This window comes from Bradysia coprophila, unplaced genomic scaffold (assembly GCF_014529535.1).
Source record: "Bradysia coprophila strain Holo2 unplaced genomic scaffold, BU_Bcop_v1 contig_297, whole genome shotgun sequence".
NCBI classification, from domain to species: domain Eukaryota; kingdom Metazoa; phylum Arthropoda; class Insecta; order Diptera; family Sciaridae; genus Bradysia; species Bradysia coprophila.
Genome location: NW_023503555.1, coordinates 8,875,770 through 9,019,948, shown reverse-complemented (window position 1 = coordinate 9,019,948; position 144,179 = coordinate 8,875,770). Strand labels below are relative to the sequence as shown.

Genomic DNA, 144,179 nt, shown 5'->3' with positions numbered 1-144,179 from the left:
AGTTCATACTGAATGATTTTTACTTCTTTCCTAGTTAGCTGTTCGACTCAGTCTGGTGGAAAACGAATAAAACTGAACTTTTTAACTCTCACTTGATTTTAATGCATAGCGCAAAATTGCTCGCACCTCGTCATACGTATAGTTTTCGCTATCTTCACTTTCATCGGAACTTTCGTTTGATTCCTCGTTTTCGCTTGTCTCGCTCTGTCCTTCAGTGTCACTTACTCCATCACTTTCACTGATGTTTTCCATTTCGTTTTTTTCACTATCTTCCTGATTTTTGTGCATGGTCTCCATATGTCGTCTCAAATTGTAACCAGTGGTGAAATTGCGCTGACAAATCGTGCAATGTGAATACATGCTTATTATATCTTAGCACTAGGACCTCTCTCTTCAGTAGCAGAATTCTAACTGAATTCGTACTATTTGTAACTATATTTTCATTGTCGCTCCTAACATATCTCATGATCGTTGTTCCTTTATTTGACACAAAGTCCACACACCATGTGGAATACGTGTGCATGGAGTAACAGCGATGGCTAAGACATTTTTACGTTCGATTTGTTTTTACTGATTCGTTGGACTTGTTGAGTATATTGCAATTCTTTTTTGTACAACATATTCATCTTGATTTTCGAAAAAGAATCTGTTCTTCTCCTGCTTTGATAATCGGTCGAAGTAAGGTTGGCAGAAATGCACCACCAGTTTGAATAATTAATTTCCTCGTTTGATTTAATCCATCGCATCGGCCAAATCTTCTTAATATTTTTTTGAACTTCTTCAATTTTATTATTTCGCTCCTCTTTAACGGGATGTTTCCCTTCAGAGTATTGTAAATACATTCGTCTATAGTTTTAATGAAATCTAGATCGCATTGTGAAATTATTTGCTGACGGAGTTTTGGCTTTGACGTTTGCACAAGTTTCAAGATAGGGAGATGCTTCTTTACGGATGCCATTTTAAATTGTAACTGTGGGAGTGTTATCAAAGGCGGTGTTTTTATAGGTATTTTTGATGACCTTGGAGAAAGGAGAAGGGGAGTATGGTTGATGACTTATATACGGATTTTCCGTTAGAAATCATTTTTTAACGTGTTACATCGTGTTTCTGCGATTTATAACGTTTTTGGGTATGAACTATTTTTATCGGTTGTCACAACTCCTTTTTTATGGATTTTTTGTAGGTCTCGATTCATTTGAAATACGTATTTAAATTATCAATATAGAGTTGCTATATATTGTGCGGATACTTGTCGATTAATAAAAAAAGCTTTTTTTATTTCATTTAATCATTTTATTTATCCAATTCTCCTTATTCCATACACTTGCATTATACCAATGTTTTGATTAAAGTTGGACTTCTTTTTTCATAAATTTCAGCCACAATGTTGTTGATATAAGTTACTGGACCGCGGCGATACGCTGTCAATGTACAATTACAATCGTGCACCCCAAACTCATCAAAAACAAACATACAATCATATGGACAATGTTCTATGTTTTCTATATCCTTATATTTGGACATATCATAGAAATTTTCGAGTTTTTCGCACAGTTTAGGATTAGCTGAATGTAAAATGTCCAAAAGCTGTTCCATCACTACTTTCAAGTCCATTCGTCTCCAGTTATGTTTGAAATTGGTTGTTACTTCCTCGTACGAACAAAATGATTGTACTTGCTCTACAATACACGGAACTGGATAATATGCGTTGACGATTTCACAAGCAATCTCTCTTGGGTATACGAAAATAATACGTGTACAGTAACATCTGGAATTACCACGGCAGTCGTCAAAATGACCGGCAATCGGCACACCATATTGCTTCGAATCAGAAAGAAAATCTCTCCATCTATCATTGATATCATCGTATTTCCTTCTGTACATTGACTTTTCACTCCGCTCCTCTAACGAATCTTCGAATTTTTTTAGTAGATTTTCAATAGTTGTTTCATAGTTTATTGTTCTCCAGTTTTTTTCAACATACTTTATTATTTCCACACGTTCAACATCACCGAGCACTTCACTTATACACGTGATATTATCCATTTTGGGAACTATTTTTCCATACCTACTTCTAATACTCAATAATCAGTAGCCTTAGAGTGCATCGTTTATATACCGTGAAAATCCAGAAAGGAGAGTTGTTTCAACCAATCAAAATAGACCATCCACCCCTATTGTTACAAACAAAAGATCTAGTATGATTTAGACGAAATAAAATTTTATGATAAAGTTCTCAATCACTCGAAAAAGCAATGGTCATATCACTTTATTCATTTTTACGACAGAAAAACTTCACCCCTCTGCAATATTAAAATTAAGATGTGTGAAGAAAGAGACCGGCACCCTCGATATTGATTTGAGATATATCGATCCGATATTGATTTTTCAATCAAGGGTGTATGTGTGTCAGCTATATGGAATACAATAATCGATGTATGACAGTGTTACTAGATGATTAAAGTAATTTCGTTACTAATGTTGCTCAGTATAATTTATTATTCGGTGAGTCCAATAGTACCAAATACTCATCTCATACTATTGGACTCACCGAATAATAAATAAGTAGAATCAACAAATTGCACAATGAATCTATTACTTCAATGCAGAAATTTCAATTAATGATAAAAGTAGACAGGCAGAATCAGAGACAACTAAATCTGACAAAACCACGTCTTACACTACAGATCACTTATCTATGGGTTGAAAATCATATCATTCGAAGCACTGGGCTGACAAAATATCAGTCTTTTCTACGGTAAACATAAAATAAGTCTACAGACTTTCATCCAGATGTCTAGATAGTCGTTCATATGTAAGCATAGAATGAAAAAATGGACCTCAAGTTAACTCAAGATAAGTTTTTACTTTTTCGTGGGTTTTGTCTGTTTCATTGGTTCTATTCGTTCCACATGCATTCCATCCCATTTCCATCTCTAACATTACCCACGTATACGTATACGTATATGTGGGTAATGTTAGAGATGGAAATGGGATGGAATGCATGTGGAACGAATAGAACCAATGAAACAGACAAAACCCACGAAAAAGTAAAATACGTATACGTATACGTGGGTAATGTTAGAGATGGAAATGGGATGGAATGCATGTGGAACGAATAGAACCAATGAAACAGACAAAACCCACGAAAAAGTAAAAACTTATCTTGAGTTAACTTGAGGTCCATTTTTTCATTCTATGCTTACATATGAACGACTATCTAGACATCTGGATGAAAGTCTGTAGACTTATTTTATGTTTACCGTAGAAAAGACTGATATTTTGTCAGCCCAGTGCTTCGAATGATATGATTTTCAACCCATAGATAAGTGATCTGTAGTGTAAGACGTGGTTTTGTCAGATTTAGTTGTCTCTGATTCTGCCTGTCTACTTTTATCATTAATTGAAATTTCTGCATTGAAGTAATAGATTCATTGTGCAATTTGTTGATTCTACTCTGAACAACCGAAAGATTATTCTCCAGCGTAAGCTGCATAGACTACCGTAATGTGTTCACTCAACGCACTTCAAGCATGAGTGGTACTCTAAATAGAGTACTGAAACGGAACATTGTAGTGAACAAATTTTGCACTGAACAACGTACTTCAAGCAAAAATGATCATAGTTGACAGCTGTCAAATAGAGTACTATTTTGTATGAAATGGTTTGTTACAGTGTTTTACAGTTGTGTGGCAGACTGTCAAATTTCTATACCCTATTTAGAGTACAACTCATGCTTGAAGTGCGTTGCACTGAAGCATGAGTGGTACCTTAAACAGAGTACTGAAACGGAACAGTGTACAGAAAAAAATTTGGCACTGAAAAAAATCTGTGAACATTTTTCGTACAAAATAGTACTCTATTTGGCATCTGTTATCGACATTGATGACTAAAATGTACAATGTAAGTGTTGTGAATTCTACGGGTGATCGAGTATTCTCTTTAAAATGAAAGTAGACGGAGTGGGCCGAGGTTGTTAAAAATCAGAATAAATACAACAGTGAAACGGGTTGGATGCCCTAAATATTTGTGTTTATTTTCAAAGTTATTCGTAGTCGCATCGAAGAAGAATCGAAAGCATCTAAAATTTTCGACATGGCGACCGAGACAGGACGGTGCGGTTGCGGATTTGGAAAAGTTTGGATAAATCGGAAGAGAATTTTGGTCATACCTGAGAAGGCTAATGCATTCCGAGACTATTGGCGACGAAAGAAAGTTCGAGTCAACGAAAAGAAATGTTTGCATTACCAAGGAACGACATATGGGCCATTCACCGAATATATTTATTCATACTTTGGAAAACCGACTGCTAGACGGTTGGATCTAGCTGGAAAACGTCAATGGTTAAACGGGATTCGATGAAATCTAGCGTTGGTAAGGAATTGTTTGGTGGAGTTAGCAACGAAAAGACTTCCGGAATTTGTATTTGTGTTTATTTTCAAAGTTATTCGTAGTCGCATCGAAGAAGAATCGAAAGCATCTAAAATTTTCGACATGGCAACCGAGACAGGACGGTGCGGTTGCGGATTTGGAAAAGTTTGTAACGACATGGAATGACCCGAAATTGTCTAAGATTGTCAATGGTCAGAAATCTTGCATTGACAAGCTTGGTTCGTATGCACAGTCATTTATTGGTTCGCAATTGAATCGGTTCGACCGCCGAAAAAGGTAAATGCCGAGAATGATTAGGCTGGACAAGTTGTATCCTGGCATTCGTTGGCTGACGTGTATGGAGATCCGAAAATTGTCAATGGTATCTAATCCCAGAGTGCTGGCATTGACAAGTTTAGTTGGCAGCATGCCTCACTACGGCGGGAGATTTCATCACCGTGGAATCGACATATACGTAGTTTTCCAGCTTCATTCGAAAACGAGAGATGGGAGTGTTGTGAATTCTATGGGTGATCGAGTATTCTCTTTAAAATGAAAGTAGACGGAGTGGGCCGAGGTTGTTAAAAATCAGAATAAATACAACAATGAAACGGGCTGGATCGAGGGGTAATCACTGATTTACTAGCTCAGTAAATCACGGTAAATCACGGTAAATCACAGTAAATCACAGTAAATCACAGTAAATCAAAAATGAAGTTTCTTCTAAATTTGAATCTATTTACTTCAATTTGTATTAGTTCATGAAATTTATCCTATATGTTTACGGCCACGATACTTCGAAATGTAATCCAGTGACAATTAAAAATTTTTCAAAAATTTTTCAAAATTTTTTGTGATTTACCGTGATTTACTTGATTTACTGATTTACTAGTGATTACCCCCTTGGGCTGGATGCCCTAAATATTTGTGTTTATTTACAAAGTTATTCGTAGTCGCATCGAAAAAGAATCGAAAGCATCTAAAAAGAAAAATATAGAAAAATATATGCTAAAACAAATAAAGTAAAAGATTCAGTATATTGAAAATACTTAAATGAAGTAATAGACCCAATAGTTATACTAACGGATGCTTTCTGTTGGTCAAAGGTTAATAGAATTAATTCATTGACAAAGTTTCTACCTCAATTCATTCGTAATACGGAATTATCGACATTACTGTTTCAACGGCTTATTCAATTTCACCGTAAAACAAACGAATGTACAGTTCTACTAAAACCTTTTTCTTCGAAGACCTCAATGATCATGTTCAATCTTCTTTTCATTTTCCATCCTCTTTCGAAAATCCTTCATTTATCTTGAAACGACGAATATTGCAAAATGTCCAAAGAAGAAACGTGCGATAAAAATCTGCTGACTTTTAAATTCCTTAATAATTAAAAGATGAAACAGAGCTGCACTTTCTTACAGTAAAGAAATTCATTCTGTCGTTTATATTTGAAGAAAATATAAGGAAAGAGGAGTCGGTATCCTCAGCGATTATAATTTTTATCGAAAGAGTGCAGAACAATTTTCTACTTTAGTTGAATGAACATAGTTCAGAACTTGGATTATTACCGAACGGAAAATATGTAAGGACTCCGCCATCCACATCATTTATATATACATGAAATTAGATGAGCATAATCGTTCGGTTCTTATGGGATTTGTTGTAATACATCGTCTCATATTTTACTCTATAACGTAACGTACAAATAGCCATTTTGTTACGAATTAGAGAAATGGTTAAGCCCGATTCTGTGTGTGGGGGGCAAGGATAATTCCACTTATACAGCAAGTCTCTGATTTAATAATGTAACAAATTTCTAAAGGATATAATGTATCTGTAGAGTACCTTGTCATGTGGAACATCACTAATCCAATGCTGCTTCGAAACGAAACATTTCACTATACCGGCAATAATCATCATCTATATGTCATCGCTCAGTAAGGAATCCGTTGGGCTTGGACGAATGTATCATAAAATTTATTACTTCTGAGATGTACGGCAACATTAGTGCAGTTAAACATACAGTAGTGCAATTGACTCTTTACCCTCTTTACGGACGGCTGTGGCGACGAGACAGAAAGTAAACAAGCTTGGACGAATTTGTTGATTGTTCTTATATAGCAAATCATAGAGTTATACTCGAGAGGTGGCGCTGTTGATCAAAGGAAACCACAAAAATATATGGGAAACCAGACATGTTTAAATGATGACAGCGTCACCTTGCCACCTCTCGAGTAGCAAATTGCACGAAACGAAATGAAGCAAAAGATTTCGCTTCATGCAATCTCTTGTAACTTGTGTTAGATCGTAAGAGCTGATGGACCCGGTAATTATACTGATGATACCGTCCTTGTGAAAGGTCAAATTAAATAAAACAAACAAAATAATGGATATAGCTGCTTCAACACTGGCGCGGTATCTTAAACGAAACTTTCGTACTTTTGGTAGATTCATCAAATGTGATCAAAGTAAAAAACTCACTGAAGGTATTGCGCGTCTTCAATTGCGGTTCTTCCACAAAAATTTTCTCCGCACCTGACTCACAGCGCTGCACTTACAGTCTACGCAGTATAAATTTACTGAATGTGTTCACTTTAAATTGTCATTTTGTAAAGTAAATTGACAATGCCAATCCGATATTCACCACCGGCTAAACAATGCAACGCAATGCTAAGGTTCTGAAAGAACAGGTTATGACAACTCTGAGTTGATCACAAAGGCGATGACACACAATTGCGTCAACGGCTTCGAAGTTTATATGTAAAATAGATCATTTTCATTATACGGTACTTTTCAACGTAGCCCCACTAAATGTTTCGTCCAGTAGTCCTTAACCTCAATTAATTGACGTTGACTGCGTTCAATTTACTGGTTTTTACATGAAAATCATTCGTTCTATTCATTCGATAATTTTCGACACGTCTGACAGCTGGGATCGTGTCTGACGTTTACAAGGTCATGAAAATGATCGATGGAACTTAACAAAAACAAAATTATGAATTTTCGAGAAAAATATTTTCTTCAAGTTGATGTCTCAAACTATCTGTTTATTAAATTTGGTGTCACCCGCCTTCGTGGTTGTCTTAACCTGTTCTTTCAGAACTTTGACGCAATGGTCGATTCCATCAACGATTCCAACCGCCGCAGTACAAATTTAGTGACCGCGATCACTTTTAATTGTCAATCGTATCGCGAAGATCGAAAAAGGGAAACTGCAACACATGGCAAAATTTAATAAAAATCTCAGCACTGCTACTAGCAATAACGTAGAACGGTGAGGAAATAGCCGCTGCACAGTTCCGAACTGGATATTAGGGGAAATCGGGGAAAAGCCCGTAAATTTTGAATTTTTTCCTTAAACAGTGCAAAAGGGAAACGGACAATTGTGTGCGAATTCACGCCGTAATTTAAACAGCACAATATATGTTAGGACTAGTGCTATGATACGAAAGAATAGAACAGATCTACACTGAGAAAAAGAGTTGGAAACCTCACCTCACTGTAGCAAGTAACTTTACAAAAAAAACTCAGCTGAGCTGTGGAAGATAGTGCAGATTACCTGGAGACAAAGCTACCAGTTACAAGTGAGATTTCGAACTCTTTTCGTCAGTGTGTATTCATCTCAAACAAAGTGAATACATTAATGAAGATGATTTCCATTGGTTCCATGGGACCAGTTAGGTCTCTGATATTCTGAATCCACAATCCATTTCAAGCATTCAAAATTTAGAATGTTCTCACACTCTCCGGTGTAACTTCATTAAAATTTCAGAAAAATGTTCGAGATTCAGCTTATGAAATACATTCTGTGGTATACACAAAAACGGGAATCTCCACTTTACGCGCTTATAAATGCCAGTTGAGTAAGTTCAACCCTTGCGTCATTACTCATATATGACTTGACAGAATAAATTATTTTTTTATTATCAGCTTCCGTTTCAGTCAGCACAATTACATACATTCCCAAGTATATATCACACCACACGCTCCAAAATCACCAAATAAAATTTAGGAGCGAAAAAAAGAGCAAGAAATTTGCCGCGTTGAAAAAGTGAATCCAATAAAACACTCCATCCCTGTGTGTGTGTATGTTAAGCTTTTCTATGCGTTTTTTTTATTATTTCGCAACGAAAACGATTTATGTTTCGCCCCGGAACACGTGTTAAAAATTCCCACAGGCTATTATCAGAAACCTTATGCAAAATTTATGAAATCTAATATATTTTATGGGCGAACATTATTATTATTATGCTGAAAATTCGGTTTTCGTAATGAATGGTCGTAGCAAATGTAAAATTGAATTTTGATAAATTGGCAAAGATTCGATAAAAAAAACGTCCGACAATTTAAAAGGGATAGAGGAATGTGTCTCATCGATTTAATGGAAAATAATAATAATTCGTCGAAAAGAGTCGTGTACTATAGTTGTAAGACTCCGAACGGGTCAGTTATAGTTATTTTCGTATCCGAATCCGATGTGGACGTATGTATCTGTTGCCCCTTCTTTTGACGTAAGAATTTTCAATCGATTAAAAATGAGTCTCATTTATATCATTTTCCTTATGCTTTATTTCCACTTTTTGCAATTTCCCGATTTCTGATCATTTTTCGATTTTTGGCGAAATCCGAGGTCAAATTTGATCATGAGGAAAATTCCAAAAGTCACCCCAAGACATGAAGAAAATAGGAAATTCCAAGAAGTGAGAAGTTTTGAGTCCAGAGCAGAACGAGGGACATAAATCGCTCGAGTTGCATTTTTCTATTTTTCTTCTTCCGGAGGTGAGCACAACACGTTTGATATGAGCGTGTTCGTGGTGTGATTAAGCGAAACAAGAACATCAATTTGTTATACAATTTTTCAACACAATGACAGTTCGGAGTAAAAAATTTCTATTTTCTCCATTGTCAAGACAAAATATAGAAACAATAGACATACTTCAAACAGTTACTGTGCTGTTAATATTGTGATTTTTGTTTCACATTCAAACATTAATCACTGCAAATAAAAAATGTAGAAAAATTGTAAATAGATCCACTTCCCGCAATCCCCTGTCATCAGACGAAGCGTCATCATTGTCATCACAAAACATTATTCTCTGAGTAGAGAAAACGAGGTTAATTGAGATTTCAAATTCTTTCTCAGTGCACGTCGCGTCGTAGTACACTTTTTCACCAAAAGTATCTACCCCTTCAGTTCTTCGGTATTAATACCGGAATTGCATTCCCTGTCTAATTCGGTATATGTCCGTTTTTCACATGATTTTGTATGGTGATCTACTTTAAATCTTGCATAGAACAAGCATATCTGCACATCACCAATATCGAATCTATTACTTGTGCTGATCAAAGCAATTTCAACAGTTCGGTTCATAATCTTGTACTTCCTTTGATTTTACTTATTTTTTAATGCAAATACCGCGTTAGCCAGTCAGTGTTCATTGCTTATTTTCGTTAATGCAGTTGTCGTTAACAGATGAAGTGAATATTTGAAGTCAAGTTGTCTGTCTAGTTGGTGGAATTCCTTAAAACCCAAACTTTAGCAAAAAAGAAGCGATTCAGAAAGTTTGAAAAATAAACAAAAATTGACAACTTTATTTCAGTAAGAATATTTAAAAAAATGTTTGCAGACTAAACTGAAATAAAGTTGGTAATTTTTGTGGGCAAAGCGAGGCACCATTCCAAGATCTATCGACATCTGATACGACAGGAAAATTTCGGGCGACTTATAATTTCACTAACAACGATAATGTTTCCGCTTTGCAAGGTGTCAGTCACTGACAGTCAGTGTTTCTTCGGATGAAAAAAGACCCATTCCCAAACTTGCTGAATATCTTCTTTTTTGCTAAAGGTTGGGTTTTACCGAATTCCCGCTACTTCCCGCTATAAGTTGAACTTTCTTTTTTGCGGATCAAAGTGTTACAGATTTAAGCACGAAACGCACTTCTACTCCATTTAATCACCCTATTATACGATATACGGGTCTATTATACGAGCAAAAAACTTTGTTGTAATTAACGTTTATAGGAGCTACACCCAAGACTTTCAGTCAAGCCAACATACTCTCATTTCCGCTACCGACACAAATAACTTAACTTTTAACTTGAACTAAAATCAACCGTGAGATTTTCTCGATTCATGCTTTAGTGAATAGTAGAGCGTGAGGTCTTCATCAAAGATCAGCATTTTAAATACATTCATGTTCTACTTACCTAAGCTTCAATCATTCAAGGTAGAATTCATATAGAACTAAATTCGAATTCTACTTACATAACAAACGTAATGTAAATGACATGACACGAATTTACCTCAGACTCGACTATCGTTTTATTTTCGCCAATATTTGAACTTGATTTAAGAAAGACGGGTTGAAAATGACAATTTTTGGCTCTTTGTATGTAAAGTAAAATTGTGCGTGTTTGGAAGGCCAAAAACAGACGAGTAATTTTGCGTTGATGGGATCGACAATTATGCTGCGTTTTCCATGGTTTGGCGTGTGGTGAATATCCGATCACAATGGAAAATGCCAATTTTGTACGTGTGGTGGTTACGCCGATTGCTATTTTTCTGAAATCGTTCTAAAATTTTGTATGAAAATAACAGCAAAGTTGAGTGTATTTTTGCGATAACGGCCCCAGTGATCGGCGTAACCTACACATCTAAAACCTAGTAAAATGCAAGATAATTGTCGATCCCATCAACGCAAAATTGCTCACATGTTTTCGCCCAAAGATTGCTTCCAATTTCCGACGTAAGAAAATGGTGCCACTGAGAGTAGATTGTTGCAACACAGATGCACGATGCACGCAAGGCTGTATACTTTGGGGAGGTCACGCAGATCGCCATTTTATTAAATATGCGGGAACACACCTTTTACATACAAACAAATTCACCAAAATTAAATTTGTATGGTGTGGTGAATTTTTTGTCTGAAACGTGGTGTGTAACCCGCGTATCTGCATCTGGGTGACCTCCCCAAAGTATACAGCCTTGGATGCACGTGCCCTATTTGGTGCTTAGTCAGTACTCAATTGATTTGTACAGTTTGTCATGATACAATCAGTGGATCTGTCACATATTTTGTCAAACGTATTGACTGTTCAATAATATTGACTACTGTTTCGTATGCATCTACTACTAGGGGTAAATCATTTTCAGGTGGAGTATTTCCTACATTTTTATTATTCACTAAATAAATATTTGCGACAAAAAAGACTGCTCGCCACTATTGTGCAGCCAGTAAAAAGTCGATCTTTTCATATAAAAAAAATTACAATAAATAAAAATCATCAATCTTCTTTCTCCCCAATGTTCCCAAAATGCAAGCGGCATTTCCACGTTGTATGGCGATTGAGATTCTTTGTAAAAGATAGTCTTTCGATTTAGCTTCACCAGTTGCTTTTTTCATTAAGGAACCCAATTTGTCTATGAATTTCTTCGTTTCTGGGCCCATACAACCTAGAGTCTCGAAGGCGAGTGGTGTTAGTAAATAATTTTGTTTTAGAGAAATATAATGGTTATGCTTATGTCTCTCAGCTTTGTCTGCGATTGTGCGAGATATATATTAATATAAGAAGCAGCCATAGTATCCCTCACAGTCACATCCCACAAGAGTGATTTACCATGACTCCACGGTATCAACGTCATGCCGTCTGGTGTTTTACCATCATCATTTGAAACACCTAGGGGCTGTATAATATTTGGGACACCTGCACTAGAGAAAGCATGAGCGAAGATGTTATTCATAATATCATGTCTAGCTAATTTTCCTTCTGCGCATTTAGCGCATGATAGACCATGTAAACCATACCTCTCTACCATTTTACCGCAAATACATTTGTGTTCCTCACATAATTGTGAACCCACTCTAAGTCCAACAGCAATTCTGGCAGAGTTGTTGTCCAATAACAATCCTAATTGACTCGATGGGATCACTTGCTGCCACTTTGAAGATTCTTTAGTTGATGACGCAAGTAATCGGGCACGAATCTTAAGATCACCATTTTCAAATAACTCATCTAATTGATGTTTAATCTTCGGAAGATCCCAATTCCTTTGTTCTTTTTTAAGCGTATCAGTTTCTGGAACAAAATTACGTGGAATTTCATCGATTAATTGTAAAATCTGATCATTAATTATTTTTAAGTTAAACTTTTGGAGTATGACACCACATAATTCTGACGACGAATAAACAGATGATAAATAGTCTGGCACTGCCAAATCCTCAACTCTCCTAATACCTATACCACCACAAGACAAAGGGAGAGATGCCTGATCCCACGACAAACCTTCTATTCTCGTATTCGCAATAGCCTCCAATGTCGACCGAAACATCTCATTGATTTTTTTACAATGATTATATGAGAAAATGTTTTCCCCTTCGATCTATTACTTCAGATGACCTGTTGTAACATAGATTTCGTTACTAAAAAGACAACACGATGCTCATTATTGTCTTCGTCGTTGTTGATAACAGATTAGCAGATTACCAGTACAACTGCATCGTTTCAAAAAACGTTTTCTGAACTTAAATCCATTAAATCTGCCAAAAATGCTGTACAGTTTGATAGCCATTAAATGAGAATCTCCAGCAGTATAACGCCACTAAAATGCAAAACTTTCTCGATAGTTTCTTTTCTATGCTGTAACATGTCAGGTAATTTTTAGGTGGATTGTTAAACAATTCATTAACGTTCAATCAAGTTAATTAACGGTTCACAACATTTCATTAAAGGCGAAGCAATTTACGCTCAGTTATGAGCGGGTATCACATAAAAACGACAAATTTAATTAAAAAATGTTTTTTTGTACAAAATATTTTCTTTTTTTATTCCATACTTTCACAAGTTTTCCACTTCGAACATCCATTGAAAACAAAATTTTAGTTTGATTTTTGTTTACACTATTGAGCAGTCGAGAGTTTTCGATGTTTCAGCATGCACCAAGTTATGTGTGAAGATGTTTTATCCCACTAGATGTAGTTTACTGTAAACGCAAGGCGATGCCGAGATGTTAACTGAACATCGTATGTGATGGAGAACACACTTCATATACCTGTGGCTTACAACGTTTTTTTCGACCCAATGACTAAAAATTTCACCTTTTCTAAGCTCTGATAGTATTGCGCCGACTATCGACAGTATCGACTTAGTGCAATAAATCCCCTTCGTATAAACTTCAAAAAAATCAAACGCATGCCAATGTGAATAATTAAGAGCAGAAAGATGACGTGTCCAATTAGCGAATTATAGGAAAAATGAAATTTTATTGATTTAGCTCCGTTTCAAAATTACTGACGATGGTTTTAATCTTTTTATAAAAAAAAAACTTCGATCTGCATCATCAGTGCTTAAACAACAAGTCCTGTAATAAAGCGAGACGAAGTTGTTCATTATCTCAGGCTTTCATCATTAGTTGAAACATCTTTTATAGATGATGATGACAAAAATGAGCGATGTGCTTTGAGCAGTATCCTCTCATAACAGCAAAATGTATACATCAACAAATGAAGTAAAAGATTTCATTTCAAGCACTAAGCAATATTTTCAACAAATAAAGTAGCAGATTTAATCGTGATACGGCAAACGGTTTCTAAAATATTAAGAACTCGTCCGTTACATCCACTTTCTCCAGTAACAAAGACGTTAAGAACGAGCGACTTGTATGTTTTTTAATTTTTAGTTTAAAAATCGACCCGACCACCGTTGCCGGTGGCAGGGCCTATTTTCTTGAAATTGATTCTTCAATAATTCTCGAATTAAGAATTTCGAGAATTCACAGAGTCGGCATCAAATGGCCATCTGGGCTACGGATGTTATGTACAATTCTTTCAAGATTTTGAATTTCTCGAAAAACCTGAAATTCTTGAAAATGCTCCAAATTCAAAAATTTACAGAATTCTTGAAAATTTTCGAAAACTTCCGAAATTCTGGAAATTTTGCGATAAAAAAAAACCTGAAGAGGGTCATGCCCTTAGTGTTGTGTTGAGGCTGTTTCTTCAAAACAAAGACGAATCAATGAAATTTCATTTTTCTTATAATTCGCTGCGTTTAATTTATCTTGACATTGGATTGTAACACAAAATTGACTTTCGTTGTGTGTTCCAGTACCTCTGTATCGTATTGCATGTATCGTAATCTATTTCCTTAGTTCTAAACCATAATTTTATTAAATTAAAATAAATTAAATAAATTATTGAGTAATGGTCGATGCAATGGCTACGCTTTACATTGGTAGATTGCTTGTTTCGTATGATTAAAAAATAAAAAATAAAAATTTTTCTAGGTAAAAAATGACTTTTAAGAGAATCAAATGAATTAGGAAATTTTCTTTGGCAAAAAAAGGATTTGTGAGTATGTGGGTGCGTGCCGATGCAGCATGCACATCTTATTTCATTAGTAAAAAAGTTATTCTTGAATATGGAAGTTATCGCATTAAATAACAGTAACAGTTAGCCCATCATGATCAAATGTAAAAAAAAACTTTTTCAACAATTTAGTGCATCAACAAAAAAAAACTATTTTTTTATATCAACCGGAACGAATTCGTATGCCGTCGATATCGGATGCTGTACATGTTCATCGAAGCTAAAAATTTCGGCATCTGAATCGTACGGAACACCTTGGTCAGCCGCCATTTGATTTATGGCAATATCATTTGATAAATCGACCGGATAATGTTCATTCAGATAAATGTTCTCGTCGTTCGCATTCTCCTCATCCGACTCATTCTCAGTCGATTCCCATGCATTTTCCGTGGCTGGCAATGATGTTGCTGATGGCGAATTGTTTGGCATGAACTCCTCCAGACGATTGTTTGTGTAATTTTCGTCTTCAAGTGGTAGCGGTTGTTGTTGTTGTTGGTGGTGGTGGTGCTGGTATAGTTGTTGATGGTGTTGATGGTGGTTTTGTAACTGCTGTTGCTGGTTATTATCGTCGTCAAGTTCAAAATTCTGTGCGAAATAATTGAAGGGAAATGTGCATAATAAATGAAAATGTGAATTTGTGCAATTTCAAAATAATAATAATGTTGCCGTCGTTGTTGTTGTTGTTGTAAAATAGTTTCGGTCGGTAATAATGTTTGAATTTATATTTTACATTATACTATGCAATAGTACCATATACATGCACACACACCAATAATAGTAACATTTTACGGTTATTATAAGTGTATATAACTGCTCTGTTCTGCGGCAATTTAAGCCATGCAAATTTCAAAATAATAATAAATTAAATGCCGGAGAAAAACGATGTGCATAATAAAGTTTTATCATCCCAGTGTTCGAAAAAAAAACTTGTGTTATACAAACTGTATCCCGGCGATAATTGAGTTAACCACGCAGTTTTTCTTCCCGTTCCTTGTTCTTCTTCTCACTTTTTTGTCCTCGCCCATAAACTGCATTGAACCATAAGCAAAGTTCCCATTTTATTATCCCATTTTTCGCCTCTCATCAAATGATTCAAGTGAATATGGTTTGTACTCTATCTGTAGTCTATAGTATATATAAGTGCATTACATCACCGTGTGTTTGCTTATCGTTCCATGGAAATTTAAACTTTCTTGTTTATTGTAAATGAAAATTTGAATGAAAATTTAAATGAAAAATAATTGAATGTACGCTTTGGGTATGTTGTGCTTGACGAATGAGCACATTCTATTGGTTTAACAATGGTTAGTAGTTACGCTTGTGTAGGACAGAAAATGAGCTATTAAGTCTTTTAGGGTTTAACAGTTCGTGACTGAATCTTTTTTGGAATTAAAATTGAATTCCCTCAGGGGACTACTTTCAGTACATGTCGAACTGATACAATAATTGCTTTTTAGACGTGTGGACATCACTACGTGTTGGGATACATTTCATTTACAGGACCTACAGCAAACCAGCCGAGAATCTTCTCACTGAGCCATACCTAGTAAAAATAAAAGTCTCAAAGGTTCGAAAAGAGACGTCTCGCGTCTCACAATACAAAGGATTTGAGACCGTGAGACGTCTCTTTTCGAACTTTTTAGACTTTTATTTTTACTTGGGATAGCGTTCTCAATTCCGTTGGAATTTCTTTCAAACCGTTGTTACAGAGAAAAAAATCCTCGTGTGATTAAAGTACGTTCTTTAATCCCTAACTGTCCCTAACAAATCAAAAGTAATGCCACACGGACCTAATATTTTGATCTCGGTAGGGAATTGATATGCTTAGCGTTTCATTATACGTATAGTTCACAACATTGTTCAGCGGAGAAGAGAAAACGACTATTTTCTTGTCTGTGTTGTAAAAAGAATTTTTCATGCTAGCGATGCGAAAATCCCTATTTTGTCCACAATGAAGCGCTTGTGTAAATGCCGTTTTGTTGTTATTCTGAGAGGCGCTATTTTATGTGAGAAAATAATCATTTTCTCCCCTAAAATGGTGTTGAGTCATATTGGGTGAGAAAATGGTTATTTTCTCACCTAAAACGGCTGAATACCGAAACACGCCAAAATGGTCAAAAATGCGGACCTTCGCAACACGCATAAAAAACGTTGTGTTCACCTCGGGGAGAAATAGGAAATTTCACCTTCGCCCTGACCGCAAACTTTGACTCTTGGTGAAACTTCCTATTTTCTTCCCTTGGCTAACCAACAACTATTACTCAACTGTTGCAATGGTGCAATAGATCTTCGATTTTTCAGGTAATAACAGAATTACATTTTGTATACTAGATTACTTCCTAGTTTGGAACGTTTTATTTTGCTAAGTGTCAGGGTTGCTGTCTAAGCCGAACAGGGGTTTTAATCAAGTCAAGATATAAGTATCCAAACAAGGACGTAAGTTATTTTACTCCACCGGGAAACTAGTTTTACCTCTAATGTCATTGAAGTAATGACTAATTTTCCGATGGTGCAATGAGTAAAGAATTTTGCATATTTGCGGCCAGAAACTGATTCACTCAAAAACCAGATTTTCACATTTTCAAATTCATCACTTCGTGCTCGTAGCATCGATACCATTAAGTGGAAATTCTTTACTTTAAATACCTACTAACTGATGATACCGACCAAAAAATGGCATTATAGGAATATTCGTACAGGCAGTGGAAGTCAAAATTGTAACTGATTTCGAAACATTTTTACAATTAATATTAATTGGTGCAAAGTCATTGTGAGATAGTAGATTTTGTTGAGTGCATTGGAAGTATTGGAGGAATAAATTTTGTGATATAAGTCTGTCTCACTCGTTGAGCAACAATTGCTTCGAAAACTGTTATTACAGTTGGAGTGCCCGAACAGGAGCCAAGATAAAATAACAGTTTACGTAGCTTGTTGATTAAATGTGGTTCAGTTTAATAGCTTAGCTATCCCATCTGGCGAGTTCGACTTAAACCAATGAAAACAATAGTCACTTACCAAAAAGATAAAAATTTGAAAAGTCGAGTTTTTGCGTGAATTTTGTTCATCCGAGGCGTAGTTGAAGTCACATTAAAACTGGACTTTTCACTTTTATTCCAAGTATTGTAATGGGGCTTTACATGTTAGGGCTGTCAAAAGTTCTGGAAACATCAATGTAACGAACGATTTTCGACCCGTGAACATGTAAAGTCTATTACTTCACATGTTTTGACATAGATTTAGTTAACTTTAGCCAAAGCTTATTGCTTATGTTTCATCGTCATTATCGTTCCTAGTTAATTGGTAAAAATTATCAGAGACTTTTAGTGGACAACAGCAACTTTCTTAAAAATTTTTAAAAGTTCCGAGAAAAATTAGTCTAACAGAAGACGTTGCCATCATTGATCCACTCAACTTCCTTTACGTTGTTAACATTAGTTTAAGATGCATTTGTGAAAGCCATTGGAAATAGCAAAAGAAATTCAATCTGACCGGAATACATTTCTAATTGACAAAGTGATACTACGACACAAATTCGTTTGGGTTAGTTTTCAAACTCAAATAGGAGAGTTTATAATAAGTTCACGTGAAAAAATCACAACATGACAACAAACGTGCGAATCAAGACGGACGTGCTGAATGCTGCATTCATTTGATGCAAAGTAATTCAAAAATGTAATTGGTTCTCTATACGCTGCAATTAGCAGTAAAGAAATTCACAAGAATCGAGACGACACTATTCAATTCAACAATCATATTAAACACTCCGAAAACCGTTTATATGCACTCGCATCTCATGAATAAATATCTAGTTCTCCAAATTATGTGCACGAGCATCACGACAAGTGAAATGGAATTCCATTTCCGGATTTTATATATTTCCTACCTTCTAAACGAATCAAGCGCCCAGGTATATTACTTCATTTATTCACCGTAAAATGAATGCGTGATAAATTTTTGTGACGAAAATTCGATTCCAAAGCTTAATATATCCTTTAACACCCTCGATAATATCCTTAAATCACAGTCTTAAAATACGAATTTCTTAGCACTATCTCGATATAAATAACACACACACACCGGTAATATAGCAACAGCACGAAGAAGGAGACCAACAAAAAAACGTCTCTCCAGAAGAAAAAAAATATAAATTCGGTATACCTTGACGAAATGGACGATGTGACTTAGCTTTATTATATGCCATCATCAATGTTATAGAGGATTCGGTGTAACCATCTATACACAGTCACTTCACTTTACCCCCAAAAGAAACCCCATAAAACTTTTTCAATTTAGGATAATCGCAGTGTATATAATCCCCCCCGTTCATTGAGACATACCTTACACACAAGCTTTTATAGTTATAGAGCCGTGTACACCAGCCAAAGCATAATATTGTTGACCAAAAGGACGAAAAAGACGAGAGAAAAAAAGAACCAAAATGTAAAAAGTCCTTTATTTGTCCATTTCTCATTTCGCTTATGGGCATCCATAAAATAGTGTATTTTATACGAGTATGATGATATCTGTTCGGGGGTATACCTATATTTATATGGAATGAACTGTGCTGTGGGAAGCAGGACCTATTTTCGTGAAATTGATGCTTGAAAATTCTCGAAATTCTTGGAAATGCTAAAATCGTGAACTTTCAAGAATTTCGTGAACTTGTAGATAATTATTGAATTTCTCGAAAAAATTCTCGTAATTCTTGAAAATGCTTGCTATTCTTAAAATAAAGAATTTTCGAGAATTTCAGGGATTAGAATTCCTAAAATTCTTTAAATTTCTGAAATTCTTATTTGCGAAGATTCCTAAAATTCTTGAAAATTACTTAAATCGATAATTTAGAAGAATTTCGTGAATTTGAAAATATTACTGGAATTCCTGAAGTTCTCGAAAAATTCTTGAAATTCTTGAAATTGCTTTATGGTTATAAAATCAAATTGGAGAATTCAAGAACTGAAATTTCTCAAAATCTTGTGAATTACCTAAATTTTTGAAATTCCTGAAATTCTTGAAATTCCTGAAGTTCTTTTCAGAAAATTCTTGAATATTCCTAAAATTCTTGAAAATGCCTGAATTTCTTAAAAATGACTTAAATCGAAAATTTTGAAAAATTTCGTTATTGAAGAATATAAATTCTTGAAAGACCTGAAAATTCTCGAAAACTCACGTAAATATCGCAAATTCGAGAAAAAAAAATCCTGAAAATAGTCCCTGGTATGTAGTGTATGTGCCCTGTCGTCAGTTTTGTCCACAAAGTCCCCCGTACATTGCAATATATAGCAAAAACATATTTCAACAATAGACGAGAGCTGCAAATATTGTATAGAACACAGAGATTCCAGCCGACAGAAAGTGAAACGATACAAAATGTTCCATCTTGTGTGCAATGGTTAGTATAAATATACAAAACTATTGTCCGGAAAAAGTTTCACATTTGCACTGGAGCACCAGTGCTCCAGATGTTGTCCTCATCATCATCGTCGGCGTATATTTCTTGTTAATTATTATATTTTTGTGTTTTGTGTTCCGTCTCTGTGGATGAATTGAGGTTTTGTTATTTACTGAATTGACTTCCAGATGTAGAATAGGTGGTGAGAGCGACTGAATGAGTTCCATTTTCATGTTGATAAAAGATTATTTATGAAGGGAATAATAATACAATTCAATTGTGACGGGCGACAATGGTCGCTTCCATTTGTTTGTATATAATACAGGAGTTGGGCTCTGTGTTATTATGTGAGGGTGTGGGTGTACCTTTAGTACTTTAGTCTCAATCTCTGTCCTTTTTTTCTTCTTGTTTATCATTCATTTATTTCGTCGAAATTCGGAAGGTTGTTGAGCATCCCACTTTACAGTTTCGAGCAAGCAATGTGGAAATAACCGAACTCGCACTCAATTACAAAACTGTTTTTCTAATCATTTCGGATCCTGGAGTATTATACACATACGAGGATGAGAGGTTAAATGTATGCGGCTTAGTTCTATGGAAACAGATCTTAGTTGAAGGACCACAATGTTGTGTAAAGAGCTCAGAGAAGTAATTTTTGTGCAAATAAAATAGGAACAGAGGTTGCTATGGAACTGTTGTACGGATTTGTAGGCAAAGAAATGCGAAAAGGACCAGAGATGCTTGTGCTACTTATGACCGACTATGAAAACGAAGTGCTTATAGAAATGTTGGCTAATATTTAAGATTATGGAATTCAATCGTAACAGTTTTCACTTAAATTCAGAAGGAGAGGATTGATGGAAAATGTAACGAGAAGTACAAAAGTTAATTTTAGCAAAGGAAACTGTACCGAAAGCATTTTATTTTCATCGACTAGTATGCATTCCACTCTTCTTGTTTGTAAATAATGTTTGACAGAAAATATAAATTCATTTCAACAAAGTGAGCGACAAGCTCTCGTTATTGTTCTCTTTTACAACAAAATAATGTCGTGTCTAATGAAGTACAAGATTTTGTATCAAACCATCGGCGGTAAATTGCACAAACGGAGCAACAGATTAAAGATTCGAAGATTTGATTGACAATTCGCTTGTGTTGCCTTAAGTAAAACTTAATACTGCTAGACATTATAGATTTGACTTAATTTTATCAAAAAATTGTAAGTTTGGCTTTCTGGGTTCGAATGCAACAACTTGAATTACCATCCATTTCAATAGAAAATGTATCTGAAGTTCCTGCAACAATTTTTGGAAAATATGAATAATGCTAAGGCTAGGGAAAGCTAGCTCCATCGAACCTGTCAGGTCAGGTTTCAGATAACCTGAACTTTTCATACACATTTTTAGGTCAACTGGTCCGGTTTCAGGTCAGATGAGACCTGATCAATAAAATCAGGTGTCAGCTAAGAACAGGTTACATCATGTTCTGTTCAGGTATTATCAGTTCAGGGTAAGATAAACCAACAGGTCAGATCTTAAATAGTACTTAAGTCTGTGCTGCTAAGAGATAAAAAGGCAAACGAAATTAAACAAAGCGAAAACACGCTCACAATAGGCCTTGGTCTTGTGGGTTACTGAACATTTTCTTTCCTTTATGAGCGTCCAAGCGAAATTCGAAAGTGTAAATAAAGAAAATTTAACGGACGACTCAGTCAGCCTTTCACAAAAATGATCTGGGGTCGATTCCCCGGTCAGACAAAATTCCATAGGGAACGTCCTGAAATTCTCACTCAACCTTCATAATTTGGATAGTTACAGTCCGTTTGGTGGCTGCACCGATTTACACACTGAATGAAGTTTCGTAGTTCCAATAAGGTGAGTTTGAGTATACTTATATATCTAGCCTACATTCAGGCGAGATATAGTTGCACCTACACCTTTAAGAGGGCAGACTAGGTGTGAAGTAGGCTATATATTGAAAAATTGGTTTTAAAATTAATGTAGACCATTTAATAAAAATCTGTTCCAGCAATTAGATGAGCAATATGTTTATCTATCTCTAAAAAATGAAAAACGATTTACAATAAGCAACAGTTGGAAGAAAACCGATTTCCAAAATATGAACGTCGCTTAAAGTTAGGCTATGCAATATTTTTTTGGAAATCGGTTTTCTTCCAACTGTTGCTTATTGTAAATCGTTTTTCATTTTTTAGAGATAGATAAACATATTGCTCATCTAATTGCTGGAACAGATTTTCATTAAATGGTCTACATTAATTTTAAAACCAATTTTTCAATATATAGCCTACTTCACACCTAGTCTGCCCTCTTAACTATTTTTGTACACATAAATATTTTGCATAAATCTAGGCGTTTTTTGGAAGTTAAACCGTTGGTTCAGACTGAAATGGTTATTGGCTGTAAAAGCCTGTTGGTGAAGTGGGAAAACCAACCAACCACGGCAAAAATAGTCTTGCATTCGCACGTATCATAATTCAGGAATCTTTCATGAATTTACTTGGAAAAAAGAAGCTCTGTATGTTAAAAGCACTTAAATTGAACGAAATGGAGCGAAGTAAAAGATTTGTCAATGACTCTAGAGATACGGTTGTCGCCTGTAAGGATAACCAATCAAATCTTTAGTTATAAAATTAATATGTTAAAATGAATGAAGTACTAGATTACATTAAATTGTAAACTAATATTGAATCTGATCTAGTACTTCGTTCATTTTAACATTGGTGTTTCTAGAAGGAACAACCTTGCATATTTCTCTAGTAGTTATCGGCCCTACTCGAAAATTTATTCTCAATAAAAAAAATGCAACTGGTGTCAATGCACTAACTTTTCAGGTGCATGCAAAACATCACATTTAATATGTATAATACCGAAAGAGAGAAAAAACTAATTAAAAATTCATTGCGAAATAATTTTAATGAGCAATTATTGGAAAACGTCAGCAACTATTCAATTTGATAGTAAAAGAATAAATTGGATTTATCATGTTCAGATGGGTAATTCAAGCGGGGTAATTGCTATAATAAATTTAACGAATAACAATAATCGTTTAAAGTAATTTGCATAATTTTATGGCGAAAATATAAAAAAAATCCGACACACGAAAAAAATGTTATAGGAAAACTATACCATGTACAACCCATGTTCAACGACAACAAAAAAATTGGCTTCGCCCGCCATGATAATGCAATTGAAACCATTTTTAAAATGATTTCAATTTACCGAAAAAGGATGCTGTTTAGTTCATTATGGCGATATAAAAATCCATCTGATATCACATAATGGTTTCGGTATAAAAATAAATGAACGCGAAACAACACACACACGGATTCATGTGCTGAAAATTGTGTTCCTTTTGAAATTTAATTTTTTTTTTTCAATTCGGGTACCCGTCTGCAATTCTGCACGCGTTATAATTAAATTTTATTTTTGGAAAATTGCCGGTTATGTGACATGGGTAAATTTATTGCGCTTTTCGCAATACTGGTGACTATTTTAACCTTTTTTTTGTATTGTTGTTGGATGAAATTTGATTTACAAAATTAATATTCATTTCTAAATTATTAAATTAATTAAACGAATTTATGGGTTGTCATTCAAACGTGGATTATTTGGGAACGATGATATTCGATTTTTTAACGATGACGCCAGTCGCGTCGGTTTTTTTTATCTAATTCAATTTTTGGTAGAATGTTTCGAGCGAGTATGTAGAAGACCAGTTAGTTCTAACTCTCCTTGAGGTATAGAATATTTTTATATAAGTTTTCACACATCACTCAAGGCAAGTTAAAATAACTGGTCCGCATTTCCTTTTCTCTCATAGTCTTAAGATTATTATGATAAAGAGAAGGAAATATAATTCGGACCAGTTACTTTAACTTGCCCTGAGAGATGTGTCAAAATTTATATGAAAGTATTCCATACCTCAAGACGAGTTATAATTAACTGGTCTTCGGTATTCTCGCTCTAATCATAACCGTTTATCGATCACTTCGTGAAAATGTCAACTTTTAGGACACTTGGTAATTTTATAGGAAAAATCTACCTTCTGAAAGATCGGGTAAGACACCACTGGAATTTATCACGAAGGCAATCACACCTAAATTAGCATGAACTTGAACATAGAAGAGAATGCACTAATATATGAAAAAATTGGGTGCCTGCTGAACAATTTATCAATTATTTTACGGGCTAATCATTTTCGTTTTCAGAGATGTTAAATGATAATTGACTTATGATGATAAGCCGCATGAGTTAAACATTATGGTATCCTCAATTAATGATCAATTATTACAACCTTCCAAGTTCTTTCCAGTAATTGATCATTGAGAACTAGAGTCACGATAATTGTCTGTTAATCTACTGCACGTTTCCAATTCTTGTTGTTCGATTTAAGTTAATCATTTGAATATTTACTGCGGAAAGATAATTTGTTGTTGTGAACTGTTACGGAATTCATCTGCTATAAACGACAATCTCTGAGTAAAATTGACATTCAAAGAACTGAAGTACTAGATCAATCGATTTTAGATTCTTTAATAGAAAGAAGGACTACGACCAGTTAAGAAAAATGAAAGTGAAAACCAGGTACGGTCAGTCCATACAAACCGGAGGAAATAGCGATTTAATATTAAAAAAAACTCACCTTTAGTCATTTTCATTGAGTGATGAGTTTGTTTATATGAAATCGCTATTTCCTCCGCTCCATATAAATTTTGACATTAGACCACACCTATATAGTATACTTTCATTGGTTAAGGCAATTGAAGTAAGGGATTTTACATAGTGGTATCTTGAAATTTGTTAGAAGTAATAGAGCGGATAAGTGTTTTATGATATGAATTCCGTCTTTTTTCTCGTCAAGTGTAGCAAAATTGCCTGAAAACGGAGCGTTTTGCTCAATGGTATTAGTTTGTTAATTATGACATGGTTCTTGCTGAATCTAAAAGAGCAGTGCAATGCTCTGATTCTACTTGTAAAGCAGTCAATACCAGGACACGTCCGTAATTTAACCTATCACATGTGGCTAGCTATTCATCTGTTATTGATAATACCGACAAAAATAATGAAGAACTCTGGGTAATATGATTCTTTGTATAGTAAAATTATTGTAAAAAAAATTGAAGTACAAGATTTGAAATCAACGGATTAAAAATACTTTGATCGATGGAAGTAATAGACCCGATAATAATACTGGTCATATTCCTGCCGTCTGTAACAGGCTAAATTCACTCGAAAGCTATGTAAATTTCTCGTTCGGGTTTGTAGGCCCGCTGCTAGATTCGACTGGAGTAAAAAAAGATGAAATTACTGAATATTACATTACGAACGTTACAATAAGGTGGAAAATTTAAACGGTCTCGTTAGCGAAATATAAGAAGAATGAAGTTTCAACAAGGCTGACGGTGTCAATACAAGTTTTCTTTGTAATGAAAACCAAAAATATCGTAAGCCTATTCAGACCGCAGCTAAATGAATGAAATTTCATTTTTCTTGCAATTCGCTACTGTGACACGTCTCTTTTCTGCATTTAAGGAGACATTATTCAAATTTTTTATTTGACAAAAGACATTTTGGTGTGTTCGTTTATGGAGACAGGAGGATGTTTTTAGTTTATTGTGGTTATTACTTCCACTTACACTACGCTTTTCTTCACTCGACGATTCTTTGTAGAGCACTTTAACATTTGTACAAAAGTTCATTTCGCAAAGCTCATAATTTTCAGATAAATTTACCAAATTAAGGTTAACAAGCGCACATTTTTCCAAGTTAATCAATTAAGAACGCGAGCAAAAGTAATTCAACAAAGCAAATCACATAATAAAATAATTTTGTCCTTCCAGTGCCCAAAAATAAGGAAACCAACAAATTTTATGTAAACATAATTACAGCAAATTACCATAACGTCTCACGAAACTCTTGGTACCACCGAGAAAAAGAAAAAAAAATTAAGCTCAAAAGAAACAAATTTACAATCTCTCGCACCAAGAAAAAAAGAAAGGAAAGCGAATAAAAACCAAATTCCTTTTTTATTGTTCGTTTGGGAGCGTTTATTGTTTCATAAAGTCCAATTTGCAAAACGAAGTTATTACTGAAGTATCGAACGAAGAGTTGTTTTTTTCTGCCATGGCATAACTAAGGATCGAGAAAGGGCACATTAACTTTTAAGAGTTTCGCAGTTATACTGTTGCCTGATTGTGATGGGTATAACAAAAGAATCGTTTTCGTTCCACTGAATGCAGAATTAAGATACTCGAATCGCCAAATAGAACAAGTGGAAACGCTTCAACATTTCTCTCCGCTTGACGAATTTATTATGCATCTAAAAGAATATGATTTTTAACGATATGGCGAAAGAAGTAGAAAAAAAAGTGCGATTGTTGACGCAGTAAACGAAATATGCTCGTTCGGAGAATTCATGGTTCAATATTTTACGCTAAATTTTTAAAAGGTTTTTATGCAGCTGAATGATGCTGGGTGGAACGTCGTAAAAGCTTTGGTATAAAAGTTTTGCACTTTAAAGTTCTTATCGAAGAAAGCATTCCCTTCGATTTATCAATCTGGAGATGAGACACCAGAGAGTAAGAATGTTTATCGATGGAACTGTTTAAAAGATTTTAGAGATGATGACGATGATTGCGTAAAAGTTAAGTCTTGAATTTGATTTACATTTATCTAAAGGTAAATATTAGCTTGGACAGAAACAGTTTACCGGTGGTTTACGCAAATAGACTGAATGCAGTCACTCTTACTATCGTATATATAATGCGATTTAGGTCGTTCAAGAATTTGATCATCATCATCGGAATGAATATGGTTTTAGATGGGTAGTGCCTGGAATGGAAAATGGATATGAAATTTGAATTTTTTTTAGAGTTCTGTTTAAGATTTGTAAATGATTGATATGTTATTTGGTCGAAAGGCTTATTGATCAATAAACAAATAAACAAATAATCTAGTGCTTGTATATTGAGAAGTAACATGATACCTGGCTGGTATGAATATTATGTTGTGTCTGCTAGAACATTGGTACATTTGGAACATTATCGAACAGTTTTCGAACATAGAGAATGTTGTTTTAAGAAAGAGTAAAATGAAAATAGTTTTCGAAAATGGTATCGCAATGAATGATGAAACTGGTATGGTACAAGTGTGAGAACAAATGAAGTACAAGATGCAAAGTTTTTGGTTCCACCATAAAGGCACATTGAAATGCCCGTAATATATCTTAAGTTGAATGACGAGGTCTACAAATGCCGAAAATCGTATGGGCATACTGTGACGATGATTTGATTGTTCTTTTATACTGGAATTCTGTTTTCTTATACATTACTTTCGGCATGAAAAAGCGACGCACCAGTTTCCTATCCATAAAAAAGACGAAGACGAAGAATGTCGAGATGATCTTCAACGATTTTCACAGAATTGGACTGGACATTAACGTAGTATGGCAATCGTGATCGAAGATGGAAAACAGATGTATTTGGAAAATGTATTGGAATTAATTGATGGACGACAAATCAAAACATATAAAATTGGAGAAAAGCTAAAATATCTGGGAATGAATTTTGAAGATGAAATAGTATTCGATGAAATCAAGATACTATCAAAATTAAAAGATGATCTTGAAACACTAACCAAATCACCACTACTGCATCCTGACCAGAAATTAAATATTATAAATCAGTTCATTTGGCCAACACTCATTACAAACGGCTCTAATACGACATCATCTGCCTGCCATCAGATACACCAAACTCAATGCTAAACTCTGAGAGAAAATATCGCGGTCTAGGTATCCGCTGCGCAACATGGGAAGCATATCTGCTACACATCAACATTGCACAACGACTCGAAAAGATTGATGATCCAGTGCTACAATTTTGTCAAGACTTCCAAACAGAACAGAAAACATGTATGGAAAGCCTGAATTTAACAATCGAATCAGAAATACCATCAGCACAATGCCTACGAAAAGTTCTTCGAGGAAATGAATTTGAGAAATGGTGTGGGTTAAAAGTTCGCGGAGATGGTGTTTGTACATTCATAATGAACAAAATTAGCTTATCATCATCCGAATGGACCAATGAAATCAAAATGTGTACAAACAATTGCGATGTTCGAAGCAACCGTCGAAACGATTCGAGTACTGTCCTCTGCAGACACTGCGGAGAGTATGAAACCCTTTCTCACGTACTCGGAAAGTGTAAAAAAGGCGAACTGCCACACACAAATGGTCACCACCGAGCTTGTAACATCCTTGCCAATGCATTGAAACCAGATTGGAATACAATACGCGAAGACCGAGTGACAACAGTGGAAGGCGACTCAAGATTCACAGACATCGTAGTAATATCAAAAAACGGAAAAATTGGTTACATTCTTGATCCGACAATCATATGGGAAAACACATTATCACAAGTGGAAGAAATAAATAAAGAAAAGCGAGAGCATTATCTTAATACGATAAGGAAATGCAAAGAACGATTTCCGAATGTCAAACATTGGGACGTGATTGGATTATTCTTTGGTGCGAGAGGAATGATTCCGAAATTTACATCAAACATTCTAAAATCAAAATTCAAAAATAAACTTTGGACGAAATTTTAATTTCAATTCTAAAAGATTCACTGCGAATTTTACATCACTAATGAAGTGATTGAAGAACTAAAAACATCAATCGGAATATTTTCAATAAGTTTTGAATGATACAGTATTCTGTGTAAATAGCAACTCCGATAGGAGCAGAACATCTTTAAATAAAGATTTTATCTATGAATAACGGAAAGGTCTGTTAAAACCAAGGAAGTACAAGATTTGGTCTTTATTTTTTGAAAATGCTTTGAACAATTGAAGTAGCAGACTCGATGAGTGTTTTGATTTTATGTTAGATGTCTGTAAAGGGTTAGCCTTTATTTAGATCTACTTAAATGTTACCAGCGCAAATTAGTTGGAATACAATTAGTTATGCGACGTTAACCCTGTAGCATTTATCAATACTGCGACGCTGATTCTATGTTCTTAACATTTTAAAGGAGCGACTTTTACTGTACAGTCTCTACATCAACACATCCAGATTGATTGCCATTTCAATATTAACGACAATGAAGACAAAGGAAAGCGTTTAGCTACGGTTTACGTTGTTTATAATAGCGAAAGGTACGTTCAAACTAATGAAGTACAAGATTTGGCATACATTTCTTGAAAATGCTTTGAACCAACACTTTCTCTAGTGCGACAGCATCATGTAAACAAATGAAGTAGCAGATTCGACAAGCATTTCAGTTATATGCTATGCTGTCTTTGAAATATTAGACTATTATTTACAACATTTATTACCAGCGCCAATTAGTGTTCCTTCTACGCATTAACGTTTATGTAATAGTCAAAGCCACTGACGCGACGCTTTCCATCCCCCAGAGTCCCAGCAACGACACGAAAACAGAATTTCGTAATCAAAAACTAATTTACAATTTACATCAATGAAAAATTGTAATAAAAGCATGCAATTTTGTTGCAGTGTGGCAGAGCTAGCGCTATAGCATAAACCAAAAATTATTCCACACGTACACACACTCTCGTTCCAATTAAAAAATATTTATGTACATCGTAAATCTATAATTATAACTCAGAGTAGAAAACATGACAAAATTAATTCAATTAATTTATGTGCGTTTTTCATTGTCATGGCTTGTTCGTGCTGTTAAAGTTTCAAAATAATAAAAAAAAAATCTGTTTTGCATCATCAAACAACAGGCATAGCTTCTGCCGATGATTTTACCTCAACATCATCAATATCTCCATTGATATCAATTACATTGTTGCTATTGTCCAGCTCCTCAGGTGATCCTTTGTCTAATTCATCATCGTTGTTTGGTTTAACGTCTGTGTCGTCGTCTACACTTTCCACGTCGAATTTCGGTTGGCCATTATTGTTTGTGGCAGTTGTTCTTGTTGTTTCATCATTTACCGGTAAGAAATCGATTACACGAACATTGTAAACGGATGTTCCGAATTCTGTTTCCTTTGTGTAGAATGTGTCGTTGATGACTACCTTACGGCCGTCTATGTACTTTAAATGGCACAACAAACAGGATGGTGTGATTTAGGCGCTTTTGTGTAAGGTGGAAAGCAAAATAATTAATTGATTTCTTACTTCGACTCTTGATGTTGAGTTTGATTTAACGCTGGGATCTGACTTGTCAACAGGTGTATCCGACCAAACATTATGCACTCGTTCCCTCAGTTGACGAACAATATCTGTGAAAAAGGGCAAATATTGTCAGAATTAATTGGTCATTAAACAAATATGATCGAAGGTAATTAGTCGGGGTGATTTTTGTGACAAAAAAAATCTAGAAAAGACAACGATGACGCTGTGTGTAATAGAATATTTCCACCACTGACTGCAATTCAATTTAGATTGTTTCAAGTGATATTATGGCCATTAGTAACGCAGATTGTTTGTTTGGATCAGGTACAGGTGGATAACGTTGTTCAGGATAAACCTGCCAGGTCAGGTAGCCTGAACTTTTCATATAAATTTTTATACATTTTTAGGTAAAGTCAAGATTGATCGAATCGGGTTCAGGTACTTTAATATCAGGTTCAGGTCAACCTGCCTTGTTACGAGAGTTAGTTCAAAAACATTTCATTTTTTTCAAGTTTTCACACAATCTCTAATGAGAGTGTTTAACAAAATTTGTCTATTTTTCAAATTTTGTGTTTCACCTACTTATGAAGGTAGGTAGGTGTCTTAACCTGTTCTTCCAGAACCTTGGGTTTTATTACATTTTCAAAAATATGTTTCATCGACAGCAATGACAATAGTAAGCGAGAAGCTTTCGATATTTGATCTTAAATGACAAAATGTACAAATGAAAACGATGAAGTTGATGATTCTCAGTAAAATTTAGACATAAATTTGCATCGGCTGTTTTTGAGCCAGTCCACTCATACAAACAAAAGTGCTTGCATGGCTAAATACGGGAAATAGTTACACGACGCGCACGGTGGTGGTAGTCTACTGTAAAGACTTGTGACCAGTTTTGGTTCGTATGGGATGGAACAGCAAATTGATGTCTAAAATTCACTGACGTTCCTTGCAGATCAAACGAAGTAATAGATTCTATAAATTATTCTGTGATGGATAAATAGTCTCTCCTATACCAATAGAACCAAAATTACGCAATTTCGTAAGTGTGTCAAATTGACATTTCCCTTCAGAATAACATAAGCAGATAAATGAACAGGGTTTATCTCGACAATCTTTTCGTTAATTTAGTGAGCTGTCAAAACTTATTATCAGTGTTGTTATGCAATCTTCTACATCTGTTGACCGAAATATTTTCGACAGATTAAGAAAATCTATTACTTCATCAGCTTTACCGCACATTTTACTATGAAAGATCAAATTATCCATTGCACATTGCTCATTTTTGTCGTTGCTGTTAATAACAGATTAGATAGCCGTCGAAAAATATCGAAGTCGGATTACAATCGCTAAACCGAACTGGTGTGCATACGTTATTTTGCACCAGCTGGTCCCATTTGGAATTGTATGTGACCAGCTGATGCAAAATAACGTATGCACACCAGTTCGGTTTAGCGATTGTATTTGTATTTTGGATACTATACACGAAGTGTCGCAGAATCAATTGGTACTGTATGGACTCACCAAGAAACTAATAGACCTGAGTTTTATATTGAATTTATAAAAGAAAATCGTTAAACGAGGGTATTTTGAGTGAAAAAGAACTTTCTTAAAGAAAATCCTCAAAGGATTTTGTGGGGTTCGAAGAGATTTTTTTGTCAATTTCATGCTTTTTTGCACAAATTTTCAGGATTTTCTTTGATGTTCAAAAAAACAATTAATGGTAAGGATGATTTTCAACAAATTTGAGTTTTTTTTATCATAAGATTTCCATTTGAGTGAAAAGGCATCTTCTATGTTTATATGCCCCTCGGCTTTAAATATACCAATCAGATTCTGTATTAACGAAATTTAAATCCGGTCGGCTCCCCGACTATCAATAACATGAGATTTATTTATAAAAATCGCTCGTATTAAATTACAAATTGGTCATCAGAATTAATCAGCACTGCCATGTATGTCTCGTCGCAATGTATCGCAATTAATTCACTGGCTGTGAGAAAAAAATATTTTTTTTTCGATCGAAAATATAAATATTGAACGAATTTCGAGTTGTAAATGGTAGGTAAAAAAATTGATTGTTGTGATTTAGTTGTCACAACGTTAAACCTGTTGGCTGGTTGTTGGACGGAATGACGCACAATGTTTGATCAAGCAATTAATAATATTTTTTAATTGGAATAGTTACACTGTGTAAACTAGGCTTGACATCAGGACACATTGCTAAATAACATTTCAACAAAATAATTGAAAAATTACACGAAAATGTGTAATAGTGTCAGTGTACATTTGAGTTTATTTGAAAAAAATTTTGCTCTGAAAATTTTTCAGAAAAATTGTGAAAAATAAAGTATTTTGTTCGAAAACAAATGCCTGAGGGTGAATAAAAAGCCAACGAAGAACGTAGCGGTGCATATGAATGAAAATTTTCGCAGAAAAGATCGTACAAAATTGGTGAAAAACAGAGATGCAAAAGCGCCTCTCCCACCCTGCTCGTGAAATAAGGAGTCCAAAGAAAACCCTAAGAAACTGAAGAATGCCACTGCCCACAATGTAATTGAGCCCTTGAAAATGAAAATGTAAGAAATCCTTGAGAAACATTTGTAAGTATAGACTGGCCTGAAATTGATGTACGTTGGACAAATGTGAGTACAAATATGTTTTGAGTATATTAGACACGGAATGGGGCTGTAAAGGGGCCGCAGAGTGTGAACGTTACGTAAAAGGGTGAATCTAATTTTGTCTCGCGAAATAAGTGTAACTGGTACGTGAAAGGGCGAATCAGGTTTGACTTCGAACCTTATGAGAGCGTGAATCTGCTCCTGTCTCGCGAAATGAGTGTAACTGGTACGTGAAAGGGCGAATCTGGTTTGACGTCGATCTTTACGTAAAGTAGTGAATCAGCTTTTGTCTCGCGGGATGAATGAGTGTGACTGGTACGTGAAAGGGCAAATCTAACTTTGCTTCGTTGTTGCCTCTATGCTTCTGAATTATTCCATGACCCGGATCAGTTGAACAGAGGGCTTTGAGTGAACGTGGTCTGACGGTGTGAATCTTCGCTTGACTCGCCAATAAGTGCGAATGTTGCGTAAAAGGGCGTAAGTATGTCTGACTTTAATGTTATCTCTCTTCTTTCACGCCCTAATGGTTTATTGGAGGAAGCTTTTTTGAAGAATACGAAAGTCAAAAGAATGATTACCACCAACACATGAAAATTGTCCTATGATGAAATACCGACGAGTCTGAATGTACAGGTAGTAAAGGTGTAATACATGATTGGTATATATATCGCAGCACCTAGAGGTGTGCGCCGAGCGAAAATTCTCGGCGGCGGCTAGTCGAGTGTAGTGGTTCCGGCGGCGGCCAGCCATAACAGGTTTTTATCGGCGGCTCGGCTCAGCCGCAGCGCGCCGATCCATTTAATAGGGAATTTAAATTGTCTTTTTTTAGTGATTAGTGACTACGAGTGAATTAAGTAATTTTGCATTTTCTGTTTTCTTGTCGAACCTGAATATCCTCCCATCAGTTACTTATAAAGACTCATATTCTCATTCGCAAAAACGCATTGGGAGTGATTTTCCTGAAAGTCCGTGTGCCGAAATCGAAAGTATTTTAATCGCGGTTATATTGATTGACAGATCTTGTTTCCTAGAAGCACTTTTCTTACAAAAATTTCACCAGTTACACGCAAGGCTGTATACTTTGTTGAGGTCATGCAGATGCAGATACGCGGGTTACACACCACATTTCATACAAAGAATTTACGACGTCATACAAATTCAATTTTGGTGAATTTGTTTGTGTGGAAAAAATGTGGTCCAGCGTATCTAATAAAATGGCGATCTGTGTGACCTCCCCAAAGTATACAGCCTTGGTTACACGAGCGTACAGTGTCGTTTGGGGTGTCATTAGAATGGTAATCACATGTACTATTGAGCCGAATTGGGTTTAAAATTCATCGTCACTGAAATATGTGCAGTTGAAGTTTTCAATCGAAAAAGACTGAGAACTTACACTGTTCTTACAGGGTTTGGTTTCTAGGGTCGAAGTCCTTTCTTGGTACAACTACAAAATTCCACTAGAAAATTGCGTCCGATTTCGGTAGCCAGGTAGCCTGTTTTTCAAAAGAATCCCTCTGCCTTCCGTAGTCAAAAATTGTTTTTAGGAAGACCATCGCGCAGTAGCTCTACAAGTGAGAGCCCTTTCAGAACAAAACATAATCTATGAATTTCATAGTATGAAACCTCCGATAGGTATACGTAAAAAACAGTCTCTTATTAAGAAAATCAGAAATGTCTTGAGAGTGATAGCTTTTTAAATAATTAAAATCTGTTAATAGATTGTGCAGCTGATAATTCTAACATTTAATGAAATTTAAAAAATTTTCAAGCCGACGAAAAACATCGGCGGCGGTCGGCGGCTGGCTGAAGTTTTTGAATCAGCGGCGGCGTCTTCATTTACTCGGCTCAGCCGCGCCGCCGGCTGAAAACTCGGCGGCGCACACCTCTAGCAGCACCTACAGGTAAATGGTCAGATAACTGAACGTACAGGTAAATAATTGTGACGAGTACCCAGGTAATTGGACGATGAAATTGATAATTACAACAAAATTTGTAGCTAGTCCGATCACTTTGTCGAGCGACGGTGATTGTTGTTAGGTTAAGTTACAACATACCTCGAGTGGCGATCCAGCGCTGTTCACTGTAAACGTGATTTGTTAAAATACAATGCACGCTTACTATGAACCGGAGAGTAAAAAGGGGGATCCAAGTGGATAACTCCCACTGTCAGTGGTTCAACGTTCAAACTCTACTGGGTATGTGCACAGGCACCAGCTCTTGATATGTCACGGTCACGGTCACGGTCACGGTCCCATAGTTTGTCGTACTTAGTTTTCGCAATGCACAGAGCGGAAATTGTTGATTTTTTCCACGTAATTTTGATGGCATAAAAAGTTTTTTTGTTTCGGTTTGTTTTCGTTCCATTAATGCTCTTGATGCTCGTACTGCAAACACTTACAAAATATTAAATCAGCACACCTTGAATGAATAATTAATCAATTTTATCCCAAAATGACTGTGAGTGTGTTTACTTGATGTAGGTCAGGTAAACAGTTCGCACTTTATGGGTGTTGTTTGCACACAATGCTCGAATTTATTGTATATAATATAGAGTGTTATGACAACAAAAACGAAAATTATGAATGCGTCGACGCTGAAATAACTCAGTGCAAGTGTTAAAACGTAAATTAAATGAAGATTTTTGTTTGTCAAGAAATTGTCCGCGAAAATTTTGCATTTCGCAACTATATACCACAATGTTAATACACGTTGGTATATCTTGTGTTACGACATTACTTAAAATTTTGCTACTTTAGCAAATTTGGGGATCTTAGCTTCAAAACTGAATGTGATGAAGCATGAATAATCAACACATGCCTTCATAGTATCCGACAACTGCACTTCCGAATCTCAATTTTACGCATCGATCCAACTTCAAAGAGCTTTCAACAAAATCCAATGAAAGTTTTAAGCCATTACGAAATTCTAGACACTAGAATCCTCCCATCACCTCACGAAGGGTTTACATTTTTCAGGCAATGTTTTCATTTTCAATATACTCTAGACACTCATTTACAACATGACTCAAACAAGCTTATTTTGCGTTTCAAATTCCAGCCGAATGCGTAGATTACATTGAGAGGTATAATGCCGTTAAGGAAGTGATTCTTATATAGTAGCACAACAGGGAAATGTAAAGGAAATTCTAAATGGCCGAATTGGTGCCATTTGAATAGGCATTTCATTTTATCGCTTATGTGTATCGACACAGGTCAGTTATACTACCACACTTTGTCAGGGCATTATGACATTGATATACTTTATTTACATGAAAATGTTTAGTGAATTATAAGAAAAATGATATAAAGTATGGTGAGAGCACCAGTAGTCTGACACCTATTGATTAACTTATTTTTGAGTAAAAGAAAAAAATGTGTCTGACTCGAGGGGGGGTCACGCACTTCTTCAAATTTAATCCATTTAATACATTTAATCCAAGAAACACATGGGATTAAATGGGTTTAAATCCATTTAATCCTTAGTGCGTCACCCCTCGGTCTGACTACTGGCACATGTCCGAAGACTGTTACCGCTACACTAGTACCAGTCTTTCGCTTAATATTGCCACTGCTTTTATTTAAAATTTTGAAAAAAAAGGTCAAATTATAAAACGTTTCTTTGAGTAGTTGTAGATTCAGTTATTTGTTGCGTGCTTCTGAAGCTTATTTGTTGTCGGATAGTCTTAAGGCTGTTGACGAAATTTTTCGATCAACATTAGAAGCTATTACGAATACTAGAGTAGAAGGTTCATCGTGGGATCAGGCTTCTTTTCCGTTGTCATTTGGGGGTTTGGGTGTTCGAAGAGTTGAGGAGCTAGCAGTACCAGCGTATTTGTCTTCTATTTATTCTTCATCAAATTTATCTAACATGATACTTCAGAAGTTTGGTCTAGAAATTATTGATGAAGAAATTTTAAAATTTATTTCTGAAATTCCAATTGAATTTATTCCAGAAAATGAGGTATTGAGAAAAGAACAAAGAAATTGGGACCTACCTAAGATCAAGCATCAATTTAATGAGATGTTCGAATCTGGTGATCTTAAGACTCGTGCCAGACTACTTGCGTCATCGACTAAAGAATCTTCAAAGTGGCTGCAGGTGGTTCCATCGAGTCAATTGGGATTGTTACTGGATAATAACACCTCTAGAATTGCTGTTGGTCTTCGACTAGGTTCTCAATTATGCGAAGAACATAAATGTGTTTGTGGTGAGATTGTTGCAAAGGATGGTTTACATGGTCTATCATGTGCTAAATGTGCAGAAGGAAAATTCGCTAGACATGACAGTATGAATATGATTTTCTCTCATGGTTTTTCTAGTGCAGGTATTCCTAACATAATACAGCCACCTGGTATCTCACGAGATGATGGTAAAAGACCTGATGGAGTGACTTTGATACCATGGAGTCATGGTAGATCATTGTTGTGGGATGTAACTGTGAGAGATACAATGGCTGCATCCTATATTACCGATTCATCAAAGAAAGCACGGTCAATTGCTGACAGAGCGGAGAGGCATAAACATAATCATTATATGAAATTAAAGCAAAATTATTTATTCACTCCGCTTGCTTTCGAGACATTAGGTTGCATGGGTCCTGAAACGAAGAAATTTGTGGACAAATTGGGATCATTAATGAAAAAGGCAACTGGTGAGGTTAGATCAAAGGACTATCTTTTGCAACGAATTTCAATCGCTATCCAACGTGGAAACGCTGCCTGTATTTTGGGCACATTAGGGAAAAGCAGGATAGATGATTTTTATTTATTGTAAATTTAATTTTAGAAAAGATCGCTTTTTTACTGGCTGCGTCATTATTGTGAGCAGTCTTTTTTTGCGCATTTTCCTTTAATAAATAATTTAGTATTTCGGTGCATACTTTCGTAAAATGACCGGAATAAGTACAGAAAACTCACTGTGAAATTCGTCGAAAATGCCAAAATTCCATCTGAAGGGATTGTATGGAGCAAATGAAAAGAATGGAGATCCATTATCAGTTGCTGCACTTCCACGATCATTAAATGTGGCTTGCTGGGCCTCTAACGGTACAACGATGACCTCAGCGTCTTCGTCCAGATTGGAACCTGGAAAATAAATTTTTTAATTAATATTGGTCGCCAGGGCATGTTATTCTTTACATTTTGTAAAGAGCAATCGTGTCACGGTGCAGTATTTTGTTTTGTTTGATTCAAAATCTTGTACTTCATTTGTCTTAACATAGATTTCGTTATATAAGACAACACCCAGCTAGTGTTCATTGCTGCGCTTACTTTTCTTTTCGTTATCTGTAAAGGCTACAGTTCAAGGTTTTAGTCCAGGTGGGACTGTTTGTACCTCTAACTCGAGTAAATTTTTTCATGATTTTTTGTTTCAAAGGAAATTAAGGCTGCAGAGCCATATGGCCTCAACAATTAACAAAATTATTACATACACCCCTCGTGCGGGTCCCTTTTTACGTTTTCGCATTCATTTACCGTACAAATTCATTTAATAACTGTGATTGTTTTGCGTTCTATTTTGAAATGCACAAAAGGCGCACACAATATGCACATCACCATTGTTTATGAATACAAACAAAATGTTCATCTCTCGATTGTTGTTGGTTTTATTTTTCCTCCTAATCATGCCAATTGAATTTACTTTTCATTTCAAATAAAAACCATCATCGACCGACAAGCCATGACATTACAATGTTTATTTCATGAATTTCGGCTTCCGGTTGTAAGTAGTTGTTTCTTCCTCCTGTACAATATTCGGTTTGTTGTTTATGGAATATTGAAATTGAATATTATGACCACAATTGAGTTGAATTTGTGAGTTATAATTAGTTGCTGGACATATGCAGCACGTAAATAAATGGTCTGGGTCGTATTATGGTTATTAAATCAGAAACCGTAGTGTGGTTTATAAATGAAATTTATCTTTTTTATAATCACTGCCGCTTCATTAAATTTTCACAGACGGCAATCATGTCACCAATTTGGGTTTTGGATCTGCTGAGACCTAAAAATATTGTAGCTGCGGTCGGCTCACCATCATATAAGTAATTGAGGACTGACTCAAAATTTTAGATCTCACTCTTCGTAGAAATCAAGAAAAATTTCCGAAATTCGCGAAAATCGAAAACATTTCTCTAAATAAATTCAATTTTCTTGATTTTCTCAAATCTAAGGAAATTTATCAAAATCCAAAAATTTTGTTGATTCCGAGAAAATTCAGGAAAATTGAAAATATTAAAGAAAATTCGAGGAAATAAAAAAAAAACGTTTCTCCAAGACTTACAGTGGTTGGGAGAGAAATCCAGGTAATTTACGGTTCAACATTTAAAAATTGTTTCCTTCAGAGTTCGACAATGCTAGACTTCACCAAAGCAATTAATTGAACTAATCTGACTGATCTCATTACACTCTTAGAAATTTCAATAATGCCAGTGCAGTCTAGAGTGAAGCTAAAAGCTAGACGGACTGCAATGTCATCGATTATCCACAGTAACGACAAAATTAGGTGTTTAACACTAGCAACAGTCGTCTTATATAGCAAAAAGCATGTCTAAACAACAGAAGAGAAAGATTTATGTTCAAAGGTTTAGCTCATAATCTGCTCAACTAATCAAGTAAGAGATTCGACAAGAATTGTAATGAAGGCATGGACTCGACCAACTTTATCTCGTGGCGTTGTGAAACTTTTACCATTTTCTTTTTTAGTAAACTAATATTCATTAATGATTTGTTTGGACCACCGGCTTAACGTGACTTCCGTACCACTCCTCGAAGTATGTAAATACGCTCTGAGGAAACTTAGTTAGGACCTTTAGGATTACCAATGCGATAGAATTGCTAGAAAAATTCCATGTGGAATTGTCTGACAGGGGAATCGAAGCCGGATCATTTCGATACAAGGCTAGTTACTTAACCACAGAGTCATATCATCCAATGTATTTTAAGATAAATAGTGGAAATTGCTTATCTGAGATAAGTTATCTTTGGGCAATTTACCCTTTATAGCAAGCGATTTCATAAACAGAACAGTCTTGAAAGGTCTCGAAAGAATTCTGCTTTGAAGACTTGTGGTCCCGGAACGGTTTTTCAAGTATTGCTACGGAGGTAGATGCAGAGAAAACATTAATTTCCACGAAATGTGAAAGTTTTCAGTCACACATCAGGGAAAAAAGTTTATGGAAGTCGGTTAAGGGAATCTTGCGCTGGGAACTGGGAAAAAATCGAAATTATAAATTTCCAGTAAGATTCCAGTCAAACTGACCACCCTACTGTAAATCTTGTACTTCACTTAATTTTACAACATGTTTGTTTTCAATTTATACTTTGAGGAGGTCACGCAGATCGCCATTTTATTAGATACGCGGGAACACATCTTTTCCATACAAATAAATTCACCAAAATTGAATTTGAATGGCGTGGTGAATTTTTTGTATGAAACGTGGTGTGTAACCCGCGTATCTGCATCTGCGTGACCTCCCCAAAGTATACAGCCTTGGTTTGTTTTTGCTAAAAAAACAACAACAACACAAGTCAAAGCAACACCCTCTCCAGCAAACAAGTTAGGAAAATTAGTGTGATAAAACCGTACAGTGTATATGAAGTATGTGAAGTGGTTTCCTTTTTCGGTATTTTGCCTTTTATCACCATTGTCCAAAAGTGAATATTTGTGTTTGAAAAGCCCTTTTATGGTTGTGCGGTAATATTTGTGATTTTTGTGATCTCGATAGTGCGTTAAAAAAAGAACGCGACGCGGCAACTCCATCACTAAACATTTCAGTGTCATATTTGTCAAAGTAACGGGGTATTTTGACTGTGTCAAAACGAAGTTTATTTGCTAGAGAGAGTATTGGTCAAAGTCGACTGATTTTCTTATCGATATAGCAGGTAACTAGTCATACAATTTTGTCTTGCTATCGGTTCGGATAAACAAATTTCTCACTCATTGAAGAATTCCGTTTAGAATATTAGCTTTGCCAAATCCAAAATGACGATATTAACTTCAACATTCCCTACATGTTTCAGACAGTTGGTCTACCTACTATACAACATATCTGTAGATAAATGTTTCAAATTTATCTTTTACTTCATTGTTAAATTACAATTTTGACCAATTCCATTCCACATTTTTGTATTGTACTGAAATTCCTCATATTGTACACATAATGAAACAACACAGACAGTCGGTATAATGTATGTAACGTTACAACATTATTATGATATATCTTTGTCTATTGATGCACTTAATATAGTACGTTCGGTAGATATTATTGTGCGCATTTTAAACATTTTATACATCTACCGACTCATCAGCTACCGACCACAGTAGATAATTGGAAAAAAAATCTGGTTAAAAATAACATGAAATGTTTTTATTTTCTGATTGTGTTCAACTATTCAATCAGTCGAACCCATTATGTGATATTCGTCAATTTATTTTAAAATTATCCAATCAGTTGCAATATTGACTGTGTAATCTTCTGTGACAGTTTAAGCAATTTTTTTACCGGATTTTTTTAATATACCAAAAAATCTGTGCAATAGTTATGGGAGTCGTCATAATTTGAACGCATCATGTCTCGTCTGACTTGAACAGTTTTTTTTTTAAACACACAACCAAATTACTTGAAATTATTTTTTTTTAACAATCTTTCGCATGCAACACTGAAAATAAGCGAAAACCACATTCAATGGCAACAGGTTTTAATTTTTAGGTAGCGGTTGCACTGTCATCAGTGCTGTTGTTTATTATAATGTTAAAAGCATTTTCGAATTGTCGACGCATTTTATTGTTAGATCATAAGAATGAGATACTCGAGATATGGTTTTATTTGACTCGCTCAAACACCGTAGCGCAGCCGCAAGCAAGTTAGATGACAATTTAGTTTTACATTCTTGCGGATTGAAAATCGTACTTTACATGCTACCTGCGTCGAAAACCATACTTTTCATGTTACCAACACTACTTTCGACGGCCTTAGCACGTAAAATGCATTATAAAGTTATGAATAACAATGAAAAGACTCGTTTCGTGTGTTGATTGACCTTAGCTACGCCTCGGATCAACAAAATTCACACTAGAACTCTACTTTTCATCTTTTTATTCCTAGTCCTGTAAAATACTGTTTCCTTGAATTTCATGCCTTCGAGGAAAAATCATGTTTTCATGTGTTTATTGACCTCGGCTTCGCCTCGGATCATCAAAATTTTGCACGGAAACTAGATCCATTTTTATATACTAGTCTTTTACATGCCTTTGCTTTCCGTTGGGCTGAAAGTGGCTTATTACACACCTAGGGAAAACAAGAAAATTTGGTTAGGTTTCAGAAGGAAGTAATAGTTATTTGTGCCACCGAGAATTGAAATACGACTCTTATCAGCACTCTTTTTAGTGTTGTAAAGTGACTTATTTCAGCGGGTGCTGATGTGATATTTCAACACTCAAAGCAGTGTTGTTATGGAATTTGTATGAGTTATTGCAGCATTCGCTTTAGAAAATGCAAAGCAATGTGATCAATCAAATTTGAAGAGTGATTGTTTACTATGAAAATTATGATTTTTTGGGCATTTGTCTATTTCAATTCTCGCTCCGCTCGTAAGGAAAACTTGGGTCTAGTGCTGAAAAAATCAACATTACAATACTTGTAACACAACATACTATTTCCTAACTCATGCTAAAAGGCTTTTTCCATTGCAAAATCCACTGCATAATTCGAGATTAAATTGACATTTCACGTTTGCATGTGTTGATTAACCTCGGCATCGCCTCGGATTATCAAAATTTACACGAAAACTAGACTTTTCAACTTTTTATGCCTTGCTATGTCTATTCGTTATGCGTTTTGTTCAAATTTTGAATTTATTCTGAAATTTGTGTAAGTATCTACGGTGGACGGTTTATTTTAGGCATCTTCGCGAAATTACCTACCGTCCACAACAGATAGATAAATAACTATTCCATTCTAAGCAGCACAATTTTAAATTTTTTCGTAGTTTAATGATGACACAGCTCAATATGCTGAGGATATGATTGTCATAATTAAAATGCTTTGCACTTTGTTTTTTGTTGCTCTATGCGCCTTAACAAGAACTAGAAGCTGTTAGGCTAGTTTGTGTCACTTGCAATTCGGAGCTGGTACAAAGTTAACTAAACAACAGAAAATCAAAAGTGTTGATGATGCCAATCAGTGAAAAACACAGCCTTTCGAGTGATCTGTATCTCCAAAAGAATAGTTGGTAATAAACGCCATATAACATTGGATCTATGTAGTATATGGGCTCACGGCCAAAAAGACTAACGCCTCACCCAACTGCTGCGTTCTTAATTGGTTTTCTGAAAAACTTCTACAAATGGTAAGCGAGATCATTACGGTAGAATCAATGAATCAGCTACTTCCTTTGTTAATGTGTAGCAAAACTCTTTTGACTCAATAAATCTTGTACTTCATTATTTTTAACATCCGTTTTGATATTTAAATAGACATTTGTCCAAGCTGAATGCTTATTTTAGACTTTGTTGTCGTTAACAGACGTATCCACTAGGCATGCTAAAATGAAAAATCAAATAGTTTAAATCGAGGACCCGTATTTTTTCGAATAAAAAAAATCGGGCTGGTAAAAATGTAGCAAGTTTGTATCCATGCAAGAAAAAAATCATGATCAAGGCCCTGATCATCAGACAATTTGTTTTTTCAATTAACATGCCTAGTCCATTATATTCACCTGCCCCCGATTTTTCAAGTTTTGTCCAGACAAAGAATAGATCTCTTTCAGTAAACTTTTATGCTACAATCAACACTGCAGTCATTAAAGGTATTTACTATCGGCAAAATAGTGTGTCATACCACATTGGCGAATTTTTCTAGATTCTTTGTAGCACGACGGGCACGACATAATAAACAATTATACGATAAAACACCTTTCTGATTAAGTGTTTCAGCGAATATAAATTTTCACAGTGTCGACGAATCGAGACCTATATTCGATTTGTTGTAACATAAACAAACGGCAAACCGATGTTCTTTTCCAACACATCTGTTCACTGTTTACCTCTACAATTTTTTTCTTCTTCTCCAAATTGTCTGAATTTAAAACCGAATGATCATCTTCTCAATCGAGTAAATGTTGAATTAGCAGTGCTAACAATAGACGCCAACAATTAACCGACTGCGAATATTGATAAAGATTTTTAATGGAGAAAAAAATATGATTTTTAAAGATCAAGGACGATCACGATATACGTGTGGGTGTGCATAATGTGATTTTATTAATTAGTGTACGTGACTACAACACACCGCAGATTTTAAGATGGAATTATTTATGAAACTGACGTCAATCCGATGCATTTGTTTCTCGTCTTATTTAGGAATCATGACTAAAACCTCCGTAGACAGGTTTTACCAACGTACGTACACACACGTTAAAGCTGGATGAGTCTACGGTTGAAAAATGTGAACGAGAAAATCGGAATTTTAAAGCCAGTAAATTCCTTACAAGAGTTTGATGACAGACCTCTTTTTATTTCAATTGAGCCAACAGTACCATAATCCCAACGACACAAATCCGGTCTTGATTACGCTTAGGTTCGTTCCCCTACAGTATAAATTCTTACCCGATTTTACAGCGAGGAAAAACCAGCAAACGAATTAAAGAACAGTCAACGAGAACCAACGTTAATTCTACATGCATGTAAACGAAACGAGAGTGTTTAGATAGCTCCCATTAACATAAATCTACAAAATCTTTTCCTTAGACCAACCAAAATCTCATAAGCTTCATTTTAGTGCCAGTTTACTTATCGTAATAAACAACGACCGAAACCATTTTGCCCCGCTCCATGGTGTAATCACACACTCTCTGGATATAGCATGGGTGTTTTTGTGTGTTGTGCATGGCATCTTTTTTTCTTTGTACATTTATCTGTATTATTTTCTGGAATCAACAAGTTGACCAAGTCATAAAACTTCTCCAGTCCCACAGCCAATTCCATTTAACATGCACTAATAATAATGATGTGAATGTTAATGTAAAACGCTAGACTCGGAATGTTTAGCATAAAGAACGGTAAATACGGAGGGGGATTGCTAAATTGCTAAGCGTCATGTCATGACAAAATAATAAATAGAAAGAAAAAAAGATGCCAACAACGAAAGAACTCTCTGCTTTCGGTCAATTATTTTATGCAGTTGTGTGACGGAATTGAACTGTTTCTTGCCTCTTTTTGATATCATAATGAGGAAGAATATGACACGCAGGTTTAGAGCGCAAAATAGGCTTTTTCGCACTGATACGAGAAAGTTGTTTTTTGCACTCTAAAGTATTGTCACAAGAGGTTTTAAGACCGAATAATGAACGATAGAATATCTTATCTGCAATTGTTAGTTTGGTCGAAATACTACAAAACAACAAACCTCTGGAACACAGGCCACTGTTCACACTGAAAGACTAAAGTGCAATGCAAATGTTAACGACAACAAAAATTGCTAACATTTAGCACGTCTCAACAGGCAATGGCAGAAACATTATCAATATAAGGTGACTAGTCTTAGCTTTACACATGTTAAGCGAATCATAAGAAAAATGAAACAATTTCTTATTTAGAAAATCCGATATTTTTCTTATGATTCGCTTAACATGTCCATGTGTAAAGCTAAGACTAGTCTCCTTATATTGAGAATGTTTTTGCCATTGCCTGTTGAGACGTGCTAAATGGGAGCGATTTTTGTTGTCGGTTACATTTTCATTGCACTGCCAGTCTCTCATTATTACAAAAGTAGCCGGTCAATATGGTTTGTGTCATATAATGGATGTTTTAGTGTTTTGGCTGAGAAACAGTTTATTCTGTCATAGTATTTTATAAAATGTCGTTGTACAACATGCTGGTAAGTTGTCGTACACGGTGTCTTGTCAACCTCGGTTTCGCCTCGGGTTGACAATCGACATCTAGTGCCTTCATATATGCCTTCAAACGATTTTTCTTCCGTTACATAAATAACAATTAAATGTTCAGTGTGAAAAACTGTTCCATTAACATGAATATTACATTTTTCACATACGTTCCCTCGATAAACACACACTTCCAGCTCACTCAAAATCGGGTTACGATTACGTTTACGTATTTATTTATAACTCATTATACGGCGACACATACACGACATGCTTTTTAATTATTATAATAAGTTGATAAATTGTACTCACTTGGAAATGCAATTACGGCGCAGAATAGGCATACTGCAACGAATAATCCAGAAAAACGTTTCATATTTTCAATTTTGTTGTAGTTTTTTCTTTCTCTTCAAAATACCACTTTAATCACCAGTCTATTGCGAACGTATAAATTGCGGAAAAACTGTGTACCCAAGGTGAGTATACTACACTTAACTCGATTAAAATACACGTTCAGCCGAACACTTAGCGGATCGTTAAATAAAACGTTAAGCGGCTAATTTAACAATAACAATAACACCAAAAATCAAAACAAATTCTTTTTTGTGAAATAATTTTGTTTTCTGTTCACTTGAAATAACTTTTTTCTTTTAAATTATTCGTCGGTCGCGTTGTTGTTAAAACTAAGTGAGTTGATGGAAAACGGTTTAAATATATAGTTGAGTTAAGCCGAACATTTCGTTTCTCTCTTTATTCAGCGCACTCACCTACCGGTCTTCTCATGTGCGCTTTAAGCTCACTATATTTCAGATTAGTACAGTAAATTGTGTTCATTTTGTATTCATGAGAGAGTATTTTATGCAATAATCTATGATAAAATAGCACTATTACAAAAATGTAGTCAACTCTAGTCATCTGTTATTGACAACAATGACCAGAATAAGCAATGAAATCAAGATCGATATGATCTCCTATTAAATATCAGAGAGCATTATAATATCAATGAAGTAGAAGATTTTATGTTAAACACTTTGCTTTAATTGAAAGAAGTAACAGATTTAATGGTAATGTGGGTGATATGCTTGTCGTTTGTTAGACTATTAAAGGAAGAGAGAAAGAGAGATGGCAAAATTGCTCTTCTACGTCTACGTTTCTCGTCGCCATGAACATCTGTACACCTATTAGATATTTGAGGACGCCAGCTTTTTTGGACAAAAACGATAATATCCAACAATAACAATAATTCCCAACAATAATGCCCCGTCAAAAATGGCGACCATTGTGAATGCATTCACAGGGACAAGTAAATTTTCTATTTATTTTTGATTTTTATTCTAAAAGTGCGTCCGGATCTACATTTTATTACTGCAATCCGTAAATCTAATTTGTAGGAAGCTAACGACATTGAGCTGGAAAAAATTGTTTCACTTTACAACACGCTGTACGACGACAAACATTATATGTTCCGCTTGCAGGTTAAGCACGTGTTTGTTGTGTAGTGGATGATGTTTGTCGTCGAACAGCGCGTTGAAAGATGAACAGATTTTTTCCAGTTTAATGTCGTTAGCTTCCAACAAATTAGATCTACGGATTGCGGTAACAAAATATAGATCCGGACGAACTTTTAGAATAAAAATCAAAAATAAATACAAAATATACTTGTCCATGTGTATGCATTCACAATGGTCGCCATTTTTGACGGGGCATTATTGTTGAGAATTATTGTTATTATTGGACATTATCGTTTTTGTCCAAAAAAGCTGGCGTCCTCTATTAAATATTGGATATCACTGTACTACAATATGAAGTTCTGCTATACGCATACAGTCACCGAATGTGAAATGTTGTTCGCATAATAAAATTCGTTGAAATGAGAGAGCACAGATTTTCTGAGAATAATAATAATTTTGGTATGTTCGTCTGTTGGACTGATTTTATTTTAGTTATTTATGCAATCGAGGTGTACTTTATTAGTTCGCAGGCCGTGTGCCATAATATACATCGTGAGCCTAATTAAGTAATTCGCACTGAGATTCATACAACATTTTATGCCACAGAGGCATCTAATGCTTGCAAATTTTGCATATTATGATGCTTAGTGGCATTCAGCATTTTATAATGTATTGAATGGACATAAGACGCTTAACGCAATTAAGATTTCTTTTATTGGAATTTTATTGTTTGGGCATTTATGTCATAGAGTGGCACTTGTTGAATAAAACATCGTTAATGAGAGGCGTGTGGGTGGTTTCTTAGAAGTGAAAAACAAATTTCCGTCGTATTTTTGTTGCTTATCCGATTTTCTTGCTCTTTTTCATCATTAATTTTCGAATCTATTTTTTTTGTCGATTGAGTCGTCGACAATAATGAATTCATTTTTCTCATCAATTTCCATAATAACAATTATGGCAGTACTGGGAAAAACCCTGACAGCTCAAGTGTATGCGGAGAGGATGTGTAATGTTTTACAAGATTCTCGAATTCAAAATCCAATTAATATTCTCCATGGATACATTTCAGCATCTGCAATTCTGTTAAATTAATTGACAATAATCTTGATTGGAATGGTGTGTACTAATCAAGTCAAGTAATAGACAAGTGTAGACTGTGTGTTCGTTGTATAATGGCATCAAATTAACAAGATGAAAATAATAATTTCGCAATTTGATATTCTCACTTCTCGAAATTTGATTTATTTTTTACTTCGTTGTTCATCAGCATAGTGCAATTATTGTGTCGAGTATCGTCAGACCGACGCTCGCCTCGAGGTTAGATGAATGTTAATTTGTCTTAAGAGTCCACGAATGGTTTGGGTTATAGCATTACTATACCTACTACTCTTTGAGACCCGTTCATTCTAATTTTACCATGCCATTTAGTCAGAGAAATGATAACAGCGCAGAATAGTAATTTATGCAACTAGTTGAAAAAAGTGGTAGTTTTATGTCACTAGATGTGATGTTACCAAACGAGCGAAGCGAGACCCTTCGGTCGCCACCCAAATCACGCATGAAAAGATTCAGTTTTCGCAGCGCAGTTGCAGAAATGTTATCATTTCTCTGCATGGTATGAATGACTTGAATAACAAACCTGGTGCCATCTTTGATGCCCTAGGAGCGAAACTAGTATAAGTCGAATACTAGTTCTACCGATAATGATATGTGCGGTCGAGCAGTGCCAAAGCACTACACTCAACTTTCACTTGACTTGAACCGATTCAATCAGCTTTTTTTGGCTTCCAATCTAACATGCTGTACGTGAAGATGCGATCTTTCCAAGAAGGTTCAAATTTTGCGGTTAAGTTTTGAACTCCCACATTCCATTCATGATTGGAAGTGTGTAATGTGTATGTAGTGCACGATCAGATATCTTACGAAGTTAATATATGAAATTGGTGCCAATATTTGTGCTGAAGATTGTGTCTTGTCTTACAAGTTACATTCTCAACTTGTTAGTCACAAAAGAGACATTTAAATTGCCATTTCGTGATTTCAGTCTTCACCAGGCCGACACTCATTCCTTAATTGACTTTAATTTGGATTCTATACGAGGCAAGCTGACCGAGATATAACCTAGTCCTATCAGCCTTGCAGCCCTCCTAGCACACATATCAATTTACATAGCGCTCAGTGCAAAAAATTGGCTTATGTTTCAAAGCGTAATCGTTCGCATGAGCTCTAGTAATAAAAATCGTCAAAGCGCTTCTATCAGTACCGAACTGGTCTTGCTTCCAAATACCATGAGCACCATAAACGGTTTAGTTTTGACACGATTCGTTTTAACCACAAGTCCGTGGCGTGAATACTTTACTTGAGCCTATACTGCCGTAAACCAAGGAAGCTCATAAGTTTCAAACACACCCACGTATAAACTCATTATCATCAAAATTAATTGATTTTTCGAGATAACAAAACTGTGGCTACACAAACCAGAAGCTCAAAATACATTGACCCGACGAATTTCCATAAAATAGCGAAAATATTCCAATAAAAACGTTTTGTTTGCAACATCATCCCATCAAATATTTGCATAATTTTTTCATTAATTTTTCTATCAAACGCACTTCCTTTTTCCCACCTCTATTCGCTTCTAAATCCCATTTTTATACTCTATTCTTCCAGCCTCAGCCATCATCTAATCATACACTTTCACATATTAAATCACCTTTTTTTCTCGACTCATTGCTGTTGCCATGTTGCCCTTGTTACATTTTGTTTGACTTTACCTTTTGGTTATATGTGTGTTTATACCAGACGGTTGATATAATAGAGTCGGTTCGAAGATATATATTACACTCAAGCCGTACGGTATGAATTGCGTTTTCGGGGGGGATACGAATACCTGCTGGAAATTGATCCGAATTTGCCAGGAGCATTTCCATGAATCAATAAGACTTATTTGATTGCGAATGTATTTTTGTTGAGGAGACGTTGTGAAGACGGTACAATGTGATAGTTTGAGCTTATAAAAATTGTTTACTTCGAAAAAATTTTAACCTACGCCATCTGTATCTATACAGTGAAGCTCTGTACTTAAGTACAGTTGTAAAAGCAGTTATTCGCACAAGAACTTCTCCAGTACCATCATTTGTTGCTTCCATTGTAAGTAACAGCACACCACCCATCGTTCTCGCCATGGCAAACATATTTCCACACAATCCCTGAATCTATTACTTCTTTTGTTAGAAGTGATTTCACACAAAATTACGTTTCGCTTTTGTGGAAAAAGTTTGTTTGCAAACTTCGACAAATTCTTCCCACCCGGATAACTTCCCAGATGTATGATTTACAGTTTGGATCGGAAAGGAAAAGTCATTGTGGAGAAGAAAGTTGAGCAAGAAAATTTGTATCAAACTCTTCATCCAGAGGAGCTACAGGGTCAAACATGACACAAAAGGTTGGAATCTCAATGATATTTTACAGGAACTGTATTCCAGAGGTCAAATGAGGAATAATTCTATAATAGGGTTGTCTCCAGCTTCACTTCTTACCGCTCACAGCGCGAGAATTCTAGGATTTTGAGGGAAGTTTTGGATTCTTTTGGTTCCATTCTGGACTTTTGGCTTTATTTTGGTGGTGGTAGGTTGGTTCCTAAAATTCCATGGCCCACCATCTTCAAACGGCTAGAAATGAAGAGACATAATTTTGTGTGTGCAATTTTTCTTGGTACGATGTTTGAGTTCAGCCACAGAAGGCGTCACCATTATCGATGTCGTTTTTGTAAATAAATACACAAATACTTGCGTCACCTTCATAATCCACCTAACAGTCATCTCTCAATCGCAATGTGGGCTGGGGCGTTATTACGCAAATCTCTGTCCATGATAATCAGTGGATGATGCTGGAGAAAACCTGACCAGAGGCATTTTGATAAAACTTTTTCTCTTAAATCCACTACATCCTAAGACGACACTGAGTTTTATCGCCTCTTGGCAAAATGCCTTTATAGTTGCCATAACGAAAAACAGAAAGACGATGAAAAAATAATGACGATGATTGTATGGTATTGCTTATTGAGTCGATGTCACTTACACCCTCAAAATGCCGATACTTTGCAATAAAACCGATATACCAAATCTTCAACCCCCCCGAAAACGATAAATTGAATAAAATTTTTTTTTTGTCTTTTGTGCTTTATCGGCAAATGATTTAAGACGCTCAAAAACATGAGGGTGGCAATAGACTTATTTCACTTGTATATTTTCAATTTCATCACGACGAACCGGTCTATATCATGTAGTACGGGTATGGTATTTATATTATAATGTGTCGCCGATTAGAGGGTATTGAGTGTCGACTTGGCTGTTCAGCAAATAAGTACATTTTTCGGGGATGTTTAATTAATATCTGGATTCTTTTTTATCGCAGACGAGAGAGAGAGAGAAGCATGAAATTTATATGCCCAGACTGGTACGATTTTAAAGAAAATGGTTGTAACGGTTCGGTGAAAAACAGAGGAGAAACAAAAAACAGTAGACGTGTGCACCATTTAAAGAAAAAATCAATTACTTAAAGCGATGTGAATTGAAATGCTGGCCATGTTGAGAAAAATATCGCCAGCTCTTTCAGCGGTAGCAATTTTCGGAATAGCAGCTATGAAAAATTGAATATTCCTCAAGCCCAGTGTGCTAGCTCCATGAGCCGCAGAAGTCACCAAAGAGCTAGATATTCCGTTCTATTCGCTTATCCAATTTTCCACGCAAAGCTCGGAAATTAGTCAGTTTTACCTTAACCTGAACCAAGAATACCTGAACCCCATTCTATTCATTTTGTCCCGACCTGATTTTATTGATCAGATATCACCTGACGCGAAAGCTGGCCTGATAGGTTTGATTGATAGGTTCTTTTCTAAAATTACCTGACCTGACCTGAAATTTCAGTTAATCCTGACTTTTAACTGCGGTCCACCTTAGTCCAAGCTTTAGTCCACAGTTTACCGTCGCAGAATTGAGATACACATACTGGAGGTATCCAGGTAATTGTTGCAAATCTAGTACTTTATACGTTTAAAAGAATCACCCAATGCGTCATCAATTACTTCATTAATTTGAGCATATACTTTGCTACATAATATCATGTTGGATGGTGGTCATGGTTCATTTTTAACGTCGTTGCCGGTAACATGTGCAGTCTTATAGTAGGGGTACATTTGACAATTGTCGGGCATCGACTGATGAACTTTTTAGACCCGTACGAAGTACTGGGGTCTTATAGGTTTACGCATACGTTTGTAACACGTCGAATTGGACTCCCTGAGTAAGGGGAAACCTATTGTGGTTGTCTAGAGATGCCAAATCCGCGAAAAAAATATGTCCGTCTGTCTGTCCGTCTGTCCGTCTGTCTGTCTGCACGATAACTTGAGTAAAACGCATCCGATTTTGAAAATTCTTTTTTTTCCCGTTTGGTAATGTCAAAAGACAGGCTAAGTTCGAAGATGAGTGATTTTGGATCGACCCCTCCCGAGCTGTGGCCCAATAAGTGCTTTACGGTTTTTCGAAGATATCTCCGGACATTTAAACGTTAAACTTGTAAGTGATACGTCAAATAAAAGGTATTTACAATACCGATCGACAAAAAAAAAGTTTATGGAAATCGGATGACCGACTCGTGAGTTAGACCCCTTGGTGTGGAACAGGCACAGGGCGGCAAGCAGTTTTTGCTTGTAGGTCGGCCACATTTGAACATATTTCGTCTGTTTTAGCTTTATTAGATAGGTATTGACCGTACCAATCAGGGAAATTTTTTTTAATGAAATTATGTTCTCCGGAGCGTGAGCTAGGTCTCTTGGAGTGAGCTCTTATCTGGCTACACGGAAGTACAGTGAACGTGGTGTATTTTGACAATATCTCGAGTAAATTTTGACCGAATTTCATGATTTTTTTTTGTTTGAAAGGTATTAACTAATGTAAAGCGTCGGTACTATTTCCGGTTTCCTAACAAAATGGCTGCCGGCGGCCATATTGGATTTTAGTAAAATTGAAATATCTTGGGAAAAATGATACTTAGAGAGTTTCTGTTAACATGGAAATAATTTGTTATGTGTGTGGGGTTTCAGGGATTCCATATACGGACATCTATATATACCTATATACAGCTATATTGAGCTATATACAGGCATATAGAGCTATATAATAGCATATTCCTCTGTGAAATGTTTATTTACAGTGAAATATAGTTAAATATAGCGGTATATAGCTGTTTAAATAGGAATTTATGAAATTTGTCTTCGTACGGGGCTGTCTATATTGCCTCCGGCAATTTAGTTGTATATGATAACAAGGCAAAAAGTGGATAATGTAAGTGATTTTAAAGGGAGAATAGTTTTTCAGCAGAGAAGAAAATGAAGTAAGAGAAATGAAGAGTTTCACATTAAAGGCTTTTGATACGAATAGGTGTTTCGTACGGGTCGGCGTTAGCTATGTTTTAATTTTTAAATGAAATTTACAACTTTTCGGGCATTTCGAATTTTTTGTTGGCCTTTTAGTAGCCAGTAACGGCCATTGGCCAATATAGTTAACCCCAACCAAAGTATATAAGATTTTAACACCACTAGTACCGTGCGCATATAATTATTAAACTCGTATAAACACGTATTGCGGCACAAATTTGAAAGTCTATTTTGAAGTGCTAAGATATTTGAGTGATAGATATACTGTGTATTTTTACGCAGCTCTTGTTATTTAATAATTCTCTCTCCATCCCTCTCTAGTGATAACTTTTCGTTTTTGAACAGAGGTTTGCGACATGAGAGAGCAAGATGCGAGAATTTTCATGTGGAAGTAAGACTTGATTTCCACTTACAAAAAACACATCTTTTCTATTGTGTAAAGAGTAAACGTAGAGAAAACGGAGTGCTTTTTTCGTAAGTGGAAATCAAGACTAAAGTTTTTAGAGAGTCTCGTTTTCAGGAACGCTTGTCTTGAATCGTGAAGTAAAGATAAAAGGAATTCCGTGTGAGCATGGAAGTAATGGCGAATGAAATTACTGAAATACCTGCCTACGTTGACAATTAGGTGTTCCATTGTGGCGTTGCTATCTAGTGTGGGTCGCGTGACGATATTGTCTTGCAAAAGTGACTTAACATTATACAAATTGTTTGCGCTGACCGAGTATAATCATTATTTTATACCAAAAAGAGACATGATAACAGAAAATGTGTTTGCAAACTGTATCATACACAGGTTGCAAATATCTAGAGAATGTAGTTTCTTATCGTGTAGGAATTTCCCACGTACTCATGCGTTTGATTTTATGTAATGTTTTGGTCAAAAATCGCATTCTGAACATTGGGATTCAATCATGACCCAGCAATGTTTTTATCTTAAAGCAGATTTGATAACGACGAGCAATAAAATTGAAATGTTTTGCAGTCGATGATCAGACTGGTGGAAGACAACTCGCGAACACACCGGCATCAATAAACATTTCTTTCGAAAATGGAATCAAAATTAATGTTGCTGATGGCATTGGCATCGCTGTTGAGTTTTACAGTTGCAACAGTCGTTGAAACCACGGCTCCCTTTGTCTCTCAAGTTTACGTTCCTCAGGTAATTGGTCTTAAGTGAACGGTTAGTAAGGTCTGTGGTTTTAATTTTTTTCCATTCGCACGTATAGATTGCTAATCCACGACAACTGCTTCTTGATTTAGCCGGTGATGTTTTAGTGTCAAGCTCAAGTAGCCGTATATCAGCTATCAGGTACTTCGATAGAATCTCCTCGAATGTGACATACATTATAAAAAATGAAATTTGTGCGCAGAGAAACCATTCACGCCAACGGCACATCAACAGTGGAAACGACAACCATTGTCGACGGAGCTGGGCTAAGTTTAACGCATGGTATTGCACTGAATAACGGTTTCTTGTATGCTTCAAGTGCACTGACAGTGTATCGTTGGCCGTATAAACCGGGCCAGTTTTCGATCATCAATCAAAACACCAGACAAACGGTCATCACGAACATAACTCAAGTGTCGACCGGTCACAGAACGCGTACACTCACTTTTGACGCCGAAGGCAGATTATACATAAGTGTTGGTAGCTATGCTAACATTGACGCCGATTCCTATCGATCCCGGATTCGTCGATTCCATTTGGAGCGGCAATTCTTACCGATTCCGTTCAATAATGGCGAAATATTTGCCGATGGTTGTCGGAATACAGTCGGACTAGCATGGAGTAATAGTGGCGTATTGTATGGGGTGGACAATGGAGCTGATATGGTAAATATGAGTTATGATACATATGGGTTGCAGGGGTATTGTCTCATAATAACAAGCACAAATAAACCTGGAAATATTTTGAAGCGAACACGTTTCGCGTGAGACTTGTGTACGTGGTTGGAGGAGCAAATAAATATTACTTCGTACAGTGTGTACAACCACATGATACGTGTCATGTCACGCTCGTCTAATAACTTTTTATAGTGAGGAATAATAAGGTCGTTCGTAAAATATAATTGGTATGGGATATACAGGCGGTGCTGAACAACCGCTCCACGGAGAGTTGTTTTTATTGTGATTGTGTCTGTCTAGCTTTCCGTTCCCATAAATCTCTGAATTTTTAAATTAAAAGGAGGCGACAGATAATCGACATTTAATCGAGCGCTCGTAAAGTTGAGATTGTAAAATTTTATCGTAAATTTACAGTTAAACAGACCCGACCTTGGTGGAGCTATCTGGCCCGAAAATCCAGCTGAAGGTTAGCATTAAAATCCAGCAAATTCGTTTGCTCGACAAGGGACCAATTAATATTTTTGGATTTTATTTTTTTAGAAATGAACAAATTTAATACGCCAATCGGTACCCATTACGGATGTAAGTGCTTTGCATACGGTAGTCCGCTTTCAAATATATTCCTCAATCTCAAATTTTGATTTACAGATCCTTTCTGCTGGTATGTTGGTGGAAATTGTGTTGGAAGTAGTTACCAGTTGTAGGATTAAAACGTCCATCGTTGCATGCGATTTCAATCCAAATCATGTCACATTTGACCTCAACATAACGGTGGGCATTGCGTACGCAATGATTGTATTTAGAGATGAATGGACTGCCCACAAAAGCAGGCTTCTTCGTGGGCAATAGGCAAGGCAGGGCATTTTCTTGAAATGTGAGGCCCATTTTTATGGACTTTTAGTCAAACCTATAGGGGACTTGCTTCGAGTGGTTATTGATCCAGGAATTCTGTGTCTTAGCTGGGTGAAGGTGTGAGGAATTACGTTCAATCCGAAAATTTGACCGAACGTCTTTGCGTATCGGGCTTGGAAATTTTATTCTTGCGCTGTGGGTGGGCTTTCTTTTCTACAATGGGCAAACTTTGGGCACAAATTTAGTAAGCCCACTCTCTAATTGTAATGATGATACAGAGTGAATTGGATGGAGAATCATTTGACAATGATGGAAGTTCTAATTTCTCGTAACTGTAAACTACAAACCGTGATACATTTAAGGTCAACTTACAATCTCCTGAACTATCCGTCGAGAACACAGTTTGCTTGGCCAACATTTTTAGATGATGGAACTCATACCGATGCTTGGTGCCAAGATCCTAGCAATGTGAGATGAAAATTCTATTTTTCTTTTTTCACAAATGTAAAACGTTTTTGATTTTCAGAATGCTCCACCAATCCTTTCAATGTAAGTATTACGCGATATTACCATAATTTGTACATGACCGTCCCAGACACTAGCGCATCTAGTTCTAAAAAACATTTTCCTAAAATTTTGTTTAGATTTTTTTTTGGAATTAATTCCCTCGAATATTAAACTTTTCGAACTTTTCTGGCCGCACCAGTCTCCATACATGTTCCAGTGGTCGAACACCTATTGTTCTTTCATTCATAAAGAAAAGTTTATCACTGAAAGAACAGTAGGTGTCCGACGACTGGAACATGTTTTGATGACTAGTACATATCCGACTGGTGCACTCACCCTATCTAAAAGCAAAATGTCATTAATTTCGCATTCTTCAGGCCGGCTCACTCTGCCCCAATATCTTTTGTGTTTTACGATGGTGTCAACTGTGGCGTCAATGGTGGTTTCCCTTGCGAAGCCCAAAACGATGCATTCGTTGCTTTCCGAGGGTATGTCAGCGAACGGCTTTTTTGGTCGAAATTTAAATTCAAAATGTTCTCTCTCATTAACAATAGATCTTGGCATCAAGGTGTCGGCAATGGCTACAAAGTGACTTGGTATCCATTCGACAAGTAAATTTGAAGAAATGTTTCCGATGGCGTACACAGGTTAATGTAAAAATTGTATCCGTTCATTATTAGGGATCAAGAGCTACCGACTGGGGAACTGGTTGACGTAATTTTTTCACCCAACTCAACCAACAGCTGCAACTCCTGTCTCAGAGCAACAGGTGTTGTATTCAACAGGAATGGTCATTTGCTTGTTGCAGGAGACACAACCAACGAAATATTCCGCGTGGCTTATGACGTAGACTTACCAGTTATTACTAACATTTACCATTGAAACCTTCACACCACCACCGTCTTTTATAGCCTAGTGACTGTTTAAATTGATGAAGTGAAGGAATTTGTATGAATAAAGTAACTGAAGTCGAAACTTGATATTCTTCTAGGTACTTCTACTAGTGCGTTGTCACTGTACCAATGTACACGGGAACATACCAATGTACACGTTCAGGACGTCTAAGATTTCCGTGTTAAATTCAAATACTATATCTCGTACGAAGAATCTGCAATTTGACGTCTTGATTGTGAGGGATTCTTTTGAATTTCGACTGACCGAAATCGGCGCTATTTATTCCAGGACTTTTTTTTATATATGCCTAGTCAGGCCTTGGTGCGTAGGCCCCAGAACCAGTCTAAGATATTTTTGATCTTCCATACCTGACTGGCTGTAAGTGGCCAAAAGTCGAAAAATTAGGTTTCGTAGTCCGGATTTCATTTCCGTAAGGTGGCGAGGACACGGGCGTGTATGTGTTCGTTGGAAAGCTGATGTAGAGTACTCCTGGGACAAATATTACCTTCATAAAATTTGATGATAAACGGCAGAAAATATGACTTCCGGAAAATTTCTCAAAATCGATGTAACCTCGGTGAACTTTGATGAGGTCTGTGACCTCACTAATGCAATTTTTTGATTAAATTATTACTTGTTATGAATGTGGTGAAGAAATAACTATTTCATATGTGTGATGTGATTAACCTTATTTTCTCCACTCAAAAGGCCAAGAAAAAAACTGATTTTGGGTTGACGTTTCGATTAATGACAGTTCGGGTGAGAAAATCTCATTTTCACCCCTTTTGTTTGACAGACAAAAAAAATATTTTATCCAATCTGGCCGCAAAGCTTCGCTCTGGAGGAGAATTACTCGAGTTATCAAGGAACATACATTCATGGATTTTCAATCTAAGTGAAAATTTGGGACAAGGATTTTTGAGTAATGCGTATCATCAAGTAGGGTACTTTCAGTCAATTCAATCATTCTTGAAAATTCCTACAGTCGACGTCAGTGAAATTCATAAGTGAATCAGCTGTTGTTCAGTATTTGAATGAGCGGTTTTTGTTTTTGTCTACATTTCACTGACGTCGACTGTAATCATAGCAGAGCAGTGCTGTAATTTGAGATGTTCAATAATTTTGAAGTTCTCAACTTTCTCAAAATTGTTTTAAATAATTGCAAATTCTCGGAATTCCTGGCATTTAATTTTTTATTAAATTCTAAAAAGGCCTTCTTGCATGTCCCATCACAGACATATCAACCAATTTCCTTTCCAAAATTGAATGACAACAAGAAAATAAAGAAAAGGAAAAGCTGCACGCACGTTTCAACAACAACAGCAGAGGCAATGTGCGTTCGTTTATCGAAGAAAATGATTTTGGATCAACAATTTTTTCATCCAAGTCCCAGACCCTTATCATGTCATAATTCATATACGGCTTTATTTTATATGCATGTTACTCTATACTATTTACTACCTGTGGCGAAGTAGCAAATTGGGTACATTTTCTTTCTGTCTGGAACAAGTGTTCGGGCGCTTTTCGGTCTGGGAATCACACTCATTTTTTTTCGTCTTCTGATGTTTGTTTATCGAAACGAGAAATTATAAAAAAAAAAAAAATTGGTTCTTTGGTTCGAGCAACCTACGGCCGTGTGTCTTTAGCACGCAGACAGCATTTTTTTTTTGGTATATCTTTTCTGAAATCGTCGATTATATTTTTTGTTTAGCAAACCAATCGCTTTTAAGAGTATATAATATGCATTCATGAATGTAAGAGACGTTTTTTTCCAGAAACGCTTACACTGAACATATTTATAGACGCATGACTATGAGATTAAAATATTCGGTATAATTATACCAAGACTGTGGTTTGGTTGGCTCATTTATTATTAATTCTGTTTCGTTTTCGTTTGTTTGTTTATTTACGATGCCATTTATCTCGACAAATCCAATCCCAACTATACAGCAACGCCGTCCACACATGAGTCCACAATTCAGCAATTATTCATCATCATCGTCATCGTTCTGTTTGTTGTGCCGGACAACACATTCTTAGTTTCACGAAAATATGATTCCCTCTCCATGATATATTAATGTGCTAAACATACACACACCCGAACCAACCAGCGCAAAAACTTTTTTTTTTTAAATGAATGACAGTGCCAATTATATCCGACGTCATCGTTTAAGGTTTGTCATGACGAATGGTTGCGGTCAAAATTATGACATGATCTTTATGAGGTCATTTTACCAAACTGTGCTTGGATATGATTTTATGCGTGAAAATATGAATGGATTCGTTACGATCGCATAATTGATATACATGTGTTTAGTGTGTGTTGTTAAATTACTCTATGTGATGGATTTTGATGATGCATTATGGTACTGTTGATATTGTTGGTCATAGATTTGAAATGTTTTAGCGTGAGAATCAGATTGTTTATTCGAATGTCGAATCATTATGATGTTCTTCCGAAAAAATGACATCACTTGCGATGAACGGGATTTTTAATATTTTTTAGTCGAATACTGAAAAATTCAATCCACGGTAGACGCAATAATGTAGATGAACGCTGATCAAGCAAACATCAGAGATAACTACCCTTCCCACACGCAAAAAAATAATCAAATATGCTATTGGCACCGGCTCTTTATAGTCTATTTATTATACTGTGGCTAATGGCACCGGCTCTTTATAGTCTCTTTATTATACTGTGGCTAATGGCACCGGGTGCCAATAGTCTCTTTATTATACTAATGCTAATCGCCGGAATTCCGGAATTTCGTTTTTGTTACGTTGCCTTTTTCATATAAACTTCGTAGCCGCTGAACTCAATTTGTGCACTGTTCACAGTGGTAAAATTTTCGGCTGTTACAAAAATACGTGCTTCAAATACTGTATTAACAGGTTCATAGGACAAGGCAAAATCAGTATTGACACAGATTTCTACGACGAACACAATTAGCCGAAATTAAAATGCAAAATAAATAAAGTGATTCGAACTGAACCGATTATTTCATGTAACAAATTTAAAGAAGTTGCTGAACGCAAAACGAGGTTTCTCCATTTCATGTAACAAAACCATACAATTTGCTGAACGCAAAACGAGGTTTCTCCATTTCATGTAACAAAACAATACAATTTGTCACCGTCTTCGTGAACAACTCAGAGTTGTCTTAACCTGGTTCAGAACCTTGCAAAAAACGCCCTAACTTTACATTTTGTAAAAAGATGAATTGGAAACCTCCGCGTTTCTTTTAACTTTCCGAAATTTTTCCGAAGCGGCAAAATTTAATTTTCGTAGTTTTAGTTCTCCGCAATTCGAAAATTTCGACGTTTTGAAGTAAGATTTCCGTGATTTCATAAAGAGAAACAAATTTGAAACCAATGAAACAAAAACAATAAAAAAAACTACAAAGATCCAAAACCGAGCACGGTCAGCCGCGATTACTTTTATTAAGAAAGTCTCTAACGATTTATTTCGGCTTGTACACAAAATCGGCATCGGGGAATCTGGCACACGGTGCCAAAAGAACGCACTTTTAAACTACGTAGGAGGTGAACTCGCACACGCAAGTTTATTGCTGCAAATGCTTTTTAGCCATGTCATCGACTTAATGACTCCTTTTGCAAAATTTTGGTATCGAAAAATCGTGTGCGAGTTCACCTTTTACGTAGTTGAAAAATGCATTGTTTTAGCACCATGTGCCAAATTACCGCACGCCACAAAATCACGGACGCGAACGTTTTTAGACCACGTATTAGGATCAATTGAGTCCGTTGGGATCAAAATTAGGTTTATTCCATATGTCAAAGTGACGTTTTAAACGTCAAACATAAGAAATCTTTTAAGTAGTCAGTAATTTCGTTGATTTTTCTTAAATTGTTTTTCACTAACTGGATTTTCAAAAAAAAATAAGGAAGAATTAACGAAATTACCTACCGTTTTATAGAGTTTTAAATGTTTGACGTTTAAAACGTCACTTTGACAGATGGAATAGACCTACTTTTGATCCCAACGGACTTAATTACAATCTTATACTTGGATCTCGGAACCGTCAATTTATACTGAATGATTTCCATGTCGTTGATAGTCTTGCCAATCGGCATAAATAACGTCAAATCGATGTTCTCCCGTTCAATCGTAAACAGTAAACACATCAGCAAGAAAATTTCTTAAGTCTGATTGTAGTAAATATATATTACACACTTGTCACGAAGAAGTCGAGGCTTGCCGAGACTGATAGTGACAAGTGTGTACTCTATTTTATCACATAAGCGAAAACGAGACAACAACATAGAACTGAAGTGTAATTTTTGAATTAAACTTCTAGTTAAGTAATTTTGACAGCCGAACACCGCGCGTATGTGATAATAGTTACTAAATAAAACTCTTCATTCAGGCGGACCAAAAACGACACATTCTCTCACCAAAACAACAACTTTTCCTCTCACCTTTACTTTCACTTTTCGCTTTCAGTAACACCCTTTTTTCGTTCCCACTCACGTCACTTTTTGCGTATTACTAGGATTTGACGATTTGGCTGCATCTAATTTTTCGGAATGTAATTTGTTAGAATTTATATATTGATGAGCCTGCAATGAATATACAATTGTTTGAGCTCAGGTGCACCTGTAGTTAAGAAAATTGTCATGACATGAGTGCAGCATTTATTGCGGAATTTAACAAAACTAGTGGCCAGCCTGGTTGTTCGATGATCAGTTAGTTCGTGACAATCTGTATTTTGAAATTTTTTAGCGGATCACATAAACGTAAACATAAAATGTTTCACTTAATGTTTATAGATCTTCTTTCTATTGTAGCTGTCCATCGCAACATATATTACGCACTTCGTTATAGAAAAAGTTGTAAATTTCCATAAACGCTTTGGTTTCCCTCTAGTACTTATGACTGATAAGATACTACCACTAAATCCGCTACTTAAGCCTCTTAAGCAGACAATTATTTTCGACCCCTAACCCAAAGAATGGAAAACTTTCTGTCCACAGCTTCCATACGTAAATAATTTGGTCAATGGAAAGAATGGAGATTTTTTATTGAATCAACTAAATTGAAATTAAAGGTTGTCGTCTAGTGCATATGCAAAGCATACATAATATTCTACCACTCACTATCTGCGCCCTTACGGCCAGATGAAACAAATGAAACGTATAATTAACGATTCGTTAAAATATGCGAAAATGTTTTTCATTTCAACTCCAAAAAAAAAATTGCCCGAATATTTATCGCATTATTTTAATAATTAATTTCTGTGTAAAAATGAAATTTACATTCCACTGATATGTAATTAATATCGCAACGATTTCGCATTTCCAGATTTATTTATTTTGTTTTTTGTAAATACATATATTATATTCTGGACCAGAAAGTATCTCTTATTGGGTTTGGATGGCGGTATTGCCAATTTTTTTGATATTTTATCGGTGCACATAATGTTTTGCCATAAATAAGTTGTTAATTTGTGATGCCGCAGTGCAAATATTGTAGCATTGACTACAGTAAAGATAATAATCATAAAATATTTAAAAAAAATCAAATTCAATATATTTATTCCAAAAAGTGAGGTTAAGTAAACTCTACTTCTCACTTGACAATGGGGTGGGAAATGGATTCTTTTTATCGACGTCGGTTTCGCCTCGGATCGCTAAATTTCACACACGAAGTACTGGTTATGAAATGCAATGTACTAATTCATACGAGTAATGCAACTTTGACTTGCTTCAAATGGGAGATAAAGTAGAATGTTTAAAAAATGCAAAACTTACGCCTGACCACATTGTCATATGATTTTTTTGGCAGAGTGTTTAGCCCGTTACGTTCACTGTTCGACGTCGAAATAGTTACCTTCTTAACTCATTCCCTCATTTCTTTTAATGAATAAAATATCTACGGAATGCAATAAAAGGACTGTGCAAATTCGTCAGTGTATGTTTGCGACACCGGAAAATCGGATAATTGGTTACCATCTCAACAAACAACGAATAATTGTTATAATTAGCTCTATCGGTATATTGGCTCTTTGTGACGTCGAATCGAATGGGATTAATTGTCATGCGCGACAAATTTAATTGAGCCGTAATTCAATTTAATTGTGATCGAACGGTAACATCAGTCTATTCGTTCAGTATTCACTTTGCTATCAGTTGCATCGCCCTGACAAAAAAACGTGATTCATTATGGTGAGTCGAATACGGAATTTCATTTTGATTGAATTTTTTGTGGTGAAGAAAATAAATGGAATTTGTGTGGAAAGTGATTAGGAGTGATAAAGTGGAAAACGTTGTTAAAGTACAGATGATGGCAATTGCGTTCGAAATTTTATTTGATCCAAAGAGATCGTGTTTCGTGCTTATGTAACGTCAACTTATGTAATTTTTAATAAACTCATTTCCTCCTAAGTAATGGCGGACTAGCCAGGTGCTAAGTTTTAAAAAAATGGGACAGCCAGAACATTCAATGACTTCATTACCACTACGTTTACAATTTTCCTTTTCATAATTGTTGAATTTCTTTGACAAAATTAATTCAGTTTTCTCTCTTTTCAGCCAGATCTACGACGAGACGATATTGAAGGTAATTCAAGTACTTTTATGATCTAATCAAATTTGGAGTCATCCATCAATCCCCACTATTTCTTAGATTTTTGGACTATCTTGTCCTTTGTCTCAGTTTTTTCCTCTTCCTCGTTTTTTCCTAATCAGGGCGGGCGCACCAGTCTCCGGATATATAAAGTAGTCGAATACCTATTGTCTTTCGATGATATCTTTTTTAGTAATGAAAGAACCATAAGTGACCGACTATTGGTCCATGTGCCGAGACTAGTGCCTTTACCCTACTAGCGAAATTTTGTAGGGTCTTTTTCGGCTAAATATCTCACCCATCGAATACCTAATTTTCTAGCACATTTACAGCGAACATGATTTATGGATGACCCCTTATCTGATTGATTGAATGTCTGATTTTTAAATTAGAATCTATTCTTGCATCGAATTGGTGATTAACATTTCGATTTCTATTTTTGTAACGGGATTACTTTTGTGGTGTACTCTTGCAACGACTGACTTACAATCTGTCGTTCAATGCGAACTTTTTTTATTTTTTGCGTCGTTCGTTTCGTTTTCTTGAACTTATCTTTTTCTTTTGCTTTTAAGATGCTGAATTCGTATTCACAATCTACGATTGCGATGGAGAGCAAAACAAAATCGATGCCAATGATCTTGGAGATGTGTTAAGAGGTATTAATTCGGAATTAATTTCCCAATTTTTTATTTGAGAGAGAGATAGAGAGAAAAGGAAACATTCCAAGTTCCAAGCGTTTAACTGTTCTCTTTCTGTAGCACTCGGTTGCAATCCAACCCTGGCATATATCAAAAAACTTGGCGAAACAGAAAAGCGTGGCGAGAAAATTATTCCGATCGAAGAATTTCTGCAAATATTCAACGAAGTGAAAAATCAAAAAGATCAAGGCTGTTACGAAGATTTCATCGAATGTTTGAAATTGTACGACAAAAGAGAGGACGGCAAAATGGTACTCGCTGAATTAAGTTACGCTTTGCTTGCGTTAGGTAAGTGGGTCAGAGTGACACTAGTTTTACGCACACGAGTGCAATGCACTCCAAAAATAAACATTTTGTGTAATAATAGGTGAAACGTTGACCCAAGATCAAGTAGATGCGGTCTTTGCTGATTGTATGGGCGAAGAGAATGATGACGGTGAAGTCGATTATATTCGTAAGTGTAGTTCGAATCGGTGATTATGCAAATCGAGTTTTCTCCACTTAGTGTGTTGAAGCCATACAATGTATATTTTGTGTGAAGGATCGTTCATACATTTTTGTGTGAAGAAGTTTGATCGACCGGTACTACGACTTAAATTCAAATTCAATTTTCAGCATTCTTGGCGAAAATGTGTGGAAAGGAATAAAGAGAAAACTGACTGGACATCATCACATGGCTTTTCTCTGTTATTCTCTAATCGACATTGACGAACACATATTTAATGAACAATGGACACGCATTCTTCCAATCGATCGTACAACAAATTCCTAATAAAATTCGTTTTGCATTGGATATCGATTTCAATTATACTACTACCCAACAAAGAAATGGTAAACAAATTAGCAGTAGGGACTTTGTCAATATAATGAAGCTACGCAAAAAAAAAATATTTGTTTGTGGTTTTCTTTTGAACGACTCACCTGACTCCGCGCGAATGAAAAGTTAAAAAATTGTTTCCCCTCCCATGTGCACTTATTTTTGGTGATTTTCCATCTCTGCTCTCTTTTACAATATGATATCAGCTACACGAGCCGTACAGGGTCGTCTAGGGTGTCATTAGAAAGGTAATCACACGTACTATTGATCCGAATAGTGACTTATTTGAATAGCATTAAGTTGAGAAATTTCGTCCCACCCACTAGTGAAAACATCTCTGGTTAATTGTTTACTTAGCTGTGAGATTCTATTAGATTAAGTGGGTGAATTTACTTTCATGGATTCCGGCACCTTGGCGATGGACCCACAAATTATATCACTTTCGGCATGAAATCATTTATGAAAGATATCTCATTCATATATGATGAAATCTAGTATACGCAACAACCATCCGAAATCATAGATGGAGCTGCTGAATTACAATTGAGATGAGATTTGCATGAACCGATTTTTTTTTAAATTGGGAAATGTCATTTTGTTGCGGTTAGTGCATAACTCTCTTCAATTGTGAATCTTGCTTCATTTACATATAAGGTATTTGACAAAGCAGATATAGTGTGGATGTAATGCCTGGCCCGAAAAGGCCCTTCGGGGTAAACTTGAAAGGGCCCACGAATTCGGGCGACCAATTAAGCTTGGAGAAAATCGTAATATTTTCTTATCCATTAAAATCCGATTGGAGCGAAATTTGTTTGTAATTCGAATCTTCAGGCCTTTAGAGTTTACAAAAATTAGATTGAAGTACAGAAATTTTTCAACATAGCATTCGATTTTATCGTAAAATTGCACAGTCGTACTTATTTCCAAAACGTTACATTCAGAATTGTAATTATTTTTCTCAGTTAATACTAAAATTGATGGAAAAATTTCGAGATTTCTTGGTTAAGTAGTGAAACTCTTCTTCATTCTTATCGAGGAAAGAAAATCTCCTCCAACCTTAAAGACCTTTACGCGCGACATAATAAATTCGATGCTAATGACACCCCTGTTTAAAATGGTTTACTTGTGTCTCACAAAATATTGTGCCTATCACAAAACGGATGGCCTAGGTTTCTAAGCAATTTTATGTTTTTAAATAAAGCGATAGATGGCGTTTGTATCAAACTTTCGTACCACGGTACATCTGACTGGTTATATACGGCATTACCTCTGCCCATATCTACTTTGGAGAAAGTCTATATGACGACTTCAACTTAACAAAAAAAAAAATTTCAAGATGAATTTTCATCCGATGTGTAATGTTATGTTATGCATTTATCAAATTTGATGTCACCGCCTTCATGGGTGTCCTAACCTGTTCTTTTAGAATTTTGGTACCGGCTTCTGTCAAAGTATAGTCAGTTTCATGATAATATACCAGTCGAAGAGTCTGTTTGATAGTTTGTGACATTATAAAATGTACATTACTTTGACATAAGCTGTCGACGCACTAACTTCGTATTATCTAATTGTTTGCTTCCGTGTCTACGCGCGAAATTATCAAGAATTTTACAAGTCCAACGTCACATTGCGTATCAAATTCAATTTTCTTGTATTGTTTAAAATTTGAGCTTTTAAGCAATAAACAATGGAGCAGAAAAATATGAAAACTGATTTCGCACAAGAGAGCACTGCGAATTTTGGTAATTCAAGAGCCAACGAGGAATGTGCAATAGTAAAAAGTCCACCCAATCAACAGTCATGTGAGGTAACGAGCTAATTTTTCTTTATTCAATTTGAGTGCAGGATGGTTTCCCTTTAGAGACGCTCAAAAAAATGTTCAATTTTCTATACCCTTCTCGATTTCCAATGCGTGGCTGCATTGAAAAAGGAAATATTTTTATGGGCAATCGTTCAGATTAATGCGTCCTAAGACTCGCGGCATCAGCACCATATTTGCCGGATGAAGTAATACAATGAGAGCTGCGGGAATTTCGATCACAAAAATAATGGCAAGGGTATCACATTGGCAGCGTCCAGAGCGGCCTTTAAAACCGACTCTTATAAATCCTTGAAATTTTCGAAACTACTTTTAGCATTCACTCAGCATTCTTGTCGGTCTGGGCCGTGAAAGAGTGTTCATTAATGACGTCCGCATTAAGGGTAGATGGGGTCATTCAATACAAACAAAAGATATGGTGTGTCTAACATAATAAGTCGTTTTATTCGGTAATGCCACTTAATTTGCTGTCATTCCATCCCCTAGAAGCCGTCGTTCACATATTCCTTCTATCTCGCCACAGGTGTACTAACTACTTATCATTTCTTACGTTTCGAACAAACCAACGTTGTCCCATCGCACCCGCCAAATTGACTAAAAGACTCTTATTGAATTTTCCTATTTTGTTCCAAGGGTGATCAAATGTCAATCATAGACGCAGTGACGAGAAATGTGTAATTATCCTGAGGCACAAAAAAGAATTTCATTGACTGACCCCTGCGAAAAGTAACCATTACATAGCAGTTTAACTCCTGCGAAAATGATCCATTACGTGAAGAATATTTTCGGTTAATTTTACTTGAATTCTTTTCTGACACTCAGCTTTTACATGGGCAATATACCACATTGGATCCTGCTACGTAATTGATTTATTCGGAAACAATCATGTGATACTTGCCAACTCATTTGCGCGTTTTTGACCAACGTACCTTTTTGAATTGTCAGCGCACTTACGGCGTTAATATAAACCATAGTCATCAACATCAAACTGATGTATTCGGCCTACTTGTATTATCCCAAGAATATGGCCACCAAACCATTCAATAGAATAAAATATCTTCAACGACGGCAATATAAGAACCTATTATTAAGGAATTTAGCTCCATAAAATCCAATAAAATTCCATAAATTCCATATAAATAGGCCCTGATCAATATTTGTTATTCATCAGCTTCTGCCAAAGTATTGTGAATTTCATGAACTTTGACATAAGCTGATGCCGCACACATGGCTTGGACTTTGTTTGTTTACTTTTATCAAGATTTGACACGAATCAATTATGATCAAAAATCATTTCGTCTGACTGTGAACACATTCCTTTTCATCGCTACAGCAATCTCGTAATATCCAGCACATCTGTGCTTGCTTCCTATTGTCTACCCGAGTAACTAGTCCCTTCAGTGTCGTTCATGCAGAACAAGTTCTACAGAGTAATTAACTGAATTGCCAGTAAAGTCGTAGCAAAAATGGAGACGCAACATATGAAGAATTACTTTGCTCCAGCGAGCATCGGGCAAATCGGTAATGCAATACGTACAAATGCGGATCCTGCTATTGAACATTCATCTGAGGTAACGAATTTATGTTTAAATTGCTTTCTTTTGGATTTACTAGAACATTTACATAAAAATTGAATGAATGGTTGCACCGTATGTTACGTGTTACCAAAGTTCAAGCATTGATTTTTTTAAAATTAAAATTCCCAAAAATAAGCCATGAGCTCTAGTGTCTGGTAACATAAGCGATTTTATCTTGTTAAGAGGCATGACCACTTAGCTGAGATTATAGAGTATACTGACGTGGCACTAATGTGAAACCATGCAGGGGACAAAACATATTTCTAACATTGACTTTGGTTAGATGAAGTTCAGAAAAATTATATTGCCGCTGGCCGCTCACGGGCAAAACCAAAGTCGGCCACTCTGTCTCCTCTAGTTGGCTAGAGTTTTACACAAACTAAAAAGTGTAACGTGACTTTTTGATTGGTCGAGTCTGCAGAGACATCGATGCTTAGCCAAAATTGTAGCCAACATTTGCGTGTTTCGTATTTCATTTTTGATGATATTTTTTCGAAGCTCTGAGAAAAGTCAACAATGAAAAAATCCATAAACTCCTCCTGCTCCGTTTTCTCAGAGCTGCCCAAACTGCTACTATTTTCTGTTGAAAGCTAACATATTCGTGGTCGTTATTGTGGTGCTATATTTTTGAAATGGGATTTTGGTGGAAAGATATCATCAAAAGTATTTAAAAAACGCCCAAATGTATCTTCTTCTTCTTCTTCCCAAATGTATGCTTTTCAACAAAGCATCGATGCTTCTTAAGGTAAAGAAAATTTATGTTCCTTGGCTTTGAGATATTAAAAAGCGAGACTGTTGTGCCGTAAGTAAAGTTCATTTTACGACCGCTGAAACGACTCGTGTCACACGAGTTAGGACGGTCTATGCACCAATAATCAGCACCAAAGATCCCATTTTTTTTCAGGAGCCCATGACTAAAAATTCGAGATACAGCGAACCGATTGCAAGCAGTTCAAATCGGACACCCAACATTCGAAAAAAGACATCATTCAAAGATTTGCCTCCTGAAGTACGTAATGCAGTTGATGGGGAAATTTCGACATCCACAGATGATTCGTGTTTTGTCAATACAGTGACGTCTTTCCGGGTCTTACTAATTTGTCTATTGTTTTCAGATGGTTGAAGAGGTACTCAGTAATGCTTTCACACTCGATCTACTGCATTGTCGACTAGTTAATCGTCAATGGAACGAAATCTCATCACGAATCATCCAGGAACGTGACGACATAAGTTTATGCTTTGAATACAGTTTGGGAAGATACGTCCAAAGATTCCAACAACGACAATGCAAACCATGCTCGCTCAACATACGCAGATCGGTTCCTGCATTAAGCGTCAAGCATTTGACTGATCTTGTGATTTGTTTAAACGAGTCACCACTTTTCCCGTTCACAAGTTATCGATTCGATCAGTTGACTACAGACTTACTTGTGAGCATGATCGATTTCATAAGAAATTGGGGCAACCGCGTTCGCTCGCTCAGAGTTTCCTTCTCAGATTCGAGAGGAAACGTAGAGATTTTGCTCAAGATGCTTTGTGGAAGACTTCCAAATTTGAAGAAGCTTACGTTTGGCCCTAGTTCGCCGATTCCAACCACGATTTCTCTTTCGTTTGATTCACATCAGTTACGACTTCCTAAGCTAGAAGTTTTGTGCATTCCGAACGATAACTTCCGAATCTACGGAACGATGGTCGAAGACATTCTCACAGCTTCGTCAAACTTAAAAACATTTTTAATGATAGAACAGGCTGTGTCGCCCAATGATATGGAAATTTTATACAAATCGGAAAAGTTGCATTGTCTCAAAGATCTTAAGATTGTTGTCACAGAAGAACTAATTGCTTATTGGAAGGAGTCACCCGATCGCTTTGAGCTACAGTTGCGATCCTTAAGTTTATCATTTAATGACATAATTTACCTAGACCATGAACTGAACTCTAGCGCAAGCGAGATCGTAAACCGGTTGTTTCATTCGAGCAGAAATACTTTACAGACTCTAGTCACTCAACCGCTGGGACCGCTAATTGGATTAGTTTTTCCGAAATTCGACCGACTGCGACAGCTACGTCTACGACAAGAACTGACCCAGAAAGACTATCAGATATTTCCATTTTCATTCGATTGGCCCCACAAGTTGCCAAATATAAACGAGTTGGGTAAGGCGATCATTTTGGGCCAGTGACACGATGGATGGTAAAACTTTTAAATTTCAGATGTTGACATTCTAAGCGACGAACATAATCTGATGTTCGACGAATCCCTGAAATGCTTGCCGAATATTGAGATTTTGCGAGTTTCGTGGAAGAGAAACCGACATGTCTTCGCGGAACTGATTAAAAGGACGCCGAATGTCAAGACTCTGGCAATAAGAGATGATTACAGTTTTTGGTTTCGACGGGTTCGACATATCAATTTTGAAGAGATTTCCACATATTTACCGAAGTTGGAGAATCTCAGTTGGCAAATTCACATCAAAAACAGTTTTTGGTACAAATTGGATGCGGTGATCACTGGACTTCCCGCGAATTTTTGTAAATCATTGGCAGAGGAGTTTCGAAATGAGAACGATCTGTCCGCGGATAAGGTCTCAAAATATTGGAAGCGATGCAACCCATCAATTCACGATTTAACAGGTAAAAAGGAGCTATAATCGGAACGGGTCGGGTTCGGTCTGACCGGAACTAAGATTACAGGTTCAATCTAAAATTGATCTGACCCTGAAATTTTTAATGTTGGGTTCAGCACAAACCGGATCCGAACCTGAACTTTCACTTTTATGTTTGACCCGAAATTTTGTGTGAAAATTTGTGATTTCCGGTGTAACTTCGGACTATCCGAACCCGGCCTGATCCAACCTGAACATTTCAGGTTCAGGTCAAAACCGAAAGTAAGAGTTCAGATTCGGATCGGATCGGCTAAATAAGCAATTTCAGGTTCAGGTCGAGTTTGGGTCGAACCTTAAATCTTAGTTCAGGTCCAAGTTGAAATCCGGTTAGGTGAAACCGAACCCGATCCGAGCGCTTTAAAGGACCAAGATCAAGTTGGAACGTATTTGCAACCTTTTCATTTCTTCTTCCCATTGTCGCTTAGAATTGAAGACTCTCCACATACACTTTGATAAGTGCACTTACTACATCAAAGATGAAGACGATGACAGCGATGACGGAAACCGAGATGAAGCTGGATTCGACCCGGACAGCATTTTTTACGAAACTGGTTTCACCAAGGTCAGCCAGTTTCTAGGGTTCGACCAAATGCCAAATTTGGAGATTGAGATTCACCATCGCAGGTTCAACAAGTGTACCAGCTTAGATACGAATTTGTGATTGAGGAGGAGAAGACGTTTACGAAACGTTGTACATGATGATTGAATGATGGAGAAAGCTATTCTAACTGTAGCATATGACGATAAAATAAAATATGGCGCTTGTACCGGTTACGGTGGGTGTAAAGAGATTTTGACTGAACTCAACGCTCTTTGCTATTATAATTATGGAATTTGTTCATGAAATTTTCGCTGACAAGAGGATCGCCACCGGTTTCGAGTAGATCATTGCAATCAAGAGACTGATAGAACAAGTTAAGACACTTACGAAGGCGGGTGAAAAACAAATCTTGACAATTCAGAAAACAAAATTTTTTTTGGTAAGTTGAAATCGTCATAAAAAATTTTCCAAACCTATAGTTGGCGTACAGGAAAATTTTGATCACACCCCCTTCGTGATGTGTCTTAACCTGTTCTTTCAGAACCTTGATTGCAATACCCTCTCTAGCAACCTAACTACATTTATTAAGGCGGTAAAAATGCAACATAGCCTTTGCATTTTACATGTAAAATTAGAAATTAGACAACTGTGCATCGTTCTGCAAACAAAGGAATAAGATGGTATTTTAGCAGCGTCAAGACGAAGTATGTTTGCTTGAGGGTTTTTACATTTTTAGTGCACTTTTAAATATAGACAAGTACAGTTTTATAGAAATACGCAAAAATAATTGTCAGATATTATTCTTTTCGCAATTCCGGTCCAATTCCGGCTAAATTTTTATAATAAAAATCTTGCATTGACCAGAAATCGAACCCCCGACACCAAAAGGTTTTTGAACACAAAGCAGCGACTATAGCCGTTCGGCTATAGAGTCACACAATTGCACCGAACGTATTGTTGAAGCGTATATACCATTATGAATGAGAGATATATACGACATGTAGAAGAAAACATAGGCTAAAATTTTATGTGTTGGTCGTACCGAATTTGAACTTAGCTGTCAAAATTGTATGAGACGATGGTTAAGCATTGACAACTCGATTTCATTCAACGCGTCTCTTTACATCACATTGCATTTTTCTGCTGTGAGACATTGAGTAAAAAACAACTTTGTTTGGTAGGACCCAAATCGTTAAAATGTAGGCATTTGTTCGCTTTTTTGGATAACTCATCTCTCTCTGCTATCGAGAACTTGCATAGCACTAGCACACCCATTACCTATTACTCGTCGTGAGACGGAATGAGGCTAATGCTTCTATACAAATATTGAATATTTAACGATAAAATTAACATTTTTTGCCGGCTTGTCTTTATTTGCCAGCTGCAGAATATTATTTGTGACAAATGGTTGTTTGTTTTAACGATTATTTTTGACAATAACACATATTGATCATGCGGATATTATCGCAGCAATAACGTGGATTTTAATAAATTGTATTGTTCTAGAATAGGCAATAGGCACATGTGTTCATTCTCAGTAATTTTGCAATAATATTTACTAAAAGCATTCCAATTCGTTTAAAGGAAAAGGTACGTAAAGCCACCAATTTGACTCGTCAAACGAAATGCAAGAAGTTCGATAAGTATCAGGATTTCAGCGGAATAGCTTCTATAATCTGGTACGGAGGTGCGGGAAATGAAAGGTATTGACAAGACGAAACATAAAACAGTAGCTATTGACAAGAAAGCAAGACAAACCGCATATTTTTCTATTTTTCCCGCACCTCCCCATGCCTTTTCCCAAATTCAACGATTAATAGCCATGGCTATCGGTCAAAGTTATTTTTAAACGATGCAAAATAACATTTAGAAAGAAAGAATGTTATTTCACATGCCTCAATTGATCATTGATTTGATATCGTAGTTTCAAGAAAGGTCTTTCAGTACCTTTTTCAATTTTTGTGACGACGAAGAGAATCAGAGAATCTTCACAAATTACACGAGAAGAAAAGAGAGAGAGAGAGAGAGAGAAAGACAGGTATAGTCATTTTCGTATTTAACAAATTTTTAAAATCAGAAATAAATTAATTAAAAACATCGAGTGCGAAGTACTTTATTAGGCTATAGATGTGTACTTATGACACAAGGCCGCAGCTTACGAACATTATGATATCGAGTAGCATAAACTTAGTAAATGGCGCAAACTTCCACTCGGAAGCGGGGTCAATATAAACATTTTAGGTAAAAAAGGTCTTTGATAGTTGACTCCACATTAATTCAAATAACAATGCTAAATAACTTGACACCAGGCTGCCTTTTTGGGGTTTTAATAAGTTAAACGAAAATGATGACGAATCCTGATGAAACAATTGATTTCGATAAAGTGGATACAGTACCTAACAATGTATCCGACACTCATTTTAAACTTAAAAACCAGGCTGCCACTAATATCTAGACTTTTTTCAAAAATTATCGAAATTCGAAAAACCTCTTCTCTTCTCATCCTGCTTCAACGTTATAATATTAGATTACTTTGGAAAATCTATGTAAAGACAATCTAAACAATGAATGGTACTCAGAGTGGGCTTTAACTTGTATAATTCTAGGATTTTGAGGGCGTTTGTCGGTTTGCGATAAGTGACGATATTCTCCAAATGTGACGCAAGTTCTTGTGTATGCTTACAAAACAATTGATATGATTTTAGGTGACGCATTCAGCGCCTCAACGCAAATATTTTATCAATAAAATATTTAATAAGGAAAATTGACACGAAGAAATAGTTGTCTGACAAGTGTTTGCCACTAAATTGAAAGATATGTTCAGAAGGAAAGACAAGAAAGCCGAATCATCTGCCACTTTTTGACGCATTTTTTTGGTAAACGTAGAAGTGAAAAAAGGATATCAATTATTTTAAAAGTATGCACCAAGACTTCCGACACGTTATTAAGGGTTCTTGACACACAGAGACACTTATCACTCACTATTTTCACTCAATATCAATGTGATATAACAAATCATCTTGCTTTTATCACTACATACTAGACGAAATGCAGGTAGTAGTGGTTCAAATTAGGGACTCAGATGGAACCAGCTATAGAATGAAAACAATTCATTTCAAGCGAAAGCAAATAAGGCGTAAATTCGATTCTCATAGCCAAACTGTTTAAATTCACTTCCCACGATCTGAATGAATTAAAGGTTCGAAACAGTCATTCCCGCCTTTGCCTGTACTACATTTGTGGTTCTTCCTTCAACTTAACCTGTTACAGACGGCAAGAATATAACCAGTATTATTATAGGGTCTATTACTTTCATCTATCAAAGTGTTTTTAATCGGTTGATTGCAAATCTTCTACTTCAATTTTGTAACATGCGTTTTACTATATAAAGGACCATATTACCCAGAGTTTGTCATTATTTTTGTCGTTGTTATCGATAACAGATGGTATGTGACAAGTTTATTACATGTTGACTTTTATTGGAATGGAATTGTCTAATATCTTAAAGATAAATAAGCATTTTCACTTCCGAGAACTTGCGTCACGAACCGAGTACCCGTGGTGAGACGAAATGCGGTTAATGCTACTTTACAAATATTAAATATTTGACGAAAAAATTAAACAATTTAGCCGGCTTGTCTTTATTTGCCAGCTGCAGAATATATTCTGTGTTTTTTGACAATAACACATTGATCATGCGGATATTATCGCAGCAATAATGTGGTTCATAGTTGGGATGTTCTAGAATGGCCACATGTTCTCATTCTCATTAGTTGCAATAATATTTACTAAAAGCATACCAATTGAATTTTTTTAAACAAAAGAATGCAAAGCCAAATTGACACGTGAAAATAAATGCAAGAGATTTAATCTTGCAATAGGTTAACCCAAATTCAATACTCATTCGATTGGGGGATTTGGTTTGACTTAGAAAGGCGATTATTATAGTTCAGCTCCAGGCCCAGACTGATTATTAAAAGGTGCGTCGGGCGAAGATTTACTCGGATGAGGCGTCAATTTAGACATTTTAAGTTAAAACGATTTGCCCGATTAGCCCAAATGAGTAGGTCTGCTCAGCTCTGACAAATTTGAACGAAGAGTCAGCCTGATTTCAAAATCCTGATTTCGATAAGTGGATCCAGTACCTAACAACGTATCCTACACTCATTTTCAACTTGACACCAGGTTTTGCCCCCCATATCTACACCTTTTTTAGAGATAGCTGGTGCCTCAAAAGTTATCGCAATTTGGAAAACCTCTTCTCATCCTGCTTCAATGTTGTAATATTATATTAGGTTGGAATTCTGGGAGGCGTTCGAGTATGCAAAAACAGAAACCTAGATCACTTGAATTTTCCAGTTCTCAGCCTATAACGTCGGAGTACTCGGTTCTAGAATAACAGCCTAGCTCCAAGTTGACTGACTAACAGACTAAAATACAGACCACAGCAACTGCTAATTCCAACTTTTTCGTGATCCTGTAACTTGATCTCAAGATTCAATCATTTCATGCATTAATAATGGATTACCCTATATAAACCGTAGGGCAGGTACTCACGATGACAGAAGATTAGCAATTTCCGAAAGCCAAGAAATCCAATATTCCCGACATCAAAACACAACATTTTTATGTACTTTTGTGATGACCATTTAAATTTATACCGCGCATGGCATGATTAATGTGTTGTTTAAAAAATGTCGAATAACAATTAAAGGCTTCGTTTATTCGCAGCTGTATCAATGAAGAATTGGAAATACTTTTTCAAATTTTACCTATATAAGGCCTAATTATTTCAATAAAACTCAAATCACTTAGTAGCGTCCTACCATAACGTTCATAGAGTCTTTGAGAAAGTTTGAAAATATAATTTTACAATTTGAATAAATATGTTTGTGTTAAAGTTGACAACATTTTTCGTCGTATTATCCCTTGTTGGATTCTGTGTGACAGCACAAGAGTGTGGCGTGTGTGACGAAAACGTAGATGGAGCAGATGCTGTAGTTGGCAGCGGAGCTGCAGGTGGTGTCGGCAAAATCGGGGCAAATGGTCTACCTGGATGTCCTGGATGTCGTGGTGGTAATGGAGGAAAGGGTGATGGATCAGGCGCGGGTGGAGCTGGTGCAGTCGGTGGAAATGGTGGAGATGGGATTGAAGGAGGAAAAGGTAAGGAAAAATATTGAATATAACTAGAATTTACTTTTTCTTGTGTGTGTTGTGTATTAGCTTCTGTCTTATACGCAAGTGGCTGATTATAAATCATAATCCAAATAACTATATTATATGCTCGAGATTTATAAAAATGTATAATTTCATGAAAGGCGGAGCTGGTGGTCCAGGTGGAAATGGTGGAAATTCCGGTTTAGATGGTATGTTAGTTGATAATGTAAAAATTTCGTACAATAAATTACTTGTTATTTTAGCTGGAGCTGGTGGTGTTGGCGGTTTAGGTGGAAATGGTGGTGCAGGAGAGCCGGCGGGAGATGGTGGAAAAGGAGGTAATTAGCTAGTCTAGTTCGAAGAATTTTGGAAAGTTGTACCTACCAAATTTTGTAAGATTCATGAAGCATTCGGGATGAAATAAAACCTCAACAACTTCTTTGATGACTCAGTGATGATCGCTTGATTTGTTATTATTATCTTTTGGGTGTTATTATCAACCGTGCGATGACGCCTGCAAAAGCTCCCAAAAATCAGATCATTTTTTGTGGTCTTGTTTTAATTTACTAAAACTGGTTGAATAGGCGATAATACCCTTTTTTGGGTGTTACCGTCCCACTAGGCTCTAATAACATACCGGTTGATATTAGGCGGAACATTATGTCATGTCATGTTATGACTACTTTAATGAGTAATTACAATCTGGTAACACCAATTTGATTTTAGGTAATGGCGGTTGTGCTCGTGGATCTACTGGAGGAGCTGCAGGAACTGGTGGAGGTGGTGGAAATGGCGGAGCAGGATCAGGTAAACATGTCTTGCTAAGATTGTGTACATAATTATGTACGTACTCTTTATGAGTTTGTTGAAGTAACATTATGACCTACACTTGTCAACGTATGTGCACACTGTACTACTTCAGCGACTACATTTATGTCTAAGCAAGGAAGCCAGTTTTCAATAGTTTTATTTTTCGACTCCTTAGGAAATGGTGGAGCCGGAGGTAGTGGTGGAAGTGGAGGATATTCTGGTAAACAAGGTGGAGGCGGTGGACTTGGTGGAGCTGCAGGAAGTGCAAGTGCACAGAAAGGTAACGATGGAATGAGTGGCACAAGTTGTAACGCTCCAATTGGCTCGCCACTGTGTGAATGTGGTTCTGAAACTACACCAGTTGATCCTACACCAGTTGATCCTACACCAGTTGATCCTACACCAGTTGATCCTACACCAGTTGATCCTACACCAGTTGATCCTACACCGGTTGATCCTACACCGGTTGATCCTACACCGGTTGATCCTACGCCAGTTACTCCTACTTCGAAGCCTGTTGATGGTGGGTGTAATGGAGGTAGACCAAGCTGCAGATGTCAATATGTGCGAAGGAGCAGACCATGCTCACAAATTTTGCCTATTACAGTCTAATTAAGAAAAATGTTAATTTGAATTAAATAAAAGTCATTGATGGGAAAGCAAATTTTTCCGTAAAAAGCGAACATTGAATAGTTTTTGTTAAACGTTTCTATTGCCAAGCTTTCGAGTTATGCGGTTTCGACCAAACGCCAAATTTAAAAGTGAGAATTCTCATAAATTTTTAAGAGAAGTAATTAAGCTGTTCGCACGAAAAGAAGAATTGATATGCAGAAAACATTTTAAATACAGCACTGAGAAAAAAGTTGACGGTTGCGTCCCCAGGTAATGTAATTTTTGATACAAAAATCACATTATCTGTGACAAGTAATGTGCTGTTATCTGTCGCAAGTAATAATCTGAAAACTTTTGTGTCAGTGAGGAGCCCGTACAGAAATTCTATTTTTCACTAAATTTTGGAAGCATGACAGAATTTCTAGAGGTTTACGGAAGCGAAATTCGCTGGCTGAAAGTTAAACGACCAGTTCTCACGAGAACGCTCGATATTTTGCGAAAATCAATTTTTGAAAAATTTCCAAATTTGAAGATGCTCACGTTTTTGTTAGAGTTACCGCCACGGCAAAGTAAAGTTTTTACGCGGAGAAACGAAAATGAATTGTTAATGTAAAATCAACGTTTAAAGAACTTTAATATATTTCACTTTGAAATTCGAAATTAATTAATCAAGGTTTATCAATTTCTAACGGAAATTAGTTTACTTAACGGTTGGGGCGAGTATAGGTCGGGATCGAATCGACAAGCTGTTTAATTCAGTAAATTTACTTGCCGACGCTCAACGCACGTATTTTTAGTACTACCATTGTAATCTAAGACTTCATTTAAATAGTGGAATTATTGGGGACACCGTCAATTCGGTTTTTGGTTTTTGTAAATTTACTACATTCAAAGTCAAAAATGAGAAAAGCGACTGGTTCGCTAAAATCCATTCACAAGATGAAAGCAGTGTTGTAAAGAAAAACCATTTCGATAGACATCCCCCTTGTGTGTAAAAGCGGAAGACCTTTTGGTAGAAAGGAAAAATCAGTTATCCTGTTACGGACGGATATCATCTCTTTTATCGGTACCATCTTCAGGAATAAACAATGAGCTCTGACTAGTACGGTCTTATATAGCAAAAAGCATCAAAGAAATGAAAAATCAAAGGTCTGAAATCAATTGATTGAAAATACTTGTGACAGTTGGGATCAAAAGTCGGTCTATTCCATCTGTCAAAGTGACGTTTTAAACGTCAAACCAAAAATTTTTAGCCAAATAATTACAAAATCGTTTATTTTTCTATAAGTCTCTTTTACTGATAGAATTAGTCGGGAAACAGACAAAAATTTTATAATTTATTTACATTCTTTACACAAAATAGAACAATTCTGCACACATAGAATTTCTTGTACGATAATTCAAATATATTTAAAAAGCATTTTAATAATTTTGTGCGACTTTCTTCTCAATATTTTTAAATAATCATAAGGACTGTCAGAAGACTGTCAGAAGGCAGTAAGTTTTTTTTAGAACAGTTTAGAACTTTCATTTACTAACACACACAAACAGTAACAAAGGCACATCGGAGCCGTGTTATAAAATTGCCGATTGTTGTATAAATTTGATGTGAGTTTTGTGAACTTTCATTTCAACTTTAAAAATATAAAATTGTGTGTTTTTCATATGTTGTAGAAGAATTATTTCCTTAAAATAAGCTTATTTGTCAAAATAAATTATAAAAAGTCGCTGTTTCCCGACTAATTGAGGAAAAATAGACGACTTCTTAATTATTTGGCAGAAAAATGTTGGTCTGACATTTTAAACGTCACTTTGACAGAAGGAATACAACGACTTTTGATCCCAACCGTCACACTTAGACTATAATATGATACAGTAAAAAAATTTCAAAAAAATTTAGAATATTGATTGTTTTTCGTGCTTTTTTCAATCTACAAGGTGATGAACCTATTGCAATTTCATTTATTCCAATTAAATTTCAATTTTTTTAAATTTTTAAGTCTAGTATTACTTAAAATGATGAAATTTCATACATAAATTTGGAAAAGTCTGGCAGACTGTAAATTTATTTTTAACAAGAATTATTTGTAAACAAACTGTAAATATAAACTTGATTTGATTAAACGAACAATTAAAAAAAAAAAAAAAAAAAAAAATGATACAGTGATGCTTCTGACTCACTTTTCTCACTTTTTCCAACTATTTAGAAAATCAAAAAAAGTGAGCAACTTTTTGCACCGAAAACCAACTATTTCAATTAAAAACTCACTTTTTTCTTAAAATTTTATTTTTCTCAATCGTTGAACGTAAGGACCAAATTTCTTACGGTGAGCTAGGAGAGACCAAACTTCCCAATTTTAAAAAGCTCGTTCGATACATGGCAAACACGAGACGCGAGGGTAGACATATCTTACCTTGCATTTATCTTTGGTAGAAATAGAAGGACATTCTACAGTTGCCAAAAGTGTGACTAAGGTAGTTCGTAGCCGCGATATGAAAAAAATTTGTCTGAATTTTCTGGTAGCTAGAACATTAGAACAATCAGAAATTAGCTGCACCGTCAATCAGAAGAATTTCTTAAAACAGTTGGAACTCAAAAATATTTTCTCGGCCATTTCAGAATTTCATGCAGGTGAGGTGGGTGTAAAGTTTTCTACAAAAAATCTGTACATTTTAGAAGAGCCGTAGAACAATTGTGCACTAAGAATGATTTTTTTCAACGATAAGAACTTGCAAGAGTTACCTCGACTAATCGACAAAAGTTGCCGCAGGTAGAAAGTAATATTTCCTTCTATTAAAATGTTTTTGTTATACTGGCGTACTTTTCCAGTCGCACTTTTTTCTGAAATTACTCATTTTTCGCCCAAAAATCAACTTAAAAAAAGCGACTTTTCAACTTTTTCACTTTTTTTATCAAAAATTTGAGAAGCATCCCTGAATATGAGGTGATAGATCTGATAGTACCAATGCTGATATACTTGTCGTCTCTGAAAGTTTAAACCGACGAAGCAAAGAATCATAAGTATGAAACGAAAAACTCTGCCATTGTCTGAAATTAAATCTACTAGGTCACAGCAGAGTAAAATAAACCAGGCAGGAGCGGTTCATTTTCGAAACGTCAAATGAGGGACCTAATACACTGGATGAAAATGAACTCAAATGAACACTGACATAAATTGAAAAATTTTGTTCGCAAAAAATGTAGGGCTACTAGATTATTCAGATCCCTAGTCAAACAAGCGCTCCTGCCTGGTTAACTTTACTCTGTCGTGACTAGGTTCTCGTTTCACTGTTTCAGCATATTTAATTGCAGCCTACGATGAAAAAATATATATCGTAAGTACACAGGTGACGACAGATTTAGAACATTAGGATTTATAAAATTCTTCCAATGAAAATTGGTATTTTTGAGAAATGGACCTAGAATTTTCCGGATGAGAAGTATACGACGAGAAGTGATGAGGTGAGAAGTTCTTGGGTTAATCTGTGACTGCTTGAGTGTAGAGTGTTCACTTGCCGAAGCACGTTGCTCAAAACCACACGACTGAGTTTCACAAAGTTGTTTCCGAAGTTATGAAGTACGTAGCAACATCCAATGTATTCTGGTTTACTACCTGCCCAATGCAAAAGTTGATTTCTACATAGAAAAATTAAAAAAAAAACGAACCGAAAATCTTCCACATGCAATGGATCATTTTCGGCATAACTGCACAGACGATTCGTGATACGATTAAATCACAATTTATCTTATAGGAAATTGTTCATTTTCATGTTTGGTCGAATCCAAGCAATATAATTAAGGGACAAATGAAGGACTTGTATCCAAAAGGTCCGGAAAATAAATTGTTTTTCGCCCGAGTTTAGCACGTTAGAAGGAAAGTTAAGGTGTCTGAACAACAGGTTTCGGCGGAGGCTCATAGCCAAAAAACCATGTTTTTCACACTTTTCGTTGAATATCAAGATAAAAAATTAAAATGATCGATTTCCGAGGATTTTCAGTATATCGCGATTCGAAATCAAGTAAAGGCGTACATACTACGTACTACATAGCGAGCATTTGAACTGTTTTTATTACATTTGCAGTGTTTAATCGGTGTAAATGCTCAAAGGATTCGTATAAGCTCGACTAATGCGCACAAGCTGAATTACACTGAATAAACCCTGCATATGTATGTAATAAAGACAAGTCAAATGCTCGTTATTATATGTAGACTGGTTTACGAATCCACAATACACTGCAAATCCTCAAATCCGATCAATTTAATTTGATTTGATTTTAGTTTCTTCGGGAAAAATTTAGAGTTCTAAATTCTAAACAACATTGGCAATTTGCAACGAAGGGTGCGACGCGTATCGGAAATAAATCGAACTCGAACATTCTTATATCCCCGATATGCAAATTTTTTCAACATAGAAAGTGGTCACGATGGGGCTGAACAACTTTATTTTGCGAAGGTCGTGAACATGGGATATTTTTACTGAAAACGGTAGAGGGATATGCTACGAGTAATTATCAAGCGAAATTGAAATCAGTTTGCAGGGATAGCATATAAAATTTCCAAGTATTAACTCTTTCATGGGACACATGGGATACAGAAACAAATCTAATGGATTTTTAAGAATCCAAGTGGTGGTATATGAATGAAAGAAGCTCCTAACATTCATTTGAGACCCAATACACAACCATTTAGTCAAACGAAATTCAATTTGAGAAGATTCGATATCACCTCGAGGTACTTTACATTTGTTCTTCAAAAATTATAATTTTTCGTTCGAAAATATAAGCAAAACATTTACGTCAAGGTTTAATTAGCTCGTCCAACAAATTTGCAGAAAATATAATAAATCTCACGGTTTTTACAATGAACAGGCTATGGAGTCTATTCATCACGAGTTCAAATCGCACTGGAAAAACTATCAGGTGGACCCTGCGCACAAAGAATATTCAAACTGTTTGTTAAAAGCTGTTTTAGATATAAATTCTTTTCATTCTTAAGAAAACTCAAATGATGAGTTGATCTCGGTTTGTTATTTTTTTATTTTAAGAGAAAAATTATGGAAAAAACGTTAAATAAATGTAAATATTGCGGTTTTTTGGTTAAAACTGAAATTCCTGCAAAAAAGGCGAGGAAATTAAAATTTTTGAAGAACAAATATAAAAAGTAAATCGATCGCTTCGAGACGATATCGAATCTTCTCAAATTGAATTTCGTTTGACTAAATGGTTGTGTATTGGGTCTCAAATGAATGTTAGGAGCTTCTTTCATTCATATACCAACACTTGGATTCTTAAAAATCCATTAGATTTGTTTCTGTATCCCATGTGTCCCATGAAAGAGTTAATACTTGGAAATTTTATATGCTATCCCTGCAAACTGATTTCAATTTCGCTTGATAATTACTCGTAGCATATCCCTCTATCGTTTTCAGTAAAAATATCCCATGTTCACGACCTTCGCAAAATAAAGTTGTTCAGCCCCACCGTGTGGTGACATGAATGTATAGTGACCAAAAGTTGAGCCTACTTGTGTCCGATATTCAAATTTTCGACTTAGAAAGTCACCTATATATATATTACGTGCTACGTGCAAATCGCTAATTGCCGATACAAAAATTTTATGGAAAATACAGGGTGGACCGACGCAACTACCAAATCCGAAATTCGTGTGCTTTTCACGAAAATCCACCACGCTGAGCCGTATTGTTCACGTTTCAAGTGTATTACGAATATACTGAATTATGCGAATCCCTAAATTTTGAACACTCTGAACAGCTTTCAAAAATGGATGCCGCGGGTACGCAGCTGTCAACTACTCTAAGAAAATTTCGCTTTGTGGTTTTGTTTTTGCCAACTGAAAGCTGTTCGAAACTCGAAGTGGAACGCTATAAAAAAAATGTTTTAGAAAGTACGACGTGGTCCAATATCCTCTCTAGCAAACAATCTAGGAAAATTAGGGAGGTAAAACTGTACAGTGTATGCTGTCACATACAATTTTACACTTTTAAAAATAAATCAAATGAAGTATAAGCGAAGCGATGTCCTTTTTTTGTTGACAATATTACGTCTCATATTGGTGACAGGCATTTTGCTGTTCGAAAGTGATTGTTGAATAATTTGTGGTTGTAATGTCTTTTTTGGCGCAAAAAAATGAAATAAAGTTTTTGTTTTCTGTGTTATGTCGATATTTCTTTTAAAAAAGCAAGAGGCGACAACTCCATTAGGGGCCGTTTGTTGTGCAGCAGTCAAAGGATGTCAACACTGATCTGAGTCATATGATTTCGCCTGAAGTATTGTCAGATGAACTGACAAGTCGGTTCCCGGAAGAAGAAAAAGAAAATAATTTCTAACTATAAGTCGAGGTTCATTTGCAAGCATAGTATACGAACGAAGTCGCTCGTAGTAAATTAAAATCCAAATTTATTCAGAAGTTATCGAAGTGATTAGAGATAAGGAGAAATCGTTTTTAACTATGATGCGTGTGTGCTAACGTCGTTTCATTTGTTTTTTCTAATTTGCGAGACTAGCTGTAAAGGTAAAACGATTGAAATGTGATGGCGTACCATGTGCGTGAAATTGAAGATTTTTCTTTACTTTAGGCTTACGTCTCTATTGAATTGAAGAAACGGCGACGAATTTGTTCTTAGCTAATAGGTGAACGAATTCAGGTAATTTGTTTGGTCGTCGCATTGAAAATTTCAGTACTAAAGTAGATTTGCATTTAGATTAGCCAAAGAGTACGCACACGCATATACAGCCGTTAAGAAACGTAGTCGTTCTATCAAAGGGAAACTAAACGTAAGATTGATTTGTAATTGATTTCCTGAGGTAGTTTTCTTACAAAATTGTTATTTCTTTTATACAGAAATTTGAAGTTTCTTTACCGTGGAAACTGATCAATAAATTGTTAAGCATCAATTGGATCGTGTTTCAAGTTACTATCAGATTGAACTCCCTTATGATACGCCGTTGAGACGATTCTCAACATTCTTCAAATTTGTTTATTCATTGGCAAAGAAGAAAACTTGGAACTGGAAATCGTTGCATCGGTGCGGTGGTGAAACATAACCTCACAAGTCGGTCAACATTTCATCCGTTGGTACACGTTATAACCCTATTCGTCAACATCTGGTCACTGAACCACGTTACAATGGCTAATAAGAAAGGAGCTATACCTAAGCTACGCACAGAACCAATGTTCCGGCGATCGCCAAAAACTCCACGAACTCCACCAAAAGTTCATCCGGTGGGAAGCACACAATCAGCGTCAAATCAGCTAGAAGTTTCAACCATTGGAAACACTTCCGTATATTTGTGTCAAATTTGTGGTATTACGGATGATGTGCAGAAAATTCAATGCGATGAATGTACATTTTGGTACCACTTTACATGTGCCAATGTATCTAATGACGTCATGCTACAAGAGACCTGGTTATGTCCTTCGTGCAAAGCTAAGACGTTAGATATACCTGCAATCAATGTGGTCAACATTGAAGGTGACAAGCCACCCCAGCAATCAATAATACAGCCACCAACCGTTGCAAGCGGAACATATTCAACCGATGTAACCAACAATTCAGATAAATCGAGCTCAGCCACTTCGTCAACAAGTCAGATAACAACTTTAGCCATCAACACTAATGTTGATCCGCAAAGTACACCTGTAAAATCAATTGAACATCCACCGCTCGTACCAGCTACATCATTCAATTTGAATACCGGCAAAATTCCTCGCAAAGCCAACTCGGTTACCTCAACTATAAGTCGCAGGGCAGCTCTAGCATTACAACGCTTGGAGGAAGAACGAGAATTGCGGGCCAGACGAGATAGCGATTTAATCAATGAATCTCGTAGACTACAAACTGAGAGAGACGATGAATATATCAAGCAAAAATACGTAATCCTGGAGGATGACGTCATGTCGAATTTGAGTTTTGATGATGAAGAATTACACTCACGCAAAATGGAGTCGGTTCACAACTGGGCTGAAAGTATTCCAAATGTTCATATGCTTGAAACAGACGTGAATGAATTGATTGTGGACGTCAGTTCACCGAATCAAATAGCAAGTCAAGATTTGATTACCGACGATATGAAGTTCGACCAAGGTGGAATTGGAGGAATAACTGTCGATAATATGACGGTCGGATATGGAAATGTGACGTCTGCAAAATATCCACTCAATGGCCTACCAGATTGGTTGATAAATCCAAAACCAAAACAAGATCTTGCAATTCATCCGTTGTCTCATCCATTGCAACCAGCGAAGGCTTCAAGTGCAAATCAAGGAAATTATAATTTTCCGTCACCACCAGTGCCAACATTGCAACAAAATTACGGATTTATGCCAATGTTAAACCAGCAAGTGTCCCGAACTGGACAGAACGTTAGTGGCCAGTCTATGGTGAATTCTTCAACAATGATTAGTCACACGCAAACAGTTTCTACACATCAAACAAGTGCCCAGACGTCTGCACCTGGTCAACAACAACAACAATTCTTGGGTGTTTCTCAACCACTGCCACTGAGCTCAAATCAAACAACAATTTTGGGTGCTTCTCAGCCAGTCTCAAATCATCCACAACCAGTTGGTACTAGCCAGCCACAACACTTGGGTACTAGCCAACAACAACACTTTGGTACTGGCCAGCAACAACGCTTTGGTACTGGCCAGCAACAACGCTTTGGTACTAGCCAACAACAACACTTTGGTACTAGCCAGCCGAACCAGTTGAATCCTAGTCAACCGCAAGTATTGGGCACTGCTCAGTCAAACGCTGTAAACGTACATCAGAGCTCTTCTGTCAGTCAACCTGTCTACGGAAATCAACCGAACAGTATGGGTCAACCGTTTGGACAGTCTTGGTTAAACACGTCATCAGTTTACCAATCACCACCCACGATTCGCACTAATTTACTGCCGATCAGTCAACCGCTAAATGTTAATCCGAATGTGAGTGCTGCCAGTGGATTAAATCAGAGTTATGCATACGGTAACATGCTGCCATTTCAAGGCGCTATGACGAATACCATTATGCCGAGCCGACTGACAGCAGAACAAATTGCATCACGACACGTCGTAAAAGATTTGCCTAACTTCAGTGGCAATCCTAGAGATTGGGGATTATTTATTAGTGCGTATGATACTGCTAACGAAACGTGTGGATTCAGCAACAGTGAAAATTTGTACCGACTTCAAAGAAGCATAAAAGGCGACGCTCGCAGGGATGTGGAGAATCTTTTACTGCATAAAGATTCAGTGCCAAAGATAATTGATACGTTACGTTTGCTGTATGGACTGCCTGAACACGTAGTTGAAACGGCAATTCAAGATGTTGAAAAACTTCCTCCGCCGAAAGAAGATGATTTGCGGTCGTTAATCAAATTTGCCATGGCCGTTCAGAACATGAGCGCAACAATTCAACATACTGGGGCATTGGAACACTTACGGAATCCCAACCTAATGAAGTCGATAATCGGAAAGCTTCCCAGTCAACATCAATTAAACTGGGCCTTCTATCAAGCATCAATAGTCAACGCAAATATTAGTCATCTGGGAGACTGGTTATATAGAATTGCTGAAGTTGCCAGCCGAGTTGTTCGCGTTACCAGTAAAACAGCAAAACGAAACGATGCATCTGATAACAACAACAAGAATTCGAATTCAAACAAGTCAAATCCTTTCGTCAACTCACAAGTGGAAACAGAACCGGGCAACAAATCGCAAGTAGAAACAGAACCTGTCAACAAACCGGAAAGCAATGTGTCAAAAAACGATACCAAAAAGAAGTGTCCAGCTTGCAGTAGCAACAAATGCACCAAGTTAGAGAACTGCAAAAAGTTCAAAGATGCAAATCGTGACGAAAGGTGGACAATAGTGAAAAAAGGACAACTGTGTGGGCGATGCTTTGGACTACACAAATATTACCGTTGTCAGTCAAGTCAAAGATGTTCGGTAGACGGGTGTAAGCTTAATCATCATACGCTGTTACACAAAAGTCAACCAACCTCCGAAGCTACGTCGAATGATACAAAATCAAAAGACACAACGGATTCGAACAGGAAAACGTGCAATTCTCAGCGATCCAAATTTAGTCAACGAACCGATAAATTTCGTATCGTTCCGATAATGCTGTACAACAAGAACAAGAAGATACGAGATTATGCCTACCTGGATGAAGGTTCCAATATGACAACGATGGAGGAAAGCCTGGCTGAGGAGTTAGAGTTAACAGGCTCTGCTAACAAGTTATGCGTTGATTGGGCCTTCGGGAAAACTCATTCGGTCGTCGATTCAAGAACGGTTACCGCAAAAATTTCCGGATATTTCGACAATGCTCCTCGTTTCAACATAGCAAATATTCGGACTGTCAAACATTTGCATCTTCCCACCCAATCAATAACGAATAGTTGGTTGGAGCGATATCAACATTTCAAAAATGTTCCAATAACCACCTACGATGATGCCAAGCCAAGAATTCTAATCGGATTGCAGTATTCAAAGCTTATTACGTCAATGGAAACAATTGAAGGAAAAGACAACGAGCCAATCGTTTGTCGTACACGGCTAGGTTGGGTTGTGCAAGGCCCTACTTATGAAACAGACGAAGTAAAAGACCATCCGACGTTCAGTGTCAATATGTGCGTATGTCAATCCAATGATAACGAGCTTCATCAACTGGTCAAGGAATATTTCACCATGGAACATCTTGGCATTAGAATTCCGGAAAATCGTTTGGAATCTCCAGAGTTGCAACGGGCTAGAAATATTTTGGACGCCACTACAGTCAAGAAAGGTGATCGTTACGAGACGGGCTTATTGTGGAAACAAGACGAAATAAATTTACCCGAGAGCTACAATATGGCATTGAAGCGGCTTGAATGCTTGGAAGCAAAAATGGAAAGGGATCCAGCGCTTAAAGAAAATTTACACAACCAAATAAAGCAATTCGTTGAAAAAGGCTACATCCGGAAGCTGTCAACCGATGAAATAAAAAATTGTCAGTATCCGGTCTGGTATTTACCAACCTTTCCGGTTTTTAATCCAAAAAAGCCTGAAAAAGTTCGTCTGGTCTGGGATGGCGCGGCAAAAGTCAAAGGTACATCACTCAATTCCAAGCTGCTTGTTGGTCCGGACGAATTAGTTCCATTGCCAGAACTACTTCGACGTTTCCGAGAACGTAAAATTGCAGTCACAGGAGATATTGCTGAAATGTACCATCAAGTACTAGTGCGTGAAAGTGACCAGCACGTTCAACGATTTTTGTGGCGAGAAAGTCCATTAGCTGAACCTGACATTTATGTAATGATGGTCATGACGTTTGGATCGACCTGCTCGCCAAGCTCAGCTCAACATGTAAAGAACAAAAACGCGAAAGAGTTTCAAGATGACTATCCACGAGCCGTCGAAGCGATTGTCAATAATCACTACGTCGATGACATGATCGATTGCACCGATACAGTCGATGAAGCAGAACAATTGGTCACGAATGTCAAGAAAATTCATGCAGCTGGAGGCTTCAACATTAGAAATTTCACTTCTAATTCAAAGAAGCTGCTGGAAAGAATTGGGGAGAACGCAATTCTTCAAAAGAAAGACCTAAATATCGGCAATGAGCTTGGTAAAGAACGCGTTTTGGGCATGTTTTGGAATACCGATACCGACACCTTTACCTATTCACTCAAGTTCGCCAACATTAATCCGAAAATGATATCTGGAGAATATTGTCCGACAAAACGAGAGGTGCTGCGTGTATTGATGTCAGTTTTCGATCCTCTTGGACTCATAGCCAATGTTTTGGTATTCGGTAAAATTCTGCTGCAAGAAGTTTGGAGGAACAAGATCGAATGGGACGAAAAGCTTCCCTTACCACTTCATAATAAATGGATCAGTTGGATTCGTGCACTGTTGCACGTTGAAAAGTTACACATTCCTCGGTGGTACTCAACCAAGCTAGTGCCTGACGTACAAAATTCCATTCAGTTACATACATTTGTCGACGCCAGTGTTGAAGCCTGTGCTGCTACAACGTATTTACGCATCGAGAACGAACATGGAGTAGACTGCTGTCTGGTGAGTGCAAAGACCAAAGTCGCTCCAACTAAGCAATTAACGGTACCTCGACTGGAGCTGCAAGCAGCTGTAATTGGAACAAGACTGGCTGAAAACGTGAAGAAAAGCCAAACGTTCGCAATCGATAAACACGTTTTTTGGACAGATTCACAAACGGTAATGGCATGGATAAATTCAGAGACACGCCGATACAATCAGTTCGTTTCGTTCCGTATTGGCGAAATTTTGGAGGTCACTGATCCGATTCAATGGCGATGGGTCCCAACGAAACATAATGTCGCTGATGAGGCAACAAAATCAAAAATTTTCTCGCAATTGGATGCCAAATCACGGTGGTTCAAGTCGCCTGAATTTTTGTACGGAAGTGAAAAGAGTTGGCTCAGTCAAACCAAGAAATTTTCCACTGAAGAAGAGTTACGTCCATCGTTCGTTATGGCAATGCGTGTAATTCACCAGGAGCAGCTCATTGATTTGAATCGATTTTCGCAATGGAATCGGTTAGTTCGGACTCAAGCGTTTGTACTTCGATTTATTCACAACGCAAAAAACGTTAAGCAAGATCGATGGGTTGGAATACTATCACAGGAAGAGCTGATTCGAGCAGAAAATAAATTGTATCAACGAGCTCAGCGAGATACCTTCTTGGATGAAATTTTAGTGTTGAAACACAACGAAACAGCAAGTACGCAAAAGGATGAAAAAGAATTCGAAAGGTCAAGCGAATTAAGAAATCTTTCACCGTATTTGGACGAACATGACATTCTGAGAATGAAAGGACGGATTGATGCTGCAACGTCGATTGCGTACGACACTAAACGTCCAATCATCCTTCCTCGTCGTCATCGTGTGACAACCCTTTTGGTGGACTCGTACCATAGACGGTACAAACACATAAATCATCAAACAGCGTTAAACGAGATTCGTCAAAAATATGTCATCCCCGCATTACGTGTAGTAATGAAAGGAATTCGTACGTCGTGTCAACAATGTAAAAACGCTTCATCTAAACCACGGATTCCGGAAATGGCTGCTCTACCATCAGCCAGACTTGCCACACATACGCGACCATTTACATTCACAGGCGTCGACTATTTTGGACCATATCCCGTCAAGGTCAACCGCAGTGTTGTTCAGAAATATGGCGTACTGTTTACATGTTTAACTACAAGAGCAATTCACCTCGAAGTAGCAGACTCACTCAATACCAATAGTTGCATTAACGCCGTCATACGATTTTCTGCTCAAAAAGGAACTGCAAGAGAGTTCTTCAGCGATAATGGGACAAATTTTCACGGAACGGATAATGAATTGAAAAAGGAATTCGACAAATTGGATAAAGACAAGATTCAGCAGCGCTTCACATCACCGGAGCAAAAGTGGCATTTTATTCCACCTACAGCGAGCCATATGGGTGGAACATGGGAACGCTTAATTCAAACAGTAAAAAATTGTCTTAAGCAAATGTTAACCACCAAGACTCCAAATCATGAAATGCTGGTAACATTGATGGCAGAAGTGGAAAATATCGTCAACTCAAGACCATTAACGTATATTTCACTGGATTCGGATAGCGACGAAGCGTTAACACCCAACCACTTTCTGTTTGGTTCATCAAATGCCATGAAGCCAATTGGAGAAACTACACCGCGAGATCTCAACCGAAATGATTGGCGTGCGTTACAAGAGATGACGAAACATTTTTGGCATAGATTCGTACTGGAGTACATGCCCGACTTGACGAAACGAACGAAATGGTTTAAGAAAGTGGATCCGATCAAAGTCGGCGATGTGGTGCTGAATATCGATGAGCGAAATCCGAGAAATACGTGGCCAAAGGGAATTGTCGACGAAGTCATCATCGCAAAAGATGGTCTCATCAGACAAGTTGTGGTCCGGTTCGAGAAAAACATTTTACGAAGACCCGTGTCCAAATTAGCCATCCTAGATGTTACGCCGCCCAACGAAGAACAGGAGGTTAAGGTGAATCAGATGGAGTCACTTAACGGGGGGAAGAATGTTGTGCAGCAGTCAAAGGATGTCAACACTGATCTGAGTCATATGATTTCGCCTGAAGTATTGTCAGATGAACTGACAAGTCGGTTCCCGGAAGAAGAAAAAGAAAATAATTTCTAACTATAAGTCGAGGTTCATTTGCAAGCATAGTATACGAACGAAGTCGCTCGTAGTAAATTAAAATCCAAATTTATTCAGAAGTTATCGAAGTGATTAGAGATAAGGAGAAATCGTTTTTAACTATGATGCGTGTGTGCTAACGTCGTTTCATTTGTTTTTTCTAATTTGCGAGACTAGCTGTAAAGGTAAAACGATTGAAATGTGATGGCGTACCATGTGCGTGAAATTGAAGATTTTTCTTTACTTTAGGCTTACGTCTCTATTGAATTGAAGAAACGGCGACGAATTTGTTCTTAGCTAATAGGTGAACGAATTCAGGTAATTTGTTTGGTCGTCGCATTGAAAATTTCAGTACTAAAGTAGATTTGCATTTAGATTAGCCAAAGAGTACGCACACGCATATACAGCCGTTAAGAAACGTAGTCGTTCTATCAAAGGGAAACTAAACGTAAGATTGATTTGTAATTGATTTCCTGAGGTAGTTTTCTTACAAAATTGTTATTTCTTTTATACAGAAATTTGAAGTTTCTTTACCGTGGAAACTGATCAATAAATTGTTAAGCATCAATTGGATCGTGTTTCAAGTTACTATCAGATTGAACTCCCTTATGATACGCCGTTGAGACGATTCTCAACACGTTCATAAATTACGTAACGCAAAAATTGACATTTTCAAGACCCCCTCCCCCCTCCTGTAACGCAATATTCATAAAACCATCTGCAGTCCATTCGAAATTGTTTTATTTAACTGAAATTATTCCTTTGGTTCACCATTTTTTTTTATTACGTTCCACACGGATTTCCTTCAATTTTTTGTATGTACACAATTAAACCTATTCACATTTACATAGACTGTGTAAAATAAATTAAACAAAAAAAAAATTTGTGTAACTAAAATCAATTTACATTTTTTTTAAACAAAGAAATTAGCAAAAAAAATATTTAAAAATTCGTTAATTCGTTATAAAGAAATAAAAACCGATCGTCATCGCTTCGATCGGACGCGAAACGACATCACATAAAATGCTATAAATCTAAATATAAAAAATATTACTACTAAAGCTATCACTGCAGTCATAAAATCACCATTGTGCATATCAACAGTTTTAATGAATTTCTTTGGCAGCACAAATTGGCAAAACAATTTCGAACATTCCATTCGTTCGCGTTCATAACCGAATATTGCCAATGTTCCGCCTTCCAACGCATACTTCAAAAACGAAGCATGAAACAGCCATTGCATTGCCGGATGAGCATCGTTGAGTTGAACAAAAAAGCCAGAAAATATCAAGAATGGACAAATGAAAAATGGTCCGAATATGGCGCCGTTCTTCAAAAAATAAAACGAAAAACAAATCGAATCATCAAAGCCCAAATTTTGCGACAATCGTATGTGTTACGTACACACACTTCACTTACCTTAACACTAAATAAAGCACCAACGGCCAAACCAATACTTTGTGCTACCAGCGCAACCATCAGACAAATAACGAAAAATAATCCAAATCGAAACCATTCCAACGGTTGCGATGTCATAAGGTAGGTGATTATTATGTAAATCAAAATGCAGCCAACCTGAATGGGTGCATCGGCAAGAGTCATTGCGACGTAGTATGCTTTCAGTGAATACCAACGGTTGAAGTGTTCTCTCGTTACTATAGGCAGTTCGAGTGGAACTGGGATGGGAGGAGAGTTTTATATAAAAAAATGCAAATCGAGCGCTTTTCAATGAAGTTCCAAACAATGCCATGAAAATCGTGTTGTTGATATATTTTCTGGGTCAAGAGCATTTTCCGCTTTTGCTGGCATGGATGGTTTATATTTTATACAGAATTTTGCAGAGTTACAGGCTATATAGACTGCACTGCTCGTGCAATTTATGAGCTGAAATTTGTGTATCGGGAAAGTGATGGGAATTTATCCAAACCCAGGGGTGGTGATTTAAAGATGCTTTAGACGCATCGAAACGGATTAATTCGATTGGAATTATTCAAATCAGAGAATGATGGAAGCCGATTAGTTGAAGTTCGCCGAAAATCGAAAATTTTCAGAAGGAGTGTGAACCTTTTGCAGACAATAGCTGCAGCTGTTAACAACGCCAATGACAAAAGGAAACGAAAAAGTCTGACTATGATCGCCTTATGTAGTAAAATGAATGCTGAAACAAGTGAAGTAATAGATTTTCCATCAATTTCTTAAAATATTTGGATCGCAAGCTGTAAAACATTTGAGACGAATGATATACTTGCTAGATGCGAAAGGTTATTTTGTAGAAGTGTGTGAGGAGTTTATGCATATCATGATGCATCATTCGGTAAGCTAACGACATCACAAATTCGGATGTGTACTAACCTAAACCTCTTGTCTAACATTTTTAACACCTTGCACACGTCATCCGTATTGTTACTTTATTAAAGTCTGTTACTTCATTTGTTAAAAACATTGCCCAATGTTTGATACCAAATCTTTTACTTCATTTATTGAACCATACAGTTGGCTATATAAACGAACACTAGTCAAATTTCATTGCTAAGTTTTGTGGTCATTGTTTGATAGCAGATGACTAACTAGCCCACATTTCCCAAGTCTGTTTTTGGCTTCTGTAATTTTAATTTTTCCTTTTTATATAACAAGCCATGTGCAGGGGCATTGGAGGATAAAGTTCTATTCGAATCGCCGTGACTTTTGACCTTTTTGACTGAAAATATTCAGATAAAACCTGGGCGAAATTAGTCGAATATGGGGTTTTTCTGGATTTCTTATCGAAATTATATTATTTTGACTACGAACAAGAAATCAGCTGTAAATTAATTTTTCGGATTATTTCTCAGTTACCTCAAAATCATTGAGATTTCATTAACAAAACAGTCTTGAAAGTTCTCGAAAGAAGTTTAGTTGTAAGACTTTATTGCTGAGCAACTTTGACTGCAAACAGAACAAAATTTTGTACTAGAAAAGTGCCATTGGGGCTCGGGAACGGTTATTCGAGTATGGATACAGCGATAAGTGAAGAGTGAACACCAATTTTCACGAATTTCCATTCAACATCAAGGCTGTAAGAATCTGTAGGTCGAATATGTAGAATCGTTTACAAACAAAATTGTGCTATTTCCTTATTTTTTCGAGTGTTGTACGGCCGAGTAGGAAATAATGTTCTCGAACACTTCTCAAGCTTCAAAAATTACACCATTTTCGCAGTATCTGCGGATCAACTTTATCAATTTTTCTTCGGTTTCCAGTTAAAGTTGCACAGCAGTAAAGTCTTCCAATCAGACTTATTTCGAGATCTTTCAAGTCTGTTCTGTTAATGAAACCTGGTAGTTTTCACCCAGAACATAGAAAAATTCAATGAATAGAAGCTAACTGGGAAAAAGTCGAAAAAGGAACTTTATCACAGAGAATTTTCACAGGAAATACGATTGAAGGGCATATAAAATTACTGGCGATAGTGTGTCTCGGTCTCGAACTTTTTAACATCAACCTATGAAATTAATCCGTTCGGCAGTGCGGAGAATGTGATGGTAAGCTGAATATTCAGGTTAGATTTTTGCATACGAAAGGAAAATGGAAAATTGTTTTACTAAGAAACTTTGTAAGCCGCTTTAATGTTGTGATGGAAATCAGGACATTCGACGATGTTAGACCTCGTTCCAACACTACAAATATTTGAGAAAATTACTAGTAAATAACGACGTCAATGATTGCTATGGAATATTTCTTCTTTTACAAGCAGCAAACGTTATGCCAAATGTTCATTGATTGATGCATAAACCTACTAGTTCATTTGACTTGACATTACGTTAAGAAACAGATGATCAAATCTCACTGGTTTACTAGGGATCAATTTGAAGCTTTTAAATGTACACAAATTGTGGCATAGTGCGTTGGATACGCATCCATTAGTCCCAATGAAGTCTGTGGTTCCGCGGCAGCTGCCTCACAAAACAAGTAATGGGAATGGACCAGTTGTTGGTGTAGCAGGTGTCTACGATGCAGTAAGTTCAAATAACCAATCCCAGAACATAGTAAAATTCAATGATCTTGCGCTAACTGGGAAAAAGTGGAAAAAAGTAACTTTACAACTTGTCCCATACGAAAGTTGACCATTACAAAACAATTAGCCCCCTGGGAAATGATCTATTACTTGCGGATTATTTTCGTTTTATTTTTTTACATTTTCCTACGTTGAAATCAACTTTTGCATTTAGGAGGTAGTCAACCAGAATACTTGACATGTTCCTGAGCACTTCATTAGTTCGGAAACAATTTTGTGGCACCCGCAAACTGACCCGTGAGTTTTCGACCAACTTAGGCTGGCAACTGCTTTTCGACAAGTGTAGTTGTTATCCGAGTCAAAGGCTCTGCACTTGTCGAAAAGAGAGTTACCAAAGCTTCTTGCTCGAAAAAACACTTATGTGTTCATCTTTATCACAAAATTGTTACCTCATGTAATGAACTACTTTCGCAACATCCAATGTAAGTACTATTTCAGCAGATTTCATGTTTTTTCGTAGCCAAAATATTTATTTCGTCGTGAAAATAAAGCCGAAACCAGATAGACGTTTTGGCTTATGGGTTTCCATTAACGTACCACTGAGTGCACCAAGTTTGGAATTAATCAAAAATCATACGAAAATTGGCTGTTCCTCATCTTTTGCATTTGTACTGAACGATCTGTACAATTTGTAACACCAGAGGTAAATTTCAAATAATCGGCTTCCTGTTCCATATAACTTACATCAAAGACTTAACAGAACAGTTCAAACATTCCAATCAAATTAAATGCAATGATGCTGTGATGAACTATACGTGTGTGTTGTATACGCGTGGCAGAGAAAGAAGGTGAACCCAATGAAATCGTTGAATAGAAAATAAACATAAAATTTGCTGAGAGGGTAATAAGAGGGATAAATATGCAAATTTACGGCCAGGGTTAAGCAAAACATTTACTGTTCAAACTTTATCTGCAATCGTGATTCCTTATTCAATATCCCGAGTGGAGGAAAAAGGGGTCGTTTCGTTTCCTTTTCGCTACGAGCGGAGCAAATGCTAAATGGTTTGTAAATCATTTGTTGCTCGTGGAAGAGGTTTTTCGACAGATTTCAAAATGCAACAACAACACGAAATGAAAATTTCGAGAATCGTATTAAAATAGCGAAATTAAAATTGTACTCACAAGCTAATGTAACGGAACTGAATGCTGTGCGTGCAACAAAAGAAAAATTTCAATTAAACGAAAATTCGTTGAACACGAAATCAACTCTCAACTTACCCGTGAACATCAAGAACATAATCGAGAAGAAGATGTAGCGAAAAATGTTGAACACATTTGACGCGTCCTCGCCGATCCCAAAGTACAATGTGCCAATCAGTATGGCAATCATAACATGGATAAATAACCTCATAGCCGTCAGCGATCGGTCACGCCACAAAACCAATGTTGTGCGTAACAGTAGCAGAGACAATTGCCGGCAAAATGAGGTGGCATAGGTTTCGCTTCGCGAGCAATATTTGTCCGGGCTGAGTTGTAATGGAATCTTTTTCGGTTTTTTCATTGGATCGGCCGGACATTCGCTTAGCGGTGATAGTGGCTGGTAATAGTGACCGTTACTCGGTAGATGTGGTGCTCTCACTGGTGTAATCAAACCCGATGCTGTCATTTTTTCTACAAAAATCGGGGAAAGTGAAAAATTGTGGTCCACTTGTGATCAGGTCGAGTAGTTACCTGCTTCCATCATTGCTATATTTTGTACTGTGTCTCGATGATTCTTTCGATACAATATTTGACTACCGTTCATCGTCTCCGCAACTAGTCTATTGTTTTGATAGCCATAGTCATGTGTTGAAATTTCTAAGACTGAAAGGTCATTACGACCGTACGATTAATTCAAATCAACTCAACAACACAATGTGCAAAAATACGTACGATAATCAGTGGGACTGTACGATGGCGGACAAACTAAATTCAATTTCGCTAAAAACGGAACCAACTGCACGGTGGCACCGGTATAAATGCATTGACCATCGGCCAGTGCAAACAGATGATCGAACATATCGAAGACGATTTTCGATGGCTGATGTATTGTGCTGATTATTGTCCGACCTTCGGCGGCTAATTTCTTTAACAGCATCACCACTTGTGTCGATGTTGAACTATCCAAACCACTGTGAATTCATTGGGGAAAACTTCATCATCCAATAATCATCAATCAACCCGTGACAGGATGGTAATGTAATGTGAAACGGCACAGAGAATTTTCAAAGGAAATACGATTGAAGGGCATAGAAGATTAACGGCGATAGTGTGTCTCGGTCTTGAACTTGTTAACATCAACCTATGAAATTAATCCGGAGAATGTGATGGAAAGGTGAATAGCCGGGTTGGGTTTTTGCATACGAAAAGAAAATGGAGAATTGGCTGGGGAAAATGTTTTACGAAGCAAATTTGTTAACATATTTAATGTTGCGATGGAAATCAGGACATTCGACGACGTTACAACTGGTTACAACACGACAAATATGTGAGAAAATTACCAGTGAATCACGACATCAATCATTGCTATGGAATATTTCATGTTTTACAAACGTTTCGCCAAATGTTCATTGATTGATGCATAATCTATTACTTCATTAGACTTAACATTTAGTTAAGCGACCAATAGTCAAATCTCCCTGGTGCAATAGAGTACAATTTGAAGCTTTTGAATGTATACAAATTGTGACATAGTATGTTGGATGCGCATCGCTTAGTCCCAATGAAGTCTGTGGTTCCGCGGCAGCTGTCTCACAAAAAAAGTAATGGGAATGCAACAATTGTTGGTGTAGCGGGTATCCAGAGTGCCATGAATTCAAATAACCAATCCATAGGTCTCTATTATCTATCGTTAGTACAATATCGAAGGTAGACGTGCATGTGGATTTTTTGTCTTCCTTCGATGTTGCACTGGCTATATGTAGTACTGCCCTTTGGAACTCACTGCACCAATGACTGTCACGTTCCCATTACATTAAAAAAAAGAGGGAAAGCCAGTCCGGCACTAGTTGTCGTCGTCGTAGCAATTACTCTTCATAGACCAATAGCCTGAGTATATCAGACCTTACTCTTTAAATAACTTTCCGAAATAGGCCGAAACCCACACGGGCTTCTGTTGAATTTCCAACGAGAGGCCGAGATGTCTTGTTATAAGGAACAGGACCTAGGCAATTGTTTTGGATGATTTGAGTAAGACAGAACTGAAGCTCGTAAGCTTTACAATTACAATTACAATTTCAAAAAAGGGTTAACCGTGCTCGAAAAAAAAACCCTGACCCGACCTGAGTCTGATTAGACTTCTTGGGATTTCTCTTGAAATGTTTCGTAAAAAAGTACTTACCTAGTTGGTTCATCAAAGAACATCACAGGCGGATTATCGAATATCTCCAATGCAATTGCTAAGCGTTTCTTCTGTCCACCAGATAGCTTTCCCGTTCTGGTTCTTCGACTTTCATATAAACCGATTGCTTCTAAAATTTGTCTTATCTGTTCGCAATCAGCAAAAGAACAAAAAACAAATCTGAATCAATCACTCCCGATTCCACAATTCAGATCGAACATACTTACTCTAAGCTTCTTTTCCGCTTGTGTCATTTCACTGCCAATTTTCAGATTCGCCGAGAAATGCATCGCCTCCATAACGGTAATGAAGGAATGAAGATTATGATCTTGCATGATGTAAGCAGTTTGCCGACGAAACCGTTTCAAATTGCGTTCTTGTCCGTTTATTGTGATTTGTCCGTTGACGTTGTGTGTGCTGAAACATATATTGAAATATATTGTGCTGGGCTACGTTCATTTTAATTGAATCCGAACGCAGAGAGAGAGCAGGTTTTAAATTAGAAGGAAAATGGAACTGATGGACGTGACTCGAATGCTTATCGCACGGTATTTCACTTCATGCCACAATATTCTAAACCTTTTATTTGAAGGACAAATGACTGCCACGTCTCGAGGGGGGTGCATCATCGAAAATGGCAAATGTTCCCAGATTTTAATTCGAAATTTGACGATTGAAAAAAAAAAACTTTTTGTCACATGAATTGATGCACGAATTCCATGCAAGCATCGAAATCAATAAAATCTGAAACGGGTGTAGCCCCTCGACACCTTATTCCACCATCTGTGTGTATAATGCCATACCATCGTGCACACATTTTTAAGTTTACAACAGAAAAAAAACCCATTCAAGCAAATGACAGAATATTGTACGTGGATCCATCAACCGGCAGTCAGAGATAGAAATCAAAAGCTTTTGTTTCAATCAACCCCATGCAGAAAAATGCGGTCACGATGGTGTGCGTAGTTTTAAGCGAAAAATAAAGGCGATGCTTCAGCTTACGGAACATAATTGGTTTTTCGTTCGTTTTTATTTCCATTGTCAAGCTCAGCGTTTTCAATTCAACGTAACACAACAACAGAAAGTTTTGGTTTTTATTATACCACGAATAGCTACACTTAATCCCGAGACTATGTATGAAAGGCATCATCAACATCACCTCTTCTCTCGGTTGGATGTTCATATATGAAAGTGCTAGGTGTATGTTGGGTACAGCATCCACTTCATTCGTGAATGGTATACACACATATCAAGCACAGAAAAGAACATAAAATTTCTTGGCAAGTTTGTTTACGTTACTTGAAGCTGTACGGGAAGATGGTGCATTATTATGGTGGATAGATTTTCAATTGAAAAACGTTTTGTTTTCTATGGAAGATAGAGGAGAATGTAAAAAATGCAATGAATGTAGTCATGGAAATAAATTCCGGATAAGTATGTAGCTCAAAGTCTGATTGAAAAACATTACACCCACTGACTGACTGAATATGGTTCGATATGAAGAAGAGATTAGATGCATTTTTCGATGTTGTTGTGCACTTTTAAATGCTTTTAAAATTCCACTTCTCATATACCATTCATACAATGGGAAACAACGAACTCAGCTCTAGTAGGAGGCTAGTCATACTTTTCTGCATGTACATATCTAACGAATCATACACGAAATGAAAGTAAATTGTGTTTTCATCATCAAACATCAATTGATGGACTGATTTGAAGGCTGAAGGTAACAAAACGTGAACAAATGATACGTTGGGCCACCCACTTTATGTGAAAAGTTTCCGTGAGCTTCCACTGAGTCACACATTTTGTCGCTGGTTAACTCTTCTGTAGACACAAAGTGTCTACGGTCTGCACATATATTGATTTATTATCCATCTAAGTAATCAACAAGTCCGGTTAAATAGAGTCCACGGGCTTTATCGGGTATCCGCGGATGGAGACTGGTGTAATATTGTTAAATATTGAAAGGCGCATTTGTTCATTTTGTTCTGTGAACTTTGTCTGTAAGCGTTAGAAATGCTCTAGTGTTCATGTCAGCCGTCACACATGAAGGTAGTAGAGGCTCTAAATACTATAGAGCCAAATGAAGAATGTAATTGAAAAATAAAATATTAGTTGGAAGATCTCGTATTCCTGACAAGTTGAAAATTTGGGATTTTGGCCTGTCAATCACGTCTTCCAACAAATATTTTATTTTCAGTTACATTAGGTTTCAACCAGGGCCTATATTTCCTACTTTCCCAAATTTTCATGGACTTTCCTCAGTTTTGTCAAAAAAATATTTTTTGAAAAGTTTGGAAAAATTAAGGAAAATTCTGGAAAATGTTTTCCTGAAAATAGTCTCTGGTTCAACCACAGACATTTTGACATCATTTGGATTCAGCCTGATGATATAGACGATGTGTTTAGCGAGACAAATGCTAGATTGACCAGCATCTTTTCTGTGGAAGGCTTTGTCAAACTTCCGTTGAGTTACACATCATTTTCTGGCCCTTTTTTTATACTTCTATAGACACGAAGCGTCTATATTATGTTAATCTGTTATCAAAGCCATCAAGAAGTTCGGTTAAAAATCAGATGGGATAAGTGTTCATCACTTTTTACAACAAATCACGTGCCATAAGACCAACACACAAGAAATACCTTCGAGTACAACGAGTACACATTGGGAACGATTGCAGCAAAACGAACCAAAATTTAAATTTTATGAACAAAAGTCAGAACAGAAATGTTGTAATTTCAGCGGGCGATTTTTTTTTTAATTTTCCCATTCGCAGACAGACGCTTTTCGTTTTGTTTCGTATTTTTCATTTCTATATTTTATGACTTACGTGTATCCGGCTAAAATATCCATTAATGTGCTTTTTCCTGCACCGCTTGGTCCCATTATGGCGGTGAGTTCACCGGATTTGAATTCCCCATTTAAACCATTTAAAATTGTTTTATTTTCTGCAAATATGAACGAGAAAAACAACAATTAAAGTCAAATTTAATAAAAACAAAATTCAGTTTGTAATACGGAAATTCTGACTGGGTGCAGAGGTGTTTATTTTATGATGTGGCGGCTATGATACAGCAGTTTAATTTTTAAATATATAGTGCCCGATATATGACTGAGGGTATGCCAGCATCGGAATTTATTATTATGCAAAGCGGAAATTTCAATTGATTCGATTATGCGATTCAGATTTATTTCGGGCTCTTGGGACCTATACAGGAATTGTTTAAATATATTTCGTTTGAAGTGATGGGAATTGTAGAAAAGTAGGTGAAAATTGAAAAGGGAGTAACACTCGATCTTTAAAGTTTTGTCGAGAAAGAAAAACTTTGAAAATAGGTCCTGGTTGGTACGTGACCATTACGAGTTACAAATCTCTTTTCATAACGTACATGAGACGAGACTCTCATAATTAAAGTAAACTTCACAAACTTTAAACCTTCCAAATGATCTTTTCTGCATCGTATACACCGATTTACTTCCTGATTTTATTATAAATTTCCTTTAAAAATGGTTCTATCGCAGCAAATCTGTAACTGAAATCCGAATTTATCTGCTAACGATTCAGAATGTCACATTATACAAGCTGCTTTTGCATTCACGGAGAAAAACTTTGTTATCAATATTAAAGGCCAATTACCCGAGTCGTCTTTCAAATGGGGAAATTGTCTTGACGGGTTGCAACTCAATTTGTAACATAATTTCTTCGCGTAAAGTCGAAGAAAAGTGAATACCGACATGCAGTGCATGTCATGCACTAACAAAAAATAGTTGATAATCTCACATGATCTGACTTTTTTTGCCTGGGAATCTACAAAAGGTGCCACAGCTGTAACGTCCAATACAGGAAATACAGCTGTGGCAGATAATGTAGTTTACCTGGGGACAAAGTTATATTCCTTCTTTGTCGAAGTATTTTCTGATTGGGTAGTTGGTCATTTTTGTCAGTTTTTTATCATACAGTCGACGTCAGTGAAATTTAGACTTGAATTTATTTCAGACAATTGAAATAGTTGCATGCACGCGTGTGGTAGCGGTAAGACCGCATAAAGAACTAGAAACAGTTCTGGTGTGTATTAGTGTACCATCTACAAAACTTCTGAAGCAAATTCATGTCTAAATTCCACTGACGTCTACTGTAGTTTCTAATCGTAGTCGTAGAAGTCTTCGGAGGTTTATCGATTAAAACAGTCTCAAATTTGGTTCATAAATGGAGGGAAATTAGTCTTTAACCTGTCACATCTGTTATCGATAACAACGACAAAAATAATGACAAACTCTGGGTAATATTGTCCCTTATATAGTAAAATGCATGTTTAAAAAATTGAAGTACAAGATTTGCAATCAACCAATTAAAAATACTTTGATCGATGAAAGTAATAGACCCGATAATCATACTGGTCATATCCTTGCCGTCTGTAACAGGTTAAATCTATCACTTCTTTTGTTTGTCTTCAAATCACCTGGAGTTTGTTACAAAATCTTTTACTTCATTGGTTCTGCTGTAGATTTCGCCATATAATCTGACACTAACCAAAGCTTATCATTCGTTGTTGACGTCGTTGCCAAAAACAGATGTTTAGGTCGAGATGCTCCATTTGATTTTTGCAAAAGTATGTATATTGAACTGGTACAAATGATGGAAATGGTACTTCTTGTGTGTACCGATCCGAGGCGAGGCCAAGGTCGGTAAAAACACATGAAGCGACTCGCTTCAAGCGAGGTGTTTTACTAAAAAAAAACTTGTAAAGTTTCGCCTCCGGGAAGTAGAGGTAACTTTACCCTACGTTTTTGAGTAAATTTCACAAGTTTTTTGTTTCATTCAAGATCAATGAAACAGAGTTTCCTAAACTAACACAATCAACGAGAAAACCAAAGCATTTATTTCCGTCGCAAATCGTCGCAGGACTCTGGTGTTCGCACTTCTACAGAGCCTATTTTAATGCCTTTGTCTTGCTTATTACAGCTGCGGTTGACATTCGACAACAAATTTGGCTTATTATTACGAAAACTATTCCATCGAATTTATTGATAGATTTTCCATCCAAATTTTCTCGCTAAATCCTACCAAGCGAAGCTCAATAAACTTTGGCTAAACTTTGACTTGTAGCTTCAGGCGTATGTAAATTCCATGAATATTATTATTCGCTGTTTAGTGTGTATAAGACCACATTTTGCTAAATCAATGAAACTGGTTTAGTGGCACACAAAACCAGTCAACATCGATTTCAGATAAATTAGAGATTGAACCGAACCGAAATGTTATTACAAAAACTGAAAAACATCGAGTAGTAAATCAAGTATAGTTCTCCGTGTACCGTATGTTTGTGTGAGTCAGTGAAGTTGAATTTGTGAGTGAAATTTTTTGAGTGATTTTTCTTTAACGAAAGCCAGTTCCAACACACCTTTGTTGGAGAATAGTATACACAAGCATTCAAAACATCACACACACCCAATTCTAATACAACGTCGATGTCTCGTTATCGTATAAAATGTACCAAAGAATGAATCAGTGAGTAGAAGTTCACTCGGTTGGCATGGAAAAAATAAACTATTACGCATACACACCATACATTCATTAATGTATGAATCGAATATAAAAAGCAGCAGCGACATGTGCAATGTGCATCATGTAATGCTATTCCGCACGTGCTTTAATTTTTTTTTTCGAAAACAAACTTATTTACAAAAGTTTAGTACGTATGATTGATGAATGAGTAAACATCAAAAAATTTTACGTATCAACCGACCGTCCGTCCCAATGATAAATTTTTATTGCGCTTTTTGTCTAGCCGTAAATAATAATTGGTATCGAAATCTTGAGTGTGCACTCAATTAAGCCGTATAAAGTGAATTTTTACAATTTTAAGCAAATTCACAAGAATTGTGTTGCTGTATTCGTTTGATGATGTTTTTGTTTGTCAGCTCCGTAGATTATACACTATGTTCTTCGTATAAAGTAATGTGAAGGTCAGATATTTACACTCATAAACGGACGGAGGTTATTTAACTTGATTACAAATCTAACAAAAAAAAAAACTTTAGAATTTTTTCTATTTTTAACTAAAAAATTAGTATTCTTTCCGGTTATTCTTGCATGATTAGTGACGAATAAGGAATCGTCTTTGTTGTTGAACATTGTTCGTATGTGACACACAGAACCCATTTTTGGTGTATTTTTCGCACAAAAAGATTTTTGTTTTGCCGGATAAAGAAAGTCAACGATCGTTGGTTTAACTATTTAACGATCGTTCTCTTTACTAAGTGGGAACCACAAATAGATTGTTCACGGAGAGCGAAAAGTTAACTGATCTGTGGATCAGCTGCCAAAAATTCATGAAAACAACATTGAGGCTAAGCCCAGTTAAAAGTTGTATAGGCTGTTATGATGAGAGGAGAGAAGGAAATATTAATTTGGACTAGTTATTTTAACTTGTCTTGGGAGATATATCAAAAATGTATATAAAAATATTCAATGACAAGTATCCCAAGGCAAGTTAAAATTAACTGGCCTTCGGTGTTCTCGCTCTACTCATATAATAGTTTAGTTAAAATTAACTGGTCACAAATCGCTCTTCGTGAACATCCCTATATTATACATTAGCAAACAATATGATTTATTGATTTCAATGAATTCACCATAAGTGCGCTTCTACTTATTTAAGATGTACTAGCAAGCCCATTAGGACGTGCTGCTGATGTCAGCTTTATTCTCTTGACTGAAAGTCGTGGGTCTTAAGGATGATAAGCACGCTCAAATGTTTTGTCACAACACTTAACAAAATTAACGAGTTATCACATTTTTGTTTTCAACAGATTCTACATAATTTCTAGATCCACAAATTTGTCAGTCTTGATATTGAATGGTTTTTTGGTTTTTATCCCAGTAAACTGGTCATTATACATGAACGACAAAAATTTCGACTGGGAAAAAATTCAAAAATTGCATTCAATATAACAGCTGTCCGAATCTGCAATGAACGTCAACACAAGGTATGGTCGAATGTCAAACTTTGTATGGAGCGGAGGACATAGCGATTTCATATCCTCCGGTTTGTATGAACAGACCATACCTGGTTTGTACATTCATTGAGAATCTGTGGGACTAGTAATATCAGATCCCACATAAAACAAAAATGTGCAAAAAAACCTTAAATGCAGAAAATGTTTGTCACACTTTGTTCATATCTTGATAACTTGGATAATTCTAAACGGAGCTCCAAAATTTTTTTTGTTAATCGAAGAGGACTGTAATTACTGAGGCTAATGCTTGATTTCCACTTATCGACAGCTCGCTCTCTCATATCACGGACCTCTAACGGAGTACTTTTTGTTGAGTGGAAACCATACTTAAGTTTCCATTCCACTCAATAAAAAGTACTCCGAGAGAGAGCCGTGATAGAACGAGCTGTCAAATAGACAAATGATGTTTAAAGGTACAACAGAGTGCCAAGAGGAACGACAGCTGTTATCGACAATTTTGACAAAAATAATCGATCAGCTTCGGTCTGTCTTCTCTCATATAGGAGTAACTGATGTTCTACAGTTAATTAAGCAAAAGATTTTATGACACATTCTAGATGATACGTTAACTACAGAAGTATGTACTAGATGAAACGGTTGTAATTCGCATAGACATCTTATGGAATGTTCATGCTAAGTAACTGACTATAAAACTTGCGAAGATCATGCTAGTAAAATTAGTCTTGAGATTTGTTAGCACTTCGTCTAATAAAATTATGAATCTGAATGTGAATGTGTAACATCTTATTATACGATTAAAATCAAGTAATAGATTCGATAAATATTATCCTAATGGTATGTTTGCCGTATAGGAAAGTTTAATTATCTTGACTGAAGCGACTGAAGCACTATTTACCGTTTGCAAGGTCAATCTTGTCTTTCAGGCTCGATCAAAATCTATGTCTTATATCAGTAATAACATTACCGACACTACGCGATTGCGCGTTGCTGAAAATATCAAATGATCGATTTTTGAGAACTTATCTTTCGTATTAATTCAACTAGTTACCTAACAACTAACTATCTTAACAACTACAGTAGCAGATTATCAAAAATCACATCAAGTTTTCTTATAGAGCTCACAATCTTCCTTCAGTACTAGTACGACTGTTAATTCTCCGACAATGTTCCTGACATTGAGTGTCTAAGATCATATTATTTTGAAGAGGACCTTGTATACAATTGATTACAGATCACCTGGAGAATAACAATACACCTCATAAGACGTTTATGGTTGGTATTCACGAGCCACATCAAGTCTTTAAGCAATGCTTGTAATAACCGTGTACATCACAGCAAAGTTTTATGGCTCAATTTAATTAATCAATTTCATCAACGTTATTGTCGTAAAATTTAGATTTGCATTCATGCATGTATTATAAGATGCACAAGGATGCTGACATGGCATTATTGGACCCACATTGGTAATAAATGCAGTACACTGTTCTGTGGTTCTGTTATTATATCCGAAAGCTAGAAACTATTCTTCTCCGTTGAACTTATACAAAGTACTGTGCCCAGCGTCATGGTGAAATTTTGGCGCTGAGCTCAGTTATTGAATGGTATAATAATGTCTGATGAGAAAATGATGAAAATTTTTATAGTATTTCATGCTACAAGAACTGTTAAGGGCATTTTATGTTCAAGAAATGGTAAATGGTTGGAGACGAAGCCGAGGAATTTTAGGAAAGTTTTTTTGTCAAAACACTATGCCTCATTCTCCATCCCCAATTTAAAGCTGGGTAATCGGATTGCCTTCAGTTAAAGGCTTCATTGACAAAAAAAGCTTCTACACAACGAGTGATAAGGGTAACTGGACGGTAAGTTACAATTAAATAATTTTGGGAACTCTAAAACTCCCTCGGTCAAATTCGATTACTTTGCGGTTGTACACCACTTGTATTTTCACTTAAATTTGATTTCGATCTGTATCAGAACATTCTATACGACGAGTATTCAATTCAAAGACTACAATCTATAAATGACCCATATTTCTGCATCAAGTCAACCATAAAATGCTAAATGCTGATAATCGTAATGAAGAGGTCACTATGACGATAAGAAATCATTATCAGTTGAACAGTAAAAAAATATCGCAAGCAATTGGTTATCGCCACAGCATAAACTTGCGCGTAATTCAGAGGTACATGCTGTAAAATCTGAGGCCGGCGAATTAAACGAATTTTATTTTCGTTAGACAAAGAGAGAACCACAGTGAGGTTTTTCGTTGTTCGTCATACTGAGAATCAACTATGGTTGTAGTGAAAAGATAAGAGATAATTCAGAAAATGTTTTACAATAAAAATTCGTATAAACGATGGAGTTTGCCTGCACCGAGAACAACAACAATGAAATCGGAAAACCAAGAAATTTACTAGTGCTGAAATGGGAAGTTTTTGTCGACACTAGTACTTCACACTCCATCCACATCTAAACGACTTTCGATTTTATTGACTCAAGTTCCATGTCGTTCGTACTCTATCAATAACTAGAACGTAACGTGTTACAATTATGGGGACACTTCGTTTGGACGTACTTCATAATTCCTTTTGATGGGATGTGAAGGGGGCAGATCGTGTATTTTGTGTGCAAAAGGATTTTTTAGAAGAAAATCCTCAAAGGATTCGAAAAGATTTTTGTTGTCAACCTCAAGGGCTTTAAAGCATTTTTCCTTTGATTTTGCAAGGATTTTCTTTAATGTTCGACTATTTTCTTATAAGACTTTTTTGAGGATCTTCAACGAATTTGAGAATTTTCTATGTCTATCTGCCCGCGACCGTATTTAACGCCTCTGAAAAGATTCAATGACTGTACGGTGAAGTTTGCTCCGGTGTTAATTTCCATGAACATCTTGCGATACAGAAACCATTGCAATGAACAAGACTGAAAGCTTAAACAGAAGTAACACATGACAAAACATTGTGATATCAAGTATCTCATGACTGTAGATACCTGGGTATGACTCGAGTTGATTTTGTAAGATCAAGGTCGAAACAGGCCAAGTTCAGGTAATAAGAAAATCTAATTCAATCGCACCACTGGCCTGACACTATTCACGCTATTCTTCATTTTTTATTCATAGAGTGTCTACCCCGTGAATCGCACTGACAAAAATAGAGTTCAAAATCTTACCTGTTGCATGTGACTTTGTAACCTAAACTAGCTGTCACAGCTGTAGCTGTGGCAGATAACACAGATACAAAGTTACATGCAACAGATGAGATTTTAAACTCTTTTTTGTCAGTGCGCCTTAAAACAGGGCCTAGTATTCTAGTAAAAAAAATCCTGAAGATAGGGCCTGCCTTGAAGAGTCTTCGGTAAAAGTCTGAAGAAAGAGTATTCGGTAAAAGTCTGAAGATGGTAGATTGCAATTTCAGATTCATCTAGATAGGTTAATACTCTAAATCCGTAGCACTGTCATAAGCAACGGAAAGTTTCTAACACTGAGTACAAGTAATGCTAACTATACCAAGCCCAATACCGAGTTCTCAACAATTTGATAGACCTGTTCCGAGCCTTAGGTAACTTCGTGATGATCGGAGGAATCACACTGATTGATAGATGCAACAATTCAGGACCGGTATGCCTACCAAGAAGCGAAAAATGCAAAAATAATTCGAAGGACTTGAAAACCTAAAACTTTCACACAAAAATTAAAAGCCGATAGCTCAGTACGGCCAGTTCGACCTGGCAACGATCTACATTTAATAAATAACTGAATAGTGGCTAACAGCTCACAAATCTTTCGAAATCACTTGTATGGACATTATGGACATTAAAAGATTAAAAGCACTTTCTACTTTCCATGAATAACCAACTTCCCAAACTAAAAATGCATGAGGAACGTTATTGATAATGATTCCATGAAAGCTTCCTCTATGTACACTTCATTCTAATGCAAGCATATTATAATTTTTGCTCCGACCAACTTCTTGAAAATATAAATTTAAATTTCTATTTTAGTGTGTTTACCAAATACTATTAGGAAGCTCAGTCAAGTTTTCATTTTTTTTGTCGTTCTTAAATGCAACAGAGGGATTCTTTTCGAAAAATATTCGACAGAAGTCGGACCCATTCTTCAGTGGAGTGATTTTTATGCGTCTAGAAAGGTATTGAAAACTAGAAGTCATCGACTTTTCCCAATATTTTCTTGAATTTATCCCATTTCACAATATTTTCCTCAATTTTTTTTGGAAAATGTTGGAAATTCGGGAAAATGTTGGAAAATTTAAGAAAATATGGGAAAACTAGAATCCAAAGTCACTTTAAACAAAGGTCAGTGACGGTAAATTTCTCCTAAGGATTCATTCATTGGTATCATTGGATAATTGAGGCGGTCATATAGTTACGTGGAAAATACGGTCTGATTGGATTATTTTTCTCTGAGATATGAGTCATTGAGAAAATGGACAAACTACATCAGTAAACTTCTTAGACCTACTCAACCTTGCCAAAGTTCCACTGGAGAAAATGGGTCCGATTTTGGTAGGTTGTTTTTGTAAACAGTCCCTCTCATCATTTTTGCATATAAAGCGATTATATGTTTTATGCATACGGCGGCTCATACATAGCTGAGCGAGACAGATACATGGAAAGGGATAGAGAGAAGAGACGGGAAGAATATTACTATTATTATTACAAGCTACCGATTATGAACCAGACAATTTTGTAATATTTCCCGAAGTTTATAAAACTGGGACAAACTATTCGAACAACCAAACTTTGCATATTTTATCGTCTTATTTTGCATCGAATGTATGCATAATGTGCTTTAAGCTGATAATAAGACCTATGGTTCTTCGGGGTTCCGGCTGTATGGAAGTATACTTTGGAGAATTGACAAGAAATTGGATTTTATGTTGAAAGATTATTCGAAAATATTTAGCATAGCGAAATAACGTTCGATATGATAGCAAACGGAACATCTCGTAGATTTAGATGCGTGCGAACTAAGGAAGAACTTGCTGAAATTTACTGACGAAGTTTGTTAAATTATTTTGGCTATCGGAGAAGCAATCTCATTGGGAGAATAAAATTTAATGATTTCAATTCTCGGGCGTCTTAAGTTTGTCATCGTAAAGTGAAGGAAACTTTTCAAGTGCCGAAAAAAATTCGACAACTTATCAACTGAACTTTATAACATTCAAAATTGCAGTGCGATGACCCAGTCAAATTATCTTTCAATTAAAAAAAAAAACTGATAAGAAAGGCGAGAACAATTTCCTTTCGGTGCGCACAAACTCGGTGTTACAACTTTTAGCTTAGAATGGCTTAGAATTCATAAGAAAATTGTGATAACTAGTTACTATCCTTTTAGTCATCATCTGTCATCAGCAACGGCGACAAATTGAAGAGATAAATGCTACCTTGCTACCTAGCGTTTGTTCATATAGCAAAATGAATGTTGAAACGATTGAAGTAAAAGATTTTTTATGAAACACAAGATGCTATCAGATAAAGTAAAAGATTCAGAGGCAAGACCGTATTAGTGTAACAGATAATTGTCTATTTTGGGTGAGAGAATATATTTTTAGAAGAAGATTCTCAAAGGATTTTTCACAATTTTTCTTTGAATTGCGAGGATTTTCAGGGATTTTCTTAAAATTTAAAGGATTTTGTTGAGGATTTTCAACCAGTTTGTGGATTTTCTTTTGGGCGTTAAAGGTTTTTACTATGTTTGTCTGCCTCTAGAAAATATGTGACCCCTCGGAAAAGACTCAATGACTGACAGTGATGCGTTTCCCATTTATAAAAGGCTGATGATGAGACAAACCCTTTTCGCTAAAACAAAACAATTTTCAAATTACTTCGTACTCACTTCGTTTGAATAATCCCGTTGATGCTGTGTAGCTCAGATTCTTGAATCCAATGTCGAGAAATTTGGCCGATTTGCTGACGATTAGCGATGTTGATGGTATCGAAGTATTATCACATGGTAGATTTATATCAATGGGCGGAATATTATTCGCTAATCGACGACCGATTAAGCTGTTATTTTTCACCAACAGCTCACGACCGTTAGCACACTTTTTATCATTTTCTTTGCGATGTATAGCATTCAATTCGACGGCATTAATGTGCGTGGGTAACATTTTCATTTCACCATTTAGCACTCACAGCATCAGTAACTTTTCAATTTTCTTTTATAATTTTCACTTTTTTTGGTATTAAACTCCACTCACTGTTCGGTTAAAATTTGTTCAGTCATCGTTTGTCTGCTGGAAATATTGAAATATTTATTTTCGTTGATAAATTGATGATTCACTTTGATATAATTACATCGATTAGGAATCTAATCTACAAAGCATTTGGTATATGCACGAGGTTTCGGTGCGAAATTGCACATACCAAAAAAACAACACACAAAAATTAGCAAAAATTCTTATCGTAAAAGTGTATCGCAACGTCAAAGTTAGGAATGAACTTTCAAGTGCCCGTGCAACTTTGTTTTGATGTGAAAATCTTTCGCTCTTGTTCGTTCATTAAATTGGCAGTGTGTTGTTGTGTGTACAAAGTGGGGCTTTAAACATTAATAAATTCCTTTTGGCTCTTTGTTCTCGCAATAAAATCAAATATCTAATCTCTTTATGGTCATGTCAATGTTGTTGTTTTCAGCTCCAATACATAACTAATTACTGCTTTGTTCTGCAACGCATGCAACTCGACAAACGTCTTATCAATTCAGTTAAATGTCCCAGTATGATAAGTTTGTACGGAGTGCAAACAACAGAATATATATAATGCCTTGCTCGTATTACACATCCAGAAAATGTAAATATCATCCATTGACTCATGCTGACCTTTGAATATTAGATTTAAACGAATTTGCATGGTGTGAATCAGTTCTCTTTCCACATTAAATTCGGTTCTGTTCACGTGTATTGTCGGTATATTGCATTGGGGTTTCGAATGAGACATTTTTGGTTGTAAGGCCCTTTTATTATTTCAATTTCATTTATTTCCAAAAATTCAATTTCTTAAATTAATCGCACCGCGTAGCTCCAGTATGCGCTACAATTCTAGGGAGCTACAACAAGGGACCTAATACCGATAATGAACGGTGTAACATTGTTAGAATGTAACATTTCTTGCTTCAGTACGAGCCTGAAACTTTCATGTTGTATTTTTCCTAGACGCTGTTGTCGACAGTGACTACAAAAATTGAGGACGAAACACCATCTATTGCAGTATTATATAATGAAATGCATACTAAACAATAGAAGTAAAAGATTTATGTAAAATTTGTTGGAAATTTTTTTGTGAAAAGAAGTAACAGATTCGACAAAAATGCTGAGGCAGTAAATAGATTAAGATTTTGCTCACCTAGTACCTGTTTACGTAGGTGGAAGCACGGAGTTTTGAAATTTAGTTTCACGTTGCAGATATTGCAGTGACAAATAATGTCCAAATTCTTAAATTTGTGTAAGAAGAAGTCCTCTTTCACCAAGAAATCTGCGTAACCTTCCAATAAAATCCTTGAATTTGAACGTGTAAAAAACAATATTCAAAACCACCGAAATTCGGTGGCGATTCACTAGTTAAACGGACACTACATGAACAACCTTCTTGATCTATTCATTGGACAAGTAGGATCACGGCTTACTTTCAGGATTTTTTTCAGAAGAACTTTTAAGAATCAATTTTACGAAAGTAGACTCTGTCGTAGATATGTACGAGAGAGAAGGAAAGAGAGTACATAGCACTCTTACTCCCAGTATTAACATAGAAAATATTCTTAAATTGACTGTAATTGACTTCACTGTTTTGATCTGAATCTGTTTCAGCTGGTCCACTCATACTTCATACTCATACTCGGTCTTTACTCGGTTTTACTACTACCAAGTGCGTGCGTGCAACTATTTCACCCATGTAAAGACATATGAGAAGTTTTGTTTGTATGAGTGAACTAGCTGAATCAAATTCATGCCTAAATTTCAGTGACGTCAAATGTATCACAAATGCCTCCAAATTTGACGCTTGTTAATGCTAGGAGCAGTGCTGGAGAGTGTCAATATAGGGACGTTTTCGAATCGATCTTGTAATTTACAATCCCATGCGCGACAAGTTTCTTTAAAGAATTGTGATAACGATGAAATGTGGAAGATTCTTCCGAATAGGATTCCGTCCTCCTAAATATCAAACAAAAACATAGCTAACGCCGACCCGTACGAAACACCTATTCGTATCAAAAGCCTTTATTGTGAAACTCTTCATTTCTCTTACTTCATTTTCTTCTCTGCTGAAAAGCTATTCGCGCTTTAAAATCACTTGAATTATCCACTCTTTGCCTTGCAAATAAATTGCCGGAGGCAATATAGACAGCCCCATACGAAGTCAAATTTCATAAATTCCTATTTAAACAGCTATATTTTCCTATAAATAAACATTCCACAAATGAATTTGCTATTATATAGCTCTACATGCCTGTATATTGCTCAATATAGCTGTATATAGATATATATAGAAGTCCACATATGGGATTCCTAAAACCCCCCACACATAACCAATTACTTCTCTGTTAACAAAAACTATCTAAGTACAAATTTTACCACTTTATATCGTTTTACTAAAATCCAATATGGCCGCCGGCAGCCATTTTGTTAGGAGACCGGAAATAGTACCGACGCTTTACATTCGTTAATACCTTTCAAACAAAAAAAAATTCATGAAATTCGGTCAAAATTTACTCGAGATATTGTCAAAATACACCACGTTCACTGTACTTCCGAGTAGCCAGATAAGAGCTCACTCCAAGAGACCTAGCTCACGCTCCGGAGAACATAATTTCATAAAAACCCTGATTGGTACGGTCAATACCTATCTAATAAAGCTAAAACAGACGAAATATGTTCAAATGTGGCCGACCTACAAGCAAAAACTGCTTGCCGCCCTGTGCCTGTTCCACACCAAGGGGTCTAACTCACGAGTCGGTCATCCGATTTCCATAAACTTTTTTTTTGTATTGTAAATACCTTTTATTTGACGTATCACTTACAAGTTTAACGTTTAAATGTCCGGAGATATCTTCGAAAAACCGTAAAGCACTTATTGGGCCACAGCTCGGGAGGGGTCGATCCAAAATCACTCATCTTCGAACTTAGCCTGTCTTTTGACATTACCAAACGGGAAAAAAAAGAATTTTCAAAATCGGATGCGTTTTACTCAAGTTATCGTGCAGACAGACAGACGGACATTTTTTTTTTTCGCGGATTTGGCATCTCTAGACAACCACAGTAAGGTTTCCCCTTACTCAGGGAGTCCAATTCGACGTGTTACAAACGTATGCGTAAACCTATAAGACCCCAGTACTTCGTACGGGTCTAATCATTTACTACCAAATCAATTCAGAATTTGAAGTGATGCACTCATACTCATCAGACTGTAAAGAATCAGTCGTTTCGAATCGATTGTCCAACTCCAATTACAATATTGTTGCCTATCATCAAATTGAATAGATAGATAGTTAGCCTCCAGTTTTTTACTTTGAAGAGCATCTATTGTCTTCAACATTTGAGTATGGTGACGTGTTTCAATTGCTTGTATTAGATAAGTTTGTTGAACCACACCTGTTCTGATAAGATATGTATACTCACCGTGGTTAAAAATAAATTTAAAAAAAAACGTTGGAGTGTCCTGTCTCTTGAATGTAGCTGGCCTGGTATATTTGGTATCGTTTGAGAGGTTATCACTAGTTTTGTTACCCGTCATCATCGTATCAAATTACCGAACTTTATGGAATCATACTAGACCGGATGTGGGCTGATAATAATAATGCCTCATTGTATCACCACACCAGAGATGATAAAAGATTTTTTTTTGCGTTTACATTAAGTTCGTTCTAAGTATAGTAAGGTTTCAAGTTCTACTAGTTCCAGCTCGTTCAGGCAAGCGTTCGAGTATAAAACAAACGTAATCTTGCGAAACAATTTGAAAATTTTCAGCTGGTCCACTCATACAAACGAAAGTGTATTTATGAGTGTATGAGTGGATCAGCTGAAGCAAATTCATATCTAAATATCACTTATGTCCCCTGTATCATAAATTATAGCAAGAAAAAGCTGTAATTAGATGAGACGGACACTTCTTTCAATATAAGTTTTGATTAGACAGCAACTCATCAAATGAGTCAATGATTCATGAATACTGCATCTGTTATCGACAACGATGACAATTTAAGCGATTTGATATGGTTTTGTTGTCGTTTTTTTAATAGAAAAATGATTGTTTAAGCTGACGAAGTAAAGGTTTCTTTTACTCAACCTCTATGAGATACTGTAGAAACAAATAAAGTAATAGATTCAGTAACTGTTAATAGTGGGCAATCTGTGAACGAATAACAACACGATTACTGATAGATGAGACAGAACGCCTTTTCGCTCGCACTTTCCTGATGAAGAAAGTATTTTACTTAGAATGTATTTGTGGCACCGTTGTACCTTTTTTGGAGGTAGCATAGTGAGATAGAATATTTCAACTTTGTAACCAATGGCAGCAAAAGTAAAAATACTGGGGTCCAACTGGTTAGGCATGGGTGATAATGATAATGATTATCGATTATCGATAATCGATAATTATCGACTTTTTTTATCGAAAATTATCAAAAAAAATATCGATAATCGATAATTATTGATATTTTGATAATTATCAAGATATCGATAATTCGATGTATCGATATTTCGGTCTGAAATTCCGATATTTATCGATATATTCCGATATATCGGTATATTATCATGAATTTTCAGATAAATATCGAAATATCGATATTTTGATAATTATCGAATTTCGATAATTATCGATAATTACCAAATTATCGATAACGATATGATTAATCGATTATCGATAATTTCTTTCGATTGATATTATTGATAATTTTGAACGTCTCCCATCCCTACAACTGGTCTACTCAATGAGTGGCACTTATACAAACAAAAGTGCTTCTACGTTCTTATACGGGTGAAATAGTTACCGCCCGTGCACGTATGATCACTGATCAAGTGGCCTATAAGTTGTAAGCAGGTCGTTTATAAGATTAGACGATTCGTTTTTCCTTGACCGTGTTGAAGAAATTCCTCGACCGAAAAATCGAGGAATATCTTCATCCCTTCATGTTGTTTAAGATATAAGTTCTAAATCAATTGCTTATAAAGGGATAGTTCTAAGTTCATTAGTTCATAAGTTGATGAGTCGTAAGTTTAGAAGTCATACGTCGATAAGTGATGAGTCCTTAAGTTCGTTTTTAAAAATTATGTGCCTACGAGTTAAGTGTCAAATTGTGAAGTCTCAAAGTCATCATCGTAATTTCTGATTCTTTTTCGCTCTTTGACAATGTACATTTTCGTAAAAATTACTTTAGGTTGCCAGACGGTCAACTAACATAAAACAAGGTTAAACAAGGCATCAGAACAGTCGGAGCGTTTGCTGCGACTTAGCCCCGTACAACCCGTAATTCTATTTCGTTCGCAACCATTATACGTCCGTAGCCCTAATAAGCCCGGAACCCTAATACGTCTACAACCCTCTAATGCGTCTGTTACCAAAATGCAACTGTTCATTTTTAAAATTGCGCATAGCGCAATTACGAAAGCCCGTACGAAGTACCTTTCAAATAAAACCAACAATTTACGACATTATTTTAGAAACCCAAAATTTTTTGCCAACTTTCCATTGGGTATTCAATTACCTCTCAAATGAAACAAAAACTATCAAAATCGGTTGAGATTTACTCGATTTATGTGCAAAAAGCACTTAGGGCCGAGTAGCGGCCTTAGTGCAAGGGCCCAAATTTGAAACTTTTTTTGCCATCATTCTATTCGTCATTCAATTATCTCTCAAATGAAACAAAAACTAGCAAAATCGGATGAGATTTACTCGATTTATGTGCAAAAAACACTTAGGGCCGAGTAGCGGCCTTAGTCCAAGGGCCCAAATTTGAAACTTTTTTCGCCATCATTCTATTCGGCATTCAATTATCTCTCAAATGAAACAAAAACTAGCAAAATCGGATGAGATTTACTCGATTTATGTGCAAAAAACACTTAGGGCCGAGTAGCGGCCTTAGTCCAAGGGCCCTAATTTGAAACTTTTTTCGTCACGTTCTTTTCGGTATTCAATTACCTTCCATAAAAAACTAAAACTAGCAAAATCGGATGAGATTTACTCGATTTATGTGCAAAAAACACTTAGGGCCGAGTAACGACCTTTGAGCCCTCCCAACAAGCCCACGTTGCATCTTACCCAAAAACAATGTTCAGCAACTTTGTTCTACTCGTCAATACCTTTCATTTGATATATCACAAGCAGCTATTGCGTGCGCATTTCGGTAGATATCGTCGAAAGACTGAAAAACACCTATAGGGCCCTAGCTCTGGGAGGGCCGACCCTACCATGCCCATTTTCGAACTTGACCTTACTTTTGTCGATACCAATTGGGGAAAAAAAGAATTTTGAAAAAAGGTTGTGATTTACTCTAGCTAGAGGGGTCACGGACGGACGGACGGACGGACGGACGGACGGACGGACATTTTTTTTATTGCGGATTCGTCATCTATGAACATAACCAAATGCTTTGCCCTTACTGTCTGCTTCCAATTCGACGTGTTACAAACGGCATATTAATCTTATAAGCCCCCAGTACTTCGTACGGGGCTAAAAACCATTTAAATAGGGCGAGTCTTGAGCTCACATGACAAAACCAAGAGTACGTATGTAATGTACTTTCTGATCAACGTGAACACTGCTACTGAAAATTTATTAGAGTACGCTACTCCATCACACTTTTGTTGAACTAAACCCGCGAACATTTCTTTGGTTGGCTTGTGTGTTGCGGGTGAACTTTATTCTTTTCACTCAAAGATTCATGGCTTGTACCTAATGACTAACCACTTATTGACGTATGATCGAGGGGTGACGCACTTCCATTTAATCCATTTAATCCATTAAATCCATTTAATCAATTTAATCCATTTAATCCAAAAAAAAATTTTTAGTTTTACCGAAATAATTAGGCTACCGACCTGAAAAATTTGTAAAGTAATTGCGAAAAATAGATTTGCACGATCCCCAGCTCGATTAAGTACTCGTGAGGTATAGGAAAAAAATTTTTGTGAAAAATGGTATTAAATTTATTTAATCCATTTAATCCATTTAATCCACTTTACACCAAAAACTCATAAAAGTGGATTTTTTCGCTTTTTAACATTGTAGTATGAGTTGTAGTACGTGGTTCGATCAAAATCAACAATTTTTAAGACTTTTACAGTATTTGGTAAAATGAACTTTTTTCCTATTTAATCCATTTAATCCAATTTTTATTCCATTTAATCCATTAAATCCATTAAATCCATTTAATCCATTTAATCCATTTAATACCATTTAATCCATTTAATCCATTTAATCTAGAAGTGAGTTACCCCTCGCGTATGATACAATTATAAACTTACGACTCATCAACAAACTTTAGTTAATTCAACAAACACAGTTAAAAATATGGGATTCCAATTTTTGGGTCCGAGGGGATTACTTTCAAAAGTAATTCTTTCGCCAGAAATTGAAAAAATGTAATTATTTCAGGGATTAAAAGTAAGACTAAACAATAATATTGAGTATTGAACGATGATAGTGCTGCTTAGAAATTTCCGTCTATAATTTAATCGTGTTGAAATCACACCTTTGTGTTAATTTAGTTCGAACCCGATTTACGAACAAGATATGATTATTGAAACGGACATTTATTTGGTGTTACAATGTTTCAATGGTACTACCGATGGTTTATTCTGCCTTACAATACCAGGCTCAGAACAGGAATTTTAAGTCGGTTTGTATAGATACTACCAACTAATATGGATATGGTTAAAGATAGTATAGAGAAATTCTAGATTGAAAATGGCAGTAAGGCCAATTTTAGCAGCGAACTATTTCACATTCCTATGGGAAAACAGACATTTTAGACATAAAGAATGGTAAAGAAACTACATAAGAATATAAAAATGAAAATCATGAAAAAATATCGAGGTTTAAAGTAACGATCTTGCCATCTGGCAATTTGCATTTTAATCCCACGAGGAATTAGTTTCTTTGAAACAACGGTTCACAGGTTGGGATTAAGAACAAATTGCAGCAGTGGTAAGATCGTAGACTGAAGTGCAGGAGGTCCCGGGTTCAAATCTCGTCAGGTAAATAAAAAAAAAATTCTGTTTAATAAAAACATTTCTCATTGCAGATTCACAAAAAAGCTTCTTCTCAAATCCGACGTTTACCTAAAAACTGTAGTATCACACGATATCCGATAAAAAAATCTTTCTTTTTAATTTTTTTTTCTGAAGTGAAAGTAGGAAGGGTTAGATTTTTTTTATTGCACTACATATAACATTTTGATCAGATTAAAATGAGATTTTCGTTTCAACGCATAGTAAACAAGCGTCAAACGTTAGGGCCTCAAAGATTAAAATTTTATTCCTCTAGGGATTAATTATTTGTGGATAAGTTCAAGTAATCCCTGAGGGGATTAAATTTAAATTCTAAAAAAAAATCGGTCGCGTACTGTTAATCCCCAAAAGATTTAGATCTAGGTCCATATTTTTACCTGTGTAATTAACTTACAACTTATAAGGGACCTACTTACAACTTTAATAGGTCACCTACTTACAAACTTATAATTTCGGATTTATACTTGAGATGTTTCACTAGAGCTAGGCTTAAGGTACTAAAGTACATAAATTCAAAAGTTTCGCCTCCGGCGCTTTACTTTTAGAATCTTCTATGAAGCGTATACTACATTGGAAAAAAAATCTCAAATCGAGGTCGTTGTGTAACCAGGATAAGGTTCTAGATACCATTTTTCTATTTCCATAACTCTACTGCAAGAAGAAAATTTTCATAGATTCCATCGACTCGTAACCAAACAGAGTAAACCTTTTTTTTTCAAAATATCTTTATTTATCATACCTATCAATTTCTGAGTGGGATACAATGTAGTTCGATACATAAGTTGGTCAAAACATCAATATCAATTAATTTTAGTGTAAAATTTTTGTTTAAATCTCAATCCTTGAATCGAATTCTTCAATTGAAATTCATCATCATTCGTCCGATTTCGTTGAAAAATTTAATCTTTAAGTTCTAGTCATTCCTTTAGTCTACGCACAATCTTCAATTCAACTTATCGTTCATGCATGATTTGGTTTAATACAAATTCGTCTAAATGAAATAAATAAAGTAAAAAAATGCGATTAACATAAAAAATATATTCGAGGAGAGGTGTGACAGAAATTTCTGGCTGTGTATGATGCTAAAAAGCAACTTCATTGTGACTTTGTATGCCAGAGTGGTTTACACCTCGCATATACCCCATTACATTAATACATTAAGAAATTGGAATGAATTCACTTCGACCAATAAATATTTAGGTAACATCAAAATCTGAACATCAAAATCTAAAGTCAATTCTTAAAAAAGTCTAACTTAGCTCCAATATTTTTTAGCTTTTAGAACGTACGCTTTTATTTAATGCATTCGCTTTACGTAATTAACAAAATGAAAAGGCTATTTTATGTTTGTGTTTTTTTTTTATTGCTTCCTTCTTATTAAAATCAATTTTCCTGAAAATCGTAATGCGGAAAATAGTCGCCCCTTATTACCTCTGTTACACACAACGTTGTATGCAACTATGTGAAAAGTACATGGGAAAAGCATCTTTAAAATGTCTTCTCGGGCTTACTTTAAGAATATTTTTGATTTTTTTTTTTTAAAGAATCTCCAAATACTCCATAATGACACGTTGCATTCTCTAGAATTCACAGTAATTGTTTTAAAGATCAAATATACCGACCTGAAAGGAAAACATCATCAACTCAGAGGCGACGTAACATGTACCTCTGAGTTGATCACGTTGTCCGTAGCAGCCAAATTCTATCGTGTCATCTCCATTAACGTAACAAAGAACTGTTGTACTGACAACAGTATGGAATAAGAAAATATCGACTGAATTTGGAGACAAGCTGACACTGAAGGTGACAACAGACAGCCAAAAAAGCCTTCTTAGAAACGACGTTGCTATTTGCATGCGCCTGCCAAGAATATCAGGCCCTTTATTAACTATTCACATTTTAAATTAGCATTTTCCTCCTACAAATAGCCTGCGAATAGCATTTTCCTTTTACAGAGACTGATGGCTGGCGAAATTATCTGCAATAAGCTCAAGACATTGCTCAAATGTTACCAATACACAAAATAAATGCTCACTTTCTCCTAAAAACAAGAGATTTCTAACGCTTCATTGAAAGACCGAAAACCCCGGTTTTCTTGATAAAAAAAACCGCGGTTTTTTAACGCCCAAAATGGTCCGGTTAACCGGTTCGGTTTAAACCGGTTTGCAATCCCTAGTCCTAACGTTTAATACAAAAGAGAACGTCAGATTTTTTGAACGCAAAATTTCAAACGCTATATCCGAACGGTAATGGCTTAGAGAACGTTAGCTAAATGGCCGCTAACGCTAATTTCCAACGCTAAATCCCCCGCTAACGCTAAAATCAACGGTAATGCCCTGTCAATAAATGGCACCATTGTGAATGCATACACATGGACGACGAAATTTTCGATTTATTTTTCATTTATTATTTTAAAAGGTCATCCGGATCAATATTTTATTACTGCAATCCGTAGATCTAATTTGCAGTAAGGTAGCGACACTGTGCTGGAAAAAATCTATTGACTTTACAAGGAGCTGTTCGACGACAAACATCCTCCACTACACAACAAACACGTGGTTAACCTGCAATTGAAACACCTGAAAATAATTTTGTGATTATTACTCCCACAATGTGATCGGATTAACATTTTATCAATGGAATTAGTAGATCTGAATTGTAGGAAGCCAGCGGTATTAAGCTGGAAACGTTTTTTATTCTCTTTTTAATGTTACAAATAGTATCCTCCACACGACGAACATGCAGTTGGAAAATGTCATTCGTAAAACGTTTGATTGCAATCAAAAGTGAATAAAACTTTTCCAGCTTAATACCGCTGGCTTCCTACAAGTCAGATCTACTAATTGCATTGATAAAATATTGATCCGATCACATTGTGGAAGTAATAATCACAAAATTAACTTCATTTATTTCAATTGCAGGTTAACCACGTGTTTGTTGTGTAGTTGAGGATGTTTGTCATCGAACAGCACATGTAAAGTTTATAGATTTTTTCCAGCACAGTGTCGCTGCCTTCCTGCAAATTAGATCTACGGATTGCAGTAATAAAATATTGATCCGGATGACCTTTTAAAATAATAAATGAAAATAAATCGAAAATTGCGTCGACCATGTGTATGCATTCACAATGGTGCCATTTATTGACAGGGCATTACCGTTGATTTTAGCGTTAGCGGGGGATTTAGCGTTGGAAATTAGCGTTAGCGGCCGTTTAGCTAACGTTCTCTAATTGCAAAAAATAATTTAACTTTGGAACGACGGATTTCGATCAAATAAAATGCCAGTATATTGTGCACGATCTCAGCACTCTAGTAAATGAAATTGTTTTTGGATCGGACATATAATCTGCCGTGCAATAAGATTTTGAAATCGTGAGGTGTATAAAAAGCACGTGCCTTATTCCTCGAAAGATCCAAAAACTAATTAATTTACCAGAGTCCTCCTGAGATCGTGCACAGCACACTGACTGGCATTATCTTTGATCAAAATAGCTCGTTCCAAAATTAAATTATTTTTCACAATTGCCATTACCGTTCGGATTTAGCGTTTGTGTTTTTCTCTACTTTTTACTCCATAAAAGTTCTATCATGTCACGGCAGAGTAAAATAAACTTTACTCTGTCGTGATCATGTATAACGCAGGTCGTCTCTTTTTCTTGGCCACAGTAAAAATCATCTTATTTATGTTTCAAACGCTTCCACAAAATTTCAATAATCAATACAATGCCACCAACGATCCATCCATACACGATGAATGTCGGAAACTCAATATTACTCTCTATGTTTTCATCCGATTCACGTTTATGTTTACGATATCCTTCCAAAATCATTGTTTCCACTTTGAAGTCGACTCGTCGACGCCATTCATCGTACAAACCTACACTTCGGACTCGATGATACAGTTCATTTAAACGTTCAAAGAACAAAAAATTTTTGTTGACAAGGTATCCCCCGTGACCATATCCTGTGACATTAATATTTGAATCGTGATACGCCTTAATGTTCAATCGTTTCTGAATATTCAGCATTCGCTTGACATCTATTGTTGTTAGAATATACGACGCTGATCTATCGAACCTCTTCATATCGTCATCAACTTTTTCTTTCGAAATATTCAATTTATCGGTCCAATTCAATTTCATCGTTTCCCTTGATATTTCCTGCAATATCAGGGCTGCCAAACTTTTCGGTCTTTGAGTACTAACTCGTACAGTATATGGAGAACTGTACAGTTCTAAAGGCGAATTAATCTGAGGCTGATCAACCGGTCGAGTTAGATGGACAAGTAAAATCGACAGAACCAAGTTTACGATAAAGAAACCGGCGAACGTTAATGGTACGATAATGAAGCCTTCCAAATGGTACAGTCGTTGGTACTTTATGTACCCATTGTCATTGAAAACAAGGTTCATGACATCGGCAAAACTTTCAAATATTAAAATTCGCTTCTGTTTAATGTACCGAGCGATGCTCAAGAACACTGTACATGTAACTATTGTAGTAATCACAATACCCAAAAGAGCGTTGGACGTAATGTTTCGAAGATACGCAGAAAAATCTGAATAAGGGAGAGATGCCGGTACCAAAACTGTAAATCGTCGCCAATCACATGGGTACAAATTGTATTCTTCCCTTAGACCTATTTGAGAGCGTATACCTGGTATGATATGAAGTCCACTTTCAAAATACTCTGATTGTTTTGTAAAGTTGTGTTTCAGTATAGTGTATGTCGCATTCATATGATTCAATAATGTAGGCCAAAATTCATCGCCATCGTCCCATGGCTCACTGAGTATCAGTTGATATTGCTGAAAATTGGAAGCTACACTCCGAAATACACTGTTAAAACTCGGACTTTTGGTAACATCTGTCATATCAAACGATATGAATGGATCGAAAGAGAAAATTTTTAACGATCTTTCAGTATGATTTGGCGCCAGACCAACTTCAGGTTGTCCGTATGTAACAGCAAAAACGTCTATAACGAGTTCCTTTTTGCACCATTGAAATAATGTCGCTATATATGACTCTGTTTCGTTCGGGGAGTAATGCGTTAAAAAAAACCCGATTTTCATAGTGATCCGAGGTCCTTGTAGTTCCTTCAATCGATTCAATAGCTGCAAGTAATTTTCAAAGTTACTTTTTGCAGGAACAATTATAACAACTGCATTTTTGCTATTCAGTTCAATGGGGTACCATAACTCTGTCCTCTTGTTGTTGTTGTCGTCAATTTTATCGTTGGAGACGTATAATGTTTTTGGTGTGAATTCAAAGTCTCTGCCTGCATTTATAAACTGATTTATGTCCACTGATGAGTCCAATAAAAAGATGTTGTGATCAAAGTCGAAGAATTTATTCAAATCACCCATGAATTTCACTTCTTTCTGACACACAGTACAGACAATGAGTACAAACCAAGTAATCAGTACTGAGACAGTCCAACACATGATGGAACCTTGAACTCAACTGATTTTCAATTATGTATGACAACTGTAACTTTTCTTTCCATTCGAATGGTTTAGTCCATTTAATTAGGATAACTATCGTATGTAATTATTTATGACGATTGACGCGAATGGAATTAGGCATTAGGTAAAAACGATTTTAGTCACCAGAAATCTTTTATAACAATGACCGACTGTCACAGTTTAATTGAAATGATGAACTAGAAGCTCGAAATCTAAATCATTTTTGACGAACTACGTCTGATATTATGTTGAACTCAGGAAGGATTTTTCTAATCGAATCTATTTTCTGACGAAATATGGTAAAAAAAATGTCAGAAGCAAATAATGTAATGAGAGGGGTAAATGATGTGACATACGAGAAAATGCTGCTTTATTAAGAAAACACTCATTTAACCTGCAACAGTATTTATCGTAGCTATTTTCCCCTCCATTTTATTATACAGTCACGGAAAAGTGAAACACGACATGTTTTCTGATTTAGGAGTTGTTTTGGTCTGTAATTCATTCCACATATATTTCGTCTAACAAATGAGCACCTAGATTCTGTATTTTAGTTTTTCGTTGCAGGTAGCAAGCAAACAGGCAGAAAATGCTAATCTAGATTTTCATATGTTAAACGAATTTCTTGTGGGGTCAATTACAAACCACAACAACTCTCAAATCAGAAACATGTCCGATTTGACTTTTCCAAGAATGTAGATTAAACTAATCAGGGTTAACTAGACACAGTCCAGCCATAAAATAACGTACCTCTGAGGATATAAATATAAAAAAAATATTAGATCGTTCAAGTGATAAACCAACTAAAACTTTCATTCTATACGATGCAGGCATTGTATGGGGAAAGTACTTCCCGATAATTTCCGTTATATTCAGTAATTAGATGTTGTAACACTTATTGGACATTAACTCTTACGGGGATTTTTTTTAACCTTTTAGCCTTTAACCTTTGTTAATATTATTCAGCTAACAAGTAAAATACTTCCCTATTGACAGTTGTTAGGTGTTAACTCTTATAAGTCTTACATTTTATTAACCCTTTCAGGTATAAAGGCATATCTTTTGCATATGTGCGGCTCCTTTCAATCTCTCTATCACTACAATAGTTCCTTCAATGAAAGAAATTCAAACTGAACACCGGTGATTTAATGTCTTATACGCACAAAAAGATGAAAATGTATAACAGGTCAGATTTTCAACTCTTTTTGTCAGTGTATTCTAGTATCATGATAGAGTCTCTTCAAACGTAACAACCGTTCATTTGCTTGAGAACAATGTTCGTACATGCTAGACACAGGTTTGAATTCAATTCGGATGATTTTACAGACAAACTACTTGTCTGTATGCAGGTTTATGTTCACCAGATATTGACGTGACTATTTTGGATCATGTTTCTATACTTTCCATCACAAATGACAACATAGATTCACGCCAAAAACCTTAAATCGAGCGAAGTGACTATTTGCACCCGGGAGCAAATAGTCAATATTAACGCTATTTGCACCCACATTTTTAAAGCTATCGGACATAATAAAAAAATCATTGTTAGTAAACTATACGAATTATATTATCGAAAATGCTACTCGCACAATTCGCTGCAAATTGTATGAACAAAGTGTCTGGTTCGATCCAACTGAATTCTATAACTTCAACAAACTGTGTAAGGAAGGACTTTTGTTTGTTGCTAGTGAATTCATCCTTCTACAAACTTTATAAGGACTTTCGTTCCTTCCTCACGCTTCTAGAAACTATGTTTGGAGTTTGGTGTGTTCTTACTGAATTCATCCTTCTATAAACTTTGTGAGAAAGGAGTTTCGTTCGTTCCTACTAACTTCATCCTTCTACAATTTGTGTAAGGATGGACTTTCGTTTGTTCCTACTGAATTCATTCTTCTAAAAACTGTAAGGAAGGAGTTTGGCTTTTTTCTACTGAATTCATCCTTGTACAAACTATGTTAGGAAGGAGTTTGGCTTTTTCCTACTGAATTCATCCTTCTACAAACTGTGTTGGGAAGGAGTTTGGTTTGTTCCTACTGAATTCATCCTTCTACAATTTGTGTAAGGAAGGACTTTCATTTGTTCCTACTGAATTCATTCTTCTACAAACTGCGTTAGGAAGGAGTTTCGTTCGTTGGTTCGTTCCTACTAACTTCATCCTTCTACAAGTTGTGTAAGGAAGGACTTTCGTTTGTTCAAACTGAATTCATCCTTCTACAAACTTTGTGAGGAAGGAAATTGATTCGTTCCTACTGAATTCATCCTTCTACAAACTTTGAAAGGAAGGAGTTTGGTTTGTTTCAACTGAATTCATCCTTCTACAAACTGTAAGGAAGGAGTTTGGTAGGAGTAGCCTTTGTCGAAATGCGCTACATTTGGGCGCCCTTCTGAGACCTTGAGGAAATGCAATATTGACTATTTGCACTCGGGTGCAAATAGTGTTCATATTGACTAACTCAAAAAGCTTAAAAGTGCCCGTGGGGCAGGGGCCGAAAACCCGAGAAACATTTCAAAACTCACTCATTTTCGGCCCCGACACGTGAAAAGGTGTTCTATTTGATTGCACTGAAAAATCGACGACACAAGAAACGACGACTTTCTGAAGATATGAGTTAATGATAAGGAGGTGAGTAGTCGGCAATTCTTTATAAACTCACCTTTTCTTCAGGAGTCGTCATTTCTTCTCGCCTTTTTAACATTTCTTACAAGGAATATTCCCGTCTATAAAATGTTAAAAAACGACGATTTCCTAAAGAAAAGGTGAGTTCTTGAAGAATCGACGACTCCACCGCTTCTTCAGGAACTCGCCGTTTCTTCAGAAAGTAGTCGTTTCTCGTGTCGTCGTTTTTTCAGAGCAATAATTTGTTTCAGCTGTTTTTCAGCCGGTCCCATTATAAAACCAGTGACTTTTTTGGGAAAAGATTTCACAAACGTTCCAACATTTTTCGAAATTTTACCAAAAACATTTTTTGGGAATATTAATGAAAATGTGGGAAAATTCAAGAAAATTTACGAAAAAAAATCACGGAAATGTCTCTGCATACAACCTCTCTGTCTTATAACGTTTTACCACTACCAACACGCGGGTTTGACTAGTAAACTCGTATAAACACGTTCAAGCCAGTGACGTAAGTGGACCAGCTGAAATCCAGTTGCAGCAAATTACGTCAAAATAATGGTTAGGGTCAAACGTACTAACTGCTCCTTGGCGAAAATCCCATTACTATGGAAGTTCAAACTTTGAATTTACGCAACACATAGCAGAAAACTGAACTATCAGGTTTGTCCCTGTAATGGTGATAGCTTGAAATGTATTAACAAATATGGAAATCAAAAATTGTGTCTGCCGAAAATGTTTGCTTTTCACTCACAGCACATGCCAAAATAAATGTAAGTAACAACTGGGAGACTTGAATGCATGGCATGATTATTCGTAAAATGTTTTTTTTTTATCAAAATAATTTATTTAAATGAAAAACATCCGAAGATGACATTCGGATGGGGCATTATCGAACAATAAGTCAAAAAATGCTGAAACTTGAAAATTTGAAATTCAAAAAAAATTTCCGCGAAAATAACATTCTGGGATGAGAGGAAATATGACTGGATACAATTGGTGACAAAAAAAACATTTTGGCTCTATTAATCAAACACAAGTGCTAGGCCACTTTGTGATATATTTCGACTGAAATGGAAGAAACGTTTAGCTCTTTGCATTAAAATCCGGCATACCTACACCTACTCTATCTCACTGATAGACACTATAGTTATCCGCTAAATTCATACCCAGCAAATACACTTTGCACTATAAAATTACGACACTCACTCTATCTTACCTACCTACCTACCTACCCACCTACATGTATTCACATTCAAAATGGTAAACTTTCCGAGTTAAAAGTTTCAATATAATTCTTATCACTCAAATGTGGATAGTCAATTCATATTTCGTCTATTCATGTATTGCCGCTGGCATTGCACCGCACCTGTACGGGTATAATACGACAATAAAACCGTTTGTACTCAAGATCATATGGAACCATTTTATCTCTGAGTTATTCCAGAGGTTAGGTTGATTATTATTAGATTTATGTAAGTCGAATTTGATATGGATTGTGTTATCATCAGGTTGTGCCGCTTCGTAGCTACGTTAGGATGCGGTACTAGTGATGTAAATTGTCCAATTTACTGAGTTCCAGTGTTTCAACATTTATTCACAATTCATTTATAGCATCGGTACTACACGAAACTATAACAGAAAGTTTGATATCAATTCACAATATTAATCCAGCCACAACGAGCCATTGTATTTTCCTCTTTGTTTTACTTTACAATCAACCGAAAGTAACACTTCGAGCACAAATTTGTTTAATCTAATCAAAGCACATTGATAACGGTTTTTCGTCAATGTTTCCCCATGTTTAACTGAATAAATTGTTTAATTAGTTTATTGAAACATTTACAGCAGTTGTAACCATTTTACTCACATGTTATCAGCCATGTAATACACATGGTGTAATAGGAGTAGGCCTTTATGGTTAGTAAAGTTCGTGGGAATGGCTTCTTCGTCGAATTTTGACATTTTGACATAAGGAGAGTGAGAAATGTCAAAAGTTCACGAAATCGCCATATTTACGAACGTTACGAACCGTAATGGTTTACCTCTAATGTATTGTAATGTAATACAGGGCGAAGGGAGTTTTCGTTGATATTAGACTGTGAGGGAGGACTGATGGATTTGTTGAAAATATCGAAATAATCCAGAGCCCCGTGTAAATATGAGGGTTGTCATATTGGTCTTTTGTTATTTAACAAATGTCTTAAGTAATAGATGGATAAACTGTATATCTTAGACGATCGTTTTTAAATGAGCAGTTTGTTTTAGCAAACGATACACTCTATTTAAGCCTTCTGTCGGAGCAGTCAACTGTGGCTAGTATTTTATTATATGGAAACAAATAGGGACGTGATTGGCGAATTATAAGAAAAATAAGATTTTATCAGAGACAATTTTTGTGAGAACATTTTTCCATAATTTATTGAATTTTCTCACATTTTCCTTGATCTACACAAAAATATTTTTGTGAAAAATTGGAATGGGAAAAGGTAGGAAAGTTCTGGAAAATATGTTCCCAAAACTAGTCCCTGGATTTAATTCATTTAGCTCCACTTAGAATTGTAATGTAATGAAGTAACAGACAACACTAGGCGATATTCTAAACAAAAGAAGTATTAATATAGAAGATTGAAGCTAGTAAAAAACTGAAGGCAAACGGTTATGTTAGTGCTACTACTGGAAATTTTATGTGAGGACATAAGTCCCTCATTTAAATAAATACTTTCGATACTTTAGGCTTTGATCTACTTTGATCTAAATTGATATAGGATTTTGGAGTATCTTAGCACCTACAGTTTTCATGGATATTCTGTCTTTTCATATAAGATTCCATAAAACCTCAGCAAAATCTTAATGACGTCGAATCCGATCTTTTAGACGCCTTATCTTGTAACGTCAGTGACCAAAAACGAACGCTTTGAAATGTGGCTCTGTGCCGTTTTTACAGCAAAAGGAATGGGAACACTATTGAAGTACGGGACCTTTTATGAACCTGGTGAAATTTATTAAATAAAACGAAGTACTAGATTCTGTCAGCACATCTATATGATGTTCATTACTGACTGACTCAGTGATACTATCACTTTATGGAAAAAATAACTGTGAATGTTACTACCAAGGTTATTCCTTTGCTTTACACTTTGGTTCACTGAAAGTCTGTTAGCTGTAGATGGTCATGATTGATTGTCCTATCACAAGAACCACCGATCACTACAAGGATAGCAAAACAAAAGATTTTACCAAATCAGAGGAAAAAGCAATTGCGCAGCTGTTTGATCAATTCTCGAAAATGCACAGCAAAAAGGAGTGTTCTGATCTTTGTACACACTCACACACCAAAGTTACATGCACTTCACACAGCAATAAGATGAAATACAAAACGAATATCTCGTTCAATTGAAATTTTGTTTACAAACAAAGAAGCACCATGAAACGTTTGTAGAACACCAAAAATAATAAATAAAGAAAAATGACAAAAGGAGAGACTAATGCTCCGTTTCGATATCACAATAACATTGATTGTAGTTCTTCACAGCTAACGCATATATTCGAACATCGACAAACACTCTTAGAAACAAGATTTTCAATTCAACTTTTACTTTTTATTGTTCAACAATAATAGTTCCATTCATGAATGCATTTACGATTCAAGACACTGAACGTTGCTTCCTCACCCATTTAACATAAATAACAGGGAAAAAAATTCACTCGATTCCGTTCGTCTATATATGGCACAATTTGAATTGCACTTAAACGTTCTTGTTTTTCGATTAACTCCAATCCGATCGAATGACTTGTACAGTAACACGACACATATTTTAATCACACACTAATTTCCTAAGTTAGTACGACACTCGACCGATTCTACATTTAAGTTGATACTAAAATCGAATTCGAATTTTAATTTTAGAAAAATTCTCTGTTTAATAAACTCACTGTAATACAGACGCAATCCAACGTTTTTCTTTGTATCCACACATACATCGAAACAATTGAATCTATTTATTTCGACAAACATTTCTACAACTCAGTACGAGAGCGTACCAATACCACCACAACTGGCTGATTGTATTTATAATAATTGTGAAGTAATAATACCAGAAAGACAATTAATTATTCCACTTTTATCGTTCCATTATCGCAGGAGATAAACATTATGGTTGTGTTGAACGCGAGAGTACAACAACTGTTGAATGATCTTTAAAGTTTTCCAGACATTCGTAAAACCCTCTGGTCATCTGTTATCTAAAACTACAACCAGAAATAAGCAATGAGCTCTTCTAGCAGTGATCGTTTAATTTATAGCAAAATGCGTGTGATAAGGCGAATGAAGTAACAGATTTCAAAACATTTAGATCAAATGAAGTATTAGATCCGATAGCTCTGACCTATCACACATTTTCCGGCTATAGGAGATAAAAACATCGACTGAGAGGATATTCAGTGAAAGATAACATTTTGGGCGCACGGAATGGAAGAAAGCAAAGTCGTTGGTCACTGATATACCACAGGTTCCTTTTAAACAAGAGACGTTATTCCTTGCCACCCATATCAATTCATATCAACTCCAACAAAATTTTAAAGCTGTTAAACACTATAGCTTCATGTCATTTCACCACACCAAAAACAAAATTCCGATTGATAAAAGACCAAGTTCATTGTCCTTCACGAATCAACATCCGAAATATTGCTTCCCATCTGAAAACCGAAAAATTTCGCACATCAGAAAAACGTAAACATTTCACACATCGGTCTCGATAATTTATGCAAACACATGGCATCATATCCCATCCATACTACTTATAACCAATATTCACACAAAAACGACGACACAACACCATATCATCCAGCGCATACATTATTATTTACATGAAATTGCTTGCTCGCGTTTTATATATAGGCAGAGTTTCAGTGTTTTTGTTTACATGCACTCAATGAATGCGCGCTGTTATTTGAAGAATAAATCTTTGATGGAGATAAAGAAAAACGATTTTTTTGGTTCGGCTAACCCTTGTTACAATTCATGAGAATAACATGTATGGTACACACTCATACATTGGCAGATTTATACTCTCATTCACCATATCAACAGTATATTGCGTAAAGAGATGTAGATAGATATATAACTCGTCATCATAATATTCACAATAGTTTTTCGGTTTCTTTGTGGAACTCTGTTCTGGGAGGGTGAATTGAGATCATTTCGACTGATACAATTGTTGGGATGATGGATCAGGGATTGCACATACAATATTCCGAAACATAATAAAATCTTATCAATTGTAGAGGTAGCACTGGATTAGTGTCCATGAAATGCCATTTCAATCAAAAGTTTAAATCTCGGGGATGGATTTGGAATGAAGAAAAATTGTTGAGGTTAGTCTACACGTACGTTTAGGCAAAGACAATGGATTTTTTAGGGAATCCAACCAGTAAACCACATTTGACATTTTCCGGTAAGTAAAGCGTTATTTACCCAATTACCGGTCGAACTTCGGTAGAATTTTCGTTCATACAAGCTAACTGTGATAATTTACATGAATCTGTTTTTGCCCATGAAAGGGTTTCTCGAGGGGGAAACCACTATTTTGTGATTAACATGGTAAATCAGTTAATCTGTTAATCAGAAACATAAGTTTTGTGAAATCAAACGGTTAATCGGTGATTAACATTGATTAACCGCTATATTTCACGTTTCACGTCACCAATTCATCATCATGTTAACTGGTTAATCATGTTAATCACATCAATAAAAAAGAGTGGTTTTCCCCTCGGGGTTTCTTCAAATGTGCTACAGCTACTTATCTGCAGCGTTTTGTTACTGTTTTCAATAGATTAGTATTGGCTCCCCTAGTATGTGTACATTACGTAGATGGAAGCACGGGGTTTAAGTGGGTTTCGAACATTTAGTTTTTTCATGTTGCAGATATTGCAGTGTCAAATTCTGTCCAAGATGTGACATATTTGCAAGGCCTTTTTCACAAAGTATAATCAGTGTAACCTTCGTAAAAACAATCTTGAATCTACAAGAGCACGTGTGCCAACGTGTAAAAAACAAATGTTCGAAACCCACTGCTGAACCGTGGCGATCCGCTTGTCAAACGGACAGTTACATAAACAAATTCCATCACCTATTCCTAAGGAACCTATCTTCAATATAATTGAAGCTCTTCCCACTTCTCATTGTTAAAAAGTAAGCGGAGCAAGTAAAATGACAGTTTTACACTCGAGATGTCATTGCTAAACATAGATCATTTTCATGACTTTGTAAACGTCAGACACGATCCCTACTGTCAGACGTGTCGAAAAATATCGAATGAATTGAACGAACGATTTTCATATGAAAATCAGTAAATTGAACGCAGTTAACGTCAATTGATTGAGGTTAATGACTACTTGACGAAAAATTAAGTGGGGTTACGTTGACAAGTACCGTATAATGAAAATGATCTATAATTGGTGCCAATTAGCATCAACGCTCTCTCGAGTGAAGTAAACAGAAGATCTCAAAATTTACCGTCTATACCGTTTACCGGTAAATGAAACGACGAAAATAGATTCTCTAATTTTTATTTAATTTAATTAACCAAGCCGAACTTTCGTTTCCAAGCTAGTATGTCACTTTTTAAAGCTCATAAATCCTTCAACTTAGACCTTAGACACAAACAGTGTTATGTAATATGCAATGGAACTAGTTGTGTAAATTAAATTCAATTATCTTAATGAATAAGACCTGAGCCTAATGAATATTTGTTTTTTCTCTAAATTGTTTTGTTACCGCAATGATTGCATAAAATAGACAAAGAGCCCGGCTCGATGTCAGACCCTCGAAAGGCAACAGTTTCGAACTCATTACTTACTGTGCACAATGTGTACTACACATCATAATTTGATGAATTGTGTTCTGGACCAAAACTACGGCTCTTTTTTTTCGAAAAATCATATTATTTATACACTTTGGTTGCTCTACGACCGGACCGGACTTGTTTAGAAAAAGTTATTCATACCAAAATTAAAAAGCTCGTCGAATTCCCAATTCACATAGAGCTAGTCTGGGACTGCTGACTGAGATCTAAGCTGACACTGATATGCACGGACAGCGTAATAGCATAATAGCAGAAATTTCAATTCGTAGGCCTATGATGTGCACGCGCGCTCTCGGTCTATTGTAAGTGTTCGGAATTTTATTATTTTTCTTAATGACCATCCGATTTAACGAAAATCACGTCACGGCATTTATCATTTTTTTATACCTTGCTGACCTTATCTTTGATGTAAAATTTACATTTTTGCAATTTTTTCTATAAATTTCTTTTGAGACTGTCAGATAAACAGCTCGAACCAGTTTTAATTAAAGGAGTTACACACTGTGCAAACTACAATAATTACCGGTAAATAATTTTTATAATCATTAAAACTAACCATTTCATGAACTGACTTTCAAAAGTTATTTCTAGACACATTAAATTACTTGCTAGCTACAATTAGTAGTAATTGCTAGCTACTTTTCCACGGCAAACTTCGACCGTGCAAATAAAAGTTTAAAAAGATGTACGCAGTTTATGACGACTCAATAGATTGTGGAAATTGTTCCCATCACTCGAAAAATCAACGATGCACTGCCGCCAATTTTAGTTGATAAGAGAGGCTTTCACTATTGTTAGTTATTAAGTCCGAACTTAACTCCAATTGTGTCTGTGTTAAGGCAGGGAACAGATCAGGACGTGAAGCCGATAAACGTAGAAAATCCTTTTACTCTCAAAAGTCAATCTTTTGCTAAGAAAATCCTCAAATTCGTTGAAAATCCTCAAATTTTTTTTTAGTTTTAAGAAAATCCTTGAAAAACAAAGGAAATTCCTTTGAGGATTTGTGCACTCAAAATACACTATCTGCCCCTCGGATCAAAATGTCAAGTTCAATTGATGTATAAAATAAACTTGTTTTATAAACAGGTTATGTCGACCAAAATAGTCATGTAGTTTAACCAATGAAGTAAAAGATGTGGCTGCAGTCTACTATAAATACAGTCGGTGACTTTGAAATAAGTGTCACTCATACACACAAAAGTGCTTACATTGGTTTGTGCGGTTGCAATTATTCCATACACGCTCTTGATAGTGCAAAATCGTTAAAAGTAGTAGAAACAATTTAGTGAGTATGAGTTGACCAGCTGAAACGAAATATGGTACTTCCATTGATCGAACGATGTACCTGATTCGATTCGATTTATCACACCGAAGTAAAGTTAATTGTCTGCGGTTTTTGGCCAAAATACGATAGACGACACTAAACCTTTTGTCTTTCTATTTTGAGTCACTTTTTTTGGATTATTTAAGAATTGAAAAGAATGTTGAATGTTGGTTTTTGTCTGGGAATATTATTTTCCATTATTAGTTTAAATAGACGTATTTATTCAGCTGTGCTTCGCACTCAGTATTTGCATAGAATATTTTGGCTCAATCTTTATTTGCATTGAAGTAATAAAATTCAAAAATTTGAAATTTAAATTAGAACATAAAGTTAGGAAAAGAACATTTGCGTGGCATTCATCCGTAACGCCTTTTTGATTTGCAACAAAAATACTAACGACCCTGTTTCCACGAGTGACGGGAACATTTTTAAGGAACACTAAGGCATTTTGTAGAGCCAATTCCTTAAATCTCTTCAATCTGTTGAGAAAGCGTAAGGCTAGAGAAGCTTTAGCCTTATTACTCGTGATAACTCTTGAGATGATCTAGCCAAGAGTAAAAAATGTAAAGTAAATCAAGGAAGTCCTCGGAAGAAGTTCTGGCTCGTTGGGAGTTTTCACTCGTTGGGAGCTTTAATTCGTTGGGAGTTAACTATTGTCCTCTTGACGAAATAGGAGGACGTTTGACCACTGTTTCCATCTGAGAGAAAAAAAATACGTCTTTTGACGTTTTGCATTAATATGCAGTTCAAAAATACCATTTCCCATCAGGCCATGGCGACAGTTGTACTTGATACGATGCTCGAGGACACTATATCAATTTGCACACGAAAAAGTATAGTGAATCGTAATCCTAATTAATACTATCCATGCAGACTCGTGGCGGTCTGTGGTTGGGCCTCCACAAAAGCTAAACAAAGTTTAGGCTTTTGTGTCTCATACGATGGGAAAGATAGGAAAGTTTTTTCGAACTTTCATAAGCTGTATATGTATGTGCCGACTATGATTTGATCCCATTATAGATATGGAGAGCAATGTATCAATATTTGATGCATTTGTTAAACCAAAAGATGAACCGATCATCATTATAATTAAATGCACATCAATAACGAATCCGTGCCATTAGACAGGTACAATGTCGAACAAATAGTCCTCTTGAAGAGTTTTAATTTTTGTGAAGTTGTAACTCTTGAAAGGAGTTGTAACTTTGGAAAAGAGTTATAACTCTTGAAAGGAGTTGTTACTTTGGAAAGGAGTTTTGAAAGAAGTTGTAACTCTGGAAAGGATTTGTAACTCTTGATAGGAGTTGTAATTCTTGAAAGGATTTGTAACTCTTGAAAGGATTTGTAACTCTTGAAAGGAGTTGTAATTCTTGAAAGGAGTTGTAATTCTTAAAAGGATTTGTAACTCTTGAAAGGAGTTGTCACTCTTGAAAGGAGTTGTAACTCTTGAAAGGAGTTGTAACTCTTGAAAGAAGTTGTAACTCTTGAAAGGAGTTGTAGCTATTGAAAGGAGTTGTAACTCTTGAAAGGAGTTGTAACTCTTGTAAGGAGTTGTAACTCTTGAAAGGAGTTGTAACTCTTGAAAGGTATTGTAACTATTTACAGAAGTTGTAATTTTTGAAAGAAGTTGTAACTCTTGAAAGGTATTGTAACTATTTACAGAAGTTGTAACTTTTGAAAGAAGTTGTAACTCTTGAAAAGTATTGTAACTATTTACAGAAGTTGTAACTATTTACAGAAGTTGTAACTCTTGAAAGGATTTGTAACTCTTGAAAGGAGTGTAATTCTTGAAAGGAGTTGTAATTCTTGAAAGGATTTGTAACTCTTGAAAGGAGTTGTCACTCTTGAAAGGAGTTGTAACTCTTGAAAGAAGTTGTAGCTATTGAAAGGAGTTGTAACTCTTGAAAGGAGTTGTAACTCTTGAAAGGTATTGTAACTATTTACAGAAGTTGTAACTCTTGAAAGGAGTTGTAACTCTTGAAAGAAGTTGTAACTCTTGAAAGGATTTGTGACTCTTAAAAGGAGATGTAATTCTTGAAAGGACCTGTATCTATTGAAAGGAGTTGTAGTTCTCGAAAGTTCTTAAAACGAGTTGTCACAGACACGCAGACTCGAAGGATACATGTAATAACTATTTTTTTAGACCTGTTACACTTACGAGTAACGATGACAATATTAGTCGTTTGAATCAAATCCGTCGGCTTTTAAACATTCAAAAAGTGTTTGCGATCAAAAGAACTATTTTTATTTGGACCACAGCCAGTAAAAATCATAGTTTTACGCGCACACACAACATGTGAAATCTTTGCCACTAGAATTTTAATCGGCGAATTCAATTGCTCATCCAAAATCACAATATAGTCGTGCTATTGATAACACTTCTAAGATTTTTGTCTTATCGATTATTTCAGTACACCTTCAACGAACCACTTAAAATTGAGTTAACGACATCGTTTACAACGAAATCACGATTATTACAAATGTGTATAACGAACTGATTTCAAGTCAAGTAAAAATTCTACAAAGTAACAAAACTTTTCTTTCGACAATTGGAATTAATTATAAAATTATCATCATTTGCGCACGGAATTGTTTTTCGTTATCAGAACAAGTTGCTTTTTTTTCTCGAATATAACGATTAATTTATAGCACACTCACAAACTGTTTTTACGGTTTACACTTGTTGCTATATCAATCTAGTATGAACATCTACTACATGCAGACTGATTTGCCGCTACTCTTTTTCTTATAAACGTATTAAAGTAAGTACGAAAACTTCTAACAAACGAAACAAAAAAATTATCGCAATTTTATAGTATTCGCGACTCATCATATGTTTGTTGGAGAGTGGATGAAATAAAATTTGCTTCAGAGAAACAAATACTAATCCGACAGCACACGTGTCTTTCTGGCATGTCTAATCTCTCGTATTATTTTAAGTATTCAAACTGAAAATACAAATTTTATCGTACTATTTTATAAGAGAGTGATATTTATCGTGATGATGCTGTCGATCACATTAAAGATTTTTTTCTTCATACAACTCTTAACATTACATTACAATTAAGTCAAGTTGCTTACTAATTTCAAGCATTTTTGTGGCGTAAAGTGGACCGGTAACGCTTAAATAAATGGAAATTTGATTAATGAAATACAACAAGTCGAGTGTTAGTTTGTTGTACAGCAAGCAAACACAATCAAACCACAAATGATAGTTATCTTTCGAGTGAAAACAGTCTTAAATATGTGGACTATTTTGATGATTCCTAATAGTTCGGTCTGTAGCGTGACAGAGACATTGATGACAAGAAGTCACGTAACCAGATGAGTGTAGAACGAAAGCAATTTGACGTCTTCGTTTTTGAAACATTGAAAAATCCCATATTTTCTAGAATTTTCCCAAAACTTTTTTTTGGAAAAATTTAGGAAACTCGGAAAATATTTGGAAAATTCGGAAAAATCTAAGAAAATTTGTACAATTTTGGGAAAACTCGGAAAGTTTTTAAAAAACTCGAAAAAATTTTAGAAAACTCGAAATTTTTTTAGAAAATTCGGAAAAATGTAGGAAAACGTAGGAAAATGGAGTCATTTACATATGATAGAGATGCATGCAAGCAAAAGGATGATTTATACTTCGAACATACATCGTCCACTATAAAGCACTCTGTTGAACTAATTCACAATCAAACCATTAATAATACCAATTTTCCTAAAAGTGGTAAACGATTCGCTACACTGGCACTGACTGTGTAGTACACGATCACTTTAATGATCTAGATTTAAAAATCTATCACTTCCATTGTCCTAAATATTTTTGGGAAAATTGAGGAAACTATGGAAAATCTGGCAAAATGTTGGACAATTCAAGAAAATATGGGAAAAATTGCTCTTACTTGTTTAACTTGATTACGTAAAACAATATACATTAAGCGATGTCTGATTGCTCCACTCGTCTGTAGAACAACAAATTTTCACACAGTGAACTTACCGACAAACCTTTCAGAATTTTCTCAAACGTTTGCATCTATTTCCTTGCGACACTACATACCCGTAGTTCTGCTAATTCGAACAACTTGAATTTGTGTTTATTATATTTCAAACTGCACCACAACGATTCCGTGTCTGGGTCTGCAACTAAATGAAATTATCATGAGATATAATCAGCACAAATGAATAAACCGTAATTCTGGTTTAGAAATTGAGCTTCTCCATTACATAACGCTGCTTTAGTTATAAGTCTGATTATAGAAAAATTGATAGTCCGGTACAAAAAAAAATCTAAGAACTTTGAATCGTTATTATCTGATAGAAAAACCAGGACGTATTCTCTTAGATAGTCGGGAGGAAAACCGCTACAGGTAAGTGGGAATCGCTTTGCACTCCATTTACACAATAACAATGAAGACTGTTGTTTCTTTACACTGTTATAGCGTAACCGGCGACCAAAAAGAAGTGTAGTGCGTTTCGTGCTTGCTTGCTTCAATCCAGCAATGAAATATCTATCAAAAACCGATGGTCATCAGTTTTTCACAACAACTACAAAAGTAAACGATCAACTCTCGCTTGAATTGTTAATTTCATTGAAGTACTAGATTTTGTAACAAACACTAAGCGTTGCATTAAGGAATAGAACTCATAGATTTATATTGACCTAAAGAAATAAAAGACCTTTCATGAAAAACAAGCATGTCAGCAGTCTTACTACCCGATCTGTTACTTCATTTGATAGTAGTATTTTGAAAAAATTGATTTCAAAATCTTTTACTTCATTTTTCTTGAACATTTCTTGTCCTACATAAAACCACATTAATCAGAGCTTATCGTCCGGGAACGAAGTGAACGCGGCCAAGTTGGCATACGGTTTGTGTTTGGCAGGAAAGTAAAATGTAAAGTTTTAAGTGTTTTAAGCTGTTGTTTCTTTGCCGGTGAACATAATTATCAATATAAGACGTTCATCAACGCTAAGCACATGGAGTACAGTGATTAGCTCGGCAGGTTAATCAACAAATCGGACACGAAAATCAGAGCAGGAAACATAACCTCAACTCGCGCCAACACAGCATTATGATCAACTGATGGGCTTTGTATCAAGGATGTTGACAACCAATTTTGTTTCGTTCCCATGGATTGGTCCTTGAAGATTGCTTATCGAATGTCAACAAACCGGCGACTGTACATTTCATCCGAAATCTCCCAGTCAATGATCACAAAGTCAAACATTAATTCATCGCAACCCCAAATTTTGGTCGAACGCAACGATATGAAAGTTTCGCATGGTTTAGATTTTCAATTCATGATGACCGAACATTTCATTGAAGTCTCCCGGTCAATGGAAATCGAGTCGACTGCCTACCAACATATCGAAGGAACAGATCTACACCGGCTAGGCGGCTGGTCATATTTACCGTACACATCTCTTCAAGTAATTATTTTGTCATCGTTTCACATGGTCTCGTATCCCATTCGAATATGGCTGAACATTTCTTCGGAGATCTCCCAGTCAGGAAATCTGTGACCATCAGTGGAACTTGTCATTTGAAATCATGCTGGCCGGATGGATAAGAATTTTGAATTGTTTTTACATTGTCGATACAACATTTTGTTGTATTGTGCTTTTGTTTGTATTTTGTGGTTTACAAGCCATTGGAATAAATAAAATAAATCGTCCGTAAAAGATTGAAAAATCTGCAACTGTTAAGTTACCTTTCCAGATATGTTCCACAAAACGATACAAAGTCACTCTTCTAGTTCAAAACGATGTTTCGTTTACCGTCAAGCTATCTGCTGCTTACAATACTGGAAAAACTGCGACACAAAATGGTAATGGCGTAACATATCTTCTTAAAACATTTTAAAGAGATAAATGTCGAAATTTTGTTTGACAAATAGTTCCACCGTTCCACGGAAAACGGTTACAGTGTTCTCATCCTGTGTCTCGCTTAAAATGCACATATTTTCTTCTATGTACAGGGATAAAAAAAAATTATTCCAACTGAAGTACACACATAATTTATGTGTATACGAAAAGAAA

The 144,179-nt window shown here is 36.0% G+C and overlaps 7 protein-coding genes across 11 annotated transcripts; 5 read left to right on the top strand and 2 right to left on the bottom strand.

The window, feature by feature from the left end:
* Positions 1–14,649: 14,649 nt before the first annotated feature.
* Positions 14,650–46,500, bottom strand: LOC119079090 (protein PFC0760c). Its single transcript, XM_037186906.1, has 5 exons — positions 46,117–46,500; positions 37,840–38,007; positions 30,306–30,409; positions 29,931–30,221; positions 14,650–15,325 (listed from the first exon to the last, which is right to left on the bottom strand). Exons 1-5 carry the CDS (start codon positions 46,178–46,180, stop codon positions 14,891–14,893), a joined length of 1,062 nt encoding a protein of 353 aa, XP_037042801.1. The 5' UTR covers positions 46,181–46,500; the 3' UTR covers positions 14,650–14,890.
* An 8,127-nt stretch (positions 46,501–54,627) lies between these two features.
* LOC119079080 (uncharacterized protein BB_0024-like) lies at positions 54,628–57,863 on the top strand. The gene is made up of 11 exons (XM_037186889.1): positions 54,628–54,850; positions 54,918–55,000; positions 55,062–55,524; positions 55,951–56,002; positions 56,077–56,118; positions 56,185–56,197; positions 56,751–56,856; positions 56,915–56,937; positions 57,273–57,383; positions 57,450–57,506; positions 57,576–57,863. The coding sequence occupies exons 1-11, from the start codon at positions 54,740–54,742 to the stop codon at positions 57,775–57,777; spliced, it is 1,263 nt and encodes a 420-aa protein (XP_037042784.1). The 5' UTR covers positions 54,628–54,739; the 3' UTR covers positions 57,778–57,863.
* Positions 57,864–63,825: 5,962 nt separating this feature from the next.
* LOC119079126 (myosin light chain alkali-like) lies at positions 63,826–65,963 on the top strand. The gene is made up of 6 exons (XM_037186955.1): positions 63,826–63,975; positions 64,342–64,369; positions 64,948–65,031; positions 65,134–65,361; positions 65,441–65,527; positions 65,689–65,963. Exons 1-6 carry the CDS (start codon positions 63,973–63,975, stop codon positions 65,718–65,720), a joined length of 462 nt encoding a protein of 153 aa, XP_037042850.1. The 5' UTR covers positions 63,826–63,972; the 3' UTR covers positions 65,721–65,963.
* Positions 65,964–68,958: 2,995 nt separating this feature from the next.
* LOC119079042 lies at positions 68,959–72,748 on the top strand. The gene is made up of 5 exons (XM_037186829.1): positions 68,959–69,280; positions 70,191–70,295; positions 70,402–71,443; positions 71,501–71,920; positions 72,378–72,748. Exons 1-5 carry the CDS (start codon positions 69,176–69,178, stop codon positions 72,611–72,613), a joined length of 1,908 nt encoding a protein of 635 aa, XP_037042724.1. The 5' UTR covers positions 68,959–69,175; the 3' UTR covers positions 72,614–72,748.
* Positions 72,749–77,268: 4,520 nt separating this feature from the next.
* Positions 77,269–79,072, top strand: LOC119078645 (PE-PGRS family protein PE_PGRS5-like). The gene is made up of 6 exons (XM_037186240.1): positions 77,269–77,656; positions 77,812–77,859; positions 77,914–77,988; positions 78,377–78,457; positions 78,636–78,998; positions 79,068–79,072. The coding sequence occupies exons 1-6, from the start codon at positions 77,380–77,382 to the stop codon at positions 79,070–79,072; spliced, it is 849 nt and encodes a 282-aa protein (XP_037042135.1). The 5' UTR covers positions 77,269–77,379.
* An 8,782-nt stretch (positions 79,073–87,854) lies between these two features.
* Positions 87,855–93,914, top strand: LOC119079015. Its single transcript, XM_037186786.1, has 2 exons — positions 87,855–93,724; positions 93,792–93,914. The coding sequence occupies exon 1, from the start codon at positions 87,910–87,912 to the stop codon at positions 93,274–93,276; it is 5,367 nt and encodes a 1,788-aa protein (XP_037042681.1). The 5' UTR covers positions 87,855–87,909; the 3' UTR covers positions 93,277–93,724; positions 93,792–93,914.
* Positions 93,915–93,997: 83 nt separating this feature from the next.
* LOC119079033 (ATP-binding cassette sub-family G member 4-like) lies at positions 93,998–133,850 on the bottom strand. Of its 5 annotated transcripts, none has more exons than XM_037186821.1 (11): positions 133,199–133,850; positions 113,492–113,891; positions 103,484–103,601; positions 100,877–101,066; positions 100,650–100,795; positions 99,203–99,441; positions 99,002–99,133; positions 98,549–98,941; positions 98,453–98,476; positions 94,696–94,952; positions 93,998–94,606 (listed from the first exon to the last, which is right to left on the bottom strand). In XM_037186821.1, the coding sequence occupies exons 2-11, from the start codon at positions 113,769–113,771 to the stop codon at positions 94,262–94,264; spliced, it is 2,124 nt and encodes a 707-aa protein (XP_037042716.1). In that variant the 5' UTR covers positions 113,772–113,891; positions 133,199–133,850; the 3' UTR covers positions 93,998–94,261. The 5 variants fall into 5 exon arrangements, with proteins under 5 accessions (XP_037042716.1, XP_037042712.1, XP_037042714.1 ...); XM_037186817.1 differs by having other exon boundaries at positions 133,558–133,850; XM_037186819.1 differs by having other exon boundaries at positions 113,492–113,888; positions 133,558–133,850.
* Positions 133,851–144,179: the final 10,329 nt, after the last annotated feature.

Excerpts from the sequence above, each read along its gene's own strand:
- LOC119079090 (XM_037186906.1), bottom strand. The coding sequence starts at position 46,180 with ATGAAACGTTTTTCTGGATTATTCGTTGCAGTATGCCTATTCTGCGCC. Across the intron at positions 38,008-46,116 it reads CGCCGTAATTGCATTTCCAA|GTTCCAATCTGGACGAAGAC; the intron begins GTGAGTACAATT and ends TTTATTTTCCAG. Across the intron at positions 15,326-29,930 it reads GAGATATTGATGATGTTGAG|AATTTTGAACTTGACGACGA; the intron begins GTAAAATCATCG and ends TATTTCGCACAG.
- LOC119079080 (XM_037186889.1), top strand. The coding sequence starts at position 54,740 with ATGGAATCAAAATTAATGTTGCTGATGGCATTGGCATCGCTGTTGAGT. Across the intron at positions 56,938-57,272 it reads GCTCCACCAATCCTTTCAAT|GCCGGCTCACTCTGCCCCAA; the intron begins GTAAGTATTACG and ends CGCATTCTTCAG. Across the intron at positions 57,384-57,449 it reads GCATTCGTTGCTTTCCGAGG|ATCTTGGCATCAAGGTGTCG; the intron begins GTATGTCAGCGA and ends CATTAACAATAG.
- LOC119079126 (XM_037186955.1), top strand. Across the intron at positions 65,032-65,133 it reads TCTTGGAGATGTGTTAAGAG|CACTCGGTTGCAATCCAACC; the intron begins GTATTAATTCGG and ends CTCTTTCTGTAG. Across the intron at positions 65,362-65,440 it reads TTACGCTTTGCTTGCGTTAG|GTGAAACGTTGACCCAAGAT; the intron begins GTAAGTGGGTCA and ends GTGTAATAATAG.
- LOC119079042 (XM_037186829.1), top strand. The coding sequence starts at position 69,176 with ATGGAGACGCAACATATGAAGAATTACTTTGCTCCAGCGAGCATCGGG. Across the intron at positions 69,281-70,190 it reads CTATTGAACATTCATCTGAG|GAGCCCATGACTAAAAATTC; the intron begins GTAACGAATTTA and ends ATTTTTTTTCAG. Across the intron at positions 71,444-71,500 it reads GCCAAATATAAACGAGTTGG|ATGTTGACATTCTAAGCGAC; the intron begins GTAAGGCGATCA and ends TTTAAATTTCAG.
- LOC119078645 (XM_037186240.1), top strand. The coding sequence starts at position 77,380 with ATGTTTGTGTTAAAGTTGACAACATTTTTCGTCGTATTATCCCTTGTT. Across the intron at positions 77,657-77,811 it reads TGGGATTGAAGGAGGAAAAG|GCGGAGCTGGTGGTCCAGGT; the intron begins GTAAGGAAAAAT and ends ATTTCATGAAAG. Across the intron at positions 78,458-78,635 it reads AAATGGCGGAGCAGGATCAG|GAAATGGTGGAGCCGGAGGT; the intron begins GTAAACATGTCT and ends TCGACTCCTTAG.
- LOC119079015 (XM_037186786.1), top strand. The coding sequence starts at position 87,910 with ATGGGTCAACCGTTTGGACAGTCTTGGTTAAACACGTCATCAGTTTAC.
- LOC119079033 (XM_037186821.1), bottom strand. The coding sequence starts at position 113,771 with ATGAAAATGTTACCCACGCACATTAATGCCGTCGAATTGAATGCTATA. Across the intron at positions 99,442-100,649 it reads TTCTTTGATGAACCAACTAG|TGGTTTGGATAGTTCAACAT; the intron begins GTAAGTACTTTT and ends ATGAATTCACAG. Across the intron at positions 99,134-99,202 it reads GTACAGTCCCACTGATTATC|TCTTAGAAATTTCAACACAT; the intron begins GTACGTATTTTT and ends ATGACCTTTCAG.